Raw genomic sequence first — 144,179 nt, 5'->3', positions numbered from 1 at the left:
ACTTAAATACGTTTTACCTAACTTCTATCAGCATGTTAAATGTGCAACTAGAGGGAAAAAAACTTGACCACCTTCACTCCACACACAGATACGCATACAAAGCTCTCCATCGCCCTTCATTTGGCAAATCTGTCCATAATTCTATCCTCCTGATCCTGCTTACAAGCTAAAATTAAAGCAGGAAGCACCTGTGACTCGGTCAATAAAAAAGTGGTCAGATGAAAGAGATGCTAAGCTGCAGGACTGTTTTGCTAGCACAGACTGGACTATGTTCCGGGATTCTTCCGATGGCATTGAGGAGTACACCACATCAGTCACTGGCTTCATCCAATTTGCATATCGCCCCAATAGATCTACAAATGATGCAATCTGTATTGCACTCCACACTTCCTTTTCACACCTGGACAAAAGGAAGCCCTATGTGAGAATGCTATTCATTGGCTACAGTTCAGTGTTCAACACTATAGTGCAGTCAAAGCTCATTACTAAGCTAAAGACCCTGGGACTAAACGCGTCCCTCTGCAACTGAATCCTGGACGTCCTGACAGGCTGCCCCCAGGTGGTAACTGTCGGTAACAACACATCCGCCACACTAATCCTCAACCTTGGGGCCCCTCAGCGGTGTGTGCTCAGTCCCCTCCTGTACTCCCTGTTCACTCATGACTGTACGGCCAGGCACGACTCCAACATCATCATTAAGTTTGCCTATGACACAACAGTGGTAGGCTTGATCACCAACAATTACGAGATAGCATATAGGGAGGAGGTCAGAGACCTGGCTGAGACATTCCTTCAATCAAGACTATTGATTGTGGACTACAGGAAAAGGATGACCGAGCACGCCCCCACTCTCATGGACAGGGCTGTAGTGGAGCAAGTTGAGAGCTTCAAGTTCTTGGTGTTCACATAACCAACAAACAAACATGGTCCAAGCACAAGAAGACAATCGTGAAGAGGGGACGACAAAACCTATTTCTTCTCTGGAGACTCAAAATATTTGGCATGGGTCCTCAGATCAAGCTTCCTGCCCTCCAGGACCTCTATACCAGGCGGTGTCAGAGGAAGGCCCTAAAAATTGTCAGCTTCAGTCACCCTAGGCATAGACTGTTCTCTCTGCTTCCGCACGGCAAGAGGTACCGGAGCGCCATGTCTTGGTCGAAGAGGCTTCTATAAACAGCTTCTATCCCCAAGCCATAAGACTACTGAACATCTAATCAAATGACTACCCAGACTACTTGCATTGTCCCCTTCCACCCTTTATGCTGCTGCTACTCTGTTATCTATACATAAGTCACTTTAATAACTCTACCCACGTATATATTACCTCAATTACCTTGACTAACCGGTGTCCCCGCACATTGACTCTGTACAAGTACCCCCTGTATATAACCATGCTATTGTTATTTTACTGCTGCTATTTTAATTATTTGTTACTTTTATGTCTTATTGTTTTAGGTATTTTTCTTACCTGAATTGTTTGATGGCTTGTATAAGTAAGCATTTCACTGTACGGTCTACACCTGTTGAATTCGGCGCATGTGACAAATACAATTTGATTTGATTAGTGTTCATCACTCCAGTTCTGTACCTCTGCAGTGAGAGTGAGCTGGTGAACTGCCTTGTAGGAACCGTCAGAAATGTCATTAGCGTCCGACAGAAGGCCAATGCTATGATTCACCTATCACTCTTTTTCTCCCCCTCTCTCGTGCTTTTTCACTCTTTCTTTCGCTCCCCACCTCTTTCTTTCTTTCTTCTGACTCTCTCTGACTCCATCTCTCTCTCTCCAAGCACCATGCAGGACTAATGTTACAGAGATGGATGCATGGGGGCCAGTGGCATATCGCTCCTCGTAACTGTCTACATAACTTGCTCAGCTGGAGGGAAATACAGCCGTAGTAAGTCCTACCAGCCCTCTGTTTGCTGTTATATATTGGTCTGTTAAAGCAGTTAACTTGTCAAATAAAATGTCCCCTGCTTCAGTTTGCAAACGGTGATTTTTATGCTCTTGTCAAACAAATGTCATGGAATTTGGACGGTTGACATGCATAAAGCATGCCATCTGTCATTCCTGAAATTCATCATTTTTAAAGTAAGTATAAATCAAACACAATTATTCCTTATTGAAAAAAAGTCAGTGAACAGGAGGGAGGAAACCAATCTGCTTCTGAGCTCAGAAATACATTATGCTAACTAATGCCTATCAATCACCGTCTGAAAAATGCAACATATTAATAACTGAGGAAATGTGAGTGAAAATGCAGTAGGTAGAAGCCCACATTACACTACACTGTTATAGGGGTTACTGACAGACTCCAGCAACCCAGAAAAGCCTCTTCCAACCCTCTGCTCCTGTCCTGACACTAACAGCCTACCTGCATAAAGACCACACTGAAGTGACGTCAAAGATTCATGGTTCATAATGGACTTGTTCGCATTACCTGCTCCCAGCCCCACACCTCATCCCGAACAGACCCTGTGAGAGAAAGAGACCCGGGGCTGCTCTGGCATCACACATGACCTGACAGAAAAACACCAGCAGCATATTGGTGCACTTCACGGGCCTCTTTGGGTCTGCATCACAAATGGCACACTGTTCCTTATATAGTGCACTACTTTTAACCAGTCCCAAAATAGGGCTCTGGTCAAAAGTAGTGCACTATGTAGGGAATAGGGTGCCAATTCGGATACCTACCAGGACTGTAACCTAACTCACTGTGGTCTGCTAGTTATAGAAATGAGCAAATTTTTTGTCTCATTTGGAAATTCACGGGGTCAGGGACCTTTATTCTCCCCCAGTTTTTAACAGCCTCTGTGCTGTGGTTTGGTTTCAAACGAGCACATGATTCAATAGGATCTACCGGTACCTCCTTCTGACACGTTTTCCAAAACAGAGGTGGTCCGCCTTTTATCAAAACAGAGCAGGGGCCAAGTTTATAAGTGGACCTCAGATCATAAATTAACAGGTATGTAGGCAAGAGGAGGAGGAGGGAGTCCAACTAAAATGGACATCAAAAGGAAGGGGGTTCTGATCACAGGAGGTGGACTAGAAACACACACACACTAACACTGTCACACTAACCCCAGGGCCATGACAAGCAGAGAGACATTCTGGCTTCTCAGACTAGCAGAGCAGATGCGCGCACGCACACTGCAGAAAGACCCAGACCGCATCCTCGGGCTGTTCCACATTCCTCCATGGTATGCACGTCACCTCACCCTGCCAGCACTCACAAACACACAACTTTTACAAACACACAACCTGAACAAGGACATAGAATATATCAATCTAGTAATGTTTTGTTAATAGCTGATGAGCTATCTCTAATATTAAGGACGTCTCGATTGTTATGCTTGCCTGAGTGAGAATGCCTCATGATAAGCTAAACTATTTTCCAAGAGAGTTTTCGTAGCGGTCTATTTACCACCACAAACCGATGCTGGCGCTAAGACCGCACTTAAAAAGCTGTATAGTGCCATAAGTAAACAAAGAAATGCTCACCTAGAGGCAATTCTCCTAGAGGCCGGTGATTTTAATGCAGGAAAACTTAAATCTGTTTTACCTCATTTCTACCAGCATGTCACCTGTGCAACTGGAGGCGAAAGAGGATCACCTTTACTCCAAACACAGACGCATATGTAACAGTATAACTTTAGACCGTCCCCTCGCCCATACCCGGGCGCGAACCAGGGACCCTCTGCACACATCAACAACAGTCACCCACGAAGCATCATAACATCATAACCCATAACATCATAACCCATCATTCCAACTACTACTTCAAGGTCTCTACTTCAAGGTCTCAGAGCAAGTGACGTCACCAATTGAAACGCATGCTTATTCCCCTTCTGTACTCCCTGTTCATCCACGACTGTGTGGCCGTGCACGACTCAAACACCATCATTAAGTTTTCCGATAACATAACGGTGGTAGGCCTGATCACCAACAATGATGAGACAGCCTATAGGGAGTTGGTCAGAGACCTGGCAGTGTGGTGCCGGGACACCAACCTCTCCCTCAATGTCAGCAAGACAAAGGAGCTGATCGTGGACTACAGGAAAAGGAGGGCTGAGCATGCCCCCATTCCCATCAACGGGGTTGTAGTGGAGCGGATCGAGAGCTTCAAGGTCCTCGGTGTCCACATCACTAAGGACCTATCATGGTCCAAACACACCAACACAGCAACACAGTCGTAGAGGGCACAACAATGTCTCTTGAGGATCTGAGGGCCCAAGCCAAATCATTTCAGCCTCCTGAGAGGGAAAAGGTTCTACAGCTGCACCATTGAGAGCATATTGACTGGCTGCATCTACCCAATACACTCACACATACAACATTGACACTCCAACACAAATACAAATACACACACACACACACTGCTGCTAGCCTGTTTATTATCTATCCTGATTGCCTAGTCACTTTTATCCCTACCAACATGTACATACCTAAATGAACTAAACTACCTCATTGTGTGTGTGTGTGTGTATATATGTATATAATATCGTGATTGTTGTTTTATTGTGTTACTATTTCCTTTCTAATTTAAAGTTTTCTTACTTTTTAACTCCTGCATTGTTGGGAAAGGGCCTTTAAGTAATAATTTCACAGTAAAGTCTGCACCTGTTGTATTCGGAGCATGTGAAAAATACAATGTGATATCCCAGAGGGATCTGTTCAAAAGTAGTGCACTATATAGGGAATAGGTTACCTTTTGGCCCTCCTCACACACACTTACTCAACAATCCCCAACCTGTACAAACTACAACCACGCATACATAACATATACAACCACTCACATCCCACTCACCCCAACACTATTGCTACTTCCTTTTAACGTGATTTATCACCTAAATATGAACAAGCAAGGTAAGCCATTAAGGCCTTCGGCCCCCACGCTATGGATCTGCTATTGGAATCTGCTTATACATGTTATATAATAAATGCCCTGCATTTATTTTCTTCCTCTTTACCCCCACCTCTGTAAGAGGGGTGGTAGGCAAACAACCTCATCATAAGGACATAGGATTCAACAAAATGTCACATTTTCTTTTGACAAAAATCCATGTCACCTGCAATTAGGTACACCTGAGGTACACATTAGAGAACAGAGCAAAACCCATCTGAGGTTAGATGTAGGTACCATGTTAGCACAGGTGTTATCTGGCGATTATTGAGGGAGAACATGGTGTTCTGATTAATTTGTGAGACCCGAGGAGATGTTTTACAACCTCATTAACGTTGGCTACAATTTACAATATGTTAGCTAAGACATACACACACACAGACACATGCAAGCACGCACACTTGCAACACCTGTTAGCTAACAGCACGTGAACTCCCCTGATGGAGTCAGTGGCTATGGTGAATTAGATACTAATTAGGCCGTCTTGAGGAGCATTTTGAACATGCTGTTTAAGAGAAACCTGTATTGTGTGTGCGTGTGCATGTGTGCGTGTGTGCGTGTGTATGTTAGCTAGCCAGGAACCTCAAAGAAAGCCCAAACAAACCTCAGTAGATCAACTATTTAAAAAATAATTCAGTACTTCAACAACCGCTACACCTGGCCCTGTACTTCAATCTACCCTGACCTCTGTACCCCTCCTTGATTCAGACTCAAGCCAATATTGATTCCAGCAAATGCAGAGGCACTCTCTCTCTCAATTCCCTCAGCTTGCGTCCTGCCATCTTCTCTCTTCCTCTCTCCGTTTCTCTCTCGAACCTGCCTCTCTCTGTTTCTCTCCCACTCCATTGCTCTCTCTCTCTCAGCCACAGGTAGGTCTCTTCTCCTCTGAGACCGCAGAGTGCCGCGTTGCTTGCTATGCCAGCTCGCTCATAAAGCTCATTGCCTTTTTGCTTCCGTGCCAACATCTTACTTAATTAGCTCACATTTTTTATGGGTATAAATTGCTTTTACATCACTGCCAGGGAAACACACAGACAAAGTGGGTCGATCGTATATTATGTTGATCCCTCCTTGGCTCCAGTTGAACCTATACATGACATTTGAATTTGTGGAGACCCAGCGCGGCACCAGAAGGGCCCAGTGTAAGAGGTAGAATTCTTCTTTGTTGTGCTGTCAGTGGTCTTATCTCTCCCTGGGGGATATCAGTTCTGCTGTCACTGGCTGGCTGTGAGGTGGATGGAGAGATGAGTAGTAGAGGGAGTAGCATCAGGAAGGTAGGGATTGAGTAATCTAGGGATATAGGAGCTAAAGCACCCACACATTTTTCTGGGTATCTCTACTTCTCAGAGAGAGAGAGAGAGGGACTCACTAAATGTAGGTCTATGCTTCTGGAATCTGTCACAATGAAATCACCCACGAGGTGTTTATATCCACCCTGAATCAAATATTCAGCATCCTCATTCTCATCCCAAATGGAATGTTTCTACCTTGAATGCACACCAAACCTTAACATTAGCTAGTAATAAGGAAAGAAAGGCCATGACATTTCTGGTCTGAGACGGTGTCTTTCTGGTCTGAGACGGTGCTAAGGGTATGGAAAGAAAAATGCAATACTACTTAATTCTCACTCAAAATGGCCTGGGAGTAGGTTTATCTGTGAATGATAAAGAACTTGATGTGGTCACACCTTCTTCCTTTAAACCTACCAGAGAAATCACCTTTTATCATCGGTCCTCCTCCCTGCGTTGTCTTATTCTCAGCACTAGGGGGAAATGAAGAACCCATTTTAACCATCATCTCTAGTCAGTTGATCCAGATGCTTGTTTCTCAGTGCCTGCCTCGGGCTGTGGTGTTGTTTATTCTCCTCGGATTAAGTTCCTCAAACCTACGTCGTCCTCCACAGAGACAGAATCTGCATCCCAAATGGCATCCTGTTCCTCATATAGTGCACTACATTGGACCGATAACCCCAAAAATAGTGCTCTAAATATTGGTGCCATTTGGGACATAGTCAGAGAGAGCTGGCAGCAATGCTCTCCAGAGTAAGCTAAATCCTTTCTGTTGTAGCCAGGTGAATACACAACACACCCCCCCACTGCAGTTTGGTTCAGTTCTTCTAGCTCTCCATGCATTTACATGTCAGTCACCCATATTGATGCCAGGCGATTCATGTGGTGCCAGCCTATATAGCCTCATAGCACACCCTGTTTCTACTCACCCACTACCCCTCCCTCCTTGCCCATGTTAAGCTGCTGATAGCCTGGGACTGTCCCGAATGGGACTCTATTCCCTTAGGGCTCTGGTCAAAAGTGGTGCACTATGGGCCCAGGTCAAAAGCAGTTTATTGGAGTCAGGAAGTGGGTCGGGGGCATGATCCCCTCGCAGTAGCCCAGGGTGGAGGGGGTATAAGTGGGGAGGCTATCTCTGAGGTGGAGCCTCAGACTGCTGTAATTGATTTGTCAATCTGGTGCCATCTGCCGTGTCACACAGATGGATGAGGGCTCATTCTGCTCTCCTTACAGAGAGAAGACCACCAGAACACTTTGAGTGAGAAGGAGAGCAGGGATAGGTTACACTCAACAGACACAGGAGAATACACATGCACGCACACATGAATGCACATACACAGTTGTGACATATGGTAGGATGCCTGGAAAGGTGATGGAAACAAACCAATCCCTTAATCCCTTAATCCCGCTATGGGTCCCGTGAGGGTCAGGAGTTATGGCTGGTCATATAGACGCTGTGACCGGGACAGGCCCCACATGGCCTAATGACTCTGCTTGATGAGGAAGAGAAAGAAAGAGATCTGGTGCATCTGTCCCCAACCAAGGAGGGCCTACAGCAGCAACTAGGTCTTCTGCACAGACTCTATCAAACCTGGGCCCTATCAGCAAATGTCAGTAAGAAACATTTGTGTTCCAAAAAAGGTCCAGTTGTCAAGACCATAAATACAATTCCATCCAGACACCGTTGCCCTAGAGCAGTGGTTCCCAGACTTTTTATAGTCCCGTATCCCTTCAAACATTCAACCTCCAGCTGCGTACTCCCTCTAGCACCAGGGTCAGCGCACTCTGAAATGTTTTTCTTTTCTTTTGCCATCATTGTAAGCCTGCCACACACACACACATTTATTAAACATAAGAATGAGTGTGAGTTTTTGTCACAACCCGGATCGTGGGAAGTGACAAAGAGCTCTTATAGGACCAGGGCACAAATAATACTATAATAATAATCAATCATTTTGCTCTTTATTTAACCATCTCACATATAAAACCTTACTAAACATGGCGGTGCTCGCCTTAGCAATCTCACTAGGATAAAGACCACCTCCATTCCTGTCATTACTGAAAGAGATCATGATACCTCACATCTCAAAATAGGGCTACTTAATGTTAGATCCCTTACTTCAAAGGCAATTATAGTCAATGAACTAATCACTGATCATAATCTTGATGTGATTGGCCTGACTGAAACATGGCTTAAGCCTGATGAATTTACTGTTTTAAATGAGGCCTCACCTCCTGGCTACACTAGTGACCATATCCCCCGTGCATCCCGCAAAGGCGGAGGTGTTGCTAACATTTACGATAGCAAATTTCAATTTACAAAAAAATAAATGACATTTTCGTCTTTTGAGCTTCTAGTCATGAAATCTATGCAGCCTACTCAATCACTTTTTATAGCTACTGTTTACAGGCCTCCTGGGCCATATACAGCGTTTCTCACTGAGTTCCCTGAATTCCTATCGGACCTTGTAGTCATAGCAGATAATATTCTAATCTTTGGTGACTTTAATATTCACATGGAAAAGTCCACAGACCCACTCCAAAAGGCTTTCAGAGCCATCATCGACTCAGTGGGTTTTGTCCAACATGTCTCTGGACCCACTCACTGTCACAGTCATACGCTGGACCTAGTTTTGTCCCATGGAATAAATGTGGTGGATCTTAATGTTTTTCCTCATAATCCTGGACTATCGGACCACCATTTTATTACGTTTGCAATTGCAACAAATAATCTGCTTAGACCCCAACCAAGGAACATCAAAAGTCGTGCTATAAATTCACAGACAACACAAAGATTCCTTGATGCCCTTCCAGACTCCCTCTGCCTACCCAAGGACGCCAGAGGACAAAAATCAGTTAACCACCTAACTGAGGATCTCAATCTAACCTTGCGCAATACCCTAGATGCAGTTGCACCCCTAAAAACAAAAAAAATGTCTCATAAGAAACTAGCTCCCTGGTACACAGAAAATACCCGAGCTCTGAAGCAAGCTTCCAGAAAATTGGAACGGAAATGGCGCCACACCAAACTGGAAGTCTTCCGACTAGCTTGGAAGGACGGTACCGTGCAGTACCGTAGAGCCCTTACTGCTGCTCGATCATCCTATTTTTCTAACTTAATTGAGGAAAATAAGAACAATCCGAAATTCCTTTTTAATACTGTCGCAAAGCTAACTAAAAAGCAGCATTCCCCAAGAGAGGATGACTTTCACTTTAGCAGTGATAAATTCATGAACTTCTTTGAGGAAAAGATTATGATTATTAGAAAGCAAATTACGGACTCCTCTTTAAACCTGCGTATTCCTCCAAACCTCAGTTGTCCTGAGTCTGCACAACTCTGCCAGGACCTAGGATCAAGAGAGACGCTCAAGTGTTTTAGTACTATATCTCTTGACACAATGATGAAAATAATCATGGCCTCTAAACCTTCAAGCTGCATACTGGACCCTATTCCAACTAAACTACTGAAAGAGCTGCTTCCTGTGCTTGGCCCTCCTATGTTGAACATAATAAACGGCTCTCTATCCACTGGATGTGTACCAAACTCACTAAAAGTGGCAGTAATAAAGCCTCTCTTGAAAAAGCCAAACCATGACCCAGAAAATATAAAAAACTATCGGCCTATATCGAATCTTCCATTCCTCTCAAAAATTTTAGAGAAGGCTGTTGCGCAGCAACTCACTGCCTTCCTGAAGACAAACAATGTATACGAAATGCTTCAGTCTGGTTTTAGACCCCATCATAGCACTGAGACGGCACTTGTGAAGGTGGTAAATGACATTTTAATGGCATCGGACCGAGGCTCTGCATCTGTCCTCGTGCTCCTAGACCTTAGTGCTGCTTTTGATACCATCGATCACCACATTCTTTTGGAGAGATTGGAAACCCAAATTGGTCTACACGGACATGTTCTGGCCTGGTTTAGATCTTATCTGTCAGAAAGATATCAGTTTGTCTCTGTGAATGGTTTGTCCTCTGACAAATCAACTGTAAATTTCGGTGTTCCTCAAGGTTCCGTTTTAGGACCACTATTGTTTTCACTATATATTTTACCTCTTGGGGATGTTATTCGAAAACATAATGTAAACTTTCACTGCTATGCGGATGACACACAGCTGTACATTTCAATGAAACATGGTGAAGCCCCAAAATTGCCCTCGCTAGAAGCATGTGTTTCAGACATAAGGAAGTGGATGGCTGCAAACTTTCTACTATTAAACTCGGACAAAACAGAGATGCTTGTTCTAGGTCCCAAGAAACAAAGAGATCTTCTGTTGAATCTGACAATTAATCTTAATGGTTTTACAGTCGTCTCAAATAAAACTGTGAAGGACCTCGGCGTTACTCTGGACCCTGATCTCTCTTTTGAAGAACATATCAAGACCATTTCGAGGACAGCTTTTTTCCATCTACGTAACATTGCAAAAATCAGAAACTTTCTGTCCAAAAATGATGCAGAAAAATTAATCCATGCTTTTGTCACTTCTAGGTTAGACTACTGCAATGCTCTATTTTCCGGCTACCCGGATAAAGCACTAAATAAACTTCAGTTAGTGCTAAATACGGCTGCTAGAATCCTGACTAGAACCAAAAAATTTGATCATATTACTCCAGTGCTAGCCTCTCTACACTGGCTTCCTGTCAAAGCAAGGGCTGATTTCAAGGTTTTACTGCTAACCTACAAAGCATTACATGGGCTTGCTCCTACCTATCTCTCTGATTTGGTCCTGCCGTACATACCTATACGTACGCTACGGTCACAAGACGCAGGCCTCCTAATTGTCCCTAGAATTTCTAAGCAAACAGCTGGAGGCAGGGCTTTCTCCTATAGAGCTCCATTTTTATGGAACGGTCTGCCTACCCATGTCAGAGACGCAAACTCGGTCTCAACCTTTAAGTCTTTACTGAAGACTCATCTCTTCAGTGGGTCATATGATTGAGTGTAGTCTGGCCCAGGAGTGGGAAGGTGAACGGAAAGGCTCTGGAGCAACGAACCGCCCTTGCTGTCTCTGCCTGGCCGGTTCCCCTCTTTCCACTGGGATTCTCTGCCTCTAACCCTATTACAGGGGCTGAGTCACTGGCTTGCTGGGGCTCTCTCATGCCGTCCCTGGAGGAGGTGCGTCACCTGAGTGGGTTGATTCACTGTTGTGGTCATCCTGTCTGGGTTGGCGCCCCCCCCCCTTGGGTTGTGCCGTGGCGGAGATCTTTGTGGGCTATACTCAGCCTTGTCTCAGGATGGTAAGTTGGTGGTTGAAGATATCCCTCTAGTGGTGTGGGGGCTGTGCTTTGGCAAAGTGGGTGGGGTTATATCCTTCCTGTTTGGCCCTGTCCGGGGGTGTCCTCGGATGGGGCCACAGTGTCTCCTGACCCCTCCTGTCTCAGCCTCCAGTATTTATGCTGCAGTAGTTTATGTGTCGGGGGGCTGGGGTCAGTTTGTTATATCTGGAGTACTTCTCCTGTCCTATTCGGTGTCCTGTGTGAATCTAAGTGTGCGTTCTCTAATTCTCTCTTTCTCTCTTTCTTTCTCTCTCTCGGAGGACCTGAGCCCTAGGACCATGCCCCAGGACTACCTGACATGATGACTCCTTGCTGTCCCCAGTCCACCTGGCCATGCTGCTGTTCCAGTTTCAACTGACCTGAGCCCTAGGACCATGCCCCAGGACTACCTGACATGATGACTCCTTGCTGTCCCCAGTCTACCTGGCCATGCTGCTGCTCCAGTTTCAACTTCCACCTGACTGTGCTGCTGCTCTAGTTTCAACTGTTCTGCCTTATTATTATTCGACCATGCTGGTCATTTATGAACATTGAACATCTTGACCATGTTCTGTTATAATCTCCACCCGGCACAGCCAGAAGAGGACTGGCCACCCCACATAGCCTGGTTCCTCTCTAGGTTTCTTCCTAGGTATTGGCCTTTCTAGGGAGTTTTTCCTAGCCACCGTGCTTCTACACCTGCATTGCTTGCTGTTTGGGGTTTTAGGCTGGGTTTCTGTACAGCACTTTGAGATATCAGCTGATGTACGAAGGGCTATATAAATAAATTTGATTTGATTTGATATTTGTTAATCGAAAATTGTGAATAACTCACCACAGGTTAATGAGAAGGGTGTGCTTGAAAGGATACACATAACTCTGCAATGTTGGGTTGTATTGGAGAGAGTCTCAGTCTTAAATAATTTTCCACACACAGTCTGTGCCTGTATTTAGTTTTCATGCTAGTGAGGGCCAAAAATCCACTCTCACATAGGTACGTGGTTGCAAAGGGCATCCGTGTCTTAACAGTGCGATTTGCCAAGGCAGGATACTCTAAGCGCAGCCCAATCCAGAAATCTGTCAGTGGCTTCTGATTAAATAACATTTTCACAGAACCGGTTGTTGCAATTTCGATGAGGCTCTCTTGTTCAGATATCGGTAGACTGGAGGCAGGGCATGAAAGGGATAACGAATCCAGTTGTTTGTGTCATCCGTTTCGGGAACATACCTGCGTAATTGCGCACCCAACTCACTCAGGTACTGCACTGTATAACATTTGACATTATCCGTAAGCTTGAGTTCATTTGCACACAAAAATATCATACAATGATGGAAAGACCTGTGTGTTGTCCTTGTTAATGCAGACATGGAAGATTCAGATCATTCAGGCTCGAAAAAACATCACCCAGATAGGCCAGTCGTGTGAGAAACTCGTCATCATGCAAGCGGTCAAACAAGTGAAAACTTTAAGAAAACTTTAAGCTCGTCTCTCAATTTAAAACAAAAGTGTCAATACTTTGCCCCTTGCACTTCTGTATGTTGAAAAAGTGTCACATGGTCGCTGCCCATATCATTGCATAGTACACGAGAGTTCAGGGGCCTTGCTTTTACAAAGTTAACCATTTTCACTGTAGTATCCAAAATGTCTTTCAAGCTGTCAGGCATTCCCTTGGCAGCAAAAGCCTCTCGGTGGATGCTGCAGCCTACCCAACTGCTTGCCCGCGCGTTACCACTCCACTATTTCTCCCTGTCATGGCTTTTGCGCCAACTGTACAGATAACAACACGAGCAGCAGCTACATTTGGCTACATACAGGCCGTTAGTGGAATTCCCGCTAGAGAGTAACGGTTAATGTGATTGGATGTTCATTATTTGACTAGGCTACCAGTCTTTGTGTTGTTATTTTTCTGAACACTAGACGGTTACATTTTATTTTTGGCAGTGAAACGAGGCTAGGGGAGAAAAGGGGGAAAAAAACTCACCCAAATGTATAGCCCCGTTGGAAAATATAAATGGATTTTTTATTTATTTTTATTTAATGTGAATCAGTTTTTATTTGGTGTACCCCCAACGGCATTGCATCCCAGTTCCCAGGCAAACTGCCCTAGAGCACACAAAAAACTATACCTACCTCGGCCTAAACATCAGCAACATCAGAACTCATTGCCCTCTATGGTTGTGAGTTCTGGGGCCCCTCACCAACCAAGAATTCACAAAATGGTACAAACAGCAAATTGAGACTGCATGCAGAATTCTGCAAAAACATCCTCCGTGTACAACACTAAATAATGCATGCAAAGCAGAATCTGTATAATTCCCGTGAATAATGTCAAAATCCAGAAAAGAGACAGTAAATTCTACAACCACCTAAAAATAAGTAATTCCCAAACATTCCATAACAAAGCCAGTGAGAATAACCTAGAGAAGAGCCCCCTCAGCCAAATGGTTCTGGGTCTCTGTTCATAAACACAAACAGACCCCACAAAGAACCAGGACAGCAACACAATTATTCCCAACCAAATCATAAGAAAACAAAAAGATAATTACTTGACATATTGGAAAGAATTAACCCAAAAAACTGAGCAAACTGGCATGCTTTGGCCTTAAACAGAGAGTACACAGTGGACGAATATCTAACCACTGTGACTGACCCAAAATGAAAAATGGCTTTGATTATGTACAGACTCAGTGAACATAGCCTTGCTATTGAGAGAGGCCACCGAGAGAGAGGACAGACTATATGCACACTGCCCACCAAATTATGTGGAAATGTCCTAACCTCCTGCCAAATGTATGAATGTATGAATGTAGAGACACATATTTCCCTGAGATTACACAGATCCACAAATTGTAACAATGCCATAGTATAACATTTGAAATGTCTCCACCCTTTTGAAACATTTTGAGTGTGATGTTTACATTGTTAATTTCACTTTTGTCTATTTTCTATTTTACTTGCTTTGGAAATATAAACATGTTTTTCCTATGCCAATAAAGCCATTTGAGAGCAAGAGAGATAGAGATGAACACACACACACACACACACACACACACACACACACACACACACACACACACACACACACACACACACACACACACACACACACACACACACACACACACACACACACACACACACACACACACACACACACACACACACACACACACACACACACACACACACACACACACACACACACACACACAGGTGTAACCACAGAGACTGGCCTTACTCCAGGGCAAACCAACAGATAGCTGAGATCTAGCAATGCCTTACTGCTTTATCAGCAAGGAGAGTGAGCGGAAGACTGAAACTACAGATAATGTCACGGTCCAAAACAACAGGTGCTGCCTTAGTGCATGGTCTACATGCTTAGATAAATGTGCAAATTCTTTCACATCTAAATGGATGGTGGTGTGTAATAGGTAGGAGAGAGCGAGGTAGGCCTCTTGCAGCAAAGTGGACCACTGAAACTTTTAGGTAACCACTCTCCCTCCCTCTTTACTACCTCTCCCCCATCCTTGTGTCTACCCTTCCCCTCCCAGAGGAGGCAAGGGTCAGTGTTCAACTGTCTGAGGCATGTTTACCAGGGGAGAGTTCAGGGGTCATCTGTATCAAGAGCAGAGAGCATGACACAACCCCAACAAGAGGGGGAAGGAGGAAGAGGAGGGCCACATGGAGGAGGAAGAAGGAGGAGAAGGAAGGAAGAAAGACAAGATGGTCAGGAAATCAGGGAAGAATTGTTAGTATTAAGTTTGAAACCCACCTGGAAACATACTATAGAAGTACATGGTGTCAATACTCCTATAATGTAAAGAATGCTGAGAATTTAGCCATGTGGTCCAAGCTCTTTCATGATGCTTATGGATTGGTTGACTTGGGATAGGATTGGGGTTCCTCAGGGTTCTGTTGTGTCACCACTGGGTGTCTCTGTGGTGCTGTCTGTCCAGAGAGGTGGAGTCTGATGATGTCTTAAAAGACCATAAAAATTGTTTTCTACATTGAGTCAAAGGAATTTTGAATTGGAGTATGGGAGGGTCCACAAAAGCACAGCTGAACGTACAGCAGAAAGATGTATGACTGAATGCATGTGAAAATGGATCAATCTTCTCTTGCACTGGGACATACCAAACCTTCATAACATGGATACCGTAGCTGTTTTGTTTTATGACTCTCTCTCTCTCAGGCGTAAGTTGGGATGTTGTTTCCAAGCTCTGTTTATAAACAGGTGCTGAGTCTCACCAGTTGTTCTTTGTCCTAGCAGGACGTTGGGGGTTTGAGAGGGGAGCCAAGCCAACACCTGTCCATATCTCTCACTGCTTCCACAGAAAAACTGAAAACAGCCCTCAAGAAGAATAACAGCAAATTTCACACCAATAACTGTTTCTAGAAAAGACCATGCAAATTTCGGGAATGTATTAAAATAATGATCCACTTTATACCCTTGATAACGCACATTTTTCTAGACTGTGATGCATGGGCTATAGAATCGTGGTTATCACATACTGTGTACAATGTGGAGAGTGTGTGCGTTTGGTTTAACTCGGGCCACAGCTGTGCCAAGAGAGTCTGATGTCATGTTTAATGTGCGTCCGTGGGGATGTGGAGGGAGGAGACGGAAAAGGAGATGAGGGGGAGACTAAACCAGATCCTTGGCCTCCTCGGCTTTGCAGCTCGGAGCCACCAGCTGCATATTTAGCACAGATATACACTGAACAAAAATACAAACGCAACATGCAACAATTTCAAAGGTTTTACTGAGTTACAGTTCACATAAAGAAATCAGTCAATTGAAATAAATGAATTATGGGTAGGGGGCATGGATCAGAAAACCAGTCAGTATCTGGTGTGACCACCATTTGCTTCATGCAGTGCGACAGATCTCCTTCACACACAGTTGATCAGGTTGTTTATTGTGGCCTGTGGAATGTTGTCCCATTCCTCTTCAATGGCTGTGCGAAGTTGCTGGATATTGGCGGGAACTCAAACATGCTGTTTTACACCTCGATCGAGAGCATCCCAAACATGCTCAATGGGTGATATGTCTGGTGAGTATGCAGGCCATGGAAGAACTGGTACATTTTCAGCTTCCAGGAATTGTGTACAGATCCTTGCGATATGGGGGCCATGCATTATCATGCTGAAACATGAGGTGATGGCGAATGAATGGCACAACAATGGGCCTTGAAATCTTGTCACGGTATCACTGTGCATTCAAATTGCCATTGACAAAATGCAATTTCTTTGTTGTCTGTAGCTTATACCTGCCCACACCATAACCCCACCGCCACCATGGGGAACTCTGTTCACAAAGTTGACATCAGCAAACTGCTCACCATACACATTGTCTGCCATCTGCCTGGTACAGTTGAAACCGGGATTAATCTGTGAAGAGCACACTTCTCCAGCCTGCTAGTAGCCATCGAAGGTGAGGAGCATTTGTCCACTGAAGTCGGTTACTCTGCCATACTGCAAACAGGTCAAGCCCCTGGTGAGGACGACAAGCTTCCATGAGACGGTTTCTGACAGTTTGTGCAGAAATTCTTTGGTTGTCCAAAACCACAGTTTCATCAGCTGCCCGGATGGCTGGTCTCAGATGATCCAGCAGGGGAAGAAACCGGATGTGGTGGTCCTGGGCTGGCGTGGTTATATGTGGTCTGCAGTTGTGAGACCGGTTGGCCAAATTCTCTAAAACAACATTGGAGGCGGCTTATGGTAGGGAAATTAACAATTAATTATATGTCAACAGCTCGTTTGGACATTCCTGCAGTCAGCATGCCAATTGTAGCATAGTGGTTAGAGCATTGTGCCAGTAACCGAAAGGTTGCTGGAACGAATCCCAGAGCTGACAAGGTAAAAAATATGTCGTTCTGCTGCTGAGCAAGGCAGTTAACCCACTGTTCCACGGGTGCCAAAGACATGGATGTCGATTATGGCAGCCCCTCGCACCTCTCTGATACAGAGGGGTTGGGTCAAATGCAGAAGACACATTTCAGTTGAATGCATTCAGTTGTACAACTGACTAGGTATCCCCCTTTCCCAATTGCATGCTCCCTCAACACTTGAGACGTCTGTGGCATTATGTTGTGTGACAAAACTGCACATTTTAGAGTTGCCTTTTATTGTCCCCAGCACCTGTGTAATGATCATGCCTGTTTAATCAGAGAGAGAGAGAGAGGGTGTGAGAAGTGGAATAGAGAGGTGGAGAGGAGAGAAACAAGAGGGAGAGATTCAAAGAAACAGAGAAAGAGGGATCGAGAGACAGAGAGGAGAGAAACGAGAGGGAGAGAAACAGAGAAAGAGGGATTGAGAGACAGAGAGGAGAGAAACGAGAGGGAGAGAAGCAGAGAAACAGAGAAAGAGGGATTGAGAGACAGAGAGGAGAGAAACGAGAGGGAGAGAAGCAGAGAAACAGAGAAAGAGGGATTGAGAGACAGAGAGGAGAGAAACGAGAGGGAGAGAAGCAGAGAAACAGAGAAAGAGGGATCGAGAGACAGAGAGGAGAGGGACAGAGAGGCTGACAGAGATAATATTGCCTAATATTTCATGGATGGTGGAATGTGGTGTCCTCCTTTATGACACTGATGAATTATACTGGAGGAACAGCTCAATTATGTCATAAACTGTATTGTAGAGAGGGAATTATGTCCACTTTCAGTTGTGGCTCACTGAATGGATGCTAGAAACTTTGAACAGTTGTTACATATCGCACGGCACCATCAAATGTACAGCTTACTAGGAATGACATAGGCTACTGCATTTATGGATCATTGTATTGAATAATTTCAAGGTTGGGAACTTGAAAGAGCAGAGTGCATGGGTGTGCATGGGTGGAGGATACCCCCCCCCCCCCCCTCGCCCGCTGTCCTGTGTTCAACACTAAGGCCATAATACACCCCTCTTTATGGGGTCCATCAGGGCTGCAAGCTGATTCTATGTAGCAGATGGTTTGGATGTGTGCATGCGTGTGTGCATATGTCGCATGTGTACATAGGTGCGTGTGTGTCCGTGTGTGTAGGTTTGTGTGTGTGAGGGGATAGAGGAGGATGCGATGAACCTGAACCTCGCTGTGTGTGTGTTATGCAGAACAGAATAACAGGGGCAATGTATCTCACTCTGCACAATTCAATGTCTGCTTTCACCCTTAATGGATGGAATCAGGTTTTCCTCCCCCTGCTTCTCCTTTGAAAGGAGCACGATCGCATGTGAGTCTTTTTCCTTTCTCCCTCTTTACAAAAACCTAAATATGGAAACAGTGATTGGAAATTGTTTAGACAACCTGAAATAGTTTATCCCGAGGCTCAGCCTTTTCAAACAGAGCTCCCAGATCAAAGCGCAGGAAACATGAATCATACAGTATTTCTGTAAAGAGCGATGCCTTTTCTTCCCTCTGACATACAGTACCACAAACAAAAATGCAAACAAAACAGAAAAGAAAACAGTGCAACGTGTTAAAGGTGCTTATGTTGGAGAGGCCCCACGGTCTCCACTGAAAAACTCTTGATCACAACAATAACAGGACCTCAAGGAGATCACGAGAGACTTTATTGCCCTGTCTCTGTCCTCCCCATTGAGTGACAGTGCATCAGGCTAAGCAGCTCTCGAAGGATGCGTCCCAAATTACATGCTATCCTCTGTAAAGTGCAAGCCCTGGTCAAAAGTAGTGGATCCTGCTCAAAAGTAGTCTGTATTGGTATAGGGTATAGGGTGGTATAGGGTGCTATTTGGGACACGCACTAACTGGGCTGTCCTGGCAATCTCTATGGGGTTAACAGGACTGATGGAAGCCCCCCACCTCTCTCTCTCTCTCTCTCTGTCTCTCTCTCTCTCTCTCTCTCTGTCTCTCTCTCGCTCTCTCTCTCTGTCTCTCTCTCGCTCTCTCTCTCTGTCTCTCTCGCTCTCTCTCTCTGTCTCCTGCTCTCTCTCTCTCTCTCTCTCTCTCTCTCTTGCTCTCTCTCTCTCTCTCTCTCTGTCTCTTGCTCTCTCTCTCTCTCTCTCTCTCTCTCTCTCTCTGTCTCTTGCTCTCTCTCTCTCTCTCTCTCTCTCTCTCTCTCTCTCTCTCCTTCTCTCTGACCCAACTCTTCAACTCTCCAATGGCCAGTAGCATCAATCAGCGATATTTATTCTCTGTTACTGCAGCAGGTAACTGATCCAGAGGCGTCGTGGCATGGTTAAGATGACATTGGGGATTGCATCACTCTGCTGTTTCTTTCTCCCTTAAATTGCCCCAGGAGATTCACAGCAGAAATTATTTCCCTTCCTTTTATTCTGTTTCAAAGGTACCTCATACATTAACCAGAAATAGCACTACAACACTCAACCATAGTCTTTAGCTACTCATTCCTACTTTCTCTTCTGTGTTATCTGTTTTAAAGCTTATAGTCTTTGCAGTGCAGAACAACCAAGGTGTCCAGATTTCCAATATACAGTGCCTTGCGAAAGTATTCGGCCCCCTTGAACTTTGCGACCTTTTGCCACATTTCAGGCTTCAAACATAAAGATATAAAACTGTATTTTTTTGTGAAGAATCAACAACAGGTGGGACACAATCATGAAGTGGAACGACATTTATTGGATATTTCAAACTTTTTTAACAAATCAAAAACTGAAAAATTGGGCGTGAAAAATTGGGCGTCACAAAAAAATACAGTTTTATATCTTTATGTTTGAAGCCTGAAATGTGGCAAAAGGTCGCAAAGTTCAAGGGGGCCGAATACTTTCGCAAGGCACTGTATATCTTTTTTTTTTCAACCATTAGGATTTTAAACTTGTGTTCTCGAAACTCACTCTTCGTCAACATTTCAACTTTTCTACGGCTTTGTCATTACTTCTCCCCATTTGAAGACTCTCTGGTACCATGGTGAGAAAGGAGAGGGGAGAAGAGAGAGAGAGAGAGAAAGAGAGAGAGAGCGAGGCCCACAGCAGCAGGACAGCCCTCTGATCTCTCTGACTGCCTCTCTCTCTCTCTCTCTCTCTCTCTCTCTCTCTCTCTCTCTCTCTCTCTCTCTCTCTCTCTCTCTCTCGTCCTAGTATTACTCTCTCTCAAGTCCTAGTATTACTTTGATCAGTCCCAGTTAACATTTCCCCACCGTCCTGCTGTGCCCGGGAGAGAACTGAGGAAACGAAGTGAACTAACAAAAAGGTGTGTTACTTAGCCTTTCAAATATTAATCCATACAAAAGTGCTGAGTGTGTGGCGTGGTCTAGAGCAGGGGCTGCATGGGCGGTCACAGTAAGCCTGAGTCACTCCCTCCTCCCCTTCCTCTCCCCATTGCCTCTCCTTCTCCCTCCTTTACTCCCTTCCTTCTCCTTACCCCATCCTCCTTCTCTTCTCCTTCCACCCCACCTCTCCCTGTTAAATGCAATTCTCTGTGAGGTTGCCATATTCATCTCCTCTCCCCTCACCTCCTCTTCTCTCCTCCCCTCTCCATCTCCTCCCATCTCTCTCTCCCTCCCTTCATCTTTGTCCTGTCCAGGAGTGTTCAGGTAGAGTAAAATCAGCAACACTCTGACTGGTGCCCTGTGCTCAAACTGTCAGACATTCCTGCCTGACTCATAGCCAGACAATATTACATATACCTAACCAAATGTGAAATACCCCAAAATAGAAGCTACCTGATCACACGTTTCAGAGAAATGAAGCTGTGATGATGATGATGATGATGATGAGGATGTTAGCTGTGATTCTATCAGCTGTGAGGATGTCATCTGTGTTGATATCAGCTTGAAGTACACATACTCTGAGGTGTTCCGGTACACACATGGGGGGTGATATCAGCTTGAAGTACACATACTCTGAGGTGTTCCGGTACACACATGGGGGGGTGATATCAGTGAGTTCCAGCAAAAGTCAGGCATTACAAGGCACAGTGGTACTAGTCATTTTCCCTATATGAAGTGTGACCAAATATATGACGAAATACCTAACAACACTTGACACATCTCACCTCACAATTTGCAGGCATTGCCCATTCCTCTGCTGCACATAGCATCTGTAGCAGGGGTGGGCACACTTTTTGGACCTTGAGCCATGTTTTTTTTGGGACAGATTTTTTGCAAAAAATTTGACACAAAGGGAAGTTATTTGGAAATATATTAATCCATTATCATTTCTACATACTCTATATCTGTCACGCCCTGGTCGAAGTATTTTGTGTTTATCTTTATTTATTTGGTCAGGCCAGGGTGTGGCATGGGTTTTTGTATGTGGTGTGTATGTATTGGGATTGTAGCTAGTGGGGTGTTCTAGTTAAGTCTATGTCTGTCTGAAGTGGTTCTCAATCAGAGGCAGGTGTTTATCGTTGTCTCTGATTGGGAACCATATTTAGGCAGCCATATTCTTTGAGTTTGTGGTGGGTGATTGTCCTTAGTGTCCTTGTTCCTGTCTCTGTGTTAGTTTACACTAGTATAGGCCGTTTCGGTTTTCGTTACGTTCTTTGTTTTGTAGTGTTTATAATTGATTCCTGTTTTACGTTTGTTTATTAAACATGGATCACAATCTACACGCTGCATTTTGGTCCGACTCTCCTTCACCACAAGAGAACCGTTACAGAATCACACACCACAAAAGGACCAAGCAGCGTGTCAACAGGCAGGAGCAGCCCAAAGAGGAGATGCGTAATAAGGATTTCTGGACATGGGAGGAAATCCTCGACGGGAGAGGACCCTGGGCTAAACCAGGGGAGTGTAGCCGCACAAAGGTGCAGCAGGAGAAGAGACAACAGGAGCAGCCCAAAGAGGAGTACAGTATGGACTATACTTCTTGGGAGGAGATAGACAGGTGGGCGGTCGACCCAGGGAGAGTGCCGGTGCCCGCCTGGGATTCGATGGAGCAGTGCGCGGAAGGTTATCGGAGAATGGAGTTGGCGAAGCAAGCAGGGCGGCCCTGACGGAAGCCCGAGAGTCAGCCCCAAAAATTTATTGGGGGGGGGCTCACAGGGAGTAGGGCTACGCCAGGTAGGAGACCTGCGCAAACTCCCTGTGGTTACCGGGGGGCTAGAGAGACCGGGCAGGCACCGTGTTATGCAGTGGTGCGCACGGTGTCCCCAGTGCGGGTGCATAGCCCGGTGCGGTACATTCCAGCTCCGCATATTGGCCGGGCTAGAGTGGGCATCGAGCCAGGTATGGTTGGGCAGGCTCTGTGCTCAAGAGCTCCAGTGCGCCTGCACGGTCCGGTCTATCCAGTACCACCTCCACACACCAGCCCTCCGGTGGCAGCTCCCCGCACCAGGCTTCCTGTGCGTGTCCTCGGTCCAGTACCACCAGTACCAGCACCACGCATCAGGCCTACAGTGCGCCTCGCCTCTCCAGCGCTGTCGGAGCTTTTCTCCTCTCCTGCGCTGCCGGAGTCTCCTGCCTGTTCAGCGCAGCCAGAACCTTCCTCCTCTACAGCGCTGCTGGAGTCTCCCGCCTGTTCGGCGCTGCCAGAGCCTTCCTCCTCTACAGCGCTGCTGGAGTCTCCTGCCTGTTCAGCGCAGCCAGAGCTGCCAGCCTGCATGGAGCAGCCAGAGCTGTCGGTCTGCATGGAGCAGCCAGAGCTGTCGGTCTGCATGGAGCAGCCAGAGCTGTCGGTCTGCATGGAGCAGCCAGAGCTGTCGGTCTGCATGGAGCAGCCAGAGCCGCCAGTCTGCATGAAGCAGCCAGAGCTGTCAGTCTGCATGGAGCAGCCAGAGCTGTCAGTTTGCATGAAGCAGCCAGAGCTGTCAGTCTGCATGGAGCAGCCAGAGCTGTCAGTCTGCATGGAGCAGCCAGAGCTGTCAGTCTGCATGGAGCAGCCAGAGATGTCAGTCTGCATTAAGCAGCCAGAGCTGTCAGTCTGCATGGAGCAGCCAGAGCTGCCAGTCTGCAAGGAGCTGCCAGTCTGCAAGGAGCTGTCAGTCTGCAAGGAGCTGCCAGTCTGTAGGAGCTGCCAGTCTGCAAGGAGCTGCCAGTCTGCACGGAGCCGCCAGAGCTGCCAGTCTGTAAGAAGCCGCCAGAGCTGTCAGCCTACATGGAGCAGCCAGAGCCGCCAGTCAGCGTGGAGCAGCCAGAGCCGCCAGTCAGCATGGAGCAGCCAGATCTTTCAGTCTGCCAGGATCCGCCAGTCAGCCAGACTCTTCCAGATCCGCCAGTCAGCCAGACTCTTCCAGATCCGCCAGTCAGCCAGACTCTTCCAGATCCGCCAGTCAGCCAGAATCTTCCAGATCTGCCAGTCAACCAGACTCTTCCAGATCCGCCAGTCAGCCAGAATCTTCCAGATCTGCCAGTCAACCAGACTCTTCCAGATCCGCCAGTCAACCAGACTCTCCCAGATCTGCCAGTCAACCAGACTCTTCCAGATCTGCCAGTCAACCAGACTCTTCCAGATCTGCCAGTCAGCCAGACTCTTCCAGATCTGTCAGTCAACCAGACTCTTCCAGATCTGCCAGTCAACCAGACTCTTCCAGATCTGCCAGTCAACCAGACTCTTCCAGATCCGCCAGTCAGCCGGGATCTGCCAGAACTGCCAGTTGGCCAGGATCTGCCAGTCGGTCAGGATCCGCCAGTCAGCCAGGATCCGCCAGTCAGCCAGGATCTGCCAGATCTGCCAGTCAGCCAGGATCTGCCAGTCAGCCTGGATCTGCCAAACCACCAGCCAGCCAGGATCTGGTAGATCCATCAACCTGCCTGAGCTTCCTCTCACTCCCGAGCTTCCTCTCACTCCCGAGCTTCCTCTCACTCCCGAGCTTCCTCTCACTCCCGAGCTTCCCCTCAGTCCCGAGCTGCCTCAGTCCCGAGCTGCCCCTCAGTCCCGATCTGCTCCTCAGTCCACTGGGGTTCTGGGTGAGGACTACTAGGCCATGGTCGGCGGCGAGGGTGGACTATCCAAGGACGCGAGGAGAGGGGACTAAGACATTGATTGAGTGGGGTCCACGTCCCGCGCCGGAGCCGCCACCATGGACAGACGCCCACCCGGACCCTCCTATTGTTTTGAGGTGCGTTTGGGAGTCCGCACCTTAGGGGGGGGGGGTTCTGTCACGCCCTGGTCGAAGTATTTTGTGTTTATCTTAATTTATTTGGTCAGGCCAGGGTGTGGCATGGGTTTTTGTATGTGGTGTGTATGTATTGGGATTGTAGCTAGTGGGGTGTTCTAGTTAAGTCTATGGCTGTCTGAAGTGGTTCTCAATCAGAGGCAGGTGTTTATCGTTGTCTCTGATTGGGAACCATATTTAGGCAGCCATATTCTTTGAGTTTGTGGTGGGTGATTGTCCTTAGTGTCCTTGTTCCTGTCTCTGTGTTAGTTTACACTAGTATAGGCTGTTTCGGTTTTCGTTACGTTCTTTGTTTTGTAGTGTTTATAATTGATTCGTGTTTTACGTTTGTTTATTAAACATGGATCGCAATCTACACGCTGCATTTTGGTCCGACTCTCCTTCACCACAAGAGAACCGTTACAATATCTAGTTTTAGACATTCAAGAGTGGCCTGGAGTGTTTTTCTAACCCAAAACAATCACCTCCCCCCAGACTGAATGGGCTCGCGGACTGCCGGATCCAACCCGCGGGCCATAGTTTGCCCCTCAATCTGTAGTCTCCTCATTGTATTGTGGCCTCATCCATGTCATCAAGTTTCGCCTCAGTAGAAAAGCCTATCATGCAACCCTTTAACTGAAAACAGCTTTGACAAGCTGGCTAAGTGTGAGGGAGAATTCCTTCCTGTCTGTTATGGCTGAGCCTATAGGACCCCTAGGCTGACTGGCCGTGACCCTGGGCAGGTGTGATGCACGCGCACACACTCACACTCACACACACACTTCTGAGGCTCCCTCCAAATGAGACAGAGCATATAAATCTATCATCAGAGGGTAATGATACACTTTACTCTCTCGACACTGGTGTGTGTGTGTGCGTACGTGTGTGCATGTGCCAATGCAGCTAAGTCAGCCCCTTAATTCCTCCCTTTGTGTTCTGCCGCCTTTCCTCCGAGCTATGCCTCATTTGCTTCATGGTGAAGGGACTGATTAAATATGTAAAGTATGGAGTACATTTCCTGGCATCAGGTGTAAATAGTACTGCGCTGCACTGTGCTGTGGAGAGCAATAACTACATTGGAGTTAGCCATCTGAAAGAGAAAGAGGCCTCTGCACTCAAAGCACTGTGTTTATCACCGACCTCTACACACACACACACACACACACACACACACACACACACACACACACACACACACACACACACACACAATCTGTTCCATACTGTTCCAGCTCTGTTCTGTTTGTGGCCTTCATAAGCAGAAGCATCATAGCAGAGAGATGAAGAATATTGAACTGGAAACTTAATTCTGCCATGGAATAGATTCAGATTGGCCTTTGGTTGATGTTCAACTGCTGTACCCACCTCTGTACAATGAATGGCATGCTTGTTGCCTCTCAAAGAACAGGACAGACAATGTACATAAACAGTAGATGGCGCTCCTAGGCACTTCCATAGGTTTGACACCAATGCCAGAGGAACCCTGTGTGAGGAGATTCTCCATCTCACCTTTTAGTAATCAAACTCATTGAATGTAGGGAGAAAATGTTGCTTTAAGGTAAATTTAAGTCCTCGACATACCTCTACCCTGCTGTTAATCCACAGCCTCATTCCTGTAGCTAATCTGACAGAATGACATTCTTTCATTAACGGAAGTTCTCCTTCTTTCTATGGATTTCCCTCCCATAATGGTGACTGTACATCCTTTCTTACAATTATATAGCTCGGGATTCAATGTGTTGTGACAACGTTCCCTGAGGAGGATTCTCACAACATAACCAAACACAACACGCTGTCTTTAGACACACAAAGAGGAGACATGCTATCTGAATTGAAGGCATATGCGTGAGTTTAAGCCCCCATAACCCAGTAAGTGTAAATCCTAGAATAAAGCCCCTGGATATCTGACTGAATATATTAATGGATACGAATCCCTCCTTCTTCCAGACATCAATGGATGAGTCACACCAATTATCCCTTCACAAGGTATACTTGTTGGAGTTTGTGATGACAGTAATAACCTGCTGGTTCAGGGACAATCTGCATGGTGAATGGTGCTGGTGGGGCTCTGAGACAGACACAGGGCAGATTTTTGTTGTTGTTGCATATTCAGAAACAGGGTTTTAATATCTGTATTTGAGAAAGATATCAGTGTCAACAAAATGTCTTGAAATCCAGTTCAATTTCTTTTGGCACTAATATCACTTGTTTTTAAGACAGGGTTATTTGAGAGTTTGTGGCATGTGATGTATTCAAATAACCCGTCTCTGACTGTTACCACAATGGCAATACCTCTGAACAGGAGTAATGAGGAGTGTTTCAACAACTTTCTGACTAATGACCTAGCTAGCCTCGTCATGGAAAACACTGTGCGGCCACGCACGCACGCACGCACGCACGCACGCACGCACGCACGCACGCACGCACGCACGCACGCACGCACGCACACACACACACACACACACACACACACACACACACACACACACACACACACACACACACACACACACACACACACACACACACACACACACACACACACACACACAGAGTCTGCAGTTTGAGTGTGTTTCAGTCAAGTTCAGTTCAGAGCAGCAGAAACAATGTCTCAAGCACACATTTAGTGTTGTTTCATCATTTGGATACAGATAAGAGCACGTATCTCATCAGTGTTGAGTGAGGGGTTGGATGAGATCAGAAAGAGACTCACATTTGATCCTCATACTTTCACAGTTTTTTTTTTACAATCACTTTGGCACTAATTTCAGAACCTTTGGGTCATTTTTCAAAACTCTAGACACAAAACTCAAAACGGTCATCACTTATAAAACAGACTGTCCAATGTTCAAAACATTGTGTTGTGCATTCATATCTTTAAAGAAACCTTGCACTTGCAGAATCATTGGTTCAAATAACTCCTTTATCATGAAATACCATAGGACCATTCATTTAGATCACTCACGCACAAGATTCCGATAGTTTCACTGTGTAGTTGTTCGTACAATCATTAAATATTGTACTACAAAATATGTTTCATTATGGTACTACACGTAAATACATAACTGTAAAAGGACTAGAAGAGAGAATACTACAGACACAGTGGAATCATTTTAAAAAATCTGAAATGAATTGATGAAATACAATATAATCACAACATAAGTTTCCTTGAATCAAAGGAAGAAATAGCTACAAAAAAGAAAAAAACTACAGTAAAACGTCAACTGCAGTGTTCCTCACCTGGCTTACTGTAAAAAGCTAAACAAAAGGGTTGATTACTGTACTTCTATATTTCCATCAACCCTGTCTTGTGGATTTGGCCACAGGTTCTCATCCACATCACAATGGATGTTTTCATTAGCCAAACATCTTGGGAGGAATCTTCAGGCATGGCGAATCCAGGCCTGACACTGGTCTGCCTTGATGTCATTGCATGAGTCACCATGGCCTGGAGAAGGGTGGCTTCTTGTTCGTGAGGGCGCCTATGATATACCTTCCACCTCCATATGGAGAAACATTTCTCAATCGGGTTAAGGAAAGGAGAGTATGGGGGTAAGAACAGGGTGGTAAATTGTGGATGGGCCTGAAAACATGCTTGTACCATTTGAGCACCCTCTAAAAAGACATTTTGGAAAGAGAATTACTGATTACAATGATGTTGAATTTTTGGGGGGATTTTTCACAACAGGCATCTTGAACCTGAACATACCTGGACATACTCAGTCCGCAGTTGCTTCACTCTGTCTGCATTTCTTTCAAAAGGCCCACGGTATCGCTGTTTTGGAGACACCTGTTGCCTTTTCAGCATGCGTGCAATAGTCGGCAAACTTATGGCTTCCACATTGTTGAACATGTTGTCATTGTCCAAGATGTGCTGCCGAATTTCTGTTAGGCGAGTATAATTTCTGTCCCGAACCAAATTGACCACAGCCCGCTCTTGTTGGTCAGTCAGAATTTTGCCTTTGTCTCCCCTATTAGGACTAGTCTCAATTCTGCAGGGAAAATTACAGTAAGAACACATTTAATCACATCACCTACTCTCTGGTACACATTGGCATGCAATATACAGTCATTTGATAGTTGAGAGTAGCCTAATGTTTAGTGCATGCTGAAGACTTACCGGTTCTCATTGTGGAAAGTTCTGATGATTGAGGCCACGGTTGATCTTCTGAGGTTTGGTTGAATCATTGTAGCTGCCTCAGTCATTGTCATGATTTACGACATGGTCTACAACTATTGCTCAGATTTCATTGGACACTCTCTGCTGTTGCTGCCGCTGTCTTGGTCCGTGGCCTTGTCCTCTATAACATGTTCCCCCACACCTCTCAAACGAGGCCCACGACTACCTCTCAGAAGGGGGGCTTGTCCCCTGCCATTCCTTTGACCACCACGTCTTCTTCATCTTCCTCCTCCCACTGCTTGACCTCTATTGTGACCTGGATCACCTGCCGGCTCCATGTTATTGCTATGTTGTTCACCACAATGTGAAATCAATCATCAGTAACGGTTGGCAGTATGGAAAAGCAATTACAAAGGCCTGCCTACGTACACTTACCGGACACTTTATTAGGTACACCCGCGTGTTAATGCAAATAGCCTGCTCCTTTGAACAGCGAATCATGTGGCTGCCTCCAACTCAACATATAGAGTAGAAAGAGTAGAAAACATTAGTTGTTGTTCGACCAAACATTAGAACGGGCAATATGCGTAATCTAAGCAACTTTGACTGTGGTATGATTGTTGGTGCCACACATGGGGGTCCAGCATCTCAGAAACAGCTGCCCTCCTGGGATTTTTACGCATTACAGTCTCTAGAGTTTACAGAGAATGGTGTGATAAACAAAACATTCAGAGGTCAGAGGAGAATGTCCAGACTCATTCAAGCTAACAGAAAGGCCACAAATGCTCAAATAACAGTCATTTAAAACAGTGGTTGTGCAGATCTCTTAACGTACAACACCGTGAATAATTCAGGCTGTTGTGGAGGCAAAAGGGGGTCCTACCCAGTACTAGATAGGTGTACCTTATAGAGTGAACAGTAATGTCAAATCTGAAAACATGGTCTGGTAAAGTGGTACATGGGACCATGGAAACAGTGTCTGATAAAGAATGATGATGAATATTACATCCAAAGATAATGTAGTCCAATTGGTCCATGTTCCACGGTAATTGGTGTCAATGGATCTCGTTATCCTGAAACTTGCATGATCTAAACATGGAATATTGCATTAAGAGTAATGCAACAGTTATCATTTTGAGCAGTTGTATCAATTGATCGTTAGATCATTGTAATGAAATGAATAGACAGTCATCTCAGATGTAATGTGTGAATTGTATTTTGAAATGGTAATACCTTGATGTTAAGTTGTGTCATTTTGAACAGGCGATTTTAGCTAAATTAACAAATAATTTTAGCTTTATGTGTATTGTGTCCAAGCATTTGGAAAAAGGGTTAGAGTTTAGAAAAATTGGTTGTTTGTTTTGTGTCTAAAAAGGACATCAAGGTTCTGAAAGTAGTGCCAACGTGATTGTAAAAAACTGTAAACCCAGAGGGACTAATGAATGATATAACAGAGTCTATCAATTTGACATTTTCTTAATTCCTTAACTTCCTTCTCTATCGCTTAAACTTCCCATGAATGGTGAGAGACATTGAAGCGTTTTGGAGGATGTTAAGTCAGTTTCTGGTTGGAAGTGGGTTAGGGTGTGTTTGTATGGAGGTACGGTTGTATTAAAAGGTGGTAATCTTCACACAGCTCCCTGAGGGATTCAGCCTCTCTGGCCTGCAGTAAAACAGTAAAAAAACGATGTTTCGCTTCTCCTCTCCTTCGCTGAGCTGACCCGACACCTCTACTTGGCAGGTGCTAGTTCTTGGCGTCTCCCGTTGCCCACTGTGATGCAATAAAACTAGCTTTCAGGATGGGGGGGGGAGAAAGCATGCCTGCTTCCAAGAGTCTCTAGCCGGAGAACATTATTTCTCACATTGTCTCCGAACAATAGGTCATATCCTGTGAGCCCAATCCCGTGAAAGCACTGAAAAGCTTGCCAAGCTCCAGGAAGCAGGCAGAGAGTGCAGCAAGAGACGTTGTCGTCACACATACACGCACACGCAATCCCACATACACACGTGCACACGCAAACGTTGGCGTCAGAGAGGCCTAGCGTTGAGGTGATGGATTGGTATGGTAGGCTGGGTTTTTCCATCCAGGCACCAGAAAGTCTCTCACACAAGTTCTAATCTGATCTGCCTTGAAGCACATTAACCAGAGAAGAACCCAACCACTAGAACACCCACACATTCATAGCAGTGTAATGAAGTTTCTTAACAATTTGTAAATGTTCATAACATGGAAGATTCATTACTACTCAATTATTATTCTGGGAAGAAGGTAGCTACATTTACGGTCCTAATATGCCAGCATCACCATTCAACACAACTGCCTATTGTCAGTCAGCCATTCTACCTCTGCCAGAATTGGAAGTGAGTTGATTACTAAATCATTGATAGTGCTGCCTGGTTTCTGTTTGGCCAGCGTTGTTGGTAGTTTCGATGGTGGTTCCAGTGATTTCTCACCGCTGACTCACCACGCACAGGTCATTATAACAACACAGTTACTACACAGGACATTAGCAACACAGTTACCACACAGGATATTAACAACACAGTTACTACACAGGACATTAGAGGAGGTCAGATGAGGAGAAGTAACCTCACAGTCACTCTCCTCGCTTTCAGAAAAGAAAGAAAAACATTTTGGCAAACGCACCAATAAACACTTCACAATTATAACGCTTTTGAAATCCCTTTCTCAGTAGTGAGTGAGTGGGCATGTTGACTGACTGACTCTCACTCAGTGTTGCATAACATTGCTTGGTTTATTATTTGTATTATTGAAGCATTTGGCTCTGATTATCAGGCAGATGAAACGGTAAGATGTTAATGTGTGATTTTCCCTGGGAGGTTATTGTGTGTGTGTGTGTGTTTCCCCTGAGTGATTAGCTAGCTGTGCTTCATAAAGCTGCTAACAGGTGTTTACTCGGAGAAGGAGGAGGAGTGATTCCAAAAACAACAAAGCACCACTATAATTGAAATGACTATTGAACAGATTCACAGATCCCAGACTGTTGCTTTAAACAGAATCGATGCAAATTATACAGACCACAAGGAGGCTGCTGAGGGGAGGACGGCTCATAATAACATCTGGAAAGGAGCAATGGAATGGCATCAAACATGTGGAATCCATGCGTTTGGTGTGTTTGATACCATTCCACTAATTCCGCTCCAGCCATTACCATAAGCCTGTACTGCCTAATTAAGGTGCTACCAACCTTCTGGAACTCAACCTGCCTTATTGTTTTTTTTCCCCTTCCAGCGTGGGTTGCTGTCATTGTATATTAATTGAATTTGAACAGGTGGCTAGCGCTCCAGCTTTACAGTATAATACACTGAACAAAAATATAAACGCAAAATACAACAATTTCAAAGGTTTTACTGAGTTACAGTTCATATAAGGAAATCAGTCAATTGAAATAATTGTGTGAAGTTGCTGGATATTGGCGGGAACTCAAACATGCTGTTGTACACGTCGATCCAGAGCATTCCAAACATGCTCAATGGGTGACATGTCAGGTGAGTATGCAGACTATGGAGGAACTGGGACATTTTCAGCTTCCAGAAATTGTGTACAGATCCTTGCGACATGGGTGGCATGCATTATCATGCTGAATCATGAGGTGATGGCAGCGGATGAATGGCAAAACCATGGGCCTCAGGATCTCATCATGTTATCTTTGTGCATTCAAATTGCCATTGAATAAAAACCTGCCCATACTTTATAACTCCAAACTGCAGTCAATCAAGAACCTGTAAGGACCGACGAGCGCCTTCCCTGAGATGGTTTCTGACAATTTGTGCAGAAATACTTCAGTTGTGCAAACCCACAGTTTCATCAGCTGTCCGGATGGACTGGTCAGAGACGATCCCGCAGGTGAAGAAGCCGGATGTGGAGGTCCTAGGCTAGCGTGGTTACACATGGTCTGCCGGTTGAACGTTCTGACAAAATCTTGGAGGCAGTTTATGGTAGAGAAATTAACATTAAATTATCTGGCAACAGCTCTTGTGGACATTCCTGCAGTCAGCATGCCAGTTGCTCCCTAAAAACTTGAGGCATCTGTGGGGCATTGTGTTGTGTGACAAAACTGATATGCCACACCCTTCAGGTGGATGGATTATCTTTGCGAAGGAGAAATGCTCACTAGCAGGGATTTAAACACATTTGTGCACAACTTTTGAGAGAAATAAGCTTTTTGTGCGTATTGGAACATTTCTGTTACCTTTTATTTCAGCTCATGAAACATGGGACCAGCACTTTACATGTTGCGTTTATATTTTTGTTCAGTGTAGCTTAGGATGTGCATAATACTACCCTTTTTCTTTTCTTCCAACAACGCCAATGTACTGTATGTGTAATCTATTACTCAGAACCGGTAGTACTCCATATTTGTAATAGCTTCCAATGTGTTTTAGAGGTGCTCCCTCGCTCGCTCTCCCTCGGCACATGGTTGGTGAGATGGTATAACATCCCCCAGAGTGTATAAAACGGCCTGCTACAGCGAGGCGCGGCAGTGAGCAGTTAAAACCTGTCAGCCATTTAATATGAAGAGCAGTGTTGTAGTACACGAGTCCGGTCTCTGTCACGCCTGCTCCTGCTCCTCCTCTCTGGCGATCGAGGGCGCCAGGCTGCCCATCATTACACACACCTGTCACCATCATTACGCGCATCAGCGCTCATTGGACTCCATTACCTTATTTTTTGCCCCTCCTATATCTGTCTGTTCCTCGGGTAGATCCCCGTGTCAGCATTATTGTCATTTTGTTTTTCCCCTGTCCAGACACGTTCCGTATAAAATTACTGTCCTTTACTTTTGTTGAAAGATATCATCAAACATTGTAATGCTTGGCGGAATTTCCTTTCTCCACTAATAGGGGAGACTGAGATTTTTTGAGAGTCAGACGCTCACTAAGGGGAGACCGGGGGAAATGTTAATATATTTTATCTTTATATCTATTATTTAGAGTGATAATGGTTAGTGACATTTGGATTTGGATTTCCCAGCATGCATTTCAATTTTATTCTGAACGTCTAAAGAATCCATATGTTCTTCTGAAATACTGGACATTTTGAAGTCTTATTATGGTGGCGATCTGACACAATTACCATCATGGTCTTGAATTGGACTCGCATTTTTAGAGTCTTGGTTTTGACTCGGACTCGCTTTACTGTAGGTGGTCTTGAGCACAACACTGAGAGGCGCATACTGAAAAGTAGTTCCCCTCTCTCTCTCTCTCTCTGTCTCTCTCTCTCTCTCTCTCTCTCCCCCTTGAGCTCCCTCTCCCTCTCTCTCCCTATCTCACTCTCTCCCTCTCTCTCTCTCCCTCGAGCTCCCTCGAGCTCCCTCACTCTCTCTCGCTCTCTCTCTCGCACTCTCTTTCTTTCGCTCTCTCACACACGCTCTCCTTCCCTCTCTCTCACACTCTCTCTCATTCTCTGCTCTGCAGCATAACATTGTATTGATTATGTTGATGGAAATAAAAAAGCGTTGTATGTCAGGCCTGTGTAAGAAGCAGCACTCTGTAAGGTAATAGGTCACTGTTCTATTACAGTATCTTCTATTCAGTAGGACCCAGGCAGGCAGGATGGATATAGAGCTGTTTTGGATCTATGCCATCACGGGGGAATGTACTGTATGTTGAGGGGATTATTACCAGAGAGTGACTGCTATGTCCACATAAGAGGTTGTGAATAGGGTACCACTTGGGATGCAGAGAGAATATACCCAACAGCCCCAGACCCACCTCAGATCAGATCTGTCCAGGGGTCCAAAGTGACTACCCTCTTTCACTGTCTCTTCATCCCTCCCTCTCTCCCTCTCTCCAAGGTAGTGGTGCACTTTTCTGCTGTGCTGAGCAAACAAGCAGCAGCGAGCCCTCCTTGTTTTCCTCTCCTCCCCTCTCCCCCTATCTTCTCTTCCATTACATGTATATTCATCACCTCTGCGTTTTCCTCCCAAAAGCAGTGAAAGGAGGGGAATTATTCCTGGGCACTGACAGGAGGGCCATGGAAGCCCCCCAGGGGTGTTAGGAGGGTGGGGGTAGAGAGGTGTGCAGTCAGGGGAGCGTGGACGGAGGGAGGGAGAGAGAGAGAGGCTCACTGAGCCAAAATAATTTGTCTCATCCAACCGCTGCAGAGAAAATGGATGAGTATAATTGATTCTGACTACTTAGGTCAGATCCAGGCTCCTCCCCAGGGAGAGACGGTGTATGAAGCCCAGTTAGAGCTCACCCGCGTGGGGGAGGGATAGGTGGAAGGGGGTGGAGGTGTGGAATATCACTTATTAGTCATACATGTGTGCGAGCGCGCGCGCGCACACACACAGACACACACATACACACACACACACAAAAGAACGGTCAGACTTGTGCAGTGGCGTTTGATCCATTAATATCTAGCTGCATGGTTATATTGTCACACATTTCTCTTAGTGAAATTGATAGAGCGAATTATGATTCAAACGGTGAGGGTGTATAAATGGATGATACTGAATCCCACCTCCTCCTCCTCCCAGCTTTATCCCTGCCATCACCGTCGTTATTCAGCGACACCACATCACATCTCCTACTTCATGTAGGAGCTAATTAACCTATCAAATCAGCCAGGGGAATTTCCCAGCTTGTCTGTTTAATTGCAGGTGGGGGTTTAGAGGGATAAGGGGGAAGATGGGTGTGTGAGGGAGTTTACTCTGCTCAGAGCTCCTCCATCAAAGACGCACAGGCACACAAACACACACTTACTTTACATACAGTGCATTCGGAAAGTATCCAGACCCCTTGACATTACAGCCTTATTTTAAAATGGATTAAATCAATCAATCCTCATCAATCTACACACAATACCCCATAATAAGAAAGTGAAAACAGGTTTTTAGAAATAGTTGAAAAGGTATTAAAAAGCTTTAAACAGAAATACCTTATTTACATAAGTATTCAGACCCTTTGCTATGAGACTTGTAATTGAGCTCAGGTGGATCCTGTTTCCATTGATCACCAATTGAGATGTTTCTACAACTTGATTGGAGTCCACCTGTGGTAAATTCAATTGATTGGACATGATTTGGAAAGGCACACGTAAGGTCCCACAGTTGACAGAGCACGTCAGAGCAAAAACCAAGTCATGAGGTCGAAGGAATTGTCAGTAGACTTCCGAGAAAGGATTGTGTCGAGGCACAGAACTGTGGAAGGGTACCAAACAACTTCTGCAGCACTGAAGGTCCCCTTCCAACCTGACCGATTGAGAGGATCTGCAGAGAAGAATGGGAGAAACTCCCCGAATACAGGTCATACCCAAGGCTGTAATAGCTGCCAAAGGTAAATGGTCTGAATACTATTCTTATGTAACTGTGATATTTCAGTTTTAAAATCACAAACATTTCTAAAAACCTGTTATTGCTTTGTCTTTATGGGGTATTGTGTATAGGTTAACGAGGGGAAAAAAGCGTTTTTTTTTTTAAAGTCGAAAGTAGAAAGACTTTCTGAATTCATTGTGAAGATGGGCAGAGGGACACCCCTCCAACCATACAGTAGCTACCTTAATAAATATATTACCGATTCAGATGCACCCATATCTGGGCAAACATGGCTATGCGCTAACCCTGTTAGCTTTGTGCCATTGCAGACAGAACTGTGTGTGTGTGTGTGTCCATTCCTTCATCCTCCTGCAGGCTCATTTCATTAACCTTATTTGTAAGATTGCTCTGTAAATGTAGGTTACCACTCAGGCATACATTATTCCCTAAAGGCAGAGAGACATTAGCATCCTGTTATCTCCGTAGAGCCCCCTGAGCGGTATTGACTCTGACTTGGGAAACATGCTCTCTGTCACCTCTGCTTTCATTACAGCCGGACAAATGGTGGTCGAGAGACTGAAAAGGGATGGGACAGCTAGGGAGGGAAGAATGGCGCTGGACAGAAATATAAACTTTTCCCGTGTAGCCCCTTGTATAGCCACTGTGTAATCTCGTGTAGCCCCGGTGTAGTCCATTGTGTAGCCCCTGTGTAGTCCATTGTGTAGCCTCGTTGTAGTCCCTCTGTTAAGTGAGTGCCAGATCAGGGCTAAGATTGAGTTATGTGTCTCACTCTGAGGACCCTGAGCAGATGGTTGAAGTCCCTCTGGGGTGAACAGCGCCTAACTGACTGTGTGTGTGTACTTATGTTGCACTAGGAGTTTGACCATCTGGATCAGAGTACACTGAGATTCCCGTAGTGGATTGGTGGATTCCTATTTCAGTGACATGGAATAGGCAGTGTGTGTGCGTGCGTGCACGCATGTGTGTGTGTGCACTTGCTGTTCATTCATTTACATCCAATCCATCAATAGGGGGGGTAATGTGTCCCCCATACAGGATGAGGACTGGTGTCTACTGTACTGGTCTAAATGTACCTCCAGTGTTCATCTCTCTCTTTCTCCATTTAGACACTGGGTAGACTGATTTCTTTCTCACCAGCCTCTCACACCATCCCTCTCTACATCTCGCTCTCTGTCTCTCTCTCCCCATCCATCTGTCTCTCCATCCAGCCTTCCCATTGCTCTCGCTCTCTCCAGCCTTTCACCCGTCATCTATTATTTACCTGGTATCTCCTGCTGCTCATTAGCTGGGTAATATGGGAGGGTGTGGAGAGGAGCGAGCCGGACAGCTTTGAAACATGACAAGACCAAGCGGGAGCAGAGCAGCCCAGAGCAGGGTAGAGCAGTGGAGGAGAGCAGAAGGAAAATCTTACCCCTCAGTGGCCTTCGTAAATGTATGTGATCTCTGTTTTACAGTGTGTACCTCATGGTACAGTTATGAGACATCTTTTCAAGAAACCAAAGACCTGGGTTGGAAAATCAATGACAGAGACAATCAAAAATCCAACCCGTTGCTCGTCCACATGGGTGTGTCACAAATGTGAGGGCAATAATCCACCATTATATAAACCGTGATCTTGAGCGAGAGAGCGTAAAAGGAATAGTTGACAGAAGGCTTGTCCAGTTCAAGAGTTGGGTGTTTTCCCCAGGTTTGACCCCTCTACCTTAGTGTTGGCCAGGACATCTGTGGTCAGTACGGGTCACATTTTACTAGCCCATAAATCGGTCCCTCTGCTCCCCTAGTGAGGTCAGCTTTGCTAGACCAGGACCCCCTGGGTAGTGTTTAGGGAGTCACATTACCACTTCTCAATTTTTAACCAAGCTTACTACTGAGACCAACTCAACTGGTTGGTCCTAAATTTGAGCCATCACAACAGAGAGCAACATTACTTTCAGAACACTCTCGAGTTCATGTTCTCTTTTCTGAAAGGGGTGCTTTGTGTGTGAATGTGTGTGTCTGTAAACTCGATCTGACTGATCCCGTTAGGAATGGGAGGGGAAGTTATGTCTTTGATCTTACCCCCTACCGATCTCCCCCATGAGAGGCTGCTCTCCTGTGAGGTGGGAGACACGAGGTAGTCAGTGTGACGGCTGTGGTACATGTTAACCCTGATTAAAGAGAAATATGCATCCAACAGCGTTATAGAGCTTTCCTTTTTATCTGCTCTCACCATGGCGATAGCGATAGTCTGTAGATTGGAGTTGATAGCATTTTGAGTTGTAACACTGACAGTGTTACACAGTAAATCTGCAATGCTGTTTCAAACGTGGATGTTTTGTATCGTGTATGTGTTGGACCTTGGGGTTCTATTCAATCAGATCCGCTTTAGCCGACATCCGCATAGCGGTTGTTTTGGCGGTCTCGGAGGTGGAACTGCATTAGAGCCGTTAAATTCACAAGCGGCTCCTGGCATTATACCTAAAGTGGACATTGCCATTGGCTGCACAAAGTCACATTAAGAGAAATCGCATGTGCATCCTGAGTGTAGCAGTGGTCTAAGGCAATGCTGAGGAACCACTACAGCCTCTGGTTCGATCCCAGGCTGCGTCACAGCCGGCCCGTGACCCTGATGGGGCGGCGCACAATTGGCTCAGCTACGTCCAAGTTAGAGTTTGGCCGGGGGATTTCCTCGGCTCACCATGCTCGAACGCTTGCTAGCTGACTTCGGTCGTCAGTTGGATGGTGTTTCTTCCGACACATTGGTGCGGACAGCTTCCGGGTTAAGCAAGCAGAGTGGAAGGTCATGTTTTGCAAGAAACATGACTCTCGAACAGTTGGGGAGCGATGAGACGAGATTGTAACTACCAATTGGATATCACAGTTGGGGGTAAAAAAAAAGAAATCCCACGCAGCCTTGTTTACAAGTTCGAACACTGGAATGTGAGATTAAATCTATACCTCGATTTAGTTTAATGATTTTCAATTTGAGTCATTATTTCTATATAGCCTACACTTTCTCATTCTGAACTTCTAACACGAGTGGGATGGATGTGGATTGATGACGATGATCAAGAACAGTTGCTCATCGATTTGACAGTCACACCTCCGACACTGGCAAAACATCAGCGATGCGGGTGTCGGCTATCACCGGTTAATGCCTGATCTGATTGAATCTAGGCCTTTGGTCTCTGTAATTAATGTTGTCAGGTTTGACCCGAGCACCTGAAATCATACCCGAGTTCACCTCTGACCCTTGAACCTAGGACATGTTCCTCTAAAACAATTAGGGCCGAGGGCCCACATTCCACACGGCAGTGACGAAAGCACTAATGGAGAAGGTATCACACGAGTTCATGGAGAGAGTAATGTCCTTTCTCCATTAGAAGAACCAAGGAGGAAGTCAGTGTTGGTTCCTAGAACTAAGCGGTCCATCCATTGCGATGTAAACATGTTTCCATTGCAGTTACACCTGGCTCGTCTTCGAAGGGGAGAATAGTAAAGAGAGCAGGAGAGGTAGACAGAGAGAAACTTTACGGATGTTTGATCATTCCCGTCCATTAAAAATGAATCCATCAGGAGGCATATGATTATTGTTTTGATTCACATCTCATTCATGCACACAACCTCTTACTCTTCTACATCTCAACCTCAATAGGAAGTCTTCTGGAAAAAGGCTCCGTGATTGTGAGATGAAGAATCAAGTGGCTTCTTGCTACGTAGTTAGATAGTGAGGTGTGTGTCTGTGTGGGCAAAACAAGAGTATAGATTACCCCCCCCCCCCCCCCCCCAAACACACACACTCATTCAATCATGGGGAGATTGGATGAGGTTGCATTACGAAGATGCCCTCTGTCAGACAGATAGGTATGAGGTATTGAGGCATAATGTAGGCGCTTGATAACCCCTCTGGCAACCCTAGTTAACGTGGTCCAGACACACACACACACACTCCTCCGACCCAGACCCCAAACACCTTAATGCTCAGTGCTGACTGCACACGGTGTCACTCAATGAATCCCTTTCCAAGCATCTCTTCTAATGCATGCACACAGATATTCCAACTGTGTGTGTGTGCGTAAAAGTCATAAAAGGAAAATAAATAGAAAACCTAACATAAGCATGGATTCATCCTCCAACTTTATTGTTACGTACAACAGGGTTGGTTCTACAGTTACCTGAGCAGGATAAACATACTGTTATTGGAAATAAATATGAATTTATTTATTATCTTGTTAGATATCATCACACAGTTCTCATCATCTTCAATAAAGCATACGTTTGTATCATTCTGAGAAAGGTAAGGTTTTCAGGTTCACTAACAGCTACGACCACAAACACTTTCACCCAGGTTTTGACAGTCACCATTTTGTGAAACAGACATATTAGCTATGTGATTACTTTCACACCATTGATTTGTTTGTGCTGCAAGACACTGTGCCAGACACAAGCAAGTAGAGCTATGCTCAGCTTAAGTTGCCGGTTTGACGATAATAAACAAATTCCTTTCTAGTTAGTTTCCTCCATTAGAACAAAGCAGCATATTTACTATATATTCTATGCAAATATATATTCTCAATATACTGTATCTATACATAGCTATACATATATATATATATAATCTAACTATAGAAGTCTATATTCAATATGTATATATAGAATTTGGTAGGGTTTTAAAACATTCAAGGTACATTCACTTACCATGTGATTTCTTTTCATACGAAAAAGGTTACACAGTCTGACAAATGTTTAAACCACATCTACCATCCCTCTACAAGTCAATCTCCCAACCAAGAAACACAACATTGAACATCCCCCATCATAAGAAGCAAACAGAAAACAGGCTTTTCTGCTCAGTTTCCAAAGACCAATCATAGCATTAAGAAAATGTACATACAAGTTTGCTTCAGTCTAGTATTCACACCCTTGGACTTTTTCCACATTTTGTTGAGTTACAGCCTGAATTTAAAATGGATTAAATGGAGATGTTTTGTCAGCGGCTTACACACAATACCCAATCATGTCAAAGTGGAATTATGTTTTGAAATGAATTCAAAATGAAAAGTGGAAATGTCTCGAGTCAATAAGTTTACAACCCCTTTGTTATGGCAAGCCAAAATAAGTTCAGGAGTACAAATGTGCTCATCAACAAGTCACATAATAAATTGCATGGATTCTGTTTTCAATAATAGTGTTTAACATTATTTTTGAAAGCATTAATGGAATATCCGTTTGGGCATTACACTTCGGATGGTGTGTATTCATTTCCATAAAGTGCATTAATTACACTTTGGATGGGTGTAGAGGAAGGGAACCGCTCAGGGATTTCACCATGAGGCCAATGGTGACTAAAGCATTTACGGAGTATATTGGCTGTGATATGGGAAAAACTTGAGGATGGATCGACACCATTGTAGTTATTTATTACTTTATTTAACCTTTATTTAACTAGGCAAGTCAGTTACAGTGCCTTGCAAATGTATTGACCTCCCCGTGGCGTTTTTCCTATTTTGTTTCATTACAACCTGTAATGTAAATTGATTTTTATTTGGATTTCATGTAATGGACAAACATAAAATAGTCCACATTGGTGACATGAAATTAAAAAAATTACTTGTTTCAAAAAATAGCTAATAATTTACAAAAAAAACGGAAAAGTGGTGCGTGCATATACAGTCAGTTGAAGTTGGAAGTTTACATACACTTAGGTTGGAGTCATTAAGACTCGTTTATCAACCACTCCAAAAATGTCTTGTTAACAAACTATAGTTTTGGAAAGTCGGTTAGGACATCTACTTTGTGCATGACACAAGTAATTTTTCAAACAATTGTTTACAGATTATTTCACTGTTTCACAATTCCAGTGGGTCAGAAGTTTACATACACTAAGTTGACTGTGCCTTTAAACAGCTTAGAAAATACCATAAAATAATGGCATGGCTTTAGAAGCTTCCGATAGGCTAATTGACATCATTGAGTCAATTGGAGGTGTACCTTTGGATGTATTTCAAGGCCTACCTTCAAACTCAGTGTCTCTTTGCTTGACATCATGAGAAAATCAAAATAAATCTGCCAAAATTGTAGACCTCCACAAGTCTGGTTCAACCTTGCGAGCAATTTTCAAACGCCTGGAGGTACAACGTTCATCTGTACAAACAATGGTACGCAAGTATAAACACCATGGGACCATGCAGCCGTCATAACGCTCAGGAAGGAGACGCATTCCGTCTCCTAGAGATGAATATACTTTGGTGCGAAAAGTGCAAATCAATCCTAGAACAAAAGCAAGGGTCCTTGTGAAGATGCTGGAGGAAACAGGTACAAAAGTATCTATATCCACAGTAAAACAAGTCCTATATCGATATAACCTGAAAGGCCGCTCAGCAAGGAAGCTGAAGCTGCTCCAAAACCGCCATAAAAAAGACATACTACGGTTTGCAACTGCACATGGGGACAAAGATCGTACTTTTTGGAGAATTGTTATGTTTGGAGAAAAAAGGGGGAGGCTTGGGCCAAAATTCACCCAACTTATTGTGGCAAGGTTGTGGAACATTTGAACCAAGTTCAACAATTAAAAGGCAATGCTACAAAATACAAATTGAGTGTATGGAAACTTCTGACCCACTGGGAAAGTGATGAAAGAAATAAAAGCTGAAATAAATCACTTTACTATTATTCTGACATTTCACATTCTTAAAATAAAGTGGTAATCCTAACTGACCTACGACAGGGAATTTTTACTAGGATTAAATGTCAGGAATTGTGAAAAACAGAGTTTAAATGTATTTGGCTAAGATGTATGTACACTTCTGACTTCAACTGTATGTACTCACCCCCTAAATAAGATCTGGTGCAACCAATTACCCTCAGAAGTCACAATTAGTTAAATAAAGTCCACCTGTGTGCAATCTAAATGTCATATGAGCTGTCACATGATCTCAGTATATATACACACCTGTTCTGAAAGGCCCAGAGTCAATAACACCACTAAGCAAGGGGAACCACCAAGCAAGCGGCACCATGAAGACGAGGAGCTCTCCAAACATATATTTAATCCATTTTGAATTCAGGCTGAAACAACAAAATGTGTAATAAGTCAAGGGATATGAATACCTTCTGAAGGCACTATAAAAAGTTATATTTTTGAAGACATACCGACAGTTGTATTTTGTTGTACACAGACCTCAAGTGCACCAATTCCACAGGTTTATACTGAATAATAGTTGGCAGCATTAGTTCAACATTTATGTAAAGTCTTTAATGTAATAGTAACAAATTGAGCTAGTTTTGTCAGTAGTCAATCAATCACCCTTTCCATTATCACAGAGTACCCAAACAAATATATATAATAATATATCATCTGTTTATGAGTCCTTTATTGATTATTAGCCAGAAATAAGGTTCTCAATCTATTTTCAGAAGGCCTCAGATGTTTCAGTCAGGTGCTGGTGTACTGAGAAGGTTTTCCTCTAGGTCAAAATAGCTAGACATATACCATTTACCGTACTCATTTCACTGAGGGCAGAGTGGCTGCGGCTTTTCGCTCCTCCCTTGTGTACTTGATTAATTAAAGTCACTAATGAGGGCTTAATTGAAGAAAAAAACTAAAACCTGCAGACACAAGGCCCAACATTGAATGAGTTTGACACAAGGTCTATAATTAGTTTTCAACCAAAAAGTACTTTCAAATTACTCATGTCATTTAACAAACAGTTTCACTGTGTCTGTGGCGAATAATGTATCTAAATTTTAAAAAATAAAATACACAATACAAAAAAAAACCTATCCTTTCCATTTTATGAAACAAAATATTAAAACACACAACTCAAAACCTAAACACAAAATCAGAACTAACAAAAAACAGTGCAGTCCATAAAATATCATATAATAATTACTAATCTATCAGGAGGATTCTCAAACAAACTAACCTGTGCTATAACTGACCTCTGTACGGCCTAATACCATTTACACACTACTGAGCTGAGCTGCACTGTACTGCACTGGCCTGGTTAGGAGGTTAGGCATCCACCATTCCATAGTTGCTGGAACTGTGGCGCAAAGGACCATTTGAAAATAAAATGTCCCCACTGTATGTTTGGGGTCAGCTCGATAGTGTAGAAATGGAATAACTGCGTGTGTTTGAGAGCAGCCCACTGTGCAGGATGGGCTCAGACAGACACAGACAGTGAGTGCGGTGCGTCCAGGTTGTCTTTATTGCAGTCAGGCTGCCCCGATTATTAGCTCTCACAATGCCTGGAGATGTTTAACATCGGAAACCATGTTAATATGGTATAGCAATCTTCTGATGCACTGTTTGGAACCGTCGCTTCATTAGAAGCTAAAAAGAATCAGTAAAGTCAATCTGAGATGTGCAACATGACTGCAATGGAAACAACCTGAAACGTGTCCAGTGCCATGTTAATGTGGGCTGTGAGAGGGCAAGTCCATCTCCCTGTCCCCTGAGTAGGAGCTGAGGGCCTCCCAGAGTACCTGGGTCTCCTCACAGTGGTGGTGGACCGCCCAGTGCTCCATCACCTCCTCCTTACTGTCCAGGACCTGGCTGCACAGCACACAGTTAAACACTGAGCCCTGCCCGAGGACCCCTCTCCCTCCCCGGGCTGAGCGGCCGGTCGGCTCCCCCTCTCCATTCCCATCGTCCTCTGTCCCCCCCTGGTGGTGGGAGAGGATATGACGCTTCAGCTTGGAGAAGGAGAAGAACTCTTCGTCACAGCTCCCACAGCGGACTAGGTTCCTCTTCTCATTGAGCTGGCGCCAGTAGTGCGCGGCGTGTTTCACCAGCTCGTCCTCAGCCTCCCGGCCCCCTTGGAGTGCCCCTCCCAGCCCGCCAGCCCCGTCCCGCAGGTGCACCTGCACCTCCTCCCCGTGCACGTAGAGCAGGTGCAGCTTCATGTCGGCGAAGGTGGGGGTGATGGCCTGACAGCGACCACATTTGATCTGGAGCTCCACCGGGTCTTCGCGCTCCTCCTGGCCCTGCTCGTCCCCCTGGTCTGGAGACATCGCCCTGGAGACACATACAAGATGGAGACAGACATGATGGAAGGAAGAACTCTTGTTGTTTTATGAAAATTGGTGAGAAGCTAACAATATTCTAAGAAATGTATCAAACTCACAGTGACCAAAAGTCAAGAGTCCTATTGATGAGACAAGTATATCAGTATGTAAGTACTATTTATAATTCTGAAAATGTAGGTAGTCACCCCTCCACAGGCACATCGTCTTCATGTTGGCTGATGGATGGCTCCACAGTCAGGATAACCTTATGCACCTCCCTCAGATGGCTGAAGTACACGCCCACGTAGCCAAAAGCCTTCTCACAGAACTCACAGCGAAGTGTCCGGCGTGGTCGGCCCTCTGAGTGGTGCAGCTTCATGTGAGTGCTGAGCGAGCCGGAATGGGCATAGGCCTTACGACACACTGGACAGATGTAAGGCCTACTGTTGGTGTGGCTGTTCATATGGCTCTGCAAGTGGTGTTTGAACTGGAAGCAGCGGCTGCAGGTGGGGCAGTGGTGGAGGGGCCGGCTACTACCCAGGTAGACCCTTTGAGAGGAACTACCCCCTCTCAGGTGAAGCGTGGTCGAGGCTGACTGGGGCTGGCGAGGACCAGGCTCCAGTACCTTGGCAGAGAGTTGGTGCTGTACGAGGAGCTCTGGTTCCAGGCTGTCAGAGGAGGTGAGGGAGGGCAGGCTGACCAGCTGGGGAACGGTCTCCATCAGCAGCATGTGGTGAGGCTTGGGTCTGATGCTGCGGTACTTCTTAGAGATGTCCACCTCCCTCTGCTGCGAGATGACAGCCGAAGGAGAAGGCTTATCTGGAACCCTCCTCCGAAAGAACGACAAGGATCTCTTCTTCCTTGCCTCAAAGGCCAGAATATCCTCCATTGTCTTCCTCTTCCTCCCCCTCTTCTTGCCCGGTGGTTTCTGCATCTGAAGCGTTCCCAGCAGCGACAGGGTGCCAGTGGTCTTGGCCTGAGGCTGGCTCTGCAGCAGGGAGTTTGGCATGTGGTTCTGACAGAGGGCCTCTGCAGTCTCTGGGGTCTTGGACTGGGGATCAGAGGGATACGGGGTAAGGCCGGGCAAGCCAGGCTGGCTGGGGAAAGCCTTCTTGGGGGACATGGCGTTGAGGTTGAGTTTGGTGGCTGGTATGAGGGTGCTTTTTATGTTCGAGTAGGGCAGGATGGGCAACTTGCCTTTGGGTGGGGAGGGTATAATCTGGACAGCTTTGCTGAAGATGGCTGGAGAGAGGACAGTGATGCTGCTACTAGCTGGCTGTGGATGGGGCTGTTGGGCTACAGGCTTGGGTTGGCATGACCTAATGCCAACCTTAATGTTGCTCTCTTCCTGTGGCAGTTTGACTGGGGAGCTTTTAGTAAAACCACCAGATGGGTATTGGAGGTTCTGCAGCATGCTGGTGACGGGGCCCGGGCCGGGGGCAGGAGTAGACATGTGGTTGATGGTGGTGTCCACCACTGCTACTTGCTCCAGTGGAGATCCAGAGTAGAGCACAGCGTTGTCCGGGAGCAGGGCTGTGAGGGCTGAGATCTCAGAGGAGGCTGTGGAGTCGATCAGTATGACCTGTTTTGATGGCTCCTCCTTGGGTTCCAGCGATGACAACTTCTTTTTTACTGCCGCTATTGACCTTTGTGGCCGGGTTGTCACGGCAGTGGGTGTGGCTAATTTGACCTTCTCCGGGGTGCTCTTGGCCCTCATTGGCTGGTATCTGGGGATGGGCAGCTTCAGGTTCTTCTGGATTGTCTGTTGCTGCGGCTGTTGTTGCTGTGGAGATTGAGGGGATACGGAGGGCGGCAGGGCCACTAGAGAGAAGGTGCCCTCCTGTCCTGCCACCTGCATCAGGGCATAGTTCTGGGCCGGGACCAGGATGGATTTAGGGCTGACGGCTGTAGATGCTGCCTCTGGGAGGGCAGAGGGATGCTGGCAGGACAGGACGGCGGTCGGGGAGGGAACTACCGCTGCTGGGGCCTTGGGGGCGATGCTTCTGAACTGGAGGCTCTTCATCATCTAGCCTGGCATAGAGGTCTAGACCCAGACCTGTCTTAGTCTGTCAACAGAACAACAACAACAGTGAAGTTTGAGAGCTATTCCCAACAACAACAAGGGCAGTTAAAGAAGTATTCCAACAAAACATTGTAGAAAGTTTTGGCCACAGAACCTACTGATTGCATGCCATCATCTGGCATTGAGGTTTACATTTGTTTGTCAATACAACAATACTGATCGAGATACCAACGTAATATCCTGGCATATTTTTGGTCCCAGACCCCAACTATTATGTTCTTAGCAGGAGGGTTAACCTTAGTGTTCTTAATGGTGTCGTTACAAAGTGGTTAACAGTCTGAGATGTGAGACACAGGTAGCATCCGAAATGGCACCCTAATCCCTATACGGGTGCACTACATTTCACCAGGGCCCATTTGGGATACATCCTGAGATGAAAGACAGACCGAGGCCGTAACTGACATGAACATTTCTAAAGCTTCCACAAGAAGACTACTATCCTGTGGTTCTTCTTGCACACACAAACATCCCCCCCACACGCACACTACCCCCAGGCACAGACAAAGTGCCCCCTTTGATTTGAGCCCATCGTGCATCCTAGTTACCACTGTGGCTCGGCGGGGTGCTCCCTGTACCCCCCTCCTCCCTCGTACCCCCTGTGGAAGGATCAGTCAGTAGAGCGTGAAAGCTGCCCAAGGGCAGGACAGACAGGAGCTTTACCACCACATCAAGAGGGGTTACCTCTGTGTGTGTGTGTATTACCTCTGTTAAATCACTGCCCATTCTCTCTAGACCAGCAGTAGTAAAGCCTAGCTGTGGGGCTAAAACAGCCTTACTCACAAAGCCCCACATTCTGAAATCCTAATGCCCCATATCGACAAATGATATTTCACAGTACAACACCAGGGATTAGGCTTTAAAGTCAGCAGTTTACAGTAATTTTGGATGTCGAACATCGAAAAGCCTAGGAAGGGTTGAGTAAGGAGGAGTCCGGGTAAATGATTGACTACTTTATAAAAGGTGTAGAATGGTCATAAACTTCATCTGAGCTACTTGATCAACTCTAGTAGGCATGTGTAGGCCTATACTGAAGCTTAAAATAAATTCTAAGTAAATATCCACATACATGTGTTCGAAAATAAAGATTACAGCAGAATTTTTCAAATGAACGTGATTGTAAACAGATGATTTTGACAGGATTTGAATATTTACATTTTTTTTTAAATCCGACTTTTAATACCAATACCAGCCTTATCGTGGGCCTGTGTCCAAGTTGTGTGCATGATACCTGTCAGATTCAGAAGAAAACACCAGGATCTAAATGTACATAGGTAGCTACTCGCACATTGCTACACCTATCCAATCTAACAACTTTCAAAGGACATAGGCTGAACCAATGCTTGCATTCATTTAAAAAATATAAGGATATAAACCCACATTGTTCAAAACCTGGAAGTATTTCAGTGTGAGAGCAGATAACATGCTGTGTAGACACTGTATAAATTAACTCCATACAACTGGAAATAATTCCCTCTCTGTTTGGACAGTTCCAATTCCAATTCAACTGTGAGTTTGGTCATTTAGTCAACAGAGGAGAGTACAGCGGTAGGATATCTAGAATGCTCCCAAGACTTGAAGGGGGCATGGATGGTGTGCGTGTGTGTGTGTGTGTGTGTGTGTGTGTGTGTGTGTGTGTGTATATATGTTTGGCACTGACAGGCTACCCAGGAGGTTCCTCCCATCAACTCAGAGTTTACAGTTGAACCCCAAGAGGGAAAGGGAGGGAAGAAAGAAAGGGAGGGAGCGTATTATGCAGCCGCGCTGAAGCCAAGCAACCAACCACAGGCAGCGTTAGGCCGGCTGGTGGGGTTGCTGTCGGCTTAAGTCAGACTGATGACTTCTCACGGGAAAGACTGGGTGAGAACAAAGACAGAATGATGAGAGAAAAAACGAAAGAGAGTGAGAAAAATGAGTAGACACTAAGTGTCCAGTGGCCTGATCTGATGAGAATTGATAGCAGTGTAGCACTGCAGCTGGTGTGTTATAACTGAGGAGGAGTAGCTGCACCTATGCTCCTAGAGTGTGTCCCAAACGGCCCCCTATTCCTACTTTTGCACTACTTTTGACCAGAGCCCTATGGACCCTGGTCAAAAGTAACCATTTGAGACGCAGTCCTAGTCTCCAGAGGTGGTGTGCTGCTCCAGTAAAACACACCAGATAACCTCCCAGACTAGGGCTGCTACAGGAAGTACAGTGGTGGGGAAGGAGACAGAGAGAAGGACTGGAGTGGTGTTGAAGACTATAGCCTCAGGCTAGCTGCATCCTGTCATCTAGTCAGAGTGTATTTAAACCACAAATTCCAGATCAAGAACAAAATCCTAGAACTGACATCTCTCTCCTCTGCCTTCTATTTGTTGCTTTGCACCCTGCTCCTCGCGGGTTCAAAAAATAGCAGCCTCCCCTTACCCCTCTGTCCATCATGTATCTCTCTCGTTCCTTTTCCTCCTCTGCCGTTCTTCAGGCCCCTCCTCCTCCTGCTGCTTCCCTCTCTCTTGTTTAGGGATTCTCCTCTCAATGTGCGTTCCTATCTGCATAATGATGATGCCAACATCCCTCCCTCACTCCTGCCCCCTTTAGCCACATGTTGACCTGCTCTGGGGCGAGGGGCCTCGCTGTTGAGGCCCCAGTGTCAATCACATTATAGCTCCACAGCAGATGAAATAAAGAGAGCAAGCAAGAACAAAATAAATGAAAAGATAGGAAGAGATTGACAAAGAGAAAGGTAGTGAATGTGTAGTAAACCCCTGTAACCCATTGTCCTTTCTCCCAGTTTATGGTAGGCCAAGGGGGTAGTAGTACAGTGGTGTATAAGGGGGTGGTGTATTTTGCATTGTGGGTGGTGGTACAGTAGCGTATTAGGGCCGGCCTCCCCAACACACCTGCGACTGATGATCATGATATAAGTACAGCAGGGAGCAGCAGCAGAGACACACAGGGTTGGCCCAGTGGCAAACTAGTAGGGTTAACTGGAGCGAGAGAGCATGAGAGAGGAGAACGGGTGAGAGGAGGAGGGGATAGGACGATTTCTGACTGCTCCTCCCAACCTGGACTCATATCAGACAGCTACTTTGTTGTTGTTATTGGAGTAGAGAGCATTTTGATTGGCTGAGCACACAGACAAGGAGGAGAGCAACATTAATACAGGGCAGGCTAGCGTCATATGACATAAGTATGAGCAGTGTGGCTCTAAACGTAAAACAAATATGGCAGAAATCAATTTCTTTTTATGTGATAATATGAGTCTATACTGTTTCAATTAACCTCAATATACTAGTGTTGTATTTAATGAGCTTTCTACATGTACATCATATTCTCTGTCTTTTCTAGTAGAGACGTCTTTACCCAAGCCTCAAAGAAACAAAGACACTTAATCTGGTGCAGGCTTCAAACCGCCAGCCACTCTAATCTACAATGGTTCAGGGGTCAGGGATGGGCTGAGGACGGACAACGGGTTTCTCTGGCAGTAGAGGGGGGAGGGAGTCAGAAAGAGAGCGAAACCAGTAAACTATAGCTGTGCCGTCCGAGCCAGGCCTTCCCAGCGTCAGCCAGAAGGCCAAGAGGTGAAAGGTGAGGTCTGGTGTTTACGTTAACAGTCAGGCAAGCCATCGTCGGATATGATCAATATGCCTTTCTGGTATTTTTTTGCATTGAACTATCACCAGGGTTACGGTAGGGCTAGGGCATTGCTTTGGCCGGACCGGTGGGACAGTTCACGGACATATCCATCCGTGTGGAATGGAATGTGCTGAAGAGGCCGGATTGATACAATCCAGCGGTCAAGGGGTCATGCTGCAGCCAGACAGACATAGGTGATGTTCCAAATGGCACCCTTTTCCCTAAATAGTGCACTACTTTTATACCAGAGCCCTGGTCAAATGTTGAGCACTATGAGCCCTGATCAAAAGTAGTGCACTATTTAGGGAAAAGGGTGTCATTTGAGACACAGCCAGACAAAGAGAGCAGCCAGTAGCCCAAATAATTCACTGACCGACCGCTGATCTGATGTCTCCCTGATTGGTTTACATGTGGGAACTTAGGCCTATAATTGGTTGTAATGACAACCCAGTTACGAACGGTCATATCAAGTCCAATGTTGTGGTCTAGGAGCATTGGTCATGCACTGCCCCTCTCTCTCCACTGTTGTGGCCTTTGGTCAGATTAAGGTTTTGGCCCTTACTTTGTCTGGCTCCAGACTGGTCATGGCTCTGTCCCACAAAACAGTACAATATATTATGGAGAATGAAATGAATTTTCATTCTTTGTGAGAGTTGTGAGAATTCCATCTTCATCGATTTCTACAAGACAGCCGGTAAGCAGGGGCAGCATGTGCCGAGTGTCTCAGAGCAAGAGTGCTGACTTAGGATCAGTTTGGCCTTTTAGACCAAATCCTACTCTGAGATGGTTGATTACAGCCCAGGGTTTCCGTCAGGAAAACTGGGTGCCGGATAACGTGACCGGGAAGATTTTAATTTACCGGACCAATATACCCAATTAGGTCATCCACCCACGGTGCTCAGAATGACAGAAATCACATTTAGATGGCAATTAATCTTAACAAAACATTCAACTCCTGTATTGAAGCAGTCAATAAAACATAATTTTCAAACATTTGCCAAAATGCAATTTGCGCCACTCTAAACAGCACGCTTGAGGAGAGCGTTTCCATGTAACAGAGATTAAAATCTTTAGAAAAGTAGAGAGGGAATCTAAAGATGTGCCTTCAGCTTCTGGACGATGAAAGAAATTTGATATGAAAACCAATAGAACAGGAGAGCTGGTTTCAATGGCATATGAGGAAGTCTTTATAAAATAATAGCCTCCACGTTTCTATGGTCGGATTTTGCCTAGGCTACTTTGAAGCAAGGTAAGACATGCCTCAATGTGAAGTAAAACATTCAGGTTTCAAACAATGTTTTCAAAATGCATACTGCCTTCAGTTCTCATTGCAAAGTCGTGGGTGATGCGCTGATAGCCTGCCTACCATTGCCCATGCACTTGAATGGCAAATGGGAGGCATGCCTCAATTACCATTTGAGAATTTAAAAAAAATAGCAGCTCTTTTTAATCCTGAAAATCAAACTATTCAAAATGAGCTGAGAAGCTGAAGCAGCAGAGTGATAAAAAGTCTCTGTACGCTGTGCTTATGCGATAAATACAATTAACGATTAATGAAAATACACACGCTCCAATTTAATGATTTTTTTTAATGCAAATGAACCTATAGAAGGATAAGCATGACGGGCAAACGTATTTCAATCAATAAATACAAATCATTATTTTGTAATGGGATTGATAGTCAAACCCTGATACAGCCCAAGATAGAGCTGTGCTTGTCTCGTCTCAGTCCGTGGAATAAAGAGAGAGGAGGCTTCTTTTTCTCCTCAGATTTTTTTGTAGTTAAAAATCCATCAAGAAACCCGGTGCTTCACATGGAGTTAGAACAGAAACTTCAAACAGCAGGACAGAGAGACAGACCCTATATAGCCCCCCCCCCCCCCCATATCAGACCTATGCCCCTTCTGCCCACCCCATGCCCCCCGCCCCTGGGGCAAGGACCTCAACATGACAGCAGGACATATGCCCAGGCCGTGAGCAGAGCAACAGGCCCAATCCCCACTCTTACACCCGCCCAAGCCCCACCCTGCAACCTAAGAGGTATGTATCAGATGCTCTGCTCACACCTACTGTGACGGTCCGGGCCTAAAACACACAAAAACAATACTAGACACTATGGAACACAAAGCTTTTACTAATTCATCCTGGAATATACAAGGTCTGAGGTCATCTGCCTTTGGCCTGAAGAGCAGGAACCCAGACGTCATCAAGAAATTGGAAATACAGACATTGTCATCCTACAAGAAACATGATATAAAGGAGACGGACCCACTGGTTGCCCTCTAGGTTACAGACAGCTGACAGTCCAATACATCAAACTACCAGGTGTAAAACAGGGAAGAGACTCGGGGGGTATGCTAATTTGGCATAGAGCAGACCTAACCCACTCTATTAAATTAGTCAAAACAGGAACATTTTACATCTGGCTAGAAATGAATTAGGAAATGATCTCAACAGAAAAAAATGTCCTCATGTGTGCTCCCTATATCCCCCCAATAGAATCTCCATACTTTAACGATAACAGCTTCTCCATCCTAGAGGGGGAGATCAACAATTTCCAGGCTCAGGGACATGTACTAGTCAGTGGTGACCTAAATACCAGAACTGAACAAGAACCCGTCACCCTCAGCACACAGGAGGACAAACACCTACCTGGAGGTGACAGCATTCCCTCCTCCATATGCCCCCCAAGACACAACTACGACAACACAACCAACAAAAACAGGTCACAACTCCTGCAGCTCTGTCGGACGCTGGGTATGTATATAGTCAATGGTAGGATTCGAAGGGACTCCTATGGTAGGTACACCTATAGCTAATATCTTGGCAGTAGTACTGTAGACTACTTTATCACTGACATCAACCCAGTCTCTTAGAGCGTTCACAGTCAGTCCACTGACACCACTACTTGAACATAGCTATGCTCAATCATGAGGCATCAAAGCCTAGACAAAAGGTTTCACTGTAATAGTGAAGGTGTAAACTTGGCAGTAGAAAACCTAAACAGTGTATTTGACTTCTGAGTTTCCATATCAAACCTAAGAAAATTAAAAACAATGACAATTGGTTTGATGAAAAATGCAAAAACCTAAGAAAGAAATTGAGAAATCTATCCAACCAAAAACATATGATGAATCACTAAAGCAATACAGAAATAAACTATGGGAAAAAAAAGGAACAGCACGTCAGAAATCAGCTCAATGTAATTGAAGAATCCATAAAATTGGAAAACTCTAAACAAACAACATGAAGAATTATCTATCCAAACCAGAGATGCATAAACCACTTCGCCGATCTTTTACAAATAAATCTTATTTGTCACATACAGGTTTAGCAGATGTTATTGTGGGTATAGCAAAATGCTTATAAAAAACGAAATACTGCAAAGTTTCCTAAGAGCTAGAAGTACGGCAGCCCTCTCTGTCAGCGCCATTTCATCGGTTGGCTCTATAACAAAGAACAAACAGCATAAACATATAAATGATCAAATACAAATCTTAGAATCAACTATTAAAGACTACCACAACCCACTGGATTCTCCAATTACATTGAATGAACTACAGAAAATACAAACCCTCCAGCCCAAAAAGGCCTGTGGGGTTGATGGTATCACTAAATGAAATGATAAAATATACAGACCACAAATTCCAAATTGGCTATTTCTTAAACGTTTTAACATCATCCTCAGCTCTGGCATTTCCCCCAATATTTGGAACCAAGGTCTGATCACCCCAATCCACAAAAGTGGAGACAAATTTGACACGGCTGGAGGTGGAGGATGGAGGGGGGTCTGGAATGGAGTGCCGGGGGGAGGGGAGAGTGGGAAGGGCGAGCACAGCAGCAGTCAGCCCAGTGGAGGCCAGGCCAACCTCCCCAAGGTCTTAGCCCAGATTAAAGGTCTGGATCTCTGCTAGATAAGGGCAGGATGCGGGGGCAAGCCTTCATAGACAGCAATGTCCAGCGGGCATGTTCTCAGCCACCCCCCCATAACCAAGGTACTCTCCTCAAGCTAACCAGGTCCACAGTCTAAGTGTGTGTGGTACCACAGCCTTGAATTATACTACGATCTGTATGGTACTGAATACGAGTGTACACTAGGTATCGGGCATCATCTACAGTTCAGCATCAATTGTGTCCAACAAATTACAGCAATAGGCTTTTTATATTATTTCTTCATACACTTTCATACACTCAGACACCACATGCCAGTTCATTATCAAAACACAGAGAGCTGCATAACACCTGACCATAACACTATCCTCCTTATATACAAAAACTCAAACAGGAAGTACCAGTGACGCACTCAATACGTAAATGGTCCCATGAAACGGATGCTAAGCTACAGGACTGTTTTTCCAGCACAGACATTGAGGAGTTTACTACATCAGTCACCGGCTTCATTAGTAAGTGAATCGACGACGTCATCCCGACCTGTTTGATAGCTCGTCGTCTCCCACAGTGACCACCATGGATTACAGGCAACAGCCTCACTGAGCTAAAGTCTTTAGCTTTCATGGAGCGGGACACTAATCCGGACACTTAAGAAATCCCACTTCGACATCCGACAAGCTAATACGAAATCCTGCTACAACATCCAATGAGTCATCAAACAGTAAAAGCGCCAGTACAGGACTAGGAATCCTACTACGTCGGATGTGGCAGGGCTTGCAAACTATCATGGATTACAAAGCTAAACCCAGCCGCGAGTTGACCAATGACGCGAGCCAACCAGGCAAACTAAATGCCTTCTATGCTCGCTTCGAAGGCAAGCAACATTGAGCCATGCATGAGAGCAACAGCAGTTCTGGACGACTGTGTGATCTCAATCTCTGCAGCTGATGTAAGATCTTTAAACAGGTGAACATTCACAAGGCTGCGGGGCCAGATACATTACAATGACACTTAGTCAGAGCTTGTGCTAACCAGCTGGCAAGTGCCTTCACTTACATTTTCTCTTCCTGACCCTGTCTAATATCAACATGTTTCAAGCAGACCACCATAGTCCCTGTGCCCAAGAACACCAAGGTAGCCTGTCTAAATGACAATCGACCAGTAGGACTCACATCTGTAGCCATGAAATGCTTTGAAAGGTTGGTCATGCTGCACATCAACACAATCATCATCCCAGACACCCGGGACCCACTCTATACTAAATATATTTGCGTCACAAAATAACTGATTAACACACATGGTCTTGCAATTAAAGGTCTACAGTAACCTCAACAGCAGGGTAGCACCATGGTGTAGTCGTAAGACAGCTATTTTCAATACAAAACCGAGGCGGCTCATGGTTGTCACCCCCTTCCATAGAGTTACATAGTAATTATGACTAGGGCTGTTGCGGTGACCATATTACTGCCACACCGACAGTCATGACCGCAGTAAAATGTGACTGCCCGGCTCAAATCAGTCTTATGTAGCAACATTTTATATTTTTTACATTGGATAAAAGTAGAGGCTCAGAGCTACAAAATGGTATATCATACACTGCATTAGACCATTCTCCTTGTATGACTGGTGGAGGAGAGTCAGGCGTGTTCTACTGATGCTGAAAGACAAATTCCAGAAATACTTTAGCATTATTATACAATATATACAAAATGGCATTCTGAGATCACTACACACAGTTCATACACGTAATGTTAGCTAGCTAGCTAGCCAGCCAGCCATCGAACATCAGCTGACTAGCTAACACCAAGCTTTAACTAGTAATACAAAGCGATTGTTAACCAAATAGGTTCAATGTTAGCTAGCTAACATTATGATTAGGCTATAACTATCAATGCGAATTGGCATTCTGAGAAAACATCACTAATGTTACACACACTTCATACACATAAGTTAATGTTAGCTAACAAGCCAGCCATCTAACCTCGGCTAATGTTAGCTAGCTAACAGCAAGCTTTAAATTGGTCTTTTGTTTAGACATGTGACGTTAACTAGCTAAAAAATGAAATATAATCCCAATCCATAAAGTAACGTTACTAGCTATTCAAACCAATTGTCATAGCTAGCTAAAGTAAACCAAATAGGTTCAATGTTAGCTAGCAAGCCAGCCAGCCATCGAACTTCAGCTGGCTAGCTAACAGCAAGCTTTAACTAGCAATACTAACCACACAATTTGTGATGTGAATTGAGTATATAGTATGCTTATTGGTCATAGAATGGATATAGTTAGTATGCCAAAAGTTCCCGGATGTCCTACTAAATTCACCAAAATATGAAGTATACACGCAGTGGACACTATATCCGTACTTTAGGGCCCATAATGCAATTCTTCAGGAAATGGGCATGGCTTCAGATAGTTTCCAGATTTGAAGGAAATGACGGAAAATATGCAGTCGAAGTACAATGTGAGTGGATACAAATTCATTGATTTAGCTAATTATCAAATGTTAAGAAAATATTGAGCAATGTAATAAAGTAATGACTTTCCAAATAAGTTACCTTACACGTTATACTGGCTGACAATTTGTTAGCTATGCTGTCCTTACGAACCACAGTGTATCATTACAGCAGTATGTACCGGTATGTCATTAGCTAGCTAACTAACATTAGTTGGCTACTTACCCTATAGTTAATATACTGGCAAGTTTGATGTCTAACTAACTAACTACCCAATGTTTATTGAACTTGACTATTCCTGTCATTCTTAGCTTAGCTGGACATTCGGGTGCTTTCGTAAATTCGCTATGGCCATCTAGGGCAGCAGGTAGCCTAGTGGATAGAGCGTTGGGCCAGTAACCGAAAGGTTGGTGGATCGAATCCCTGAGCTGACAAGATAAAAATCTGTCGTTCTGCCCCTGAACAAGTCAGTTTAATCCACTGCCATTGTAAATAAGAATTTGTTCTGATTTGTTATTTAACTGACTTTCCTAGTTAAATAAAGGTAAAATAAAATCTACTCCGATTTCAGAGCAATTTACGAGTGCTCAACACTGGCAGTAAATGTCAGCAAAATAAAGCGTAATAAAATTGTTGCCAGCAGCACAGTTCTAGTCACCAATGCTCTGGATAACATGGAAACTGACTAACCAGCTCTGCTAGGGCGAGTAAAATTATCATAGTGGTCTCATTTGTGTCTGGAAGTAGCTAGCAAGCTAGCCAACATTAGCTTGGATGCTTGACTGCCGTTGTAAAAGGTCCAGATCGCTCAAATCAACCCTACTCTTCAGTTCAAGCATCCAGTGTGCACTCAGAGTGAAACACTCAATTTATAAACAGACAATCTGACAATGCAATGAATTTACGAGTGCACTCTGGCACTCCAGATTAATTTTAACTTCTCTAGGATAGGGGGCAGCATTCGGAATTTTGGATGAAAAACATGCCCAAATTCAACTGCCTACTACCCATCCCTAGAAGATGAGATATGCATATTATTAGTATATTTGGATAGGAAACACTCTTAGAAACTTCAAACTGTTTCAATCATGTATGTGAGTATAACAGAACTTATTTAGCAGGCGAAACCCGAGGACAAACCATTCAGATTGACCTCAAAAAACAAACACTCTTTTCAATGTTTTTTCATTGGGAATCCAGATTTCTAAGGGACCTTCTTGCAGCTCCTATCGCTTCCACTGAATGTCAACAGTCTTTAGAAATGGGTTGAGGTTATTCCTTTGTGTAATGAAGAAGTACGGCCATCTTGAACGAGGGTCACTTGAAGTGTACTGTTAGAGGCGCATGACCAGAAAGCATGCTTCAGTTTGTTTTCTTCCTGTATTGAACACAGATCATCCAGTCTTCAATTTTATCGATTATTTACGTTAAAAAATCCTAAAATTGTATTACAAACGTAGTTTGAAATGTTTTGGCAAAGTTTACAAGTAACTTTTGAGATATTTTGTAGTCGCGTTGGAACCGGTGTTTTTCTGGATATATATATATATATCGACGGAATTAATCGAACAAAAAGGCCATTTGTGATGTTTATGGGACATATTGGAGTGCCAGCAAAAGAAGCTCGTCAAAGGCATTAATTATATTTTTTTATTTCTGCGTTTTGTGTCGCGCCTGCAGGGTTGAAATATGCTTTTCTCGCTTTGTTTACTGGGGTGCTATCCTCAGATAATAGCATCGTTTGCTTTCGCTGAAAAGCCTTTTTGAAATCTGACATTTTGGCTGGATTCACAACAAGTGTAGCTTTAATTTGGTATCTTTGCATGTGTGATTTCATGAAAGTTAGATTTTTATAGTAATTTATTTGAATTTGGCACATTTTCACTGGCTTTTGGCCAGGTGGGACGCTACCGTCCCACCTATCCCAGAGAGGTTTTAAGAACACACCCAAAGTTGTAAAATGTCAAACTAGTAATGTGTTACAGTGAGGGAAAAAAGTATTTGATCCCCTGCTGATTTTGTACGTTTGCCCACTGACAAAGAAATGATCAGTCTATAATTTTAATGGTAGGTTTATTTGAACAGTGAGAGACAGAATAACAACAAAAGAAAATCCAGAAAAACGCATGTCAAAAATGTTATAAATTGATTTCAAAACTTGGTCAACTTCTTCCGTGACAACAACACTGTTGATCGCCGAGTCAGAGAGAGTCAACATGTCACGATCGTCCTCCAGAAATTCTACCCACTGATCTTTGTCGATAGCGCCTGATAAATTCAGGGCAGCAATTTTATTGAGAGCAGTAGCAACATATTTGCAGTTCTCCATGGCTAACGTTATATATATATATATATATTTTAAATCCTTTCTATGGCAGTTATCTACGCATATCGAGCAGCTCATTTTATAGACACAAGATGCTACACCGCAGACCAATCTGAAACTCATCTCTCGGCATTATCTCAGCCAATCATGGCTAGCGGAAAAGTTCCAACTTTACTCATATTTAGTGATGGCATAAAAGTTTGTTATTAGGGCACATGAAAGGTCTGCGAAGGCATTTTTGCCAAACTTTTTTTTTTTACGTTCAAATGACTCCTGTGAAGTTGTGACTTGAGACATATGCCTAGTTTCCTGAATCAGTTCACAAATGTGATGTGACCGTTGAGTCACGGTAATCCCGTTATACACTCTGGATATGCTTTGGAAGTACCCAACTTGCTAACTACCATCAGGTCCTAATGGCCTTGTACTCTATTGGCTCTATTGTCCCTCTAACCACTCCGAGGTCAATGCAAATGCAATCGAAAATCAGATAAAACAATTATCATCAAAACAGTATCACTGTGATGATCAATTTGAAGAAAGAAGTTCTACAGCAGGTTGAAACTTTCTAAGGTGCTTTCTAAGGTGATGATTAATTCAGAATAACCATATGCATATTAGAGCTTATGCATATGAACCCAAGCCTGAAAGAAAAACCTGAATTAATTACCGCATATTACACAAGAAAAACATAAAACAGAACTGATTTAAGATGTATTTGGTACAAAATTGGTCTAGCCTTCACTCCAAAATTAAATCAATTCTTGTAATCACCTTTGAGTGTGGACTGTATTATTATTAGTGATGCACCGATATGACATTTTTGGCAATGACATTTCTGGCCGATCCTGATATCCGATATTTCCCTTCACTTCCCATTTTTTGCTGCCTTTTAACCTTTTCACTTGCACCAACACAGGAGTGTGATCATTCTAGTGGTCCCTGTAGCGTACGATCAAACTGGTGTGATTACAACCCTTACTAAATAAATAAAAGGTATATTTTTTTTTTTATCTGCAAGCGCCCAAAAATACCTCTAGTTTACCCGAAAGATGAGTGAACCATTCTTCACCTCATTATAACATTTTTGGTCTGGCAGATCACGTGACACCCAAATGCATTGTATAATGTCAACAAACATGGCGCCACACATAGCTGGAAAATTGCTTAGTTCATTATAAATCAGTACAACCTTAAAAAAAAGGTATTTTACACACATCATAGGTGTCCATTACAATATATGAATGAATCAGAATGCATTATGTCACCAGTAATTGAAATCGTGAATAAAACTTTTAAATACATTATCCAACACATAAATATACTGTATCACCTACAGCAGAAACACGATATACAGAAAACAAGGAACTTACTGTGATAGGAACACACACGTCCAAAGTTAGTATTTGTAAGAAAAGCAACAAAGGCAAAGCGAGTGCCAGCAAGAAAATGTTCCAATTCTTGCAAGACTGCCAATATATGCATACTTGATTTGCGCAAAAATGAGTGAAGTGCGATGGGTTTTCCTTTAAGAGAGACGTTTATCCGGCTCAGTAAAGCCTCAAAACAAATTGTCTGCAATACTGAAATCTACTACTTATATGTGAATTAATGAGGAGGTGGAACACACCTCAATTCAAACTGTTAGAAAATACAACTTGTTAGAAAATAATTTGAAATTGACAAGAAGAACCACAGCCTACAGACAATTAGCAGCTAGCGCGTGTTAAACTGTCTTGTTGGGTAATCACATTTTGAAACAGTGAATGCATTCTGACATCACGTGCATAAAACAACTCACACTGGGGCGACCGTTAGAGATATTTGGAACTCACACGTGAAAAGGTTAAGCATTCTAGTACAGTTAAATAGCTGAAACACAAACACAAAAGTTATTTTGTTGGCATTTACGCATGTCCCCATTACCGGTAAAACAATCCAAACCTATTTCTTTCACTTACTTGCTGTGCTGTTTTGTTGTTAATTTGTTGAGTCGTTTCATTCTCAAACAGGATTTTATCATAAACTCAGCAAAAAAAACCAAGAAACATCCTCACTGTTTTCAGCAAACTTAACATGTGTAAATTTGTATGAACATAAGAATCAACAACTGAGACAAACTGAACAAGTTCCACAGACATAAAACAGGGTTAAAATCAAAAGTAACAGTCAGTATCTGGTGTGGCCACCAGCTGCATTAAGTACTGCAGTGAACCTCCTCCTCATGGCCAGTTCTTGCTGTGAGATGTTACCCCACTCTTCCACCAAGGCACCTGCAAGTTCCCGGACATTTCTGGGGGGAATGGCCCGAGCGCTCACACTCCGATCCAACAGGTCCCAGACATGCTCAATGAGATTGAGATCCAGGCTCTTCGCTGGCCATGGCAGAACACTGACATTCCTGTCTTGCAGGAAATCACACACAGAACGAGCAGTATGGCTGGTGGCATTGTCATGCTGGAGGGTCATGTCAGGATGAGCCTACAGGAAGGGTACCACATGAGGGAGGATGATGTCTTCCCTGTAACGCGGTTTTGATTGCCTGCAATGACAACAAGCTCAGTCCGATGATTCTGTGACACACCGCCCCAGACCATGACGGACCCTCCACCTCCAAATCGATCCCGTTCCAGAGTAGAGGACTCAGTGTAACGCACATTCCTTCGACGATAAACACGAATCCGACCATCACCCCCTGGTGAGACAAAACCGCACCTCGTCAGTGAAGAGCACTTTTTGCCAGTCCTGTCTGGTCCAGCGACGGTGGGTTTGTGCCCATTTGCGACGTTGTTTCCGGTGATGTCTTGTGAGGACCTGCCTTTACAACAGGCCTACAAGCCCTCAGTCCAGCCTCTCGCGGACAGTCTGAGCACTGATGGAGGGATTGTGCGTTCCTGGTGTAACCCGGGCAGTTGTTGTTGCCATCCTGTACCCGTCCCGCAGGTGTGATATTTAGATGTACCGATCCTGTGCAGGTGTTACACGTGGTCTGCCACTGCGAGGACAATCAGCTGTCCGTCCTGTCACCCTGTAGGTCTTAGGCATCTTACAGTACGAACATTGGAATTTATTGCCCTGGCCACATCTGCAGTACTCATGCCTCCTTGCAGCATGCCTAAGGCACATTCAAGCAGATGAGCAGGGACCCTGGGAATCTTTCTTTTGGTGTTTTTCCAGAGTTAGTAGAAAGGCCTCTTTCGTGTCCTAAGTTTTCATAACTGTGACCTTAATTGCCCACCGTCTGTAAGCGGTTAGTGTCTGACTGTTCCACAGGTGTTCCAATTGTTTATGGTTCATTGAACAAGCATGGGAAACAGTGTTTAAACCCTTTACAATGAAGATCTGTGAAGTTATTGGAGTTTTACAAATTATCTTTGAAAGACAGGGCCCTGAAAGGGACGTTTATTTTTTCCCCCCTGCGTTTACATGTCGAGCAGTGAAGTTTCAGCTGTCTGTCCATGGCCTCTTCTGTCACGCGTCCTCTTCGTCGGTGCACACTGTCACTGTGTCCGTTTTCATCTTGTCCAGCTGTGTACGTAAACTCTGTTTTTTTTGTCTGCATCCAAGTAGAGGTCATTGTACCTAGCATTGAGTATGGTGGTGACACAGCAAAGAGGCTCAGAGAGAATGCCACCGAATCGCTTGTTCACAGCCTCTAGTGCAAGTTAACCCCACGGTCTGTCGGCAGTTTTGTTGAGCAAGCGTTTCAATACCATGACAGAGGGTATCATGTCTGCTGCAGACGCAGTTGATGAGCTTATTTCGAGTCCGTTGTTGGAATGGAGCTAGGAGTGTGTTCACGTTTCCAAGATGTTCTCAAATGCCATTGAAATGGCAGCAGCAGTATGAGAACCAGCACTTTCTTGAGCATGCAATACGGCTTTGCTCAGTACGAAATCCTCGTCGTCCCACTGTGCTGTCAGACTCATGGATGCTGATGGGGCGGACATCACTTGTCCAAATGTCAGTCGTAAATAGCCCATAGCAAGTAGCCAATGGATGTGCTTTTCAACAATACTGTGTAACTCCAGTAGGGCAACATCTGAAAAATAGCGCCTACTTGGTAGTGTGTACCGGGGCTCAAGGTGCTCGAGCAGTCGGCGAAAGCCAACATCATCCACGACAGAGAACGGTTGATTGCCAAGGGCAATGCATTCCATTATCTTGCCGTTAATGGATTTCGCCTTTGAGAAATGTTCTTACTCTTTCAAATGACTGCTCGACTTAAACTTGTTTTGTTGTTGGAAGTGTGCGCTTAGTTTTTTTCTGCTTTTGTTTGTGGTATTGAAAGATGTCACCCCTCCTCTGGGAATAATAGCAGCACAAATGTTGCATATGGCCTTTTGGTCATCTTCCTTTGAAACTTGAAAACAGATCCACACAGCAGACATTGTGGGCTAGGTTAGGAATGCTGCATATCAGCTTTGACATCGGGTTTGCACATCAGCGTCGGGCCAATGCTGATGTTGGCATTTTTAGCTAATAGCGTCCGAATCTGATATGCTTACCGATACATCGTGCATCCCTAATTATTATACATACTGGATGGACTGGTTACCTTATGCTATACTCCAAAATGTATATCCATGAGTCCGGGATAGAACGTATAGCCCTAGGCCAGGGGGGGGGGGGGGGGGGGGGGGGGGAGACAAAGTACGGCTCGTGGGCTACTTTCTTTATTACTCCTTCATTTCATGGTATCCAATTGGTAGTTACAGTCTTGTCCCATCGCTGGTCGAGAGTCATGCGCCCAGCCCACCACAGGAGTCGCTAGAGTGCGATGGGACAAGAAATCTCGGCCTGCCAAACCCTCTCCTAACCCAGGCAACGCTGAGCCAATTGTGCACCGCCTAATGGGTCTCCCAGTCACGGCCCGCTGTTCCATAGCCTGGGATCGAACCCGGGTCTGTAGTGATACCGCAAGCACTGCCTTAGACCGCTGTGCCACTCGGGAGGCCCGCAAATTGATTTTAACAAACAATTGGTCCCCCAAACAATTCAGCCCTCCATTGAATTTCAAAATCCCGATGTGGCCCTTGAGCCAAAATGTTTGCCCACCCCTGCCCTAGGCGATGCTTTTGGTTCATTGATTGTGCAGTTAGCCTACAATTACTGAATTTGTATTTAATTTTGAATAGCCTAGTAATAGTGTTTTATATTTTCATAATTAAGTAGGTGACACATTACCTTTAGCTATAGATAATATTTAACCACCATGTGTTTCCATCTCCTCCTCGATCTCCAAAATTCCTTACTCGACCGCGCAGAAGTGCTGTCAACAGTTTAGTGAAATATGTTTTGTTGCGAAAACATGTTACTATCAATGTTTCCGAAAATATTGTTTCCCAAATTAAGCACTGGGTAGATGCAGGAATAAGGTTCACCTGTTGGGCAGTGAGAGCATGCTCCTCAAACAGTGGTGTCTCAGCTGCTCAAATTAAGCAAATGTTCAATTATAAAACCCTGTTCCTGCCCATTTGATAATATTCAACGGTAAATTGAAAACAATTTGACAGATTAGTAAAGACAAGATTAAATTGAGAATATTCTGATCGGTGAAAATATGACCACTTGATGAGAGAACAGCTGTGCAGCAGGGCCTTTTTCCCCCTACTTTCTCAAATCATCAATAGCCTATAGTTGCACCATGCAGCCCATAGATGTTTTGATTTTTAAGACAGTCTAAGTTTGCCAATTAACTCCAAATCTAGCATATAGGACCTGTTACATCAAATGATCACTTTTACGCTCAACATAGCCACTTCCTATGTGCCCTCGCACCATAATAGGAAAAATATCCTTTCTATTTTATTCAGCTCAATTATATTATTCTTACTATAAAATCATGTCACAGGACTTATAAGCATATCTTCTCAGCTAAATTAACCAGCCTACAGCATGGCGCATAGCCAAATAACATAGGCCCACAGTAGGACAACTCATATTTTGTTCTTCTGAAATACAATTTCTTTAGACCTGACAAAAATAAATATGATGTATGTATTATGTATTATGATGCATATTAAATTAATTTATTATACTTTTTTAAATGTAGATGTTACAAAGGTGTTCATCAGTGGCTTGTATGCATAGAGGCCTGGAGATGCTAGACATGTTTATGTTAATTATCAGTAAATCACCGTGAGATCGGCAGTATTTTGCAGGACAATAACCGGCTGACAGAAATTCATAAATATTTAAGTGCCTTTGAACGGGGTACGGTAGTAGGTGCCAGGCACACCGTTTTGAGCCAAGAACTGCAACGCTCCTGGGGTTTTCGTCGCTACAGTTTCCTGTGTGTATCAAGAATGTTCCACTACCCAAAGAACATCCAACCAACTTGACACAACTGTGGGAAGCATTGGACTCAACATCGGCCAGCATCCCTGTGGAACGCACCAACAAATTGAGGCTGTTCTGAGGGCAAAGGGGAGGGAGGGTGCAACTCAATATTAGGAAGGTGTTGCTAATGTTTGGTATACTCAGTGTACATGCCCTATGGTCAAAAGTAGTGCACCACATATAAAATTGGGTGCCATTTAGGACGTAGCCCATGGTATACAGCCCCATGCAGAGTGGACATACAGGAACAGAAGCAGACCACCGTATGTCATTAGCTGTCACCTGAACAGATCAATAAGAGAGAAATGGCATTCCAATTACGATCTAGCCGCTTGGCTCTGAATAGGGATGTGGATCAATCAATATCCAACTCAATGGAGGGGGGGAGAGGATAAACCCTCAGCATTCTGAATTCCGCCAAAAGAGAAAGATTCCATGTAGCCTATTGTTTTTCAAATGATGTTTCCAAGTAATTTGTTTTTTTAAGCAAAATCTTGCTTAATTGATACAGTAGTGAAGATATTCTGTCTACTTTTGTGATACAATCGGATCTATTCAAGCCGACCTCCATATGTAATGTGCTCCTTCTAAAATGCCAAATATGGCTGTAGACTTCCATATACTAAAGTGAGAATTCTGTCGGAAGGAGCCACCGTGGACAGAGAGGTATTCATTTCCTGTGCAGAAGAGGAGAGGAGAAAGGCAGGATGCTGGAAACCAGCCAATCAACTTTGACCTGGCACTGTTGTTGACGAGGATGTGTGTGTGTGTTTCATTTCCATAACACTGTTATGGTTATTTCACGGCTACACACACACACACACGTCCGTGTCCTCCTGGATGATCGAAGTCTTGTGCGTTTTTGTGTGTGTGTCACACCAACGGTCCCGTCTGTCACCAGGCGTAGGTGATGTCACGTCCGGGTTAGAAGAGAGAGACCGAGAGAGAGTGTTTTTTTTCTCAGCTCTCTGTATGTGTCCCAAATGGCACCCTATTTTCTATATAGTGCACTATATGGGCACTGATCAAAAGTAGTGGACTATAAAGGAAATAGGGTGCCATTTGGGAAGCAGACTCTGGATGAGACCAACATTTCCAGAGGGTTTAAGGAGCAGGAAGTGTGTGTTCAACTTCTAACAATGTTCCACACTAAACCTTTACCTGACCTTTCACTTCTCTAACACATTTGGACCCACTGTGTCTAAAATGGCACCATATTCCATATGTAGGGCACTACTTTTGAACAGGGCCCATAGGTATCTGATCAAAATTGGTGCACTAGGGAATAGTGTGCCATTTGAGACACAAATGCAGAATAGGTCAGACATTACTAAAGAGTGGTAAGGAAGAGAGGGGTGTGTGGGTTGTGCTGTCAGTTGTTAGTGGAGGTAGATAAAATATATAGATGTGAGCCTAACTAGTATAGAAAGAGTAGAAAGAACAAGATGGAAGGGCAGTAACAAGTGATGTGCTGCTCTCCTTACCAAGTAGGCTTTCCCTTTCTCACACAGAGAGAGAGAAATATACACAACCTCTCCTCTAGTACTGGCTCACAAACTATTTTAATTAAGTTCTCCCCCAGTGGGGGAAAGTGATGCTGTGGCAACCTTGAGAGGAACACTAAGAAAACACCTGCTTCTCCATTCCCACATTAATGATCACGCTACAGAACACAACCAATAACACATCACGAAACAGTAGAACACATCAAAACAACACTAGGATGGAAGGAATCTTGTGGCCATCTAATTTTAGGCGCTATTTACTGTGTACACTACACAGATTAAATGGTAGAACATGGGGTGCAGTCAGCGAGGTGGGGAAGTTCTCCATCATCTCTCTGTGATGTAGGATTGCCTTTACAGGAAGTGAGCCGGGAAGGGGTTGTTGAGATCAGGGGGAGCTAGCTAAAGGAAAGGAAAGCATCACTGGATCTATAGCATTCCAACACCTCAGATGCAGGCCTGCCAGCCAGGTCAACTGAAGTTTGAGGGGGAGCTCTCTCTGCTCACAGTCGGTGAACAGGTAGGAGCTGAATTTATACGGAAGCGGTGGTTGTGTTCATGAAAAAAAGAGTTGACTGCAGGCTGATTGCTAGTGGAATATTTGTTGTTTCAATCCATAGGCAAGTGTTGATATTTCTGAACAACAATGAATAACAGTTATGTGCATTTTAATGTAAGGCATGGGGAGAGGCTCTACGCGGAGTTTGCCAGCACAGACAGTCTGCAGTGTTTTGAGTGTGGTGATTTGGGGAATAATTAATTTTTTTTTAACCTTTATTTAACTAGGCAAGTCAGTTAAGAACAAATTATTTTTCACAATAACGGCCTACACCAGCCAAACCCGGACGATGCTGGGCCAGTTGTGCGCCGCCCTATGGGACTCCTAATCACATCCGGTTGTGAGCCTGGATTCGAACCATAGTGTCTATAGTGACGCTTCAAGCACTGAGAAGGCAAATACCCTCACGCCACGAGGCCTTCCGTTGCTGATGCCTGAGTGATGGACTGTGCCATCCCCGCAGCCTCTGCAATGGATTAGTCCACTGAGACAGGCGCAAATCGGACAGGTGTCTTGTGTATGAAAAATATATATTATTTGTAACTGTTTGACTAAAGAAATCTCAGTCGACCAACAGCCTATTGACCAAACAATTAAATAAAATGTTATTAGTCACATGCGCCGAATACAACATGTGTAGACCTTACAGTGAAATGCTTACCTACGAACCCCTAACAATGCAGTAGGGGCCTCCCGGGTGGCGCAGTGGTTAAGGGCGCTGTACTGCAGCGCCAGCTGTGCCACCAGAGACTCTGGGTTCGCGCCCAGGCTCTGTCGCAACCGGCCGTGACCGTGGGCAATAGTTTGAGACATCGTTCACCAGCTGTTATTTACAAAAATACATAGTCCACCGCCCCTCGTCTTACCAGACACCGCTGTTCGCTCTTGCTTGTAGTGAGTATAACCAGCCAGCTGTATGTTGATAGTATCGTTGTTTAGCCACGACTCCGTGAAGCATAAGCTATTACAGTTTTGAATGTCCTGTTGGTAAATTAATCTTCTGCGTAGGTCATCGATTTTATTCTCCAAAGATTGCACGTTTGCTAGCAGAATGGAAGGAAGTGGGGGTTTATTTGATCGCCTACGAATTCCCAGAAGGCAGCCCGCCCTCTGGCCCCTTTGCTTGGCCTCCTCTTCACGCAAATCACAGGGATCTGGGCCTGTTCCCAAGAAAGCAGTATATCATTCACGTCGGGCCCAGACCCGTTATCCTCTCTGGGATATGTGGGACGCTAGTGAAAATGCAGAGCTCCAAATTCAAAGAAATTACTATAAAAATCGAACTTTCATGAAATAACACATTTAAGATACCAAATTAAAGCTACACGTGAATGTGAATCCAGACAACATGTCAGATTTCAAAAAGGCTTTTCGGCGATAGCAAACGATGCTATTATCTGAGGATAGCACCTCCGTAAACAAAAGAGAAAACATTTCAACGCTGCAGGCGTGACACAAAACGCATAAATAAAAATATAAATCATGCCTTACCTTTGATGAGCTTCTTCTGTTGGCACTCCAATATGTCCCATAAACATCACAAATGGTCCTTTTGTTTGATTAATTCCGTCGATTTGTATCCAAAATGTCAATTTATTTGGCACGTTTGATCCAGAAAAACACTGGTTCCAACTTGCGCAACGTGACTACAAAATATCTTAAAAGTTATCTGTAAACTTTCCCAAAACATTTCAAACTACTTTTGTAATACAACTTTAGGTATTTTTTAAAGTAAATAATCGATAAAATTGAAGACGGGATGATCTGTGTTCAATACAGGAAGAAAACAAACTGATGCTACCTTTCTGGTCACGCGCCTCTAACAAACAGTACACTTCAAGTGACCCTTGTTTTGAACAGGGCTACTTCTTCATTACACAAAGGAATAACCTCAACCAATTTCTAAAGACTGGTGACATCCAGTGGAAGTGGTAGGAACTGCAAGCAAGTCCCTTAGGATTCCCAATGAAAACCCATTGAAAAGAGAGTGACTTCAAAAAAAGAAAAATCTGAATGGTTTGTCCTCGGGGTTTCGCCTGCTACATAAGTTCTGTTATACTCACAGACATGATTCAAACAGTTTTAGAAACTTCAGAGTGTTTTCTATCAATCTAATACTAACAATATGCATATCTTATCTTCTGGGGATGAGTAGCAGGCAGTTGAATTTGGGCATGCATTTCATCCGGACGTGAAAATACTGCCCCCAAGAAGTTAAAGGAAAAAAAGGATTCTGCCAGTCCGTGGTGAGTATTCACACTCCTGGTGTCCAGAAGTTATTTTAGGGCCATAAGAAACGGTAGCGGCAACATTATGTACAAAATAAGTTAAAAAATAAGTTACAACCAAGGCAAATAATTGAACAAAAAATAAACAGTCGGTTGGGGACACATAGAACGTCAACCTTCTACTCCTGCGCCATTTTATTATCACGATCTGCAGTGTCTTAGACCGCAGCGCCACTCAGGAGCAGCAGTGCCCACATTAAGGCCATAGACAAGGTGAGGGTACAAGCACCAGTTGGGGAAATGAAGGTCAAGGGGGCCATCAGGCGCAGGCAGCAGAAGCTGGGCTTAGTCATGCTATAGATGGTGGTGTAGATGAGGCTGGGACTAGTCAGGCTATGCTAGTGGATGAGGAGAGTATTGTGGGGAAGGGTAAGCGACTAGGGGGGGTGGAGGAGGGTGTCATGTGGAAGAGGAAAAAGTGGGAGAAGAAAGGAGGTGGGAGGGGAGAGGCTGGTGTGGTCAAAGACACCAAGGAACAGTCCCCACAGTGACCGTACGTATATACCCCAAGGGCAGGTGGTCAGGTTAGGAGATGGAGACCGGGAAGGTGAGTCTGAGGAAGAGGACGGTAAAGGAAGGCTTTCTTTTCAGACTCCTCCTCAATGGGCCCAGAGCTGACAGCCAGAAGGGTCAAAGTACACGGTGAGAGAACTGTCAAGTTTCCTGAATGAGACTAAGGGGAAAATAAGGTTAATCTTGAAGCTTTTTTTTACGATCTGGGAAAGTTTGTAAGATCAGTACAACACACTGTGAAAAATGAGAGTTATGGTGTCCTCTCACCCAGGAAATGTTTTAGGTTGAGGAAGTGGTTCACAACCTTGCTTAAGGGTCTACATTCAGACTCTGTTTAAATGAATAGTTTTCATGATATACGGTTGTAGAAGGGGTGAGGTCTTGGTTATTGTGATGTTGTTTTGTATCGTGGGTAGAGGGTAAGCTGAGTATGCAGCCTTTTTTTTAAGGGGGTGGTGAGGTTTTAATGAAATGAAAATGTATCATTAAAGAAAGTCTCTCTCCCTCCCACAAGCAGGTTCAGGGACGTGAGGAACAGAGAGACCAATAAACAGAGGATGGGAGGAGAAATTAACATCCCTCAATCCAAGGGCAGTGTACCACTATCAGCAGACTGGGTGGTGAAGGACAGAGTGGCATTGGCTTTGACTACACCAAGGCACCTCAAGGAGCTGTTTGAAATGAAGGGCAGCTTCATGCTTCAGAGAAGGGTGATCTTTCGGTGGGGGTGTGGTAGTGCTAGATGCACCAGGTACAGGTAGCAGAGGGGCTAAAGTAAGAGGCACCCTGACTCGGGTCCTCTCTTCTTTAATGATGACTGCTCCCTGAGATCAAAGGAATATGCAGATCATCCGGTTCTCCTCCTCTAAGAGGTGATGTGAAGTTTCTAAAAGCAGGTCACCTCAAGTTAAGGCAACATTCTCTTACTTTACATTGAGTAGCATGGAGTATTAGTACTTAGTATTAGTATTATATAGGACATCACACTAGTACAAAAATGGGTCTTGTGGCTCTGTTTGAGACCTGTTTACAGATGAAAGCTTAGCTCAAATTCCATACACTAACAAAGACAGACATGCAATCATTTGCAAACACATGAACACACACACACTATAAAAGACCCAGAAACAGCCCACACAGCCTTCACAGACAACGCAGCCGCCTCCTGTTTGTGTGTGTGTGTGCGCGTGTTTGTGCCTGTGCATTAATGCATACTGAACGTACTAACTAAATGAGAGCAATTCTGTCCGTTAGTGCTGAAGAATGACACAAAAAAACTGGGTTCAAATCGTATTAGAAATCTTTCAAATACTTTAACTGTTCTTGTTTGAGCTTGTCTGGCGCAATGGAACAAATGGAATAGTTCAGAAAAAAAGCTAAAAATATGAATATAAATCAAATACCACTTAAACCCAGGTCTGGTTAGTTAGCACTGAAATGAAGAACACAGTGTTCATAGGGAGGGAAAGGTGAAAGCCTGTCTCTCTGGCTCTCCCTCTCTCACACAAAGTTAGAAAAGGTTACTGCACTAATTGAGCAGCTGCTCCAGAGTCTTTGATGGGCATTAGAACCTGGGAAACATTGTCTGGCAAGATCAAAGGGAACCCTGGATAATTACTGTAGTTACCTTCAGTGATGCTGTTAAATTAACCACAAACATACAGATAGACAGACACAACCTTACCCTCACCAGCTAGCTTTATGGGGGGGGGGGGGTAAGCACTGTGCTAGGTTAGAAAGACCGGAACGGACTGTACTAGGCTCAAGAGAGGAATGGAGAGCAGGCATAAGGCAGATGGATGACAGTAGCTTTGTCTCAATCGAGGCAGCTTGCTTCCTTTCCTTGTGACCTTTCCTCCATGAACACTGACCTGTCACAGCAGGACAGGTGAAAGCCATTCAGGATAAACTGATCCAGTCCTTTCAGCCATTACAATAAGGCATTGATGAAAAAAAAAGAAAATGGGAGATGGTGAAAGATGTGATGGCTGTTAGATTATCTATTTTTAGAACGAGGTCAATGATAGCTGAGGGGATTGACTCTCCTGTGAGGAGGATCACACAGAGAAGAGGAGATGTGGACGGTTCATTTGGCGCTCTTTTGCTCTGGCTGTCTGTGTAAACAGGACATGATGAGGAGAGTAGAGGAACACTTATCCACTTATCTTCAGGTAGACCTAGTTATTTTACGTGACCAAACAGTGCCTGTTGGACATACAAAGATGTAGACATATCTTTGTGATGCCTAGAGAAGCGTTTATTATTATTACCAATGGGCTTGTTCCCTCCTCTTCCTACCTCTGTTGTGGCACCTCCTCTCTCCCAGCGACAGTGACAGGGGTCTGATCCTCTCCCTGACCCTCTCCACAGCCTCCTGGAACACAAACACAACAAGACAATTGAGTATACTGTGCTGAATGAACGAAACTAAATATACTACTGTAAAATCACATTATTCTCCCCCCCCCCCCCCCCACACACACACACACACACACACACACACACACAAACTAAAGGCCTGCTGCCCTGCCACTACATTTAGCCAGAGCGACGCCTCGTTTAGCGTACCAGGTCGGCGAGGCGGGTGGTTGGGGACCCCCAGCCACCCTGTTAGGCTCTATATTAAATAAAGAAAGAGTGCTCCAGTGTGTAAATTATTCATTTAACACGCCTTATCCTCTTCCAACAACCTTGTTAAAAACACCTCAAGAGTGAAAAGCAGGAGGGGGAAGAAAAGGGGAAAAAGACTAGGGAAAATAAGAGAAAAACCTCAAGACACCATCATTCACCTGCAACTCAGCAAAACCCTGGGTACATCACTAAGCTCTCGGAGTACTCTGCCACAGGAGAGAGAATTCACCCTGACACCTCCATTGTTTCAGAGTAACGGTAACGCGCACACACAAGTGCAGAGCAGTGTTTTCAGTGCATATTCATAGAATAATGGTTCTAGATGTCAGGATGAATTATAGAGGATGAGAAGGGTGGACACGCAACTCTGGAATGCTGCCTCTGTTCGTCTGCAGTCTTAAATACTTGTTTTAATTTACAACATATAGTGACTCATCAGGACAAAGCAGCTTTAATTCTACTTTACAAAGATTAGTCTAAATAAATGCTTAAGTAACCCATATGCAACATATGTAAATAGGAGAGGAACACTAAACTCTAAACATACAGAGCCTCATCCTGGATTTAAAAGCAAGATCAATGGAGAATCTCAATTAAAAGGTTTCGCAGTCCAAGACTAGTCTTAGTGTGTGTCCAGGAAACTGCCCCAATATATAACAGTGCTGTAATATGAGTCAGAATTTCAGAATACAACCACAGTACAGAAAGTCCTTGAATGTCCCACAGTAATATGCATGTTCTTTCCAGAGAGAGAGAGAGTGTGAGTGAGTGAGTGAGTGAGTGAATGTGCATACAGTTATGAATATAGCTACTGTTCCCTGAAGGAGGGAACGAGGTTTCAGGTCAAGTACAATGGTTAAAACGGAGGCTAACACATAACGCCCAGGACCAAAACCAGGTCCCACGTCAGTGCCATAGACTTAAGACACTGATCTGAGCCGACGTACGCCTTTCAAGAACCACACCCACCAGAGGATGAGACCCCAGGGTAGAGCCGTCAATCCCTACATGATACGCCGAGATGGCTGCCATATAAACCGTCAATGTGGGGGAAAAAAGGGCCCTGCTCAAAAAGCTCTTGCAAGAACATCAAAATGTCCACCAAAGAACTCTGAAAAGGAGAAACTCTTAACCTGACACTAACCCTGAAATGCGCTCCACTTATATGTATACATCCCTCTCAGAAAAGGGCGCACGTGCAAACTATATAGTCGTAATCAAGTTTGAGGGTAAACCCCTATCCATCAAATTCAACTTTTCAAAGGGCCAAACCCCCAGATCCCCTATCTGCGGTCGTCGGTGCCAAACTCTCCTGTGTGCCTGGGACAACAGATCCCGACGACATGGAACCATGTGGATGATCTCCGGGAAACAGGATTGTCTGGGCCAATGGGGAGACACCAGAATCAACAAGAGACCCTCCTTCTGACGGACCCTCTGCACAGTGGCCTGAATTAGGTCCCACGGAGGAAACGCATAGCGCAGGGTCCGAGGCCACTGATACGCCAAAGCATCCGTTCCCAACGGTGCACCTAGATCCCTCATTGAGAAGAACAGACGACAATACTCGTTCTCGCGATTCATAAAGATATACGTCAGATATACATCGGCCCCTGGGCAACCACCAAGGGGTGCAGTCTCTACTCCTGGAAATTAGATCTGCTCCCACATTGAGAGATCCGGGAAGATGCATTGCCCTGCGTAACAGGAAATGGGCACTGCTCCATACGAGCAGATTACTGGCCAGGTTTTAGGAGAGAGACCGCGTCCCCCCATGCCACTACCATCCAGTTGTCGGACCTTACCAACACATGCTGGCCCTCCAACATCGGAAGGAAACGCCTCAGTGCTAGCAGTCAATAGCTCTAGGTAATTACTATGTAGCGCCCTTTGTGCTGTTGACCAAATCCCTCTTTCCCAGTAGCCCACAACCAGCGCTCCCCATCCCAATAAGGATGTGTGTCGTGATCAGCCTGCAGGACACTACCCGGCCCATGAGAACCCCCCTGCAACAGCAGTCATGGGTACCTCAAAGGAATCAATGCCCTTCGGTACAACGGGGATACCTTGAGCAACTGATGGCAGTGGCGAGATGCGTCAAGACACGTAGCAGTCACCCAGCACGAAACACACATATCAGCAGAAGTCTCAGAGGCACCACTGCTATCATAGAGGCCATCAGACCCAATAACCGCAGGCACAAGCAAAAAAAAAGCACTGAGTGCCCCAGCTGAAATTGTGCCAGACAGAGCCGGAATGCAACCCCCTCCTCTGCTGGGACAAAAACTTGATTCAGAACAGAGTCTAGAAAGAGACCCAGAAACTGAATGCGCTGAGCGGGAGTCTTGTGATTTTCTTGTGATACACTCTGAACCCCAGAGACTGAATATGGGAAACCAGCGTGGCGTTCCACCTGCTGCCTTGACTCCACTATGACCAGGCTATTGTCCAGATAGGCCAATACTCTGATCCCCTGGCACCACACCGGTGCCAAAGCTGCTTCCACTACCATAGAAAATGTGCTGGGCGATAGGGAGAGACAAAAAAAAGCCACACCCTCAAAATGAAACCTCCAAAACTTTCTGTGGGGAAGATGTGTAGACACATGAAAATATGCAAGGACATGAACCAATCGCCGGCTTAGTGTGAGCATTTTGAACTTGCAAACCTTGATGTGCTTTTTTAAAACACCCAAGTCCAGGATGGGATGAAACACTCCATCGCTCTTGGGAACTAAGTAGTACACATTGTAACCGCTCTGTACATGTGAGACCGGGACCACCCGAGTAGCCTGGGCTTTGACCTCGGGGACAATTGGCGTAATTACGCCATGAAACGGAGAAGGGACCACAGCGAACTGCAGAGACCGAAACCCTTAGTCACTGTCATCACCCATAGTGAAACTGCGCATGCCACGCCACGCTGCCAGTCTCCTATACATTATCTCCTGAAGGTGCAGAGCGCCACCCTGAGGACTGGGATAATTTGTGTTATTCTTGGAATGCTTGTTTTCATATCCACCACTCTTGACAACCTTGTGTCTGAATGTGGGGAAGGAACTGTGTTTATTATACCCACACCTGGATGATACTGCACTCTCCTGGTACACTTTGTCCAGCTGATCCACCGAGAACCGACACTGTTTATTCAGAAGCACTGTGCAAAATTAGCCCCCTTGTTAGCCTCCGGAACTAAGTAACTCGCCAGCTTTCCATATATTGGAGGTGTGCGGAATGAGCCTCACTCGGCTGGAATGACACCCCAATTAACGCTGACCACCGTTGCTCTCTCCCTGCCTCAGACAACCCCATTACAGAGGTCGCTTCACTGGAAGACCACTTACTAGCAGCCCCAATCTTTCTCACAAAGTCAGCCCGACTCCAATGGAAGGTGAACCCAGCAAGAGACAATGGTCACACGAACTGGTTTGAGTCAAAGCTTCCTGCGAGTATTTCCACACCAGGCAAACAAGACAGCACTCATATCTTTAATTTTCATTGTGAAACCATATGAGCAAGGACATGGTCGGAGGTAAAAACATGGCTGGTCAGCCTTTTTGAACTTACTCTTACCACTGGCTTTACTCAAGCAAGGAAGCACTGGCTACACAAGCAGAACAGAAATTAGTGGGTTTTTAGAAGAGGTCGACCGATTAATCGGAATGGCCGATCAATTAGGGCCGATTTCAAGTTCATAACAATTGTTAATCTGCATTTTTGGACACCGATCAGGACACTGCGTGGCAGGCTGACTACCTGTTATACGAGTGCAGCAAGGAGCCAAGGTAAGGTGCTAGCTAGCATTAAACGTATCTTATAAAAAAACAATCTTAACATAATCACTAGTTAAACTAGTAATATCATCAACCATGTGTAGTTATCTAGCTTGTCCTGTGTTGCATATAATTGATGCAGTGCCTGTTCATTTATCATTGAATGACAGCCTACTTTGCCAAACGGTGATTTAACAAGAGCATTCGCAAAAAAAAGCACTGTCGTTGCATCAATGTGTACCTAACCATAAACATCAGTGCCTTTCTTAAAACCAATATAAAGTTTATATTTTTAAACCTGCAAATTTAGTTAAAAGAAATTCATGTTAGCAGGCAATACTAAACTTGGGAAATTGTGTCACTTCTCTTGCGTTCATTGCACAGAGTCAGGGTATATGCAACAGTTTGGGCCGCCTGGCTCGTTGTGAACTAATTTGCCCGAATTTTACGTAATTATGACATAACATTGAAGGATGCGCAATGTAACAGCAATATTTAGACTTATGGATGCCACCCGTTCAATAAAATACGGAACGGTTCCGTATTTCACTGAAAGAATAAACGTTTTGTTTTTTCAAAATGATAGTTTACGGATTTGACCATATTAATATGACCTAAGGCTCGTATTTCTGTGTGTTATTATATTATAATTAAGTCTATGATTTGATAGAGCAGTCTGACTGAGCGGTGGTAGGCAGCAGCAAGCTCATAAGCATTCATTCAAACAGCACTTTCGTGCATTTGCCAGCAGCTCTTCGCAATGCTTCAAGCATTGTTTATGACTTCAAGCCTATCGACTCCCGAGATTAGACTGGCAATACTAAAGTACCTATTAGAACATCCAATAGTGAAAGCTGTATGAACTACAAATGGTATAGAGAGAAATAGTATTATAATAACTACAACCTAAAACTTCTAACCTGGTAATATTGAAGACTCATGTTAAAAGGAACCACCAGCTTTCATATGTTCTCATGTCCTGAGCAAGGAACTTAAACATGAGCTTTTTTACATGGCACATATTGCACTTTTACTTTCTTCTCCAACACTTTGTTTTTGCATTATTTAAACCAAATTGAACATGTTTCATTATTTATTTGAGACTAAATTGATTTTATTGATGTATTAAGTTATTATTATTATATTAAGTTCAAATAAAAGTGTTAATTTTTCATTCAGTATAGTTGTAATTGTCATTACTACAAATATATAAATAAAAATCGGCATTGGCTTTTTTGGGTCCTCCAATAAATCGGTATCGATATCGGCGCTGGAAAAAAATCATATATATATTTTTTTTAATCCGTCGACCTCTAGTTTTTAGCAAACACAAATCCAAACCAGGCGAGGGAGAATTAGCTACACAAGCAAAGCAGAAAGTAGGTAGCTTTTAGCAAATAAATATACCCAGACCCAAAATTTGCAACATCTAGGGAACGAGTACTCTCTCCCCACTAACATACACCCAAGTCCAAGCCGAATCTTGCAGTCTTTTGTGTGCTTCAAAAGTTTGTAAATTGCGTGTCATGTTCTTACTTCAGGTGAACTGAGGAGCAAAGAGTTTAGGAAATGAACGCGAGTACTGGAATTATAGCCAGGAAGGTGGGGCTTCAAAAGCCGGGCTCGGCATCCATTATCCTGTTGGGCGCGATTTCAGTTTTTCTTCGGGTGAATATGATTCGTCGTTGACTCCCCATAGTACGGTATACCGTGCGACCGACTGAAAGGGAACTAGTCCCATATCTGTGAGGATTTAAGTCAACTCACTGACACTCCGCATTATCAACTCAGGCGGTAAGAATTGGAGCTAACAGGCTTTGGCCCAGCAGAGATCCATGAGGCTGCTGCTGTGTGTGTGAGAGAGACATTGTGATGAGAAACCGTTTAAGGGGTCAGCTCTAAAACCACAAACCTTTTCAAATATAACCTCAGGCTTAGTATGATGACCAGAGCATGCTTCTGTCAGCTACCCAAGTAGCTAATCTAATTTTCACGCACTAAAACACCTCTGTATGTACTAGTGGAGCAAGGCTGCTACACTACTACGTACAACACAGGAGGCGAAAAGGTATGCTGCCCGTTTTTTAAAATATATTCTATGGCATCACATTTTATGTATGTTTCTGCATATCTACCAGGATGTTCAACTAAACCCAAACCTTATGTTAAAACTCAGGCTTTATTTTTCTGACTTTGTCCTGACCTACAATCCATTGCTGTTACCAGGTTCATTTTCCCTCCACAGAGCTGGGCAGGCATTTACATTGGACCCTCCCTCCTTCCACATCAACATCCAGGCAGTAACCAGCAACCCTCTTGCAATGTAAATCACATTTGTGATTAAAGCTTTCCACTTCAAACAGGCGCTGATATAGCGGGGATAAAGAGCAAGCGGCCAGAGAGATGTGTGTTTTCCTGGGCGTGTTGAATGTCATTAGCCACATTAAGGCTCTGTGTGTGCGCGTGCGTTATTTATAATGACGCACAAATGCCATTCTATCTACATACTACAGGGCTATCGATGCCTCTTGTTCTGCTAGCCTATAAACTAAACATCAACTCAGCCGCAGGGCAAAGGATTGGCAATGACATATGTCGATTTGGATTCAAAGTGATTAGGTTTCTTTAGATGGTGGTGACAGAGGAAATGGGTAGCCTTTTGTTTTATGGATTAAATTAATTGAAAAGCTCTTGAAACCATTTTCACTTCAGTTCCATTTTACTCACAAATGTCTACTGGTTAACTGAGTAAAGGCCAAACTCTTGCTGGGTCCCAAATGGAATCCTACCCGCCCTGGTCAAAAGTAGCGTACTAGGCCTAAATAGGCAATGAGGTGCCATTTGGCACACAATATCTGTCTAGTTAGTTTTATGCTATAACAAAGAATACTTCACCTCATCTTTGTTTTTATTACAAAACAAAGTGACCAATCGACAGGCGGTCTCGCTTTCCATTCCCCTCAAACCTCACGCTAAAAGTTGGAGACAAAAACAAAGAGCAAGGTGTTTGTTTAAAATCACATACAGCTGCACCGTACCACTGCATCCCAAATTAACCTCGACCACATGAAAAGCTGCCATCTCTATTTCGGGTAGGAGAGGAAAATTACACCCCTCCACTCTGTGCCCTGGTATTAAACCTCAATTAGTGCACGGCAGTGATGTCACCAGGGAGGAGGCTAAGGGCTCTGTTGTTGACACAGCAGGGTGCTTCACTAAATAGACTCATATCTAAAAACACTTAAGTTAGTTTGTTAACTTTGTGTATAGAGGGCTAGTGGCCTTGGCTTATGGGTAATACAGAGAAAGTTGCTGATCCCATCCAACTGGCAAGAACTGGGCTATCATGGTGCCTCACTAACGTTACAATTCAAATGTATTCCATCATTACCATTTGGGAAGCTACTCGGCCAGGCATGGGCAAAGGTCGGCCCAGGGGCCATATGCGGCCCATGACCTGATTCAATACGGCCTGCGGAATCATGCTCAGATCACATAAAGCTTTGCAATAGTAAAAAGTCTTGAATTTAACTCCCGAAGCTTGTGGGAAATTTAATAACTGCACGAGGACAGACCGTGACTGACAGGCTGACACACACTTCAGTTACAAATAGAAGCTAGCTACAAATTGTGCAAAAATCACTTCTTCAAAGATTTAAAAGAAAAGGAAGTAGACAATGAATGTAGGGTGTCCCGACACTTCCAGATGAAGCATGCAGAGAAATAGGAATATGTCTTCTGAGCAGAGGGCAAGTGCATCGAATGAGTTGCTTTCTCAGTTGCAAAAGCAGCAAGGACTTTTCACAAAACTGCATTCAGCAAACAACAGAATTGAGAGAGCTAGCAAGCCATTCGCTGAGGGCGAATTCATTTAAGAATGTTTAATTGGCTCTGCAGGCAATACTTTTCCCTGACAAGAAAGAACTGCTTGAAAATGTTTCCCTGTCAAGATGAACAGTGTGCTGAGGACATCACAGAGAATATAGCACAAACATTGAAAGACAAGGTAAAGGATTTCACCTATTTCTCCTTGGCCCTGGATGAGAGCAGTGATGCACATGACACGGCGCAGTTGTTGATATTCTTACGAGACATAACCCCAGACTGAAATTATTGGAGCTAGCTTCAGTGCAGTCAATGATGAGCACAACCACAGGGAAAGATTTATTGGAGGAGGTTAATAAGTGTGTGTGGCAAAGCTGGGACTGAATTTGGAAAAGTTATCCAGTGTGACCACTGATTGGTGCCCAAACTTGACAGGAAAAACATTGGCCTTTTGAAAAGGGTACAATATCAAGTAGGTGACCTGAACCCAGATCAGAAAATAATTTTCCTGCATTGCATTATTCATCAGGAGGTGCTCTGTAAATGTGTTCTGAAAATGAGCCGTCTTGTGGATACTGTCACTACAGTGGTAAACTTCATAAGAGCAAAATCTTTAAACCACAGGCAGTTTGTCTCACTGTAGGAAGAGACAGGTCATACAGATCTCCCCTAACACACAAACGAGAGATGGACGAGTTTGGTTAAGGTGCTAAAAAGGGTGTGGGACCTGAATTCAGAGATTCCTGAGCTTTTTTCAAATGAAAGGAAAATGTGTTATGAGTTCCCTCAACTGCAAGATAAAGAATGGTTGGCTGATTTTGCCTTCAGTGGACATCATGGCCCTAACAAATTAACTGAATTCCAAACTACAAGGGAAGGGCCTTTTCAAAAACTACCCAAAGATTAGGAGTCATGCTCAGAAGATGTTTGTATTGTTTGGGTCAACCTATGTATGTGAACAGACATTTTCAGTGATGCAACATAAGTCAAGGCACAGATCATCTCTTAATGACTCATGCAAACGTGTACATAAGTATTCAGACCCTTTGCTATGAGACTCAAGCTCAGGTGTATCCTGTTTCCATTGATTATCCTTTAGATGTATCTACAACTTGATTAGAGTCCACCTCTGGTAAATTCAATTGACTGGACATGATTTGGAAAGGCACACACAATTGTCTATATAAAAAGGTCCCACAGTTGACCGTGCGTGTCGGAGCAAAAACCAAGCAATGAGATCGAAGGAATTGTCCGTAAAGCTCCAGAAAAAGATTGTGACGAGGCACAGATCTGGGGAAAAGTACCAAAAAATGTCTGCAGCATTGAAGGTCCCTAAGAACACAGTGGCCTCCATCATTCTTAAATGGAAGAAGTATGGAACCACCAAGATTATTCCTAGAACTGGCTGCCCGGCAAAATTGAAAAATCGGGGGAGAAGGGCCTTGATCAGGAAGGTGACAAAGAACCTGATGGTCACTGACAGAGCTCCAGAGTTCCTCTGTGGAGATGGGAGAACCTTCTGGAATGACAACCATCTTTGCAGCACTCACGCCAATCAGGCCTTTATGTTAGAGTTTCCAGACAGAAGCCACTCAGCAGTAAAAGGCACTTGTTAGTCCTTAGTCCGCTTGGAGATTGCCAAAAGGTGGGGATGTTTTTCAGTGGCAGGGACTGGGAGACTAGTCAGGATCAACGGAAAGATGAACGGAGAAAAGTACAGAGAGATCCATGATGAAATCCTTCTCCAGAGGGCTAAGGACCTCAGACTGGGGCGAAGGTTAAAGTTCCAACAGGACAACAACCCTAAACACACAACCAAGACAACACAGGAGCGGCTTCGAGACAAGTCTCTGAATGTCCTTGAGTGGCCCAGCCAGAGCCCAGACTTGAACCGGATATAATGTTTCTGGAGACACCTAAAAAAAAGCTGTGAGGCGACGCTCCCCATCCAACCTATCAGCGCTTGAGAGGATTTGCAGAGAAGAATGGGAGAAACTCTACAGGTGTGCCAAGCACGTAGTGTCATACACAAGAACACTCGAGGCTGTAATTGCTGCCAAAGGTGTTTCAACAAATAACTGATTCATGGGTCTGAATACTTATGTAAATGTAATATTTCCATTTGACAGTTTTTATAAGTTTCTAAAAAACAGTTTTTGCTTTGTCATGGGGTATTGTGTGTAGACTGATGAATATATTTGCTTATTCCATTTTAGAATAAGGCTGTAACGTAACAAAATTGGAAAAAGTCAAAGGGTCTGAATGCACCGTATATAGTTGAAAGTCAGTGTGTTTTTTTGCTTCAATAGAATAAGGGGCGTGCAACGATAGATTTTCACACAAAATACATTACTGCACACATTCGGCGTAAAATCGTTTTCAGCAATGACAACAGAGGTGCAACGCTATTTGGCTAGCAGCCACACAAGTAAATTAGCTTACAATGTAGCAAGTAGAGGTCGGCGGTTTAAAAATCGGCCTGGCCGATTAATTAGGGCCGATTAAGTTTCTATAACAATCAGTAAATCAACCTTTTTGGCTGACCACCTATTACGCGAGTGCAGTGTCAAAAGACCTTGTGGCTGCAAGGAGCCAAAGTTGCTAGCTAGCATTAAACTAATCTTGTAAAAAAAACAAATCAATCTTCACAATCACTAGTTAACTACACATGGTTGATGATATTACTAAGTTAATTAGCTTGTCCTGCTTTGCATATAATCAATGCAGTACCTGTTAATTTATCATCGAATCACAGCCTACTTCACCAAATGGGTGATGACAAAAGTGCATTCGCGAAAAATGTAGAGTTGAAGTCGGAAGTTTACGTACACTTAAGTTGGAGTAATTAAAACTTGTTTTTCAACCAAGTCGGTTAGGACATCTACTTTGTGTACGATACAAGTAATTTTTCCAACAATTGTTTACAGAAATTATTTCACTTATAATTCACTGTATCACAATTCCAGTGGGTCAGCAGTTCACATACACTAAGTTGACTGTGCATTTAAACAGCTTGGAAAATTCCAGAAAAGGATGTCATGGCTTTAGAAGCTTCTGATAGGCTAATTGACATAATTTGAGTCAATTGGATGTATTTCAAGGCCTACCTTCAGTCTCAGTGCCTCCTTGCTTGACATCATGGGAAAATCAAGAGAAATTTGTTATCAGTATAAAAGACACCTGTCCACAACCTCAAACAGTCACACTCCAAACTCCACTATGGGCAAGACCAAAGAGCTGTCAAAGGACACCAGAAACAAAATTGTAGACCTTCACCAGGCTGGGAAGACTGAATCTGCAATAGGTAAGCAGCTTGGTTTGAAGAAAATCAACTGTGGGAGCAATTATTAGGAAATGGAAGACATACAAGACCACTGATAATCTCCCTTAATCTGGGGCTCCACGCAAGATCTCACCCCGTGGGGTCAAAATTATCACACCTTTTTATTCTTTATTTTATTTAACCAGGTAGGCTAGTTGAGAACAAGTTCTCATTTGCAACTGCGACCTGGCCAAGATAAAGCATAGCAGTGTGAACAGACAACAACACAGAGTTACACATGGAGTAAACAATTAACAAGTCAATAACACTGTAGAAAAAAAGAGTCTATATACATTGTGTGCAAAAGGCATGAGGTAGGCGAATAATTACAATTTTGCAGATTAACACTGGAGTGATAAATTATCAGATGGTCATGTACAGGTAGAGATATTGGTGTGCAAAAAAGCAGAAAAGTAAATAAATATATACAGTATGGGGATGAGGTAGGTAAAATTGGGTGGGCTATTTACCGATAGACTATGTACAGCTGCAGCGATCGGTTAGCTGCTCAGATAGCAGATGTTTGAAGTTGGTGAGGGAGATAAAACTTCAACTTCAGCGATTTTTTTATTCGGCGGCCAAATGAGGTGTTGGCTTTAGGGATGATCAGTGAGATACACCTTCTGGAGCGCGTGCTACGGGTGGGTGTTGCCATCGTGACCAGTGAACTGAGATAAGGCGGAGCTTTACCTAACATGGACTTGTAGATGATCTGGAGCCAGTGGGTCTGGCGACAAATATGTAGCGAGGGCCAGCCGACTAGAGCATACAGGTCACAGTGGTGGGTGGTATAAGGTGCTTTAGTAACAAAACGGATGGCACTGTGATAAACTGCATACAGTTTGTTGAGTAGAGTATTGGAAGCTATTTTGTAGATGACATCGCCGAAGTCGAGGATCGGTAGGATAGTCAGTTTTACTAGGGTAAGTTTGGCGGCGTGAGTGAAGGAGGCTTTGTTGCGGAATAGAAAGCAGACTCTAGATTTGATTTTCGATTGGAGATGTTTGATATGAGTCTGGAAGGAGAGTTTACAGTCTAGACACCTAGGTACTTATTAATGTCCACATATTCTAGGTCAAATCAAATCAAATTTTATTTGTCACATACACATGGTTAGCAGATGTTAATGCGAGTGTAGCGAAATGCTTGTGCTTCTAGTTCCGACAATGCAATAATAACGAACAAGTAATCTAACTAACAATTCCAAAAAACGACTGTCTTATACACAGTGTAAGGGGATAAAGAATATGTACATAAGGATATCTGAATGAGTGATGGTACAGAGCAGCATAGGCAAGATACAGTAGATGATATCGAGTACAGTATATACATATGAGATGAGTATGTAAACCAAGTGGCGTAGTTAAAGTGGCTAGTGATACATGTATTACATAAGGATGCAGTCGATGATATAGAGTACAGTATCTACGTATGCATATGAGATGAATAATGTAGGGTAAGTAACATTATATAAGGTAGCATTGTTTAAAGTGGCTAGTGATATATTTACATCATTTCCCATCAATTCCCATGATTAAAGTGGCTGGAGTAGAGTCAGTGTCATTGACAGTGTGTTGGCAGTAGCCACTCAATGTTAGTGGTGGCTGTTTAACAGTCTGATGGCCTTGAGATAGAAGCTGTTTTTCAGTCTCTCGGTCCCAGCTTTGATGCACCTGTACTGACCTCGCCTTCTGGATGACAGCGGGGTGAACAGGCAGTGGCTCGGGTGGTTGATGTCCTTGATGATCTTTATGGCCTTCCTGTAGCATCGGGTGGTGTAGGTGTCCTGGAGGGCAGGTAGTTTGCCCCCGGTGATGCGTTGTGCAGACCTCACTACTCTCTGGAGAGCCTTACGGTTGAGGGCGGTGCAGTTGCCATACCAGGCGGTGATACAGCCCGCCAGGATACTCTCGATTGTGCGTGCTTTTGGTGACAAGCCAAATTTCTTCAGCCTCCTGAGGTTGAAGAGGCGCTGCTGCGCCTTCCTCACGATGCTGTCTGTGTGAGTGGACCAATTCAGTTTGTCTGTGATGTGTATGCCGAGGAACTTAAAACTTGCTACCCTCTCCACTACTGTTCCATCGATGTGGATGGGGGGGGTGTTCCCTCTGCTGTTTCCTGAAGTCCACAATCATCTCCTTAGTTTTGTTGACGTTGAGTGTGAGGTTATTTTCCTGACACCACACTCCGAGGGCCCTCACCTCCTCCCTGTAGGCCGTCGGAACCATCCAGGGTGGTGATGCTAGTCGGGCGTGCGGGTGCAGGCAGCGAACGGTTGAAAAGCATGCATTTGGTTTTACTAGCGTTTAAGCGCAGTTGGAGGCCACGGAAGGAGTGCTGTATGGCATTGAAGCTCGTTTGGAGGTTAGATAGCACAGTGTCCAAGGACGGGCCGGAAGTATACAGAATGGTGTCGTCTGCGTAGAGGTGGATCAGGGAATCGCCCACAGCAAGAGCAACATCATTGATATATACAGAGAAAAGAGTGGCCCAAGAATTGAACCCTGTGGCACCCCCATAGAGACTGCCAGAGGACCGGACAGCATGCCCTCCGATTTGACACATTGAACTCTGTCTGCAAAGTAGTTGGTGAACCAGGCAAGGCAGTCATCAGAAAAACCGAGGCTACTGAGTCTGCCGATAAGAATATGGTGATTGACAGAGTCGAAAGCCTTGGCAAGGTCGATGAAGACGGCTGCACAATACTGTCTTATCGATGGCGGTTATGATATCGTTTAGTACCTTGAGCGTGGCTGAGGTGCACCCGTGACCGGCTCGGAAACCAGATTGCACAGCGGAGAAGGTACGGTGGGATTCGAGATGGTCAGTGACCTGTTTGTTGACTTGGCTTTCGAAGACCTTAGATAGGCAGGGCAGGATGGATATAGGTCTGTAACAGTTTGGGTCCAGGGTGTCTCCCCCTTTGAAGAGGGGGAAGACTGCGGCAGCTTTCCAATCATTGGGGACCTCAGACGATATGAAAGAGAGGTTGAACAGGCTGGTAATAGGGGTTGCGACAATGGCGGCGGATAGTTTCAGAAATAGAGGGTGACCTAGTGAATGACCTGCAGAAAGCTGGGACCAAAGTAACAAAGCCTACCATCAGTAACACACTATGCCGCCAGGGACTCAAATCCTGCAGTGCCAGACGTGTCCCGCTGCATAAGCCAGTACATGTCCAGTCCCGTCTTAAGTTTGCTAGAGAGCATTTGGATGATCCAGAAGAAGATTGGGAGAATGTCATATGGTCAGATGAAACCAAAATAGTACTTTTTGGTAAAAACTCAACTCGTCGTGTTTGGAGGACAAAGAATGCTGAGTTGCATCCAAAGAACACCATACCTACTGTGAAGCATGGGGGTGGAAACATCATGCTTTGGGGCTGTTTTTCTGCAAAGGGACCAGGACGACTGATCCGTGTAAAGGAAAGAATGAATGGGGCCATGTATCGTGAGATTTTGAGTGAAAACCTCCTTCCATCAGCAAGGGCATTGAAGATGAAACGTGGCTGGGTCTTTCAGCATGACAATGATCCCAAACACACCGCCCGGGCAATAAAGGAGTGGCTTCGTTAGAAGCATTTCAAGGTCCTGGAGTGGCCTAGCCAGTCTCCAGATCTCAACCCCATAGAAAATCTTTGGAGGGAGTTGAAAGTCCGTGTTGCCCAGCAACAGCCCCAAAACATCACTGCTCTAGAGGAGATCTGCATGGAGGAATGGGCCAAAATACCAGCAACAGTGTGTGAAAACCTTGTGAAGACTTACAGAAAACGTTTGACCTCTGTCATTGCCAACAAAGGGTATATAACAAAGTATTGAGAAACTTTTGTTATTGGCCAAATACTTAATTTCCACCATAATTTCCAAACAAATTCATAAAAAAATCCTACAATATGATTTTCTGGATTTTTTTTCTCATTTTGACTGTCATAGTGAAGTGTACCTATGACAAAAATTACAGGCCTCTCATCTTTTTAAGTGGGAGAACTTGCACAATTGGTGGCTGACTAAATACTTTTTTGCCCCACTGTAAATCCACAGTAAAACGAGTCCAATATCGACATAACCTGAAAGGCCACTCAGCAAGGAAGAAGCCACTGCTCCAAAACCGCCATAAAAAAGCCAGACTACGGTTTGCAACTGGGGACAAAGATATTTCTCCAAAAAGTACTGTCCTCTGGTCTAATGAAACAAGAATAGAACTGTTTGGCCATAATGACCATCGTTATGTTTGGAGGAAAAAGGGGGAGGCTTGAAAGCTAAAGAACACCATCCCAACCGTGAAGCACGGGGGTGGCAGCATCATGTTGTGGGGGTGCTTTGCTGCAGGAGTGACTGGTGCACTTCACAAAATAGATGGCTTCATGAGGGAGGGAAATGATGTGGATATATTGAAGCAACATCAAGACAGGAAGGTCAGGAAGTTAAAGCTTGGTCGCAATTGGGTCTTCCAAATGGACAATGACCCCAAGCATACTTCCAAAGTTGTGGCAAGATGGCTTAAGGATGACAAAGTCAAGGTATTGGAGTGGCCATCACAAATCCCTGACCTCAATCCTATGGAAAATTTGTGGCCAGAACTGAAAAAGCCTGTGCGAGCAAGGAGGCCTACAAACATAACTCAGTTACACCAGCTGTGAGGAGAAATGGGCCAAAATTCACCCAACTTATTGTGGGAAGCTTGTGGAAGGCTACCTGAAACATTTGACCCAAGTTCAACTATTTAAAGGCAATGCTACCAAATACTAATTGAGTGTATGTAAACTTCTGACCCACTGGGAATGTGATGAAAGAAAGAAAAGCTGAAATAAATATTACTCTGACATTTCACATTCTTAAAATAAAAAAAGTGGTGATCCTAACTGACCTAAGACAGGGAATTTTTACTAGGATTAAATGTCAGGAATTGTGAAAAACTGAGTTTAAATGTATTTGGCTAAGGTGTATGTAAACTTCCGACTTCATCTGAACCTAACCATAAACATCAATGCCTTTCTTAAAATCAATACACAGAAGTATATATTATTTAAACCTGCATATTTAGTTCAAAGAAATTAATGTTAGCAGGCAATATTAACTATGGAAATTGTGTCACTTCTCTTGCGTTCAGTGGAAGCAGAGTCAGGATATATGCAACAGTTTGGGCTGCCTGGCTTGTTGCGAACTATGAACTAATTTGCCAGAATTGTACATAATTATGACATAACATTGAAGGTTTTGCAATGTAACAGCACTATTTAGACTTAGGGTTGCCACCTGTTTGAAAAAAATACGATATATATATATATGTGAATGAATGTGCAAGCAGAGATACTGGGGTGCAAAGGAGCAAGATAAATAAACAAATTAATACAGTATGGGGATAAGGTAGTTGGATGGGCTATTTACAGATGGACTATGTACAGGTGCAGTGATCTGTGAGCTGCTCTGACAGCTGGTGCTTAAAGCTAGTGAGGGAAACATGAGTCTCCAGCTTCATTAATTTTTGCAGTTCGTTCCAGTCATTGGCAGTAGAGAACTGGAAGGAAAGTAAGAATTGGCTTTGGGGGTGACCAGTGAAATATACCTGTTTGAGCGCGTGATACAGTGAATTATAAGTGAAATAATCTGTCTGTAAACAATTGTTGGAAAAATGACTTGTGTCATGCACAAAGTAGACATCCTAACCGACTTGCCAAAACTATAGCTTGTTAACAAGACATTTGTGGAGTGGTTGAAAAACAAGTTTTAATGACTCCAACCTAAGTGTATGTATGTACACTTCTGACTTCAACTGTATATGAGAAAATAAAGCAGGGTGGCCCTCTATAGTGACTGAAAAGAGCATGTGTGTGTCCCAAATTGCACCCTATTCTCTATGGTGCACTACTTTTGACCAGAGCCCATAGGTTCCTCCTGCCATGGTTTGGGCAGCACTACTTTTGACCAGAGCCCATAGGGTCCTCCTGCCATGGTTGGGGTAGCACTACTTTTGACCAGAACCCATAGGGTCCTCCTGTCATGGTTGGGGTAGGCACAAAACCACAATCTCAATTCCCTAAGAGATGGGCAATGCGAAGCCTGCAGCATTCTCCCTCTACAAGCCTACAGTCTGTCCCTGGTCGCTGGACTTGTTCTTACATCAGGGTCACTGGTAATTCATGTCTTACAAAAGAGACACACTTCAGCAGTTCAGCCAGGGACCAGAGAGAGTGCTCACAGGAGCCATCAGCTTTCCTCTCCTCCTCTTTGTGACCAACATGAGAAATATCCACTGTGTGTGAATAATACATTTGAGCTGCGAGTCACTTCTAACCAGAATACAGTTCTGTTTGTGAAGAAGCAAGCTGCCTAAGGAGTCAACCAGGGGGAGGTGTTTTATTTTTCCTTCACAGAAATGGCAGTACTCACTAAAGATTTACCACCCAATAGGTTGGTACAAAAATAAACTAAGAAGATTGAAACAACAGTCTCACAGGTGCAAACCCAGGCCACACAGATACTCTGTAAAGTGGAACAGAAACCCTGTTGTAATTATGAAGACAAGACCGAGAGCTCGGGAAAACTTAAAAAAGGAGAGATCAAAAGCCTGTGTATTCCTGGCGAGCAGATCCAATCAGCCAGGAGGGCCTGGCCAGGAGAGGAGGATGAGAGGCAAGCACTTCCCTTTTAAATTGATCCCACAGAGACCTTCATGGTTCCCTAGGACTCACAGAGAGATAACTCTCCAAGCCCCACAGATCTGAGGAGGCACCGCACAGCTCACTGGAGAAAGAGGGAGGGATATAGAGAGAGACAGAGCGAGAGAGAAAGTTGAGGTAAGGATAGAAGTAACCTAACGTAGCAGGAGTAAGAGAAACGCAGGAGCAGGATGCCCCACATTGTGGTCATGACAAGAATGAGTAGTCTTAGTAATACGAGGCGCACATCCAAAAGTGGAAGTCACATCACATGCTCTTTTCCTTTTCCCCTGAAAACAGAATGACTATCATTTTTTCCCGACCCCGCAAGGAGTGGGATAGAAGAGAAGAAAGCAGGGTGACGAGAGATGGAGACCAGAGAGCTGAGAGCTCAGTCTCTGGGGCTGAACTACCCGGACAGCATCCAAGCCCTCCCTGGATATGATGCCAGCAGACAGAGAGCCTGGAGTATCAACTATAAAAAATAGCCAATGTTACATATCCTGATGATTTACTTTAGCAGCAGTGTCTTTTTATTCTGTCCGGTTCTGGCAGATTAAGCTTTGGCTCATTAAGGACTGGCCTGAGATCAGACTCTGGACCACAGACTGTTTAATCCCATAGGTGCAAGGAACTCCAAGGAACAACAGCATCGCTGCAGCCCAGAGACTCAACACATGGATTAAATGGTGTGTGTTTGCGTAGGCCTAATAATTTTATTTCTTTCCCTCTCCCTCAGATGCAGGCCTGTTAGCCAGGTCAACAGCAGTTTGAGGGGGGAGTTCAAACAGGGAGAGGAAAAGGGAGTCCAGCAGACCAACATTCTGGCAATACCTTCCAGGTTCACTGTTTCAAAACATTCCCTCCCTACTGAACACCACCCTGGTTGCAGTACATAAGGTCATCACTAGGGGCAGAGGGGTGATAGGCCTAGTAGGGAAGACAGCACATGATTTTAAGATGTTCAGGTACCGATTCATAGCGGCCGCCAGTATTTAGCCGGACTATAATTGGCTCCAGTCAAAGCACTCAGCTCAAGCTGTGATGGATAGCCAGCACGGGGCATAAATAACTTAGCCTCATAAATAACCAGATCACAACTAATATCATTAAGGTACCCCCTGGTTGGCACAGCCACTCCTAATCCCTCCACACAGCTTCAGCCTGCCTGTCTGTCGCTCCCCATAACAAACGCCGTAAACTCACATCACTATTAACATCAATATTTTTAAATTTCATCCTGCTCACTCTCCAGACCGAAGCCATTTATTTAATTAGTTGAATAGAAAATTGGCAGGAGGTGCAGGATTGGGGTTACGTGGCTGCATGGGTTTCTATTGGCACAGGTAACCTTTTTTTGAGAGATTTAACGCAGAGAATTGATTGCAAGAGCAAACTCATCATCCTGGCTATTTTTCAGTGTGAAAATGGGGAGGAAAAAAAAGAGAAAGACCTCTATTTTTATCGGCAGAGGAGAGGAGGAACCGGAGAGAGATTAGCTTGTCATTAGGATGAGGATTGGAGGAGAGTAGAATCAATTTCTGGGGTTTAAAAAGCTGACAAACAGTTCTCTCTCTCCCTCCCTCAGCCTCAAGCACGCATCTTCTTGACAGCCCCAAAGTACATGAGGGGAGGTGGTTTAGCCAGGTATGACGGTAAGTAAGGATGGATACAGTGCATTCAGAAAATATTCATACCCCTGGACTTATTCCACATTGTGTTACAGCCTGAATTCTAAATATAATAAATATATATTTTTTGTCAGTAATCTACAAACAATACCCAACAATGACAAAGTGAAAACATTTTGTTAATTTTTTGAACATTTAAATACACTGCTCAAAAAAATAAAAGGGAACACTTAAACAACACAATGTAACTCCAAGTCAATCACACTTGTGAAATCAAACTGTCCACTTAGGAAGCAACACTGATTGACAATAAATTTCACATGCTGTTGTCCAAATGGAATAGACAACAGGTGGAAATTATAGGCAATTAGCAAGACACCCCCAATAAAGGAGTGGTTCTGCAGGTGGTGACCACAGACCACTTCTCAGTTCCTATGCTACCTGGCTGATGTTTTGGTCACTTTTGAATGCTGGCGGTGCTTTCACTCTAGTGGTAGCATGAGACGGAGTCTACAACCCACACAAGTGGCTCAGGTAGTGCAGCTCATACAGGATGACACATCAATGCGAGCTGTGGCAACAAGGTTTGCTGTGTCTGTCAGCGTAGTGTCCAGAGCATGGAGGCGCTACCAGGAGACAGGCCAGTACATCAGGAGACGTGGAGGAGGCCGTAGGAGGGCAATAACCCAGCAGCAGGACCGCTACCTCCGCCTTTGTGCAAGGAGGAGCAGGAGGAACACTGCCAGAGCCCTGCAAAATGACCTCCAGCAGGCCATTAATGTGCATATGTCTGCAGTTTGAGGGGTCGGAACGGTCAGAAACAGACTCCATGAGGGTGGTATGAGGGCACGACGTCCACAGGTGGGGGTTGTGCTTACAAGCCCAACACCGTGCAGGACGTTTGGAATTTGCCAGAGAACATCAAGATTGGCAAATTCGCCACTGGCGCCCTGTGCTCTTCACAGGTGAAAGCAGGTTCACACTGAGCAATGTGACAGACGTGACAGAGTCTGGAGACGCCGTGGAGAACGTTCTGCTGCCTGCAACATCCTCAAGCATGACCGGTTTGGCGGTGGGTCAGTCATGGTGTGGGGTGACATTTCTTTGGGGGGCCGCACAGCCCTCCATGTGCTCGCCAGAGGTAGCCTGACTGCCATTAGGTACCGAGATGAGATCCTCAGACCCCCTGTGAGACCATATGCTGGTGCGGTTGGCCCTGGGTTCCTCCTAATGCAAGACAATGCTAGACCTCATGTGGCACAGCAGTTCCTGCAAGAGGAAGGCATTGATGCAATGGACTGGCCCGCCCGTTCCCCAGACCTGAATCCAATTGAGCACATCTGGGACATCATGTCTCGCTCTATCCAACAACGCCACGTTGCACCACAGACTGTCCAGGAGTTGGCGGATGCTTTAGTCCAGGTCTGGGAGGAGATCCCTCAGGAGACCATCTGCCACCTCATCAGGAGCATGCCCAGGCGTTGTAGCGAGGTCATACAGGCACGTGGAGGCCACACACACTACTGAGCCTCATTTTGACTTGTTTTAAGGACATTACAACAAAGTTGAATCAGCCTGTAGTGTGGTTTTCCACTTCAATTTTGAGTGTGACTCCAAATCCAGACCTCCATGGGTTGATACATTTGATTTCCATTGATAATTTGTGTGATTTTGTTGTCAGCACATTCAACTATGTAAATAAAAAAGTATTTAATAAGAATATTTCATTCATTCAGATGTAGGATAGTGTTCCCTTTAATATTTTTGAGCAGTCTATATAAAAATAATATTATTTACATAAGCATTCACATGTTAATAAAGTACCTTCGGAAAGTATTCAGATCCCTTGAATTTTTCCACATTGTTAGGTTACAGCCTTCTTTAAAATGTATAAAAAAAACATTCACCCCCTCAATCTATAATACCCCATAATTACAAAGCAAAAACAGGTTTTTAGAAACATATGCTAATTTAAAGAGAAAAAAAACATTTAAAATCATACATTTACATAAGTATTCAGACCCTTTACTCAGTACTTTGATGAGGCACATTTGGCAGCAATTACATCCTCGAGTCTTCTTGGGAATGATGCTTCAAGCTTGGACTGTATTTGGGGAGTTTCTCCCATTCTTCTCTGCAGATCCTCTCAAGCAACATCAGGTTGGATGGGGCGCGTCGCTGCACAGCTATTTTCAGGTCTCTCCAGAGATGTTCGATCGGGTTTAAGTCCTGGTTCTGGTTTGCCACTCAAGGACATTCAGAGACTTGTGCCAAAGCCACTCCTGCGTTGTCTTGGCTGTGTGCTTAGGGTTGTTGTCCTGTTGGAAGGTGAACCTTCGCCCCAGTATGAGGTTCTGAGCGTTCTGGAGTAGGGCCAAAGAGTTCAATCTTGGTTTCGTCAAACCAGAGAATCTTGTTTCTCATGGTCTGAGAGTTGTGTGCCTTTACTGAGGCATGGCTTCCGTCTGGTCACTATACCATAAAAATGCCTGATTGGTGGAGTGCTGCAGAGATGGGGAAAACCTTCCAAAAGGACAACCATCTACACAGAGGAAGTCTAGAGCTCTGTCAAAATGACCATCGGGTACTTGGTCACCTCCCTGACCAAGGCCCTTTCTCCACCGATTGCTCAGTTTGGTTGGGCAGACAGCTCCAGGAAGTCTTGGTGGTTCCAAACTTCTTCCATTTAAGAATGATGGAGGCCACTGTGTTTCTGGACCTTCAATGCTGCAGGAATGTTTTAGTACCCTTCCCCAGATCAGTACCTCGACACAATCCTGTCTCGGAGCTCTACGGACAATTCCTTCAACCTCATGGCTTGGTTTTTGCTCTGACATACACTGTCAACTATGGGACCTTTACATAGACAGGGGCTATTATAATGGCACCAGAGGAGACGGCTTCCGTTTTACGGTGCCTCAACCAATTGTGCGTGCTTATTTTGTACATAATGTTTCTTCCACCGTCTCTTATGACCAAAAAGAGCTTCTCGATATCAGTACAGCGATCACAATACTCACCTCATACTGGAAGAATCATTTTTCTTTAACGAGTCTGAGACAAAGGATTTACTTCAGACACCCGACAAGGCCCTCATCCCGGTCATTCACAGGAGAAGGAGACGGAGATATCTGGGACGTAGGTTGGGGTGCCTTGTAAAAATCTGACGGCGAGTAGGTAATACGCCTTTACCGGCGGTCCTATTAGCCAATGTACAAATCATTGGATAATAAAATAGACAAACTATGATCACATACATACTGCCAACCGGACATTAAACTGTAATAACTTACATTTCACCGAGTCGTGGCTAATCGACGACATGAATAACATACAGCTGGCGGGTTTTACGCTGCATCGGCAGCGTAAGACAAGAGGTGATGGTCTATGTATATTTGAAAACAACAGCCGGTGCACGAAATCTCTCGTCTCGAGATTTTGCTCGCCTGAGGTAGAATATCTCATGATAAGCTATAGACAAACTCTCTTGGTAAATAGTGTTATCTATATACTTCGTAGCTACAGTTGAAGTCGGAATTTTACATACAGCTTAGACAAATACATTTAAACTCAGTAACTCACAATTCCTGACATTTAATCCTAGTAAAAAATTCCCTGTCGTAGGTTAGTTAGGATCACCACTTTTTATTTGAAAAATGTGTCAGAATAATAGTAGAGAGAATTATTTCTTTCATCATATTCCCAGTGGGTCAGGAGTTTACATACACTCAATTAGTATTTGGTAGCATTGCCTTTAAATAGTTGAACTTGGGTCAAACGTTTTGTGCAGCCTTCACAAGCTGGGTGAATTTTGGCCCATTCCTCCTCACAGAGCTGGTGTAACCGAGTGCGGTTTGTAGGCCTCATTGCTCGCACATGCTTTCTCAGTTTTCTATAGGATTGAGGTCAGAGCTTTGTGATGGCCACTCCAATACCTTGACTTTGTTGTCCTGAAGCCATTTTGCCACAACTTTGAAAGTATGCTTGGGGTCATTGTCTATTTGGAAGACCCATTTGCGACCAAGCTTAAACTTCCTAACTGATGTTTTGATATGTTGCTTCAATATATCCACATCATTATCCTTCTCATGATGCCATCTATTTTGTGAAGTGCACCAGTCCCTCCTGCAGCAAAGAACCCCAACAGCATGATGCTGCCACCTCCGTGCTTCATGGTTTTGATGGTGTTCTTCGGCTTGCAAGCCTCCCCCTTCTTCCTCCAAACATAACGATGGTCATTATGGCCAAACAGTTCTATTTTTGTTTCATCAGACCTGAGGACATTTCTCCAAAAAGGTACAATCTTTGTCCCCATGTGCAGTTGCAAACCGTAGTCTGGCTTATTTATGGTGGTTTTGGAGCAGTGGCATCTTCCTTGCTGAGTGGCCTTTCAGGTTATGTCGATGTAGGACTCGATTTACTGTGGTTATAGATACTTTTGTACCGGTTTCCTCCAGCATCTTCGCAAATGTCCTTTGATGTTGTTCTGGGATTGATTTGCACTCTTCGCACCAAAGTACGTTCATCTCTAGGAGACAGAACACGTCTCCTTCCTGAGCGGAATGACGGCTGCGTGGTCCCATGGTGTTTATACTTGCGTACTATTGTTTGTACAGATGAACGTGGTACCTTCAGGTGTTTGGAAATTGCTCCCAAGAATGAACCAGACTTGTGGAGGTCTACAATCTTTTTTTCTAAGCTGATTTTCTATTGATTTTCCCATGAAGTCAAGCAAAGAGGCACTGTAGGCCTTGAAATAGGTAGGCCTTGAAATACATCCACAGGTATACCTCTAATTGACTCAAATGATGCCAATCAGAAGCTTCTAAAGCCATGACATAATTTTCTGGAATTTTCCAAGCTGTTTAACCTCTCTTGGGGTTGTGGGACGCTACCATCCCACCTGGACAACATACAGAAAAATTGCAGAGTGCCAAATTCAAAAACAGAAATACATAATACACATCTATCATTACAAACAGTAACCATCCAAGTAGAGGAGTAACAAAAGTCAGAAATAGCGATAAAATGTATCACTTACCTTTGATGATCTTCATATGGTTGCACTCCCAAGACTCCATGTTACACATTAAATGTTTGTTGTGTTCAATAAAGTCCTTCTTTATATTCAAAAACCTCAGTTTTGTTGGAGCGTTTTGTCCAGTAATCCATTGGAACAAAGCGCCGTCACAGCAGGCAGACAAAAAAATCTAAAAAGTACCATAAAAGTTCGTAGAAACATGTCAAACGATGTTTATAATCAATCCTCATGTAGTTTTTGTCATAAATAACCGATCATAGTTCAACCGGACAATAGCTTCTTCAATAGAAAAGGAAAAACAAGAAAGGCTCGGTTATGCGCAGGACTCATGTCCTCTCATTGAAAGTGGTGTTTCTCCCTCATTTTTCAGAGTAAAAGCCTGAAACAATGCCTAAAGACTTGCCTTTACTTTCTGAAGGTGCTGTATGTATGACATTGTAGGCTATTGTATATAGGGAAAGATCAGGAAAAACTGCAGGCCCTACACATACAGGACATTTCAATAACTAATTGATGGCACCAAAAACTATTCCTACCTTTTCCACCAACCTGGCACAGGCAGGTATCCAATGTGATGGAAATGCCCTTGGAAAGGCCTGGGAGGCCACAGATTTACCAGAGTTCCCGTGAGAGAACAACCAGGAAGGAGAGCCTCTTTCCTGGTGTTTTATAAGGCTCGAGGCAAGCCCCCCTCTCGGAATTCTCCCTCTCCGCTCTTCCTATGTACCATCTCCCACCGCAACCCCTGACGATCATGTGTCCGCGGCTTCACCGAGGGCGAGAGTGGGGACAGGAACCACACAGGAAACGCTGCTGTAACACAACACACATAGGGGGATGGGTAAAAAGAAAAACCTGGAGTGGTAAGCAAACTTTGCAACCAGAACCAGCACACCACCACATTGTAGGCCTATATTGGCAACCAGATAGCGAGGGATGGGCAAGCCCATACCGCCAGGTCTGGTCTGCCATCAGTCCTAATGGAGCCCACATGGGAGCTGCTTCCGGTGTCATAGCTGTTAGTACAATTTCAGTGTGTTTCACTGGACTGTTGAAGTAGAAAAGCGTATTTCTCAAGACAGCAACATTGGGACTTATGCAAAGTAGGAGTGTTGCAGCCAGACTCAGATCCAAGATGGTAGATAAAGTCTAAAGAATGCCCTCATTTGCCAGTCTTATATGTAGAGCTCTGAGATCACGGTCGATGTTGGGATCTTAACATCAGGGTTAGGAGTGTTCTGGCCTCTGCAGTCATTTGTGAGCTGCTCCTGTAGCCTGTAAATGATTAGGCCAAGGAAGGCAATTAACTGGAGCATCACTAGGCTAAAAATAGACAGGCTTCCTTGGCAGGTCTGCTCCTGGGTCCTGGGTGAGGTCCATGGTCTATGCCGAGAAGCCCCTCCTGTTGTTATTGAAATCTGGGCTTGATTTATTTGAAAAGACAACGTGAACACAGCCCAAACATGTCCGTCGGTCCGTCTATGAGGTGTCCCGAGAGAGATGGAATGGCGTGGGGAAAAAATGTTGTGGGAGAAAATAAGAAAGAAAGAACGTGGGAATGTTCCTGCAGATATGTTTGGATGCAGGAAGAAATGTTTGGCAAACAGTCTCCAATTACAGAGGAGGAATCTATGAGGCTTGAAAATTATCAAGGACAATCTGATCTTTATTCAAATTGGAGCCTGTGGTGTAGCTGATGCATTGAAATTAAGCATAGCCATACCTGATGCTCATACATTTAAGTACATTTTCTATTCAAGGACATGGTTCTGCTATGTCAAAAGAACCTCTCAGCTAGGCTAATTAAACTAGTCAATTCATTTCAATCACTTTTTGACCACATATATACAGTTGAAGTCGGAAGTTTACATAGGTTGGAGTCATTAAAACTCATTTTTCAACCACTCCACACATTTCTTGTTAACAAACTACAGTTTTGGCAAGTCGGTGAGGACATCTACTTTGTGCATGAAACAAGAAGTGTCTCCTGACCCCTCCTGTCTCAGCCTCCAGTATTTATGCTGCAGTAGTTTGTGTCGGGGGGCTGGGGTCAGTTTGTTATATCTGGAGTACTTCTCCTGTCCTATTCGGTGTCCTGTGTGAATCTAAGTGTGCGTTCTCTAATTCTCTCCTTCTCTCTTTCTTTCTCTCTCTCGGAGGACCTGAGCCCTAGGACCATGCCCCAGGACTACCTGACATGATGACTCCTTGCTGTCCCCAGTCCACCTGGCCATGCTGCTGTTCCAGTTTCAACTGACCTGAGCCCTAGGACCATGCCCCAGGACTACCTGACATGATGACTCCTTGCTGTCCCCAGTCCACCTGGCCATGCTGCTGCTCCAGTTTCAACTTCCACCTGACTGTGCTGCTGCTCCAGTTTCAACTGTTCTGCCTTATTATTATTCGACCATGCTGGTCATTTATGAACATTTGAACATCTTGGCCATGTTCTGTTATAATCTCCACCCGGCACAGCCAGAAGAGGACTGGCCACCCCACATAGCCTGGTTCCTCTCTAGGTTTCTTCCTAGCTATTGGCCTTTCTAGGGAGTTTTTCCTAGCCACCGTGCTTCTACACCTGCATTGCTTGCTGTTTGGAGTTTTAGGCTGGGTTTCTGTACAGCACTTTGAGATATCAGCTGATATACGAAGGGCTATATAAATAAATTTGATTTGATTTGCAACAATAGTTTACAGACAGATTATTTCACTGTATCACAATTACAGTGGGTCAGAAGTTCACATACACTAAGTTGACTGTGCATTTACACAGCTTGGAAAATTCCAGAAAATGATGTCATGGCTTCTGGTATGCTTCTGGTATGCTAATTGACATTATTTGAGTCAATTGGAGAATTGGAGGTGTACCTGTGGATGTATTTCAAGGTCTACCTTCAAACTCAGTGCCTCTTTGCTTGACATCATGGGAAAATCAAAAGAAAATCAGCCAAGACCTCAGAAAAAAACGTATAGACCTCTACAAGTCCACGATTTCCAAACGCCTGAAGGTACCACATCCATCTGTACAAACAATAGTACACAAGTATAAACACCATGGGACCACGCAGCAGTCCTACCACTCAGGAAGGAGACGCATTCTGTCTCCTAGAGATGAATATACTTTGGTGCGAAAAGTGCAAATCAATCCGAGAACAAAAGCAAAGGACCTTGTGAAGATGCTGGAGGAAACAGGTACAAAAGTATCTATATCCACAGTAAAAACGATTCCCTATATCGACATAACCTGAAAGGCCGCTCAGCAAGGAAGAAGCCACTGCTCCAAAACCACCATAAAAAAGCCAGACTATGGTTTGCAACTGCACATGGGGACAAAAATCGTACGTTTTGGAGAAATGTCCTCAGGTCTGATGAAACAAAAAAAGAAATGTTTGGCCATAATGACCATCGTTATGTTTGGAGGAAAAGGGGGAGGCCTGCAAGCCGAATAACACCATTCCTGTGAACTGTGAAGCACAGGGGAGGAGCATCATGTTGTGGGGGTGCTTTGCTGCAGGAGGGACTGGTTTTCTTCACAAAATAGATGGCATCATGAGGCATGAAAATTATGTGGATATATTGAAGCAACATCTCAAGACAGCAGTCAGGAAGTTAAAGCTTGGTTGCAAAATGGGTCTTCTAAATGGACAATGACCAGAAGCATACGTCCAAAGTTCTGGCAAAATGGCTTAAGGACAACAAAGTCAAGGTATTGGAGTGGCCATCACAAAGCCCTGACCTCAACCCTATAGAACATTTGTGGGCAGAACTGAAAAAGGAGGCCCACAAACCTGACTCAGTTACACCAGCTCTGTCAGGAGCAATGGGCCAACATTTACCCAACTTATTGTGGAAAGCTTGTGGAAGGCTACCTGAAATGTTTGACCCAAGTTCAACAATTTAAAGGCAATGCTACCAAATACTATTTGAGTGTATGTAAACTTCTGACCCACTGGGAATGTGATGAAAGAAATAAAAGCTGAAATAAATCACTCCACTATTATTCTGACATTTAACATTCTTAAAATAAAGTAGTGATCCTAACTGACATAAGACAGGGAAATTTTACTCGGATTAAATGTCAGGAACTGTGAAAAAAGTATTTGGCTAAGATGTATGTACATTTCTGACTTCAACTATATTTGCTCATGGTAGAAATGGTTAGAAAGTGCCACATCATTCAGGAGATAGAAGTGCTCAAAGTTGACTCATTTTACATACCCCACCATATCCATGTCTTCATTACTGGAAACGATTAGAGTTTGATATCATTTTAAAAGCTTACAAACAGGTTTGTCAAAGTACAGTATTTTATAATTTATTGAAAAAAAGTTATTGAATAAAAAACTGTTTCTTTAACTTCAATTACTTTAAGGACAGTTCTAAAATTATCATCTTCATATTCATCATCTCCAGCACCACACCAACATCAACATACAGTGCATTCGCAAAATATTCAGACCCTTTGACGTTTTACACACTTTGTTACATTACAGCCTTATCCGCAAATTGATTACACACAATAACAAAAACAGTTTTCAAATTTTTGCAAATGTATTGAAAATAAAAAACAGAAATACCTTATTTACATAAGTATTCAGACCCTTTGCCATGAGACTCTAAATTGAGCTCAGGTGCTTCCCGTTTCCATTGATCATCCTTGAGATGTTTTCTACAACTTGATTCCACCTCTGGTAAATTCAATTGATTGGACATGATTTGGAAAAGGCACACACCTGTCTATATAAAAAGGTACCACAGTTGACAGTGCATGTCAGAGCAAAAACCAAGCCATGAGGTTTTTAATACTACAATTCTAAATCTAATAGCCAAATGATTCTTAAAACAATTTCATGTCAGCTTAGAACCACCCTTCCCCACGGCTTAAGCGTTTAAGAATTTTGACGTGTAAAAAATGTATATACATTTTCGCATCTGAGATGTTTGTTGTGCCCGCCATCTTGAATACAGGTTGGGTGTAAATTTCAATAATAGGTCCATTCTATGAATTCTATTGATCTCTCTTCAGACCACTGTAATTTAACTGGTACACCATTGACATTTTAAGGGTGTGGTCAACGACCCCAATGCAACACATTATTCATTTTGACAGCTCTAGGCTGAGTGGCCTCAGTCATTGGGCTTATCTACCTTGCCAACCCTAGAAGTTCTTAAACCAGCTCAGTGCAATGCATAGGCTCAGACACAGTGTAGGCTACTAGTGAGGTTCAGCATTTCTTGTTTCCAGTCAAATCAAGGCTTGCATACCTACAGTATGGTTTTATAGACCTAAGCCAATTCAACAAAACATGGTTCGGGAAACATGCTTTCCCATGGCGTGGTTCTAAGAAATTCATGCAAAAAAAGAGAATGCTTTTGCATTACTCCCACAGGGGAAAAAAGAAAAACTGAAGAGATTTTATCCTTAAAAAACAGGAGGTTCGCCCACTCGTTCACCTGGGACAACTCTTGGCCGGTGCAGGCTAGCTAGAAGGTTATAAGAGCCTGGGAATGTTGAAGGGAATCAGAACATAGCAAGAGCACTGGGAATAAGGCAGGAAACATGGAGATTAACCCTTTCCTGCCTGCCAGAGGAACGAAAGGAAAACCACGAGGAAAAATATTTTCAATTTGACTTATTTCTAATCCACACTAATGTGAGCGAAAGGCTGTCTGCATTTAAAGTACGAACTGTAGAAAAAAAGAAAATAGGATATAGTTAGACTTATACATTAAAAGAGGTGTTTAAACAACATTTGCAGTTTCTAGCCTAATATATGAAATTCCCTATTGGTTTGGTCTCCATACACATCAAATGTGTTTTTGCCAAGGGAAAATGTTCTGGCACTTTACCGATGCATAAACAAATTAAGGCATATTAGGAAACAGAGGTTTTATTGATAACACAGGCAGAGAACACTCATCACCAGTATGTCCTACTCTGACTAGCTCTATGCTATGGAAGTCATGTGACTGTGCTTACTAGGGATGTGCATCTTCCCCTTTCAAGATGATTCGATATGTAACTAGACTGAACAAAAATATAAACTCAACATGTAAAGTGTTGGTTCCATGTTTCATGAGCTAAATATAAACATTCCAGAAATGTTCCATATGCACAAAAAGCTTATTTCTCTGAAATTGTGTGCACAAATTTGCTTACATCCCCGTTAGTGAGCATTTCACATTTGCCAAGATAATCCATCCACCTGGCAGGTGTTGCATATCAAGCAGCTGATTAAACAACATGATCATTACACAGGTGCATCTTGTGCTGGGGACAATAAAAAGGCCATTAAAATGTGCAGTTGTGTCACACAACATAATGATACAGATGTCAAAAGTTTTGAGGGAGCATGCAAACAGTAGGAATGTCCACCAGAGCTGTTGCAGGAGGAATTTAATGTTAATTTCTCTACCATAAGCCCCCTCCGTCATTTTAGAGAATTTGGCAAGTATGTCCAACAGTCCGCAGACCACCGCAGACCATGTGTATGGCGTTGTGTGGGCGAGGGATTTGCGGATGTCAATGTTGTGAACATAGTGCCCGATGGTGGGGTTATGGTATGGGCAAGCATAAACTATAGACAATAGTGCAATTTGAATGCACAGAGACACCATGACAACATCCTGAGGCCCACTGTCGGCGGCGGATGAATGGCACGTCACCTCAATGCTCAGCATGATAACGCACGGCACAATGTAGAAGGATCTGTACACAATTCCTGGAAGCTGAACATGTCCCAGTTCTTCCAAGGCCTGCATACTCAGACATGTCACCCATTGAGCAAGTTTGGGATACTCTGGATCGACGTGTACGACAGTGTTCCAGTTCTGCCAATATCCAGCAACTTCACATGGCCATTGAAGAAGAGTGGCCTAACATTCCAGACCACAATCAACAGCCTGAGCAACTCTATGCGAAGGAGATGTGCTGCGCTGCATGAGGCAAATGGTGGTCACACCAGACACTGACTGGTATTCTGATCCAGGCCCCTACTTTTTTTAAGGTATCTGTGACCAACAGATTAATAGTCATGTGAAAAGCATAGATTAGGCCTTAATGAATTCATTTCAATTGACTGATTTCCTTATATGAACTCTAACTCTTTGAAATGGTTGCATGTTGTGTTTATATTTTTGTTCAGTGTAGATACATGGGCTCGAATACGATACAAGAACAATACGCTTTAGTTTGAAACGATTCGGTTTGATTAGAAAAATAATTAATGTGAAAATATTTGATGCACTAACATTTGTTGCACAAACACATTCATTTACCATTCTAAATTTAAATCTGCTGGGCCTCTGTACTGCATTTGTCTGAGCTGACTGTGTAGGTGTGCACATTTGTGTAAATTATGTATTTACTGTGTGTGTGTGTGTGTGTGTGTGTGTGTGTGTGTGTGTGTGTGTGCGTATAAAAGATGTACAGTGCATTTGGAATTAGGGGTGAAACGGTACGTGTATTCGTATTGAACCATTCGGTATAGGGTCCACGATGCACGGTTCGGTACGCACTGCGAAACGAACAAACATGAATCATATATTATAGCTATGAAAATATCTATATATTTAACTGTAAAAAAATATTATTGCATAAACTATGGCGTATAAATTCACGTGGGAAAAATATCCACATAGTAATAAAGTTGTCTTTAAAAATAATGTATAACAATAATAAAGTTGTTTAGTCTCGTAGCTGTATGCAGCTCCGCTCATTAGTTGTTTCACTCCAGCGAGAACAGAGCTGAGAGACCGTCGTAGCAGAAATTAGCTTATGAAGGAATTAGCAGTTAGCTAAATGCAAAGGAGCAACATGGCAAGCATTGGCGAGCCAGAACTAGAAGACGCCCCAGTATCATTCAGGTCTGGCAAAATGACTACTCATTTGCGCCGACATCACCCCAAAGTGCCAATGGGTGGGACTAGGCGAAAAAATTTAACGGTAACCACTTCTCCCCACAGCCTTCAGGCAACAATATGTGGCTGAAATCAACACAGATATATCAAAATTCATAGTGGCAGATATGAGACCATTCTCTGTGGTAGAGAATACGGGTTTTCAGAAAAAAATTTAAAAAGTGGTCGAGCCTTCATTTTGCCCAAACATTTAAAAAAATTTTTAAAAAAGAACAACTTGAGAGCGAGTTGTCAGAGATGCGGTCTATTTCTCTAACAGACAGTTGGACGTCTAGATCTACTGAGAGCTACCTTACTGTAACGGTTAATTTAATTACGGCAGAGTGGGAGATAAAAATCATGTCCTTCAAAACAAGTCCGAGAGTAGCGACACAAGTGTAAAGTTGGGGGAAGAGCTAAGGGAAGTAGTTGCAGTGTGGAAGTTGGAGAGGGATAATGTAACAATTCCTGTGACCACTGACAACACTAGAAATATTTTAAATGCAGTTGCACTACCTGGATTGGGGCCACAGATAGGATGCTTTGCTCACGTTATTAATCTAGCATCTCAAAAAGCAATGTCAGTGAATCCAATCTCTCGCCTCCTAGCAAAGATCAGGAAGGTGGTATCCTTTCACAAAAGCACAACTGCTACACATGTTTTCAAGACAAAACAGGAGATGCTGGAGCTGCCAAACCACAAACTAATCCAACATGTCCCTGCTAGATGGAATTCAAGCCATGAAATTGTTGAGCGATACCTTGAGCAGAAAGTTGCAGTGTTTTCTACACTGACTGAACAAGATGTGAGGAAAAATGTCAAAGATTGTGACTTTGTCTGAAAATGACAAGACGAGCAGAGGAATTTATCCGCACCTGGATGCTGCTGCTCGTCTGAGAGTCTACGATGAACTCACAGCAGAGATTGTGACCAATATACAACAGGTATTGTATTCATTTTGTTAATGTGACATTTTTTATTTTATTAATTTGTGATTTAACAATTATAAAGTAATAATTGTAATTGTCACAATAGTGTCTGAAATATTTCAAACAACAAATCATATTTTTAAAGCCACTTCAGAGATGGTCGTTTTTATCTCATTTAATTCTGCAGGGTCAAGACATAGATACCACAGGAGCCAACATGTCTGCCTTGGCTGAGCTTTTTTGGGAGTTGTTCATGACCCAGGAGCAGGGAACCAAGTCAAAGGTCAAGGTCATAGAGGAGGAGGTGACCGCATACAGGGAAGTGGACTGTATTCCCCTGGATGCTGATCCACTTACATGGTGGAAGACAAATTAATATACTCTCATGTTGCCATGTTAGCAAGGCACTACCTGGCTGTGCCTGGGACCTATGTCCCTAGCGAGAGTGTATTTCACCACAGCGGCTGATACTGTCACAGAAAGCCAATCTACCGCAAATAATGTGAATAGACTAATCTTCTTAAAGAAAAACTTGAAAATATATATTGACTATGCACTCTTTTGTTGATGTTTTTTAAATGACTATTTCATTGTTTTACGTGATAAGGCAGGCACTGCTGTTTTGTGTATGTATCCCTATGCTGCTAAAAACAAAGCCACCCAATGTTTTTCATTGTTAAACATGGAAAATAGAAAATACTTCCCCCCCCAGTCAAAAGTCAAAAGTTTGGACACGCCTACTCATTCAAGGCTTTCTCTTTATTTTGTACTGTTTTCTACATTGTAGAATAATAGCGAAGACATCAAAACTATGAATAAGGACGTAACACAACAAAATGTGGAAAAGTAAAAGGGTCTGAATACTTTCCGAATGCACTGTATGTCGATGGTGTATGTAATATGTCGGCACCTGATCCAAGCTATAAGGGAGACTAGCCATCTAGTACCCGCCTACCACTATCAGATTAGGTGGGGCAATGTAGCCTGTTTTTGTCTCCCCACTTTGGTTCTGAAAATCAACATTACCCACTTTTTAACTTGTCATTTTTACAGATGAAATGTTTTAGCTAGTAATGTATCAATATTTATGTAATTTTGGTGCGCATAGAAAGGAGTCATGAGTGCATTCAGGTGCGTGTGCCTGGTGAATGTTCTTCACAATAAACAAACATAGGCCATTCTGTTCAGAACAACCTAGGGTATGATGCCATGTCATCTTCAAACATAGTGATCATAAACATTGACACTGTATATGACATGAGTTTTATTCTCATGGGTGTTTGGCTTGCTTGAATGACGAGTGCTTTTTTATTATACTCCTCTGTATAACATTTTACTGTACAGCCACTATGTTCCAATTTAGTTGATGACCAAATCTTTCATTTTCATAGTGTAAATGGCTATGCAAAGCATGCTGGATGCTCGAAAAAACAAAGTATTGACTTTGTAAGGGAGCACTTACCATAGGCTAGATAAGAGAGGAATTCTGCTTGGTGCGCCAGAATAAAGATGTGGCAGGCGTTCTAATCACATTCCATTAGCCAACACCACAGCAAAGATTTGCATCATTGATGCCATCATGCCAAAGATGTAGCCTAGTTTTGTATCATAGAGTAGATCCCTACATTGAGAATCTAGCCTTATACCCTGGCTTTGTCACAAATGGCATTCTAGAAATTCATCTAGTACACTCATATTCATGGGTTGCATGTTTCTTCACAACATTGTTTTGAACGTTCGTTTCAGGACTGATGCCCAAATGAACATTCATTCTACTCAATGTGCGCCGATGAAGATTTAGTCTAAAGTGCATTACTATGGCTTGGAAACACGATGACATTTCAAAGGGAAGCAAAACATGTGTAGGACAACCCTTGTCACTATGATGATGTCGTCAGATTGACTTTAGATGTAGTATAACCACAGAACAATTAGACATATTTTACCAGGTGTATAAATGTGAAGCATCCGGGTTGGCGTTTCCACTCACTACCAAATATTAGCTAGTCGGCAGTGGGAGAAGATGGCCGACATTGAGTAAATTTAAATTAACATCGATGAAACATTTGATCACAGTACAGTTTTCTGTTCCCAAAACTACAATTGTTTTTACGGACAGTATTTTAGGCTTTACCCTTTGCCAAAGTTTTAAAAATGTGCGTTGTTTAGAAGGTGTGCAAAAGGCGAATTGAGTAGGCATTCCCCAACGGAAATATGCAAATGTTAGCTAGAACTCTCCAATAGGATCTCATTAGCATGTGCTTGGGCTCTGCCCACCTCCTTGCTTATTCTGCCCACTATGGCTACTTTTCACATTTGAAACAACAGGGGGTGGTCTATCTTGCTTTAGTTTTACAAATCTTTGGTATAACTTTAGCTAGCTTGCTAAGATTGAGGTGAAAGCACAGAATTGTAGCTAGCTAATGGCAACATTATCATCTCTCTAAAGTAAACTTGACAACATCATAATTGTTTTCTACTAATTATTTGCCTACTTTAGCAATGCCATTGTATTTCCAAGCCACTATTAGTGTAATTTAGATGAAACAGTCATTAGCATCTGTTCAGAAAGACTGGGCATTCGTCATCAGGTGGGCATCAATATGACGCTGTCCCCAGTCTATAGAACTTTGATGACAATTCCAACAACGCGACCAAGTGATGTAGGTGCAACGCATGAATAGAGCCCTGGGCAAAAGTAGTGCACTATAGGGGTACGGCTGGCACAATTACAATATAATTGTGTAAACGATGATTATGGATGAAGACCGTCATGAAAATAAAATAACCGTCATAACCAGGTTGTTTGTTGGTTTGGAACAAACAGCTGACTGAAGATGGGACAGCTGGGCATTTGTACGGTTGATTCAATGGTAACTTTGTTGCGCCTTGTTGTAGCAAACAAGTCTTTGGTTGCCTAGTCAACACCCCATCCCAGCAGCAGCACATGCAGTCAGGAGCATAGGAGAGGGTTATAACGGAGACTCCTGTCATTTCAATGACCAATAACCATCTTCCAAAATCCCATGTTTTCACTCAATGTCAATAATATGGTTGTGAAAATACATTAATTTGAATACATTGTGGCAGTTGTTGCCCATGTCTAAAAATCCCAATACTGTACATTATGATATTTCTGCAATATGAGCTCAAATGTAAAGCAAGTGCTAACAACGTTAAAATCCAATTTGCTCTTTGAGAAGAGTATTGTTCAACCCGATGTGACATTGTACTGCCAAGAAGTATGGGGAAGTCCTGATGGTGTTTCACAGACGCCTTCTGACTGAAATATAAAGAATGGCGCTGGAGGGAATAGCTGTCGTTTTAAGGGTTCCTGACAAATTGTGCTATTTTGGGTCTTTTTTTTGCCCTGATCTTAACTTTTTTGTACATAATGTTTCCGCCATAGTTTCCTGTGAATGAAAATAGCTTCTGGACATCAAAATAGCTATGAATAACCTTGATTTGGATGAGGACTACTTCAATGAGTTGGAAGCGAAAGACATACTGATTATCACGGACCAGGACCAAATCCCGGACGAAGGAGGAGATGGCGTGCGGGATACCTGGTGTGACTACGTCGGAGAGTGGACAAACCGCCTCAACCCTCCGTTCTATTGGCTAACACACAATCACTGGAGAATAAACTGGATGAGCTCTGTTTGAGACTATCCTATCAGTGGGATCTGAAGATCAGTAATATCCGGTTTCTCCGAGTCGAGGCTGAACAAGGACATGTTCAAAATAAATCTGGCTGGCGTTTGGGAATCTCAGGGTAGGGTGTGCATGTCTTTGTCAACAACTGCTGGTACACAATCTCTAATATTAAGGAAGTCTTGAGGTTCTGCTCACCTGAGTTACAATACCTCTTGATAAGCTGTAAATAAGGAAGTAGCCTTGCATGAGCCATGGCGCGTGCGAGCCGGAACGGCTCATAGGAGCAAGAGTCATCTCCTGTTTCTGTAGCGTGAGACTGTAGACCATACTATTTACCAATAGAGCACTGAGACCACACTCAACGAGCTGTATAAGGCCATAAGCAAACAAGAACATGCTCAACCAGAGGCAGCGCTCCTAGTGGCTGGTGACTTTAATGTAGGAAAACTGAAATCCGTTTGACCTCATTTTCAACCAGCATGTCACCTGTGCAACGAAGGTGAAAAAACTCCAGCTCACCTTTACTCCACACACAGAGACGCATACAAAGCTCTCTCTCAACCTTGATTTGGCAAATCAGACCATAACTCTATCCTCTCGATTCCTGCTTACAAGCTAAAACAGGAAGTACCACTGACACTCGATACGGAAGCGGTCCGATGAGAAGCAGATGCTAAGCTACAGGACTGTTTTCGCTAGCAGAGACTGGAATATGTTCCAGGAATCAAACAGCATTGAGGAGTTTACCACATCAGTCACCAGCTTCATAAATAAGTGCATTGATGACGCTGTCCCCAGTGACCGTACGTACATATCCCAAACAGAAGCCATGGATTACAAGAAACATCCACACTGAGCTCAAGGGTAGAGCTGTATACTAATCCGGACGCTTCACAGAAATCCTGCTACGTCCGCCGACAAACAATCAAACAGGCAAAGCACCAAAGATCGAATCCTAATACACCGGCTGACGCAGGGTTTACCAGCTATCTCAAATTACAAAGGGAAACCCAGCCATGAACTGTCCAGTAATGCAAGCCTACCAGACGAGCTACTGTAAATACCATCTATGCTTGTGTCGAGGCTAGCACAACTGAACCATGCATGAGAGCACCAGCTGTTCCGGATGACTGTGTGATCACTCTCTCCATAGCTGATGTGAGAATGACCTTTAAAACAGGTAAACATTCCCAAGGAAGCAGGGCCAGACGGATTACTAGGACGCGTATTCAGAGCATGTGCAGAATAACTGGCAGGTATCTTCAACCTCTCCCTGACCCAGTCTGTAATACCTACATGTTTCAGGCAGGCCACCATAGTCCCTGTGTCCAAGAACACCAAGTTAACCTGTCTAAATGACTATAGCCCCATAGCACTCACATCTGTAGCAATCAAATGCTTTGAAAGGCCGGTCAAGGCTCACATTAACACCATCATCCCAGACACCCTGGACCCACTCCAAATTGCATACTGCTCCAACAGATACACAGATGACACAATCTCTATTGCGCTCCACACTGCCCTTTCCCACCTGGACAAAAGGAACACCGACGTGTGAATAATGTTAATTGACTACAGCTCAGCGTTCAACACAATAGTGCCCTCCAGCCTCATCCCTAAACTAAACATCTTCCCCTGTAACTGGATCCTGGTCTTCCTGACAGGCCGCCCCCAGGTGGTGAGGGTAGGCAACAACACATCCACCACTCTGACTAACACAGGGGCCCCTCAGCGGTGCGTGCTTAGTCCCCTCCTGTACTACCTGTTCACCCATGACTGCGTGGCTGCGCACAACTGCAATACCATCATTAAGTTTGCCGACAACATGACGGTGGTAGACCTAGTCACTGACGATGATGAGACAGCCTAAAAGGAGGTTAGAGACCTGGCAGTATGAGGTCAGGACAAGAAAACTCTCCCTCAATGTCAGCAAGGCAAATGAGCGGTTGTGGACTACAGGAAACTGAGGGCCGAGCACTCCTCCATCCACATTATGGGGCTGTAGTCGAGCAGGTCGAGAGCTTCAAGTTCCTCAGTGTCGAAATCACTTAGGAATTATCATGGTCCACACACACCAACAGTTGTGAAGAGGGCACAACAACGCCTCTTCCCCCTTAGGATGCTGAAAAGATTTGAAATGGGCCCTCAGATCCTGAAAAAGTTCTATAGCTGCGCCATTGAGAGCATTGGTATGGCAACTGCTTGACAAGGCGCTAGAGTGTAGTGCGTACAGCCTAGTACATCATTGGGGCCGAGCTCCCAGCCATCTAGGACCTCTTTACCAGGCAGTGTCAGAGGAAGGCCCTAAAAATTGTCAGACACCAGTAGGGTTGTAAAGGGTTGGAAACTTTCCGTTAAATTTCCAGCATTTTCCCCCAAACTTTCCATGGGAAGTTAAGCCCTAGAATTGAGGGAATTTAGCTTAAATTCATCAAAAAAGTTAGCTTATAACGGTGAACCTTTGTTGTGGGATATACGAGGCAATTCTAGATCTTGTGACGTATTTTGGTTCAACTTTCCCCAGTTCCATGGAATTGCAACCCTCTGCATGCACAGCGCATTCTTTCATCACATGTACAGCTGATTCTCAAGATATTGCACACTAATGAGATGCTATTGAGCCCACATTACTACACTGTCTGAGCCAAGGACCACATACTTGTGTGGTGAATATATTTTATATATGACATACATTATTTTTTGTTAACTAGTAAATAGTTGCCTGAAGCAAAGTGTATTTAAATAATTTCTAACTTAACAATTTCTGCTAGTTAGTTTTTTCTACCATGTGGGTTTTTAGCGAACTGAAGAGTGTTAACTCACCCGTTTCCATACATTTCATTTTAAAACATTTATCTTACAAAGGAGTTGTTTAATCTAACTGCTTAACTATTTATATGTACATGGAATTGTAGGAGTTTTTTAAAACAATTTTTTTCACTAATCTTTACAAGAAAATGCCACGGGCACTATCTGATGTGTGGAGACATTTCACTGCAGCTAAGGTAGAAGGAAATGCTGTGTACATTTGCAAATACTGTGCAAAATCACATGTTTAGAACGCAACAAAGATGCAGAATCATTTGGCCAAGTGCATAAAGATCCCTCAGCGCTCACAACAAGCAACCTCTGACAAAAGTCCCTCTACTTATATTCAAGGTGAAAATTATGAATTAGACACCTTATTGATAGCAACAAGCTCATTGACCTCCTGGAATCAGAAGATTTTTTGACTCAATGGAGGAACGTAGTCAGAGAAATGCTGATGAATGTCTTGCTCAAGCTGTGTATGCAATGGGTTAACCTTTGATGCTCACAGGCAATGTGTATTGGAAGAGATATCTGAATGTTCTTCGTCCAGCATACACCTCTCCAACCAGACATGCTTTATCTACTCATTTGACAGATGCAGAGTTCATCAGAGTTCAAGTGAAGGTCAAGCAAATCATAGAGAAATCAGACTGTACTGCAATCATCTCTGATGGGTAGTCAATGTTTGCGGGCAAGGAATAATTAACTACATCATCTCCACCCTTCAACCAGTATTCTACACACCGGTCTCTACATTGCAGATAAACTGAAGGCAGTCAATGCCTTTGGACCACAGAAGTTAATTGCACTGGTGATAGACAATGCTGCGAACATGAAGACTGCTTGGTCTAAAGTGGAGGAGTCCTACCTTCACATCACACCCATTGGCTATGCTGCTCATGCTTTGAATCTGCTCCTTAAAGACATCATAGCACTGAAAACTTTGGATACACTCTACAGGAGAGCCAGGAAATGGCTAGGTGTGTGAAGGGTCATCAAGTTAAAGCAGCAATCTACCTCACCAAGCAAAGTGAGAAGAATAAGAGCACCACATTGAAGCTGCCCATCAACACCCATTGGGGTGGTGTTGTCATCATGTTTGACAGTCTCCTGGAGGGGAGGAGTCTCTCTAAGAAATGGCCATATCACAGTCTGCCGATATGGACAGCCCCATCAAGAGGATCCTCCTGGATTATGTATTTTGGGAGAGAGTGGTAAGCAGCCTAAAACTCCTGAAACCTATAGCAGTAGTCATTGCACGGATTGAGGGAGACAATCCCATCCTGTCTGATGTTCAGACTCTGCTAGCAGATGTAACAGAAGAAATCCGTACTGCCCAGCCTACTTCACTGTTGCTCCAAGTAGAGGAAACTCTGCATGAAGACTTCTGCCTGAAGCCCATACACGCCGCAGCGTACATGTTGGACGCCAAGTATGCTGGAGCATCCTGTCTGGTGCAGAGATCAACAAGGCCTATGGGATCATTACTACCGTGTCTCGCCAACTTGGCCTGGATGAGGGCAAGGTTTTTGGCAGTCGGGTGAAGTACACTTCCAAGCAAGGGCTTTGCGATGGAGATGCAATATGGCAGTCGTGCCAACATATGTCATCAGCCACCTGGTGAAGAGGACTTTGTGGATCTGAGGCTCTTTACCGTTGCCTCCTTCATCCTCCAAATCCTACCAACATCAGCCGCCTCAGAGCACGACTGGTCCTTGTTTGGGAACACACACACACACCAAAGCACACAACAGGCTGACCAATACAAGGTTTGAAGAATTGGTGGCCATCCGGGCAAATTTGAGGCTTTTCAAGCCTGACAACAAGCCATCCTCAACAAGGTTGGAAAGTGACAGTGATGAGGCCTCATAGTCTGGACATTGAGGAGGTCCAGGGAGAAGACATGGAAGCCAGAGGAAGACAACCAATGCTTTAGTTTCTAGACTATCATTTTACAGATGTATGTTGAAAACATACATTTGGGAGATGCGATGGATCATTGGGGATCATTAAATATTCCCCTTCTTTTGTTATTTAGTGAAATCATCCCATGCTAAGAGTGAACTCAATTAAAGTTAAATTCATAACTAAATAGATTATTATTTTTTCTATTGGAAGGATTTAATCATTTGCAATTATGTCTACTTATGATGAGGTAAAAGGTTAATGTTTCTGCCTCCATATGATATGGTAAATATATCAACAAAAACAAACAAAAAAAAAAAAAAACATTTTAATGGAATTAATATTAACTTTCCGTTAATTCCCATGGAAAGTTTCCACCTCTAAATATTCCCCAAAATGTGCAACTCGTGGCGCTAGCCACTCAAGTCATAAACTGGTCTCTCTGCTACCGCACAGCAAGCAGTACCGATACACCAAGGCTAGAACCAACAGAACCCAGAACCCAGCTTCTATCCCCAAGCCATAAGACTGCTAAATAGTTAACCAACCCGGATTATATGCAGACTCTTTTTGCACTAACTCTTTTGACTCATCCCATACACTGCTGCTACTGTTTATTACCTATCCTGTTGCCTAGTCACTTTATCCCTACCTATATGTACATATCTACCACAATTACCTCGTACCCCTGCACATCAATGTGTTACCTTGTACCCTGTGTATATCGCCAAGTTATCATTACTCATTGTGTACTTATTCCTTGCGTTATTATTTTACTATTTTTCTATTATTTCAATTTCTTTCTCTTGCAGGTTACAAAGTAGAGCTTCGTAGCTACGTTTTGATGTATGGGTTGTAAGAGATTGGTTCTAATTCACGTGTCGCCACCCTCATTCCCATGAAGAGTGCTAGCTTGCTAGCTGTGTGGGAGTGCCCAGCGCTGTTCGCTGAAGGAACAAGCTGGGCGAGAGACAGCCTCCACTATGCAAGTAACCATTTCAATAGAATGTTATGATGTCACTGCAACAACTGTCAATAGACGTAGTTGGTCATTTCGCTCTGGCTATCTACTCCGATTTCTAATCAAATCAAACTTTGTCACATGCGCCATATACAACAGGTGTAGGTAGACCTTACCGTGAAATGCTTACTTACAAGCCCTTCAACAGTGCAGTTCAAGAAAGAGTTAAGAAAATGTTTATTAAATAAAGGAAAATACAATAAAACAATAAAATAACAAGGCTATATAAAGGGGGTACCGGTACGGAGTCAATGTGCGGGGGTACAAGTTAGTCAAGGTAATTTGTACATGGAGGTAGGGGTGAAGTGACTATGCATAGATAATAAACAACGAGTTGCAGCAGCAGTGTACAAAACAAATGGGGGGGTCAATGTAAATCGGCCGGTGGCCATTTGATTAATTATTCAGCAGTCTTATGGCATGAAGGTAGAAGCTGTTAAGGAGCCTTTTGGTACTAGACTTGGCGCTCCGGTACCATTTGCCGTGCGGTAGCAGAGAAAACACAGTCTATGACTTAGGTGACTGGAGTCTGACAATTTCCTCTGACACCACCTAGTAGGTCCTGGATGGCAGGAAGCTTGGCCCCAGTGATGTACTGGGCCGTACTCACTACCCTCTGTAGCGCCTTATGGTCAGATGCCGAGCAGTTGCCATATCAGGCGGTGACGCAACCGGTCAGGATGCTTTCGATGGTGCAGCTGTAGAACTTTGAGGATCTGGGGACGCATGCCAAATCTTTTCACTCTCCTGAGGGGGAAAAGGTGTTGTCGTGCCCTCTTCACAACTGTCTTGTGCTTCAGAGCACTCTAGTCTGAGTGTGCCAGGGCGCAGAATAACTGACGAATTTAGGAACGCTCAACACCCGTTGAATATGGCCAGTGTCAGTAAACGTTTTGCAATTAAATTGTTGCCAGCAGCAAGGTTGCAGTCACCAAAACTCTGCATAACATAAAAACAGCCTAACCAGCTCTGCTAGGGGGAGTAAAAAAAATTATAATTTGGCCAGAGTGTGCAGTGTGCACTCCGAGAGTGAAAGTTTACGAACACCCAGAGCACACACTGGCACTCATAATAACATTTTACGAACACACCCCTAGTATAAACCAGCCTTTAGTCTTAACATTTTTGGTTGTTTAGTACATAACCTCATGTGAATCCTTAGAGATGTTTGGGGCTAAAGCTTAAAAGGGTGTGAACGGTGCTGAATGGGTGTAGACAAAGAAGTAAGAAAACATTCAAGGGTCTTTTTTTTTTATGTTGAAGTTTATCAAATTTCAAAGCAGAATTACTTCCCCATTGTTCCTCAACTGCAGTGTATGATATACAATTTTCTAGCTCGAAATCTCTACTTTTAGCCAATGTAAAAAACACCATTTCAAATGTTGCTATATAAAGACCGAATCGAGCTTGTCGGTCACGTATGTTATTAGTAGGGCTGTCCCCGACAATAAATTGTTAACGTGTATTTTCTATATATAGACACATCTTATGTGTTATAATCAAATCAACTATATGCACTGATGCTTTAAGCGCACTGTTTGATGAAATAATTAAAAGACACAAAGGACTAGAGGGAGTCTGACCGCAATTGATTTGATTGTGCTCAGACTTGACTTAAAAAAAGAAAAAATGGAATTTGTGAAATTGTTTATTTATCCGACACGTGATTGTGTGAGGCTTGGTGCTCAAGGAATCAGTAGGCTATTAAACAAACACTCAAACAGAAGCAGGATGTCTTATTTCTGTAGATATATATGGATGATTTAAAAAGCCAGGCACATTTAACAGTTAGGCTATTGATTATAGACCTAATTATGTTGACGTTTCCACTCTCCTCACTTTTTTTAGACAATTAAGGCAAGGGCTGTTTTCTCGTCTCATAACCTCACTGCTTCCTCCTCCACCTTGATGTCAAAACCAATATGCTGGTTAACTTCGCTATTATGCGCATAGCAACATGGTCTAGGAAAAGGCGCCGATTCAACAGCATACGGATGTTTCAGAACCGTGGACAGCGACCGCTTTCCAATGCTGGACAAAACACGTTTCAAATAAGATATTTGTTTTATTAGTGTTGCACCATTATGGTTATATTATGTAAGAACAAACCATTTCAGTAGCACATGTCAGAGTGATAGACTGTGCCATCTCCACAGCCTCAAGTATCAGGACAGGTCTCTTGTACATCATGATTATTATTGTATTTTTTTTTGCTACTGCTTGACGAAAGAAATCTCAGTCGACCACCAGCCTATCAATCAAACAACCAACCAGTCGACTAAATGGGGTCAGCCATTTAGTTACAGTTCAGACTTGGTGAGAAGTGTGTGTCAGTGTTAGCCTAACACACACACACCACATCACACACAGGCTGCGTGCGTGTGTGTGTGTGTGCAGAAGGCATGGGCACAGGGATGCTACCCTTCCATTATTGGTCTTAAATTACTGTAATAATGGATTCCATACTATGTACCCAATTAGCATAATATCACATTTTATTTTTATTTGAATTATCTCTGTGTTCTACATCAGCCCTGAACATGTTATAACAATATGACCACCATATCTTGAGATATTGGACAAAACGTGTTTAATTTAAGAATCCATGTGTGCCATTATTGACTAGGGATTAACATTAACCTGTCTGCAACCTTTGACCTTTTCCGATCACTTGAAAATAAAATCTCAGCAATGGTAAATCCTATCCTCATGAAATAAAGCTTCTCTATAACATGGGATACAAAGTATAACACCAGAACCATTTTGTCCCCGGACATCCTAATATAAGGAAATAGACTGCCATTTGAGCTGCAATCCTAGCCTGAGTTCTACACTAAATCACTAAGAAAAACTGGAACTAAATCCATGAATCCCTTATAAAAAGAGAGAGAGGTTATTTTGGCAGAGCATAGCAGTGATAAACAAAGAGTGGACATGCTCTATGGAAAGCCTTTAATATGTTTGTTAATCTACCATTCACCACATGAGGAATGGATGAGATAACAATACGGTTTGGCTTTAAGGGACCATATGGGACAATGGGAGATAGATTGAAGTGTGTCCTTGGAGTGAAATAATTTATTGAAATACATTCGGTTGACTAGATGTATAGCGAATTAATAATGAACAGTAGCTCAGAGAGTACATAGAGGGGATTTTTTCTCGGCGTGACATTGGCCTGCTCTCGTCAACAGATGTCCTGGGTGACACGGGAAAGGACAGAGTAGAAAAAGAGATTCTTACAGTTTTATTCGGACCCCTTTCATGAACGGAGGAGGGATTTCATTTTGAAGGTCGATTTGAATATACAATTTGTGGCTTTTGCTCTCGGTCTCTGTAAAGATTACAATCTTAATTACTTTCTTAATTATCTGTGATTCTCAGGAAAACTGTGGGCCATGTCACTTTTACACAATCACAGGCCTTGGAAAATGTAGACCTACATCTTCACTCTCATAATTACACGTGTCACTGATTCGCAAGTGTCTTTAGCTGACATTTGGAGGAAAAAGACCACCTTCAGCACATACAAGCTCTATAATAATAGCCTTTATCTAATTCCAGTGGCTTGGAAATGTCCACTTCTGCAGACTTATAGGACGGTCACATTTCCTAGATTTACGTTTATCGTTTTCCAATGAAATCGGGCTGCCTTGTGGAAGCTGCCAACATCCTTTCTGTATGATGCTTGGAGCAGAGCCTGCAATAAATATGGTTTCACCTTCACATAACACACTGCTCCACAAGGCATTTCCCTTGGTGGATCAATTAAGCATTTAGCTAATCAAAAGGAAAGTGTCCGAAGGAAGAATAAGGATACACATAACAGCAATATGCGTTTGAGAAAATCCAATCGGTTTCTCATTCATTGGACAAATGGACCGGATGTATGGGTTATCTTTCCCAGGCTAGAACTGGGTTAGGCTACCTGTCTCAGATACTGTAGGTCACCATGTATGTTGGTCACTGACTAGCTAGCAGCCTTGAACACCATTAGCATGAGAATAAACATGATCTGACCAAGAGGTTTGCCACACTTGGTCACGAGGCCTCCTATGGTAAGAGCCGAGACAGGATTGTGGCGAGACACAGATCTGGGAAAGGGTACCAAAAAATGTCTGCAGCATTGAAGGTCCCCAAGAACACAGTGCCCTCCATCATTCTTATATGGAAGAAGTTTGGAACCACCAAGACTCTTCCTAAAGCTGGCCGTCCGGTCAAACTGAGCAATAGGGGGAGACGGGCCTTGGTCAGGGGGGTAATCAAGAACCTGATGGTCACTGACAGAGCTCCAGAGTCCCTCTGTGGAGATGAGAGAACCTTCCAGAATGACAACCATCTCTGCAGAACTTCACCAAATCAGGCCTTTATGGTAGTGGCCAGGCTGAAGCCATTCCTCAGTAAAAGGCACATGACAGCACGCTTGGAGTTTGCCAAAACAAGATTCTCTGGTCTGAAGAAACCGAGAATAAATTGTTTGGCCTGAATGCCAAGTGTCACGTCTGGAGGAAACCTGGCACCAACACTACGGTGAAGCATCGTGGTGGTAGCATCATGCTGTGGGGATGTTTTTCAGCAGCAGGGACAGGGAGACTAGTCAGGATCGAGGGAAAGATGAACAGAGAAAAGTACAGAGAGATCCTTGATGAAAACTTTCTCCAGAGCGCTCAGGACCTCAGACTGGGGCTAAAGTTCACCTTCCAACAGGACAATGACCCTAAGCACAAATCCAAATCCAAGGAGTGGCTTCGCGACAAGTCTCTGAATGTCCTTGAGTGGCCCAGCCAGAGCCCGGACTTGAACCCGATCGATCAAACATCTCTGGAGACCTGAAAATAGCTGTGCAGCGACTCTCTCCATTCAACCTGACAGAGCTTGAGAAGATCTGCAGAGAAGAATGGGAGAAACTCCCCAAATACAGGTGTGCCATGCTTGTAGCATCATACCCAGGAAGACTCAAGGCCAAAAGACTGCTGCCAAAAGGTGCTTGAACAAAGCACTAAGTAAATGGTCTAAAATGTGATAGTTCATATCCCTAAAACTAGTTTTTGCTTTGTCATCATGGGGTATTGTGTGCAGAGTGATAAGGGGAAAAAAATATTAAATAAATTTTAGAATAAGGCTTTAACGTAAAGGAAAACTTTACAAATGCACTGTATGTCGTCTTTAATAGAACCCCATCTCAGTAAGGTCTGAGAACACTGTCATGGCTAGAAAAGACTGAGAAATAAGGATGAGAGCAAGAGACTAAGGTAAAGGGAGAGGGAGAAAGAGAGCAGGAGAAGGAAAGGTAAGGTCCAGCTGAGACAGCTGCCTGCTATTACTCCATTCCCCCTCTGCAGGAAATGAGAAATCATTTAGTACTGACAGGTACAAGCTGAACCTCACCATCTCTGCTCTAAAACCTAACAAATAATGTATTACAGCAGTTTAACATTAACCTTACGGCTCGCTGCACCTTTCTCTGCTGCCAAGGTTGGTCTCATACCTTTACAGTGTTTGTATGTCAAGGGTCTGTTGCCTCTGAGACAGGAAAAACATAACAGCAGACGAAAACTCCTAAAACATCTGAATCACTTTTTTGGTAATGAAAAGCAGTAATTTAGAGGTCTCCTGTGAGCTGTAGAAGGCTTAGCATGTCCAACTTAAACTGAGGGACTATACAGTCACTCTCTCCACAGCGCTGGGTGAATGAGTCTAACCGCAACCAAAGGCCATAGAGAGAGTGACCACTGACCCATAAAAAACCAGCAACCAGGGAGTGATCACATCACAAGAGGCTAGGAGTGGAATCTCCCTCTACTACCAAACAAGGAGAGGGACTATTCATCTCAAAATTCATCAAATAAAATGTTCAGATGGAGCAGTTTAGGCATCTTAAACTATTTGCTTCATTCATAGTGACATTAAAGGTCTGATTTCAAAACATCAGCAGAAAGATGCACTGTAATCAGACTTCATGGGCTGAGATCAGAGAAACAGAAGATCTCCTTGCTGCCTATAACATTCTAAGATCTGTCTAATGGTTCCTCTTCAGGGCAAAAAGAAGCCCTGGATCTAGGTTGTTCTAAATATTCCAAACCCTATATACAATTCCACATGAGACAATAAAAAAATCCCCTCAGTGCAAATAATGCTGCACACTAGGGTTTGGCGGTAATCAAGATTTTCATACCTTCCTTTCTTTCACCCCAGGATTTACGGTATTACCAGTTTACTACACAAGTGGGCGCTAAAAATTCAAAATAGCATTCTGGTAATAGACACCCAATGGGCTAACAAAATTAGCGCAAGTAATAGTGAATTTGCAGCTAGCTAAACATGCGAACGAGCGCAAACAAAAATGAATTAATTGTAAAGACAGGCAATCCAGCTCATAAAATTATACATACAGTGCCTTCGAAAAGTATTCAGACCCCTGGACTTTTCCAAATTTCGTTAGACTTATTCTAAAATTGCAGATTTAATATATATATTTTTTTATCAATCTACACACAATACCCCATAATGACAAAGTGAAAAAAGTTTTGAAATGTTTGCAAATGTATTAAAAATAAAAACAGAAACACCTTATTTACATTCAGACACTTTGCTATGAGACTCTAAATTGAGCTCAGGTGCATCCTGTTTCCATTGATCATCCTTGAGATGTTTCTACAACTTGATTCAACCTGTGGTAAATTCTATTGATTGGACACAAGTTGGAAATGCACACACCTGTCTATATAAGGTCCCACAGTTGACAGTGCATGGTCTGAGCAAAAACCAAACCATGAGGTTGAAGGAATTGTCCATATACCTCCGAGACAGGATTGTGTCGAGGCACAAATCTGTGGAAGGGAACAAACTATTTCTGCAGAGTTGAAGGTCCACAAGAACACAGTGGCCTCCATCATTCTTAAATGGAAGAAGTTTGGAACCACCAAGACTCGTCCTAAAGCTGGCCGCCCAGCCAAACCGAGCAATCGTGGAAGAAGGGCCTTGGTCTGGCAGGTGACCAAGAACCCGATGGTCATTCTGACAGAGCTCCTCTGTGGAGATGGGAGAACCTTCCAGAAGGACAACAATCTCTGCAGCACCCCACCAAAATCAGGCCTTCATGGTAGAGTAGCCAGACGGAAGCCACTCCTCAGTAAAAAGCACGACAGCCCGCTTGGAGTTTGCCAAAAGGCACCTAAAAACTAAATGTAGCTGGCTATAGTCCTACGATAGGCCTAAACATTAGAAATATTATAGCCATGCATTCTTTTTAGCAAAAAAATATCTAGCTTTTTCATTGGCTGCCAGCCAAATAGCGTTGCACTTCTGTTTTCATCTGATGATAATGAAGCTATTTTATGTCAAATGTCTTGCACTAACATATTTTCTGCGAGGGACAACTATAGTTGCATGTCCCTGATCACTCTGTTGAGGCAAAAAAAAAAAACACTTCACTTTCAATATAAAACAGGACCCCTGTCAATACACCTGCTCCCGCTTTCTCTTGTTGTGCTATTTACAAACAAACACGTAACTGGCTTCAACTGTGCTGGGGTACGAAGTAAGCTTCATATATAAAACAATATGACAGGTGAAATAAGAACGTGATCCGTGTCCTCACCTAATGCATTGCAAAAGTTGACTGAAGGTATTTACTTAAATTGCTACAAATATCATTTTAATATTAAAAATATTTTTTTTAAATATTAAACTTCAAAGAAATAGTTTCAATGGTATTGAAAAACCTTCCCGTGGCTATTTCCAAATGCCCTGGTATACAGTCTACTGCCCAAGCCTACTGCACACACGCACACACACATATACAGGGAAGGAGGACAGAGTCAGTGGAAGGCAATGAAACAGGCTGTAATAAACAAGCAGTCAGCCTGTCTGCTGCCCTATTGTTTAGTCTGTGACAGAACAACAACCCCTCAGGCACAGGAACAGTCTCTTGCTGCTACTAGACAATTATTCCCAAGCACAGATGTCTAATTACTATAAAACATCTAGAGAGATGAGGAATGAACATATCACTGCCCTGAGCCCTCCCTTCACCTCCGACGACGTGAATTCCCTTCTTAATTACACTGAATTACCCCTGTAAGGCTATTCTCCTATAGTCATGATCCAGGTCATATCTATGTGGCAGACATTTCTCAGTGAGCATTGGTGGTTCAGTATTGTCCCCATCACTATGGTGTCCCTCAGGGGTCAATTCTGGGCCCCATCCTTTTTTTGCTTGACATGCTTCCCCTTGGTGACATCATCCACAATCATAACATTCAGTTCCCTGCTATGAGGATGACACACAGCTTTATTTACCAATCAGACCCCGTGACCAAGCTAGCTTAGCTACCCTTCACAAGTGTCTTGCTGGATGTTGGACAATTTTCTCCTGCTCAATGATAAGAAATCTGAGGTGGTTATAATTTGCCCCCATCCTGCTAGAATCCAGATTGTAAATAATATTGGTAATTTGTCCAGTCAGAAATCTCTCTGTCTATAGTTAAAGCTGCAGTATTTTGAACTGCTTTTAGACAGGCACCAGAAAATCACAACTATTTTAGATTCTCTACACTGGCTACCAGTTACTTCAGTGAATAGATTCTAAAATTGTATGAATCACGTTTAAGGCTAGGCCCCATCATTATATATCTCCCCCGAGCCAGGACGCAGCCGGAGATCCTCTAGCAGGGAGGGCACTGCGGACCAGTCTAGGTTGAAAATAAAAGGAGACTGTGCATTTGCCATTAGGGCCCCTATACTTTGGAATGGTTTGCTAGAGGCTATCAGGCTTGCTGATTCAGTGCCTTTTAAAAAAAAATCATGTGGAAGACACTTTTATACAGCTGCTTTTAATTAGCTATCTTTTTATTCTCCTTCCTCCAGTCTTTATTTGGTAGCTATTATTGATGTGAAGCACTGTTCCTTGTATTTAAAAAAGTGCTATAGAAAGTGATGATGATTATTATTATTATGCTGCTGCTACTACTACTGTACCTTGGGATGCTGTTAGCTCAACATAGCTGTTGACATAACGCATAGACATTTGTCAATGATGAACTATAGCCAAGAAGAGAATGGAGCTCAGCTGAGTAGAGCGAACAGGGATCTTATAGGTTTTCATAGTAGCCTAGATGATGGCCTGGGTTGTTCAAAGGGAAAGCCCGCATGGTGGATAAGAGCCTTTAACGCAGAGGAACTGAAAGAACCTTTCGCCAATAAAAGAAGAAGCCCCTCCAGCATCACAGGATGGATGGCCTAGTTCTAGGCCGACCTGGAAGTGACCTCAATCTCTCAGACTGAGCCTTGTTCTTAGAAAGACACACACACACACACACACACACACTAGGGTTGAGTGGTATCCAGATTTTCATACATTCCTGTACCATACCGGGTATACGGTATTACCAGCAGTGCTGGTGCCATTTCTTCTCAAACATAAATACAGATTGCTAACAAAGTATAAGCTTATTCCCATAGTGGATGCTAGCTAAATGCTAACAAGTGCAAGCGAACATTTTTTATTTATTTTACCTTTATTTAACCAGGTAGGCAAGTTGAGAACAAGTTCTCATTTACAATTGCGACCTGGCCAAGATAAAGCAAAGCAGTTCGACAGATAAAACGACACAGAGTTACACATGGAGTAAAAACAAACATACAGTCAATAATGCAGTATAAACAAGTCTATATACAATGTGAGCAAATGAGGTGAGAAGGGAGGTAAAGGCAAAAAAGGCCAAGATGGCAAAGTAAATACAATATAGCAAGTAAAATACTGGAATGGTAGTTTTGCAATGGAAGAATGTGCAAAGTAGAAATAAAAAAATAATGGGGTGCAAAGGAGCAAAATAAATAAATAAATTAAAATTAAATACAGTTGGGAAAGAGGTAGTTGTTTGGGCTAAATTATAGGTGGGCTATGTACAGGTGCAGTAATCTGTGAGCTGCTCTGACAGTTGGTGCTTAAAGCTAGTGAGGGAGATAAGTGTTTCCAGTTTCAGAGATTTTTGTAGTTCGTTCCAGTCATTGGCAGCAGAGAACTGGAAGGAGAGGCGGCCAAAGAAAGAATTGGTTTTGGGGGTGACTAGAGAGATATACCTGCTGGAGCGTGTGCTACAGGTGGGAGATGCTATGGTGACCAGCGAGCTGAGATAAGGGGGGACTTTACCTAGCAGTGTCTTGTAGATGACATGGAGCCAGTGGGTTTGGCGACGAGTATGAAGCGAGGGCCAGCCAACGAGAGCATACAGGTCGCAATGGTGGGTAGTATATGGGGCTTTGGTGATAAAACGGATTGCACTGTGATAGACTGCATCCAATTTGTTGAGTAGGGTATTGGAGGCTATTTTGTAAATGACATCGCCAAAGTCGAGGATTGGTAGGATGGTCAGTTTTACAAGGGTATGTTTGGCAGCATGAGTGAAGGATGCTTTGTTGCGAAATAGGAAGCCAATTCTAGATTTAACTTTGGATTGGAGATGTTTGATATGGGTCTGGAAGGAGAGTTTACAATCTAACCAGACACCTAAGTATTTGTAGTTGTCCACGTATTCTAAGTCAGAGCCGTCCAGAGTAGTGATGTTGGACAGGCGGGTAGGTGCAGGCAGCGATCGGTTGAAGAGCATGCATTTAGTTTTACTTGCATTCAAGAGCAATTGGAGGCCACGGAAGGAGAGTTGTATGGCATTGAAGCTTGCCTGGAGGGTTGTTAACACAGTGTCCAGAGAAGGGCCGGAAGTATACAGAATGGTGTCGTCTGCGTAGAGGTGGATCAGGGACTCACCAGCAGCAAGAGCGACCTCATTGATGTATACAGAGAAGAGAGTCGGTCCAAGAATTGAACCCTGTGGCACCCCCATAGAGACTGCCAGAGGTCCGGACAGCAGACCCTCCGACTTGACACACTGAACTCTATCAGAGAAGTAGTTGGTGAACCAGGCGAGGCAATCATTTGAGAAACCAAGGCTGTCGAGTCTGCCGATGAGGATATGGTGATTGACAGAGTCGAAAGCCTTGGCCAGATCAATGAATACGGCTGCACAGTAATGTTTCTTATCGATGGCGGTTAAGATATCGTTTAGGACCTTGAGCGTGGCTGAGGTGCACCCATGACCAGCTCTGAAACCAGATTGCATAGCAGAGAAGGTATGGTGAGATTCGAAATGGTCGGTAATCTGTTTGTTGACTTGGCTTTCGAAGACCTTAGAAAGGCACGGTAGGATAGATATAGGTCTGTAGCAGTTTGGGTCAAGAGTGTCCCCCCCTTTGAAGAGGGGGATGACCGCAGCTGCTTTCCAATCTTTGGGAATCTCAGACGACACGAAAGAGAGGTTAACATAAACAAATTGCAAGGACAGACAACCCAGTTAAAAGTTATACAACTATTTCAAGAGGCTACAGGTTGCTGCATACAACAAATATTATACAGCAGGGATCCTGATCCAGATCCAGGAAGGGATTGATTGTCTCTGTTGTAAGCAAGAAGCTTGAACTTGCAAGCTAGAAAGTTTGGTTATCTAACACATAGCTGGAGCAAATTTAATTTGGTAGATCTTACACTGAACAAAAACATGTAAAGTGTTGGTCCCATGTTTCATGAGCTGAAATAAAAAATCCCGGAAATGTTACATACGCACAAAAAGCTTAATTTGCACAGATTTTGCGCAAAAATGTGTTTACATCCCTGTTAGTGAGCATTTCTCCATTGCCAAGATAATCCATTGACCTGACAGATGTGGCATATCAAGAAGCTGATTACACAGCATGATCACCCTGTGCTGGGGACAATAAAAGGCCACTAAAATGTGCAGTTTTGTCACAACACAATGCCACAGATGTCTCAAATTGAGGAAGCATGCAATTGGCATGCTGACTGCAGGAATGTTCATCAGAACTGTCGCCAGAGAATTTGATGTTCATTTCTCCACAATAAGTCACCTCCAACGTCATTTAAAAAAAAATTGGCAGTAAGCCCAACTGGCCTCACAACCGCAGACCACGTGTAACCATGCCAGCCCAGGACCTCCACATCCGGCTTCTTCACCTGCAAACTGTCAGAAACAGTCTCAGGGAAGCTCATCTGCACGCTCGTTGTCCTCAACAGGGTCTTGACCTGACTGCAATTTGGCATCGTAATCGACTTCAGTGGGCAAATGCTCCACTTCGATGGCCACTGGCAAGCTGGAGAAGTATGGCGGAAGTCTTCAGTAATGAAGCCTGGTTTCAACTGTACAGGGCAAAAGGTGTCATGTGGGTGAGCGGTTTGCTGATGTCAATGTTGTGAATCGATGTGGCGGTGGAGTGATGGAATGGGCAGGCATAAGCTACGGACAATGAACACAATTGCATTTTATCGATGGCAATTTGAATGCACAGAGACAGTGACGAGATCCTGAGGCCAATTGTGCCATTCATCCGCCACCATCATCTCCTGTTACGGCATGATAATGCATGGATAATGCAAGGATAAGTACACAATTCCTGGAAGCTGAAAATGTCCCAGTTCATCCATGGCCTACATACTTACCAGACATGTCACACATTGAGCATGCTTGCGATGCTCTGTATCGACGAGTATGACAGTGTGTTCGAGTTCCAGCCAATATCCAGCAACTTCATACAGCCATTGAAGAGGAGTGGGACAACATTCCACAGACCAGTCAACAACCAGATCAACGTTATGCGAAGGAGATGTGTCGCGCTGCAAACAGTGGTCACACCAGATACTGACCGGTTCTCTGATCCACGCCCCTACATCTTTTTAACGGTATTTGTGACCAACAGATGCACATCTGTATTCCCACCATGTGAAATCAATAGACTAGGCAGGGATCATCAAATAGATTTAGCACCGGACAATTTTTGGTTGAGCTTATGGTCGGAACATAATCACAAATAAATTTGTAGACTGCAAAGTTACCACAAGAAGTTTTGACTAAAACAATCATTTCAAAGCTTTCTTACATTTGAATATGATCATGTCTCTATTAGGCGTGGGAATAGTTGGGAACAGATTTCTTAAATTGGAGCTGATTTGCTGGTGTTTTTACAGTATTATGTCCAACAATAAAAATAGATAAGAAATCTTGGGGGGGGGCCAAATAAAGTCACCACCAGTTGAGGAACCCTGGATTAGAGCTAATTTATTTATTTATTTCAAATGACTGATTTCCTTTTATGAACTGTAACTCAGTCAAATCTTTGAGATTGTTGGATGTTGCGTTTATATTTCTGTTCAGTTTAGATGTAGTTAACTAAGTTTGCCAGTTAAGTTAAGATATTTTGCTCGAAAATCATACTGTGGGTATTTCAAAATACCCCAGTATACAGCCTAAGCCTAACACACAGCAGAGATCTCACACACACAGTATCTCACAACCAGCTCCTCTGAGATTTAGAGTTTCACTCAGCTTCCTTTTATCAGTCGATAAAGATCAGACAGTGAAAATACTGCAGCGTCATGCTTTGACCAAGTAGCCTCTATCCGGACTGACTGACCACTCACATCCCATCCCACATCCCCTTAGAAGCAGCACTACAGCAGGGCCATCCTTAACAGAGTGGCAAGAAGGCCCATATCTATGGCCTACATCACTCACTTTTATGGAAGTAAGGTGGTGTAGGGTTTAACAAGACATTATACTCATCAAGGGACACGACATTATACAACCATAATACGATGAGGCCCACAAATCTCTGTCTGACTGGTGATGCATTGCAAGCAGGGCTCATTGTGCGGTCCTCAATGTACAGCATTGTCTTCAAATAGAATAGCGGAGCAAAGATTTTGGGTTGCCTTGCCTACTTGAGCAGCAAAACATCTTGCAAAACAAGAAAATACATTTTTAAGAGTTAACAAAATACCTAAAATTCTATTCAAGCCCAAAAAGTATATTTAAAATAATAGCCTAGGTCAACATCCCATTCTGTAATAGAGCATGAAATGCTGCTGTAGGGTTTAAAGAGAGACAGCTGAGCTGCCATTCACCCAATTGTGTCATTTTCCTCTGAGCCAGTGCCATAGCTGGAGCAGATCCACTGACCAGGGGCGTCTGTGGTCTGCTCTGAGCGCCAGGCAGTTGGCCTGGTCTGGGACTGGGCCGGTGAGGCACTGCGGCAGGGTAGGCTGCCCGCCCCTGACACAGAGCACCCGCGCTGGGGAACGTCTGAGTAATGGCAGGGTAACCTGATCCAGCCGGAGGGAGGAAGGTAGGGAGAGAGTGAGCCATGCTGGTGCCTAAATCATAGCAGGAAGATGGAGGGAGAGAGAGGGAGAGACCGAGAGGTTTGGGAGGAGGCCTAGAGACAAGAGGATAAAAGTAAACTAAACTTCCCCCTCCTCCTCTTAGCACACACACATGCCACACCCACTGCACGGCTGGGGAGTTACTCAGAAAGATGACAGGGAGTGGGCTTGAATTTCAACCTCACCACATGCCATGGCACAGACATATTTCAATACAAAAAGCCCACATGAAACGAGCTAGACCTACATTTTCTCCAATGCTTGCGCAATTGAGTGACTTAACAGGCATAGATTTGAAAAATATGAATAAATACAACTTAGGGGATTTAGAGGGGAAAAGCACATGTAGGCTAGTAATGGGTCTCTCTCTACTAGCCTATATGGAGTAATGTCACCTTAAATCTAGACTAGAGCCTGACCGATATGGGATTTAATCAGCTTTACATGATAACCACCAAAAAGCAACTATATCCTCTATAAATACAAAAGTAAATGTAAAAAAAAACACTTCAGTTTACCTTCTTAGATACAACATAAGAATGCAGAAGTGTTTGTGAACCACAAGCACACTGATAAACAAGAAAGTATTACATTTAGCCTCAAGTAAATCTGAAACTGCACTTTTCACAAGATCAAACAACGCAGTTCATAATGTCATCACTTGGTATTAAGTAGATTCACTACAGTGCGTTACAACAGTTAATACTTTGCAGTATTTCCTTTTTTTAATGTATTATTTCTTACATTATTAGCCTAGGTAATGTGTTATTACATACAGCCGGGAAGAACTATTGGATATCAGATCGACGGTAACTCACCAGCACTACCAGCATTACAACCAGGAATATGACTTTCCCAAATCTGATCTTTTGTTCGCACCCCCCCTCAAGGCAATTAAACGGATTCCAGAGGCTGACCCAAAACACCGTCGGCGAAGGAGAGGTACTCGGAGTGGTCTTCTAGTCCGACTTACTCGCTCAGTCTCTGGACAATAAAGTTGATGAGCTCAGGGTGAGGATTTCTTTCCAGAGAGACATCAGGGATTGTATCATACTCTGTTTATCGGAAACATGGCTCTCTCGGGATACTCTGTCGGAGTCAGTAAATAATCTTTATTTAACTAGGCAAGTCAGTTAAGAACACATTTTATTTTCAATGAAGGCCTAGGTACAGTGGGTTAACTGTCTTGTTCAGGGGCAGAATGACAGATTTTCACCTTTTCAGCTCGGAGGATCCAATCTTGCAACCTTAACTAGTCCAACGCAATAACGACCTGCCTCTTTCTCGTTGCACTCCACAAGGAGGCTGCCTGTTATGCGAATGCAGTAAGCCAAGGTAAGTTGCTAGCGAGCATTAAACAATCAATCATAATCACGAGTTAACTACACATGGTTGATGATATTACTAGATATTATCTAGCGTGTCCTGCGTTGCATATAATCTGACTGAGTGTACAAGTATCTGACTGAGCGGTGGTAGGCAGAAGCAGGCGCGTAAACATTCATTCAAACAGCACTTTTGTGCGTTTTGCCAGCAGCTCTTCGTTGTGCCTATCAACTCCCGAGATGAGGCTCGTGTAACCGAAGTGAAATGGCTAGCTAGTTAGCGCGCACTAATTGTTGTTGTGTTGCTGGTTCGAGCCCAGGGAGGAGCGAGGAGAGGGACGGAAGCTATACTGTTACACTGGCAATACTAAAGTGCCTATAAGAACATCCAATAGTCAAAGGTTAATGAAATACAAATGGTATAGAGGGAAATAGTCCTATGATTCCTATAATAACTACAACCTAAAACTTCTTACCTGGGAATATTGAAGACTCATGTTAAAAGGAACCACCAGCTTTCATATGTTCTCATGTTCTGAGCAAGGAACTGAAACGTTAGCTTTCTTACATGGAACATATTGCACTTTTACTTTCTTCTCCAACACTTTGTTTTTGCATTATTTAAACCAAATTGAACATGTTTCATTATTCAATTAAGGCTAAATTGATTTTATTGATGTATTATATTAAGTTAAAATAAGTGTTCATTCAGTATTGTTGTAATTGTCATTATTACAAATAAATAAATGTTTAAAAAAAGAGTAATCGGTATCGGCTTTTATGGTCCTCCAATAAATCGGTATCGGCGTTGAAAAATCATAAATCGGTCGACCTCTAATGTGTATAGATTACTGGGATATTTTATTTCAGCATCATGAAAACACTTTACATGTTGCGTTTATATTTTTATTATTATTACTAAACAATGAACAACTGAAATAACATTGAATAAATGAATGGCTTTACTAAGCATAATCCCTTCCCTAGCTTACTCTATAAAAAAAAATGCTAATCTTGTCACAAAGTGAAACCACGTCCACTTCAAACACTTTCTTCTAAGCACAATTTAGGCCTAACCAGTGAATGAAGCATTCAATAGTCTATTACAGTACCTGTACCACATCCACAATATGGACCTTATTCATTATTCAGATTTAAATGCACTTTCCTTGTAGCAGGTCTGCACTGTTCCACTTACAAGGTGTTCTTCTGCAGGCCTGAATAGATAGTAAAGGCCCTCTAACACCCTGACTACACCTCTCGCGTCTGCGTTACCAAGGGCTAAAATAGAAGTCAGTTCTATTTGTGACGCATATCACGGTGCAAGTCCTACCACTCCCATCTCCTCATTGGTTTATAGAAGCAGATACCCTCGTGCCATCTCCTCATTGGTTATACCCACGTGGGTTATTGAAAGACGAATTGTGTTGTCGTGGTAATACGAAGAAAGTTTAGATGCCAATCACCATTTAAGTTCAAAGATGAAAGGGCCTGGAAGGAAGAGAGATGACAAGAAACGATTCGGTTGACCGTTTTATGTGTGGATTAATTTCAGGTAAAACAACAACTCAATGTGTATATCCCAGGACAAATTAGCTAGCAACAACAAGCTAGCTAAATAGGACAAATTAGCTAGCAAGTGCAAGCTAGCTAGCTAAATTGCTATAAATGTTTAACCTCTCTAGGGTAGGGGGCAGCATTCGGGAATTTTGGATGAAAAGCATGCCCAAATTAAACCGCCTGCTACTCGGGCCCAGAAGATATGATATGCATATAACTGGTAGATTTGGATAGAAAACACTAAATTTTCCAAAACTTAAAATAGTGTCTGTGTATAACAGAACTGATTTGGCAGGTGAAAACCTGAGAAAAATCCATTCAGGTAATTGTTTTGTTTTGTAGTTTTCTATTCAATACCATGACAGTATCCATTGACTTTGGACTCAATTTGCAGTTCCTATGACTTCCACTAGATGTCAACAGTCTTTAGAAATTGTTTCAGGCTTGTAGTCTTATAAATGAGGGAGTAAGACCAGTCAATGAGTGGACGCTGACGTGTCACAGAGCTTTTTCATGCACAATCCCGAGAGAGTGCATTTCTTGTTTACCTTTTATATTTCTCGTTGTTATTGTCCGGTTGAAATATTATAGATCATTTAGGCTAAAAACAACCTGAGGATTGAATATAAACATCGTTTGACATGTTTCTATGAATTTTACAGATACAATTTGGATTTTTTTGTCTGCCTGTTTTGACTGCGTTTGAGCCTGTGGATTACTGAAGGAAACGCGAACAAAAACAGGAGGTTTTTGGATATAAAGAGACTTTATCGAACAAAAGGAACATTTATTGAGCAAATTAATGTCTTCTGAGTGACACCATATGAAGATCAAAGGTAAGGGATTCCTTTTATCTCCATTTCTGAATTTTGTAACGCTTCTGCTTGGCTGGTTACTGTAGGTAATAATTTGTCAACTGGGCTGTGTTCTGGGCTAGGTATGCTTTCGCCGAAAAGCATTTTATAAATCTGACACAGTGGTTGGATTAACAAGAAGTTCATCTTTAAACCTATGTAAAATATGTTTTGTTTTCTGAATTTTTATAATGAGCATTTCTGTATTTGAATTTGGCGCTCTAGAATCTCACTGGATGTTGGCCAGATGGGACGCTAGCTTCCCACATACCCTAGAGAGGTTAATGCTTTTCGACCTGTCCCCAAATGAATGTAATGGGTTCAGAGTTTGTTGTGATATTTTAACCTGCGTGTAGTGATCGCGTTTGGTGTGGGGGGACAAAATAAATGTATGCACGATGGTGCACACACGCAGCCGGTTTGGGTTCTGTGTAAGGTAGAATCGCTTGATTTTTCGTTAAATACCTTTCAGGATAATCTATAGGCTAAATTGGAGGTCAGGTTGGTCAACTTCTTTTACAGATGTTTTCACCATTCAAGCTGATAAAAAGGGAGAGAAAAAGCTTTAACATTCAAGAACTCATTGTGCAGAAAAATTCTGAAGTAGGTTTGGCGAGGGAATGCCACTGTTTGGAGCTACATCCACACCCCATAACCAGCAGATTAGGCTGCAGTGAGCGAGCCAGCTAGGCTGCAGGAAAGGACAATCGGCTAGTAAACTGGATAGCAACTCAGCTATTTAAATCAAATTTTATTTGTTACATGCGCAGAATAAAACAGCTGTAGACCTCAAAATGGCTAGAAATAAAACAATTTGACAGCCTATTCTCATTCTAAGAAATAAAGGCTACTCCATGTGAGAATGCTGTGCACTATTCCCTTCACAGAACAGCGCAAACTGGGTCTAACCAGAATAGACAGGAGTGGGAAGCCCCGGTGCACAACTGAGCAAGAGGACAAGTACATTAGTGTCTAGTTTGAGAAACCGACGCTTCACAAGTCCTCAACTGGCAGCTTCAATAAATAGTACCTGCAAAACACCAGTCTCAACGTCAACAGTGACAAGGCGACTCCGGGATGCTGGCCTTCTTGGCAGAGTTCTCTCCCAGACTGGCCAATAAAAAGAAAAGATTAAGCCGGGCAAAATAACAAACACTGACAGTCGCACTCTTGAAATGGAAACAGACATCGGCCTGATGTCTAGTTTAACACATATGTGCAAAATCGAGGTCAAAGCTGGATGTGCATACCTATATAACGTAGGTACATGACAATGACGCCAAGTAAAATTTTGCACTACACGTGCAACACAGCATTCCAAACCTAGTCCACAATGTCTGCTGTGTGGCTCGAGCAGTCAACAAGTCAAGCAGTCATTTGAAAGAGTAAGACATTTCAGTAAGACAATTCAAAGGCGAAATCCATTAAAAGGCCAAGATAATGGAATTCATTGCCCTTGACAATCAACTGTTCTCTGTCGTGGGTGATGTTGACTTTCGCAGACTGGTCGTTCACCGGTACACACTACCATGTGCTCTATTTTCAGATGTTGCCCTACTGGAGTTACATAGTAATAGCGTCACTGCTATTAGTTTCATGACTGCACCAGCGATATCAGCCCCGTGAGCATGCAGAGTCTGACAGTACAGTGGGTCATCGTGGATTTCTTACTGAGGAAAGTTGTATTGCATGCTCATAAATACGCTTGTTGTCAAACCGCCATGGCATTTGAGAACATGTTTAAACATGAACACACTAGCTAGCTCCATTCGAAACAACTGATTCAAGAAATAAGCTCATCAACTGTGCCTGCAGCAGAAGTGATACCCTCTGTCATGGCATTGAAACGCCTGCTCAACAAAACTGCCGACACAGGCTGTGAACAAGCGAGTTGGTGGCACTCTCTTTTTACTGTGTCTTCACCATGCTCGACGCTATGTACAAGGACCGCTACTTTGATGCAGACAAGAAACAGGGTTTACGTGAAATGTTACATACACAACTGAACAAGATGGAAACGGACACAGTAAAATGAGCACTGAGGAAGAGAGGCCACGGACAGACAGAGCTGAAACTTCACTGCTTAACATGTATGATGAAATTCTGGTTGAGAATGAAACGACTGGACAACGAAACAGCACAGCAAGTAAGTGAAAGAAATAGGTTTTGATTATGTTTTACTGGTAATGGGGACATACATAAATGCCAACAAAATAACATTTTGTTTGTGTGGTATGTGTGTAACCTTTATTTACCTAGGCAAGTCAGTTAAGAACAAATTCTTACTTACAATGACGGCCTACCCTGGCCAAACCCGGACGATGCCGGGCCAATTGTGAACCACCCTATGGCACTCCCAATCACGGACGGATGTGATACAGAATGGATTTGAACCAGGGACTGTAGTGACACCTCTTGCACTGAGATGCAGTGCCTTAGATCGTTGCGTTCCATGTGTGTGTTAACTATTTAACTGTACTAGAATGGTTAAAAGGCCTCAAACTGTAAATATCTGTATTGTTTTTTTGGGGCAAGGAAAATATGGGATATCGGTATCGGCCAAAAATGTCATACAGGTGCAACACTAAAATAAGGCGTTTTTGTTTTGTTCAAAATTTCAGTCGAGTGATACAGCCTAAGTGGGTTAGTTCAAATGTTTTATCTTTTACTAAAAACAGCCTTTTTTAGCATAGAAAAATGGATGGATGTTACAGGCAATCTGCCTGCCAATCAAAGTCAACACACAAGCATTTGCAACTGCAGAGTAAGAGAACATTTGGTGACGAACTCCTTTTGTTAGCAAAAGTATCTGAAAATCAAGTGCAAGAAAGTGTAAGCAAGTATTAAGGATCACTGAGGACAAGGAAAGTAATGCTATTGAGGTTGATTTGGAGGATAACGAAGAATTGGTTCGAAAAAAGGGAGTCTCCTCTGTTGTTTGGAACTGGTTTGGCTTTAAGATATCTGACCTCAACCAACAAACAGTAGTGTAAGTTGTCAAGCATTGTGCTAGCCAAAGGTGGAAACACCAGCAATCTTTTTCACCACCTGAAAACAATGCATTGTGTGCGAATATGAAGAATCTACCAGAATGCGTGCAACAAACCCCAGAGCAGCAGAGCTGAAGACATCTTCAAGCCAGATCCGCACACAGCTATCACTCAAGGTATCATTCGTTAGTGGTACTCCCTATGACAAGAAGAGCAAGTGGAATGAGATAACGAGTGCAATTACATATCACATAGCGAAAGACATGGAACCAACTCAAACTGTGGAGAAAGACGGTTTTAGAAAGCAAAACATGTCTGCCAAAACTCTACACAGAATGTCGGGACAGAGTTGCCAACGAAAGCAGGAATCAGGAGGATAAAATTGTCAGATTTGCCAAATGGAGGGCGAGGGAGAGCTTTGTATGAGTCTCTGTGTGTGGAGTAAAGGTGGTCTAGAGTTTTTTTTCCCTCTGTTTGCATATGTGACATGCTGGTAGAAATGAGGTTAAACAGATTTAAGTTTTCCTGCATTAAAGTCACTAGGAGCGCCGCTTCTGGATGAGCATTTTCTTGTTTGCTTATGGCCTTATACAGCTCTTTGAGTGCGGTCTTAGTGCCAGCATCGTTTTGTGGTGGTAAATAGATGGCTACTAATAATATAGAAGATAACTCTCTTGGTAGATAGTGTGGTCTACAGCTTATCATGAGGTATTCTACCTCAAGCGAGCAATACCTTGAGACTTCTTTTATATCAGACATTGCACACCAGCTGTTATTGTCAAATAGACACCCCTGCCCCTCGTCTTACCAGACGTAGCTGCTATGTCCTGCCGATGCACAGAGAAGCCAACCAGCTCTATATTATCCCTATAGTCGTTCAGCGATGTCTCGGTGAAAGATAAGATATTACCGTTTTTTAATGTCCTGTTGGTAGGATAGTCTTAATCTTAGATCGTCCAGTTTGTTTTCCAATGATTACACATTGGCCAATAATACGGATGGTAGCGGTGGTTTACCTAGTCGTCGGCAAAATCTTACAAGGCATCCTGCCCTCCTCCCACATTTTATTTTCTTCACGTGGATGATGGGGATTTGGGCCTTGTCTCGACAAAGCAGTATATCCTTCACGTCGGACTCATTAAAGAAACAATCTTTGTCCAGTTTGAGTTGTTCTGATGTCCAGAAGCTCTTTTCGGTCATAAGAGACAGTAGCAGCAATATTATGTACAAAATTGAGTTACAAACAATGTGAAAAAACAAACAATGTGAAAAAACAAACAAAATAGCACAGTTGATTAGGAGCCCGTAAAACGGCAGCCACCCCCTCCGGCGCAATTACCTTCCATCTTCTAAATTAAGTTCCAGACTAATTTAAATGCATCCTCTGTGTTTTGATCACCCTTTTGTGAACCCTTTTATTTGAATAAATATGCCAGCCTTGCCTGGTTTAAGACATGCCTCTGTGTATTGATTCTCTCATTGTTCCTCATCATTGTCATCCAACCAGCCACACCTAGTGATTCATTACATAGGCTCATTTAGCAAAATGGTAATACTGAATTTTTCATTGTGTAAATTTAGCTAAGAATCATACTGGGGCATAACCATTTTGACAGCAAGATTACACCATCAATGACCATATCATTGAGAATGCATTACACACAAAATACTAAATGTACTGTGTATGTGTATATTTTTGCATGTAGTCTCACCTTGCATAGCAGCTCTCAGTTCATACCATGAAATGATACTCTTCCTGTACAATCTAACTATTCCCCAGAACTAACTCTAGAACTAACTATTCTCCAGATTTGGCACGCGTCTAACATACTTTCTTGTTCTTTCATTTCAAATGTACTGACTGCATTTAAGATGAGTAGAGTTGATCTCTAGTTCAGGGTTGTACTAATTAGTCCAAACACTTCAAATGCTTTGTTTTGTAACTAAAATTAGGGTTTCTATTAGACAAATCCAGGGAGGTCCTTCCTGGTTTCGTTCCGTCTAAGAAACATTTTGCAACAGAATCGGTGGAATGTATACACCTCTCCTTTCTTTCTTGAGATTTGGGTCATGATATAGTTGAGAGTCAAACAGTAGAGTTGAGCACTAGTTAAATTTCAGTAAAGCAATTTCTCTTCTACATCATGCAAGCGATATTGACTTGGTTATGATTGACCGGAAATGTTATATAAACAGCTATTCCTCCTTAACTCTCTCTCCCGTCCCTCAGCCCTCTCGCCACATGTGAAACCACACTGTAGCGCCTAACATGCCAAAGTAAATGACCCACATCTTTCAAACAGTGTGTTTACATTAGATCAGAGTAAAACATTTCCACTGGATAACACTGTACTGTATGACCTTCTTACTAAAAACTGAGGGAATTTATTTTCAGTGTTACGGGAAATAAATGCATTAGGCATAATTACAAATACTTTATCATTAGCAATTAGCATTGCATGCTATTTGTTTGTTTGCTATTTGTTTGGCTACCCAAACGCTATGCCACGCCCAGTTTCTTCTCCGTAAGGAGTCTGGATCTGATTACAAGCCCGAGGACATCCCATTGTAGACTGTCTGATTAGTCGCAGAAACCGATGGGTTGGGCCAGAGCCAGAACACACGTGGGTAAAGAGGCGTTTAAAAATGTGTCATTGGCTTTGATATTCTGATAGGTTAGAGATTATCCAATCTCTTTGTTCTGTACAACACTGCTCATTTTGATGTCACCACAAACGACTTCAATTATAGCAGTCTCACACGGAAGTATGCTAGCTAGTGAATGATAGAGCAGCAGAATAAATCAGTTTGAGTTGTCAGGCAAGCTATTCGTAGGACTGTGGTCCATTTGATAGAGGTAGAAGTAGGTATATTTGTCCACATGCTGCTTGAGGGAAAGCAAAACAAACGCCATAGATTTGTAAGGAAATCACCCTGGAACACAACAAACATGTAAGGAGACATTGTCATCACTCTGACCAGGGCTAAGATTTGAGATGTCTTTCCCATTAGTGGAAAGTTCTCCCCTGCCATCATAAAGCCACCTCAGTGAATCACACCATAGCCCTCCCTTGTTGGTGTGTCCTCAGAAACACTGACAGTGCATATTCAGTATTGCTCCAGACATTTAGGCCTACTGCCATTCATCTGACTGCATGCTGTTCTTTTCCTCTGTCATCATGAAATAGGACATGCAATATTTTAAGGGGGGCATGTTTAACAATAACATGTATCATAATAAATTAACATTGCGCTAACAAATGGCAGTACCTTCAGAGTACTTCAGAGAAGTAACCTCTTCCCCAAGCTAATTGCACATGCGTGGAAGTGAAATCATCCCGTGAGAAAAGCCTTGCTACAGGTGGGCCTCCAATTCTCAATTACAAAACAACTTAGTGAACTTTTCTACTGTGATTTCTTTTACTAGAAATAATTCAATCGTACCTATTAAACTATTGCACGGGGGATTTGTCTATATAGGCCAGGCAACCATCAGTGCAAACAAGCATTTCGCGACACTCGTAATAACATCTGCTAACCATATGTATGTGACCAATACAATTTGATATTTATGGCACCTGTAGCCCTATAAATGAAGCGCGGCGTCATTTATAGGGCTATGGCACCTGCACAGGTAATGTAGTATCAGTATACAGTGCATAAAACTACCCAGTTACATTATTGGTATCATATAGATTTTCTAAATGCAACTACGAATGGCATAAAGCTAATCTGTTTTCTTATCTTGTCTGATCCTGAAAGTGCCATGGACGACTGACCTATATAACGTGTGCTGATATGACTGTAAATACACTGCTGTCGTGTTTGCAAAGGAGAGGAAAGCACACATTCGCAGATATTTCGCACACCTAAATAAACGGATAGTACACTGTTATTTATGATTTCCTGATATACAATGTTATGGAAAGGCCTAAGCCTGCTATCGCTCTCTATCGTTACATTCCTATTGGCTGACATTACCTCCGCAATACAATACAGCAAGCCCATTGGGTTACGCTTTGACGAAATTGTCGAGGTATTTTAAGACATCTCACCTGTATCCCCAGTTGTATTGGAGGCTTCTTCGTTAATTTGTAAATTGCGACATATTCAATTCTTGCAGAACGGCCGATCTTCCAAACTGTTTCTCGACAGACATTTTGAGCAGTACCTCCAGCCAGGGACGGCAGGTGAGAGAGTAGTATGTAGACCGTTTTTCAATCCAAATTGTAGTCAAATGTCTGTTTTTAATAGTGAGAAAATGCGAAACTGTAAATATAGTATGCTTTGATTACGATATTTGTCATGCATTTGGTAAAGAATGGAATGTGTCGCAGTCGCATAGTTTCCCGAAACCCTCTTTTCGAGTGGAATGGTATGGCTCGTAGAATGTAGCCAATGAGCGGCGTTGAAATGTAAATCTCCAATATTGTCAAGAGGAAAGGGGTTGTCCTTTGCCTGACGCTTGCACGTACAGTGGTGTGAACAGAGGGGAATGATGAGAATGAGTACATGTTTCAGGGGACAGCTCTGCAATGTTCTATGCTGCCTGTCAAGATCTGTATACACAATATAATAGCCTATGCCAGCCTTGGTTACAATATATGTGGATTTCACATAGGTATAGGTCTAGGTTTAGGTTTATTAGAACATCTTGGTAAATACTGCAGAAACATCCATAAGTGACTGCAGTTGGACCCCAAACAGTTTGGGTGTCATTATTTTTCATAAAAATAAACACTACAGTAGGTTTAATCAAATAATGAGAAGCCTTATTTTTCTGTTGTTAGTAAAGTATAGTAGTTGTAGTAGTACTAGTAGTGATAGTGATAGTAGTAGTGGTAGTACTAGCAGTAGTAGTAGGCTATTCTGATGACAGTTCCATGATAGACGCACACCATGTTGCTTCTGTAACATGTATGTGTATTCAGTTACACACACACACACACACATACACACACACACCAACAGAACACACATTCGTTCACAGCTTCTGGGTCCCTGGCAGCTCCCTGAGGGTGTAGAACAGTATGCTGCTGACTTCCTGGATGTATTCAGGCGTGATGTTTTTAGTTTTGCTGCGATCAGAGTCACTTCAGGCTACACATGTCCTGTTCAGTTAACCACTGTCACAGGCTTTAGTGAATGGTCCCTGGCAGGTGGTGTTGCTCACTGCTGCGGCTGTGTAGTGAGGCAGAGAGAGATAGAGGGGGTCTTTCGAAGTCTGAGCGAGAGAGACACGCTGGGGCTGCCCTGCTGCTGAGGAATCCCCTTCACACAGACATACAAGAACGCAGGCACATGCACGCACAGAGGCACACACACACACATTCTCTCTCACTCTCACATACAAAATAAGGTGTACAGATGTTATTATCGAAAACACATATTTCAGACTAAAGCATGGTTTGCTTCCTATAGGATATTTTCAGTGTTGGTGAAATACAGTTACAAGTAGTGTATAATGAATGATGTGGTCGTTATCTTTCATGCTGATAGCGATCCAGAAGCAGCTTATCAATATTTCACATCGCCCAAAGCAGCAAGTGAAAAACATAGGTGACTACCTTCTAATGACTTACTGAGGCAGCATTCATTTTTCCCTCAGACAGATTATTGACGTTGAATAGATTACGACACCCAGAGATCCTATGAAATTATTAATATGTTTAAATATGAAATTCTATGTTACTATATATTACTAGTCACCTATTTTGAGCAAAGCCATGCATAGAGTTCCTGTGCCTATGCACAATAGACTTGGGGAAAGTAGGTGGCACTATACAACTTTTTGTGATCAATACCTAAATCTTTGCTTCATCACTAAATAGAATTAAGAATGGGAAGTGCTGTGGCAGTAATGACAATATTGATCGGTTCACAGAAGCCCTTTCAGGTGTTTGGCTGGAAATCACAAAGTGTCTTCCATGGATGGATAGGGTGAAGGAAGAGTGAGAGACAGAGACAGGAGGTTTGCCCATTTAGTCAGGCAATCCTTACCCATTACGAGTCACATACATATATTCAGACCCCTTGACTTTTTCCACATTTTGTTACGTTACAGCCTTATTAAAAAATCCTCAGCAATGTATACACAATACACCATAATGACAAACCCGAAAACAGTTTTTTAGAAATTTCAAAAAATGTATTACAACTAAAAAACAGATACCTTATTTACGTTAGTATTCAGACCCTTTGACTCAAAATTGAGCTCAGGTGCATCCTGTTTCCATTGATCATCCTTGTTTGATGTTTCTACAACTTAATTGGAGTCCACCTGTGGTAAATTCAATTGATTGGACATTATTTGGAAAGGCACACGCTTGTTTATATAAGGTCCCAAAGTTGACAGTGCATGTCAGAGCAAAGACCAAGCCATGAGGTCGAAGGAATTGTCCGTAGAGGCACAGATCTGGGGAAGGGTATCAAAACATTTCAGCAGCATTGAAGGTCCCCAAGAACACAGTGGCCTCCATCATTCTTAAATGGAAGAAGTATGGAACCACCAAGACTTCCTAGAGCTTTCCGCCAGGCCAAACTTAGAATCGGGGGAGAAGGGCCTTGGTCAGGGAGGTGACCAAGAACCCAATGGTCACTCTAACAGTGCTCTAGAGTTTCTCTGTGGAGATGGAAGAACCTTCCAGAAGGACAACCATCTGTGCAGCACTCCACCAAAGAGGCCTTTATTGAAGAGTGGACAGACGGAGGCCACTCCTCAGTAAAATGCACATGACAGCCCAATTGGAGTTTGCCAAAAGGCACCTAAAGACTCTCAGTCCATGAGAAACAAGATTCTCTCATCTGATGAAACCAAGATTGAACTCTTTGGCCTGAATGCCAAGCATCACGTCTGGAGGAAACCTGGCACCATCATGCCGTGGGGATGTTTTTCAGCAGCAGGAACTGGGAGACTAGTCAGGATTGAGGCAAAGATGAACGAAGCAAAGTACAGAGAGATCCTTAATGAAAACCTGCTCCAGAACACTCAGACTGGGGTAAAGGTTCACCTTCCAACAGGACAACAACCCTAAGCACACAGCCTAGACAAGTCTCTGAATGTCCTTGGGTGGCCCAGCCAGAGTCCAGACTTGAACCCAATCTAACATCTCTGGAGACACCTGAAAATAGCTGTGCAGCAACACTCCCCATCCAACCTGAGAGCTTGAGAGGATCTGCAGAGAATAATGGGAGAAACTCCCCAAATACAGGTGTGCGAAGCTTGAAGTGTCATATCCAGGAAGACTCGAGGCTGTAATCGCTGCCAAAGGTGCTTCAACAAAGTACTGAGTAAAGGGTCTGAATACTTATAAAAATATATTTGCTAAAATGTCTTAACCTGTTTTTGGTTCGTCATTATGGGGTATTGTGTGTAGATTGACGAGGAAAAATAACAATGTAATCAATTTTAGAATAAGGCTGTAACATAACAAAATGTGGAAAAAGTCAAGGGGTCTGAATACTTTTAGGGGGCACTGTACATGCCTAGCTGACCGATAGGGCACCATCTGGCAGTGTACCACTCTCTTCTCTTTATCTTGAGTTTGAGTTTGAGTTTATTTTGAGTTTATTTTTATTTTTTACAGGGACAGTGCACATTAATCAACATTTCAGTAAAAGTGCCGGTTTTAGCCAACCGGCTAATTTTCAACCGCAGTCCCTGGGCAGGTTATTAAAAACAATTACAA

At 43.5% G+C, this 144,179-nt stretch overlaps 1 protein-coding gene across 4 annotated transcripts; it reads right to left on the bottom strand.

Annotated features, from left to right (window-relative positions):
• Nucleotides 1-39,963: 39,963 nt before the first annotated feature.
• On the bottom strand, nt 39,964-140,798 carry LOC109899541 (zinc finger protein 438-like). 4 transcript variants are annotated; one of them, XM_020494870.2, is made up of 5 exons: nt 140,547-140,797; nt 136,608-136,690; nt 72,728-72,803; nt 45,060-46,919; nt 39,964-44,863 (listed from the first exon to the last, which is right to left on the bottom strand). In XM_020494870.2, the coding sequence occupies exons 4-5, from the start codon at nt 46,877-46,879 to the stop codon at nt 44,260-44,262; spliced, it is 2,424 nt and encodes an 807-aa protein (XP_020350459.1). In that variant the 5' UTR covers nt 46,880-46,919; nt 72,728-72,803; nt 136,608-136,690; nt 140,547-140,797; the 3' UTR covers nt 39,964-44,259. The 4 variants fall into 4 exon arrangements, with proteins under 4 accessions (XP_020350459.1, XP_031691805.1, XP_031691806.1 ...); XM_031835945.1 differs by lacking the exon at nt 136,608-136,690 and adding an exon at nt 97,846-98,122; XM_031835946.1 differs by lacking the exon at nt 136,608-136,690 and having other exon boundaries at nt 72,700-72,803; nt 140,547-140,798.
• Between the last annotated feature and the right edge of the window lie 3,381 nt (nt 140,799-144,179).

The sequence above is a fragment of the Oncorhynchus kisutch genome, linkage group LG11 (assembly GCF_002021735.2).
Source record: "Oncorhynchus kisutch isolate 150728-3 linkage group LG11, Okis_V2, whole genome shotgun sequence".
Classification (NCBI taxonomy): Eukaryota; Metazoa; Chordata; class Actinopteri; order Salmoniformes; family Salmonidae; genus Oncorhynchus; species Oncorhynchus kisutch.
This window is presented reverse-complemented; position numbering and strand designations above follow the sequence as displayed.

What these genes read in the sequence shown, in the direction of transcription:
- LOC109899541 (XM_031835946.1), bottom strand. Translation starts at nt 46,879, where the DNA reads ATGATGAAGAGCCTCCAGTTCAGAAGCATCGCCCCCAAGGCCCCAGCA. An exon ending in GACGATGTGCCTGTGGAGGG is followed by an intron (nt 44,864 to 45,059) that starts GTGACTACCTAC and finishes ATGTGTCTCCAG; the next exon opens with GGCGATGTCTCCAGACCAGG.